This window comes from Peromyscus eremicus, chromosome 8a (genome assembly GCF_949786415.1).
Source record: "Peromyscus eremicus chromosome 8a, PerEre_H2_v1, whole genome shotgun sequence".
NCBI classification, from domain to species: domain Eukaryota; kingdom Metazoa; phylum Chordata; class Mammalia; order Rodentia; family Cricetidae; genus Peromyscus; species Peromyscus eremicus.
Window position 1 is genome coordinate 81,621,002 of NC_081423.1, and position 141,549 is coordinate 81,762,550.

The window sequence follows — 141,549 nt, forward strand, 5'->3', positions numbered from 1 at the left end:
TCGGGTTTGGGGGATCAAATTACATTTTTAAGTTTGTACGGCAAAAGAAGCTAAGCTCAAAAACGTTGACTGTGTTATTCCATTCCTGGGAGGCTGTGGAGCAGGAAAAACTGACCTGTAGTTCTGGAAAGCAGAGCCATGGTTGGGCCCAGAAGAGCATGTTAGCAAAGGCTTTGTCCCAGGCGGACATGGTGGCACATGCCTGAGGTATGAAGATCAAAGCCTATCTGGGCTAAAAAGCAGAAGCCCATCTCAACAAACAAGAAGCCAGCTCGTTTTCAGTTCCTAAGCATGTGATCAGTTCTCAAGTCTCTCTCCAGCCCCAGGGTGCTGTTAAAAGCGCGCCTTTAATGCTGGCACTCAGGAGGCAGAGGCAGTGGGGCTCTGGGAGGCGGAGGACAGCCTGATCTACAGAGAGAGAGTTCTAGGACAGCTAAGGCTACACAACACAGTGAAACCCTGTCTCGAAAAAAAAAAAAAACCCTCCCCATCCCCCAAAGTGTTTCTGAGCCCCACAGTTCTGGGGTGTGCTCAACACTCTGTAGTTTCTTTCTTTAAAAAACAAAAACTAGCCGGGTGGTGGTGGCACACATCTTTAATCCCAGCACTCGGGAGGTAGAGGCCAGCCTGGTCTACAGAGCAAGATCCAGGAAAGGTGCAAAGCTACACAGAGAAACCCTGTCTCAAGAAAAACAAAACAAAACAAACAAACAAACAAACAAAAAAACAACAACAAAAGCTATTTATGCGTATCGGTGTGTTGCCTGCGTGTCTATGCACCATGTTTGAGCAGTGCTGGCGGAGGCCAGAAGGCATCAGATCCCCTGAAGTGGAGAACTGGGGTCCTGTGAAGGAGAACAATGAGCCATCCCTCCAGCCCCAAAACTCTGCATTTCTAAGAGGCTCCTAGGTGATGCTGTGACTGCTGGTCTAAGCACCACGCACTAAGAAGGTTTCCAGAAGGTAAATACATTATGCTGGGTGTGGTGTTGCTTGTTTGTAATCCCAGCCTTAGGGAGGTAGAGGGAGGAGGGTCAGGAGTTCAAGTTCATCTCTGGCTACTGTGTTAGCTAGTTTGTCAATTTAACACCTAGGAAGGAACCTCAACTGCCTGTAGGCAAGTCTGTGGGCGATTTTTTTTTTTTTTTTGATTAATGACTGATATGGGAGGGTCCAGCCAACTATGAGCGGTGCCATCCCTGAGAAGGGGCCCTTTGTGTATAAAAAAGGTAGCTGAATGTGGGCCTAAGAGCAAGTCAGTAAGCAGCACTCCTCCATTGTCTGCTTCAGTTCCTGCCTCCAGGTCCCTGCCTTGTCTTCCTTCAGTGATGATTGTAATCAGGAAACCAAACAAGGGTTGGGATACACTGTTTTTTTTCCACCCCGCCAACCCCATTGGGATACATTTCTTGTGTGTGTGTGTGTGTGTGTTTCTTTCTTTTTTTTTTTTTCAGAGCTGAGGACCAAACCCAGGGCCTTGCGCTTGCTAGGCAAGCACTCTACCACTGAGCTAACTCCCCAACCCCTGGGATACATTTCTAAATGTTTTCTTTTTATTCTTTTAATGATTTGTGTGTGTTGAGGGGAGTATGTCCAGGAGTGCAGGGATCCCAGGAGGCTAGAGGTGTTAGATTTCCTGGACCTGGAGCTCCAGGTGCTCGTGAGTCACCTGATATAGGTGCTGGGAATTGAACGGGTCTCCATAAGAGTTTAAACTCTTAACTGCTGTGCTCTCTAGAACCCGTTTTTGTTGTTGTTCATCTATTTTTGAGATGGGCTAGGCTCATAGAGCCTCTTGGCGCTGCCGACTAGGTGCTAGGATCCCAGGCATCCACCACCACACCTAGCTCTTGCTCAGACAGTTTACCTAAGTGGAATTACTAAGAAAGTGTTATAATTGGATAGGTCCAAATAGCTCACCTATCACTGTTTGTGTTTGCTTTTGGTGTGCACGTTATATGCATGTGTTCGGGTGGGGGCATTCACCTGTACAGAGGTTAGAGGTGGTCAGGCTTTACTGGCCATCTCGGCCCACTGGAAACACATTTTCTTATCTTTTGACATTAAATATTTAGTCTTGGGTGGATTGGTAGCTTTGGTGCAATACCCAGAACACACACCAGGCTCTGGGTATGAAAAGTAAAACTCAAGTGTATCTGGAGTCAATTTTGATATAAGAGGTTAAGAAAACAATTGGATTTATCACTTTTCTAAACAGATTTACCAGTTTCTCCAATAGAATTTTACTTATTTTAGCAAGTAGTTGACTAAGCTATCAAAATGGCTAAAATGGGCATCTTTTTCAGATACATGATTTTTTTTTTTTCTTTTGAGACAGGGTCTCATGTATCCCAGGCTGGTCTGGTGAACGCCTTTAAGTCCCAGCACTCAGGTGGCAGAGGCAGGAAGATCTCTGTGAGCTCAAGGCCAGCCTGGTCTACATACTGAGTTCCAGGACAGCCAGGAAAGAAACCCTATCTCAAAAAACAACAAAACAAAAAAAAAACCCCAAATAGCTCAAACTTAACAGAGAATGACCTTGAACTCCAGACCCTCTTGCTTCTACCTCCCTTGTGCTGGGATTACAGGCAGATGTTATCATACCATATTTACATGGTGATAGGGACTGAATCCAGGGTCTCGTGCACATTCAGCAAGCACCCTACCAATGGAACTACATCCCTAGCATGATACATGCATTTTTATAATTAACTCCCTGAGTGCAGAGGACATGGACAACTCAGCAGCCATGTATAAGATTCTGAGTAAAACTGGACCAAGCTGGGTGGTAGTGGCGCACGCCTTTAGTCCCAGCACTCTGGAGGCAGAGGCAGGTGGAGCTCTGTGTGTTTGAGGCCAGCCTGGTCTATAGATCAAGTTCCAGGTCAGCCAGGGTTACATAAGAAACCCTGTTTTGAAAAACCAAAAACCAAACCAAACCAAACCAAACAAAAAATCCAAAACAACAACAAAAAAACTGGATCCAACTGCGTCACACTGCCACTCTTTTGGATACTTCACCCAGCCAAAGACTGTCAGTTTTGGCAGAACATGGCTGTAACTGTTCTAAAAGGGAAGTGAAGAAGCTGTATTTGCCTGGAGAGGATGTAATGTGGGTTAAGATAAGAAGAATGAATGGCTTACAATGTTTAGAACATTTATTAAAGTACAAAACTGGTGGAATTAAACTGAATAGAAAGACATATTAAATATTTACAAAAAACATTGACAATAGCACTTAAGTAACATATACAATAGCATAGAGAGGTCTCGGCATTCACAAGCTGGAATTCTGGAGACTTGCACTGGACTACACTTCATGACTGAGCATGTAGATGTAAGCCTGAGCAGCTCTGCCCCCTTCCTGTGATCTCATGTTTAAGAGGCATCAAAAGGAAAGTCAAGATGCCATGTAACTGGCCTAACTTTTTTCTCCCTGCTACTTGTGCTGAGGTCATGGAGACACGGTCAAGATGACTTTCTCCAGCCTCTGATGATGTTTAAAAGGGTATGAGTAATTTCTCATGGCTTAAACAAAAATGCATCAAGGTTGAGCACCGTATCTGTACTAGAACTATCCAGTTCTATGTGATGGACTTCTTACCTATACAACAGAAACAGAAACACTCATATCCAGTGGAAACAGGAAAAGAGGCAGAGGGGCACTTTTGAAAACATACCCATTTTAGCTTAATATATGATCAATAAATTCTGTTAGGCCGAAGTGATCATACAATTATGTGGAATTCAAAAGAATTTCAAGCCAAGATTTTAGAGACCAAAGAAATAGACACAAAACATAGACAAATCAGAGAAGAAACCATGTCATGAGATGGTTGGTCACCATTGAGACAGTATGTAGAGTACAAAGTTAAAGGCCACATGGGCCCTACTCACTAGGATAGTCTTAGAAAAGTCTTCCCCAAACTAAATTCAGAGGGGGTTAGGGAAGAACTTCAAGTAACTTTAAAACTAACCGGGCTCAGTAAAACCATTCCTAAAACAACCCCTCACACATCAGAAAAGGTCATCCTCATCCGACTCCTCCAGGTACTGGATAGGCTTCCTTGCTCGTCCAGATTTAGCTCGGGGAGCCACAGTCTCATCCAAGTCCACATGGAAATCCTGAGTCTCTCCCTTGAGTTTCTAAAAAGAGAAGATGCAAGTAATTTGCATATGGTTAATGCACTAGGGTCGTTCCCCACTGCTCCAGAGTACTCCACCATCTCCTACTAAGTAGTAAGAAAAAGATCCAAAGCAACTGTCTCACTGACTGACAGATTTAACTTCCCTACAGCTAAATTATACCAGTAATGAATTCTGAGGGTTAAATTTACTACCTTAAAAATATCTCAAAGTCTCAGGGCAAAAGGATTAAGCAGCAATACCTTGCTCGTGGCAGCTTTGGAAACTACTTTCTCAAAATCAGAGTCTGAATCATCAGAAGAAGACTGCTTCCTTTTGCGGTTGCTCTTGGCTTTGGCAGGATCAGGCTTTTCAGGGCCATGAACACTCAAGGCTGAATCGGATTTGGTTGCCTTTGGTACAGCTCTCTTTTTGGTACCAGCAGTGGAAGTTGAAGACTGGCCTGTAAGTCAACATGGGTACTGGTCATAATCACTTTTCGGTGAGTTTTCTCATAGCGAACTCTCTTGACCACCATCTTCTTTTTTGAGACAAGGTCTCTCAATGGCCTGGAGGTCCTAATTAAGCTGGACTGGCCAGCAAGAAAGCCCCAGGGACATATACCACTTACACCTGGTTTATGCTGGTCTGGGGATTGATTCTAAGGCTTATATATTCTAGGCCAGCAATCTACCAACTGGCCACATCCCCAGCCTTGATTTCTAAGTTATCTTACATGGATTACTTCCAACTGCTTATAAATTCTTTCCTTATATCATAGAAATGAGCTAGATAATGTTTGGAATCTGAGTAATGTACTGATTTTAAACTATATTTTATTATTATTATTTGTTTATTTATTTATTTATTTATTTTTGAGACAGAGTTTCTCTGTGTAGTTTTGGTGCCTGTCCTGGATTTTGCTCTGTAGGCCAGGCTGGCCTTGAACTCACAAAGATCCTCTTGGTTCTGCCTCCCAAATGCTGGGATTAAAACTATCACCTGGCTATTTATTTTTATTTGTGTGCATTGATGTCTTGCCTTGATGAAGGCATTGGATCCCCTGGAACTGGAGTTACAGACAGTTGTGAGCTGCCATGTGGGTGGCTGAGAATTGGACCCCGGTCTTTTGGAAGAACAGCCAGTGCTCTTAAGCATGGAGCCATCTCTCCAGACCCTACTTTCTATTTTTTACTTGATAATAAAGATGTAAAAGACACCACTCCCATTAGGATACCGTTAATTTCATCATCAATAGATATTTTCAGAATAGAAATTAAAACTGATTTGGAAAAGCTGGTGAACCTTCTAACAGACTCAGGCTTACTTTTGGTCACTGTCTTCTTCGCCGCTGCAGTCTGTTTGGAAGCAGTCTGTTTGGAAGATGGCTTTAACTGTTCCTTTTCAGGTGGGACATCAGCAGCAGGAGGGCTTGGAGAAGCTGGCACACTGTCCTGAACATCACTTTCAAGGTCAGCTACTCCAAACAGGAAGGGAAATGGTCATAACATTAAAAAATTCCGCCTACTGCTCTGTCCCTGACATGTATTCCCATTTTAACTACCTTTCTTAGAATATTTTAAATACTCTTAGAACTTATCTGAATTTTAAATTTTTAGTTTTTGGGAGACAGCGCTTTGCTATATAGTACAGGTTGGCCTTGAACTTGTAATCCTCCTGCCTCTGAGTATTGGACAACAGGTGTATGCTTGTTTATGTGGGTGCTGTGGCCTGAACTCAGGTCCACACATTTGCTTAGCACACACTTTACTGAGACATCTCCCAGTCTCCCATGAACCCAGTCACTTTACTTCAATACACACCAGACGTGGTACTCTTCTGTGCCTTCAGTGTCTTTGTCCTATTTCTAAAAAAGAACACAGAGAGAGAAGGCGTCCTGAGAACCAGTTCTACACGTGTCAAACAGATCAACAAACACACCAACACTATTATAATAGCCATGATCAAAGTCTGTGATAGATACAATTCTTACTTTGGGGGAATTTTGGTCTTAGGTGGACTAGTATCCAATGGGAAAAAATCTTCATCTTCATCCTTTTCCTCAAAACCTGAGAAATCTTCATCTGAATCCAAATCCACTGTGAATTTGGCTTTTGCTGTTAGGAACCAAAGAAGATACATTAAAACATAGGATGACTAACATTTTATTTATTTTTTATTTTTTTACTTTTTTGGTTTTTCAAGATAGGGTGTCTCGCCGGGCGGTGGTGGTGCACGCCTTTAATCCCAGCACTTGGGAGGCAGAGCCAGGCAGATCTCTGTGAGTTCGAGGCCAGCCTGGGCTACGAAGTGAGTTCCAGGAGAGGTGCAAAGCTACACAGAGAAACCCTGTCTCGAAAAACCAAAAAAAAAAAAAATAGGGTGTCTCTGTGTAACAGTCCTGGCTATCCTGGAACTCACTCTGTAGCCCAGGCTGGCCTCAAACTCACAGAGATCCACCTGCCTCTGCCTCTCAAGTGCTGGGATTAAAGGCATGTGCTGCTACCACCACCCATTTTATTTTTTTAATTTGTGTTTTGTATGTGTGTACTTGTGTATTACCATAGCACTAATTTTCTTTTATATGCATGAGTGTTTTGCCTGCATGTATATTCGTATACTACGTGCATGCCTGATTCCCGTGAAGGCCAGAAGAGGGAGTTAGTTAGATCCCCTGGAACTGGAGTTACGGTCTGTAGTGAGCTGCCACATGGGTGCTGGGAATTGAACCCAGGTCCTCTGGAAGAGCAGCCAGTGCTCCTAACCACTACGCCATCCCTCCAGCTTGACTTAACATTTTATGAATATATATAAACTTCAGTTTAACTACATTTCTTTTCTTCTGGTTTTTCAAGACAGGGTTTCTCTGTGTAACTCTGGCTGTCCTGGAACGAGCTCTGTAGACCAGACTGGCCTTGAACTCACAGAGATCTGGCTGCCTCTGCCTCCTGAGTGCTGGGATTAAAGCTGAGCACCATCACTGCCCACCTCAGCTTCAGTTTAATATTCTAAAAGATGCTTCAATTTTTCAAAATTTGACTCACTGTTCTAACAGGCGATAATTTTTGGAATTAAGTACCCTGAAGTTAATTGGCCATTCAAATCTTACAGCACAGCTAGCATGTTCTGTGTTTTTCCTTACTTGCAGCTCTTCTTGGATCTTTTTCTCGTGGAGGGACATCAAAATTACTTTCATTACTGCTCATATCTGATTCAGAATCAGACCAGGGGTTTCTCTTTTTCCCTTTTTTGATGGGCTTAAATGGCAATGTAGTTTGCTTCTTTGCCATGGTATCTACAAAAGAGATAGGGATTTACACTTTAAAAAAAGTTTTATATTATTACATTTATTTGTGTGTATGTATGTGTGTGAGAGTGCACTTGAGTGAAGGTCAGACCAACAGCTTATGGGAATTGCTCCTTCTGCCATATGGGTTCTTGCAAGCTCCTGTACATGCTAAGCCATCTCACTGGCCCAGAAATTAACTATGTTGATATACTGGTTTCTTCACTATCTACATACTATAACGGTGCTAAGGGTACAATAGTGAGTAGAAACACACATTTTCTGTTCCTATAGAGTACAGAGTTTGGTCCTTTAATCCCATAAATAAATGATGTTTTTATAGTAAATAATGTGATACAAATGACCAACCATTAAAGTTCCTTAAGAACTAGATGCCTGAGCTGAGATCTCAGATCTGGATGGTCATTAGGAGTTAATTAATTCCTGTCATCCATGCTTGCTCACACAGATTATAAGGGCAGTCTCAGGCATTATAATGCTTTTTTTTTTTTTTTAAAGATTTATTTATTTATTATGTATACGGTGTTCTGCCTGCAGGCCAGAAGAGGGCACTAGATCTCATTACAGATGGTTGTGAGCCACCATGTGGTTGCTGGGAATTGAACTCAGGACCTTTGGAAGAACAAGCAGTGCTCTTAACCTCTGAGCCATCTCTCCAGTCCCCTATAATGCTTTCAATGCTTATGAATTTGCTCTCACATATCCCTGTTGAAGCCAAGGAAAAACAAGATAAACAAGGTGGAGGGAGGATGGACTACTTTAGATTCCAACTAAGGAATTCAACTCACTAACTCTATGATAAGAGTCTCTTCTAAAATAAATCAAAGACAACATAAGGTTCAAATATAATTCACATACAACCTTCCTTTACAATACTTAATTCAGCTCTACAAAAATACTGAATATCTATGTAGAACATATTAACAACAATTTAGAGTTTGTAACATCTTGCCCAACATGTAATACCTGGCTCTTTCTTCTGCTTCTTTGCTAGTCTCTGTTTTAGGCCTCCTAGTTCCAGACCATCCTCAGCAGGCGTGCCCTCAGCGTTTTCACTCTGAAAGAAAGCAACATGTAAGAACCAACAAATCCCAGCAGGACAAAAACACTCAACTTCTCAGCGTTTGGAAGAATAAAGTCAAACATTCATAAACATAGATAGATACAGACACAAATACAGTGAACAAATATATTTTTCTTTGGGTTTTGGTTAAGATATCTAAAATACGCAGGGCAGTGGTGGTGCGCACCTTTAATCCCAGCCCTTGGGAGGCAGAGGCAGGTGGATCTCAGTGAGTTCAATGACAGCCTGGTCTACAGAGTGAGATCCAGAACAGCCAGAGCTACATAGTGAGACTCTAGCTGGGAAAAAAAATAAAACAAACAAATCTAAAATCAAGAGCTGGAGAGATGACTCAGTGGTTAAGAGCACTGGCTACTCTTCCAGAGGTCCAGGGTTCAATTCCCAGCACCCACATGGAGGGTCACAACGGTCTGTAACTCCATTTCCAGGAGATCCAATGTCTTCTGGTTTCTATGGGCACTGCATGCATGTGGTGCAGACACACATGCGGGCAAAACATCCACAGACATAAAATACTAAAAAAGATCCAAATAAAGGTATAGTTATGATCTTTAATACTTAAGTATTTCAAAACATTGGGTGCTTGAGAAAGGAAAGCTCATTAGATACAGGATAAATTCCAAAAAAAATAGGTTTAAGAGCACTGACTGCTCTTCCAGAGGTCCTGAGTTCAATTCCCAGCAACCCCATGGTAGCTCACAACCACCTAATGAGATCTGGTGCCCTCTTCTGGCGTGCAGGCATGCATGCAGGTAGAATATTGTATATATAATAAATAAATAAATCTTAAAAAGAAAAGAAACTTAGATATAATTTGCTCCACTGAAAAAAAAAATTACACTATTTATTTATGGTCAGAGGTCAGAGGGCAGCTTGCATAGGTCAGTTCTCTTCTTCCACCATGTGAACTGAACACTGACCTAATCTGTTCCATTTCTAAAGAGAAATTTGCTTGAGGTATTACCTTAATCTTCTTCCTAATTTTCTTTTCTGCCTCTGCTTTCATCTCCATGGTGACGTGGGGAATGACTCTCTTTCCCCGGGGAGAAGGCAAGACTTCCGACACTTGTCCTTTCTTCCCCTTGGCTTTCCCCCCCTTTCCAGGAAGTCCTACTTGCTCGTCCTGTTTCTCCTTGGCTTCGACAACCTATGAAAGGGAAGTAGGAGAACAGAGTTGTAGATGAAGACAACATGACACCTAAAGGCAGTTATTAAACAACTTTAAGATTCACAACTTAAGATAAATCTTGATCAGCCTTAGGGACGGTACCATGTGGCTGACTTTGGGAGGGCAGAGACAGAAGAACTAGGTGCCTATGACTAATGTCATCATTTAATCTTCTGAAGACAAGATGGAAACCGTGCTATAGGATAAACTATTCATAGACATAGTTGTAGTATCAAGAAACTAAGGATTGCTAAGGAGATTGTAGTAACAAAGGAGATTCTGAGGCTGAGTGGCCACCTCTAAGCGTGAGTTAACTCTAGCGCTTTCTTCAGTAAAAGTATGAATTTTGGTCTATTTCTTGCCATCATTTACTTTATGCTTAGTAGAATTTACTAATTTACTGTTCCTGTCCTTCTCTCTTTAAAGATATATTATCATTACTGCATGTGTGTGCATGTGCTTGCCACAGGCAGCATGTAGAACCCGGGGACCCCTTTGTGGAGTGGGTTCTCTCCTCCTCCCACCTAGTTCTGGGGATTGAACTGGGGTACCAGGCTCGTACAGCAAGTGCTTCCCCTGCGGAGCCATCCTGGCTGCCCTCTGCTTCTGTTTCCTTGTTGTGCAGGATGATGGCCTCCATGTCCTTGTGTCTGAGGATAACCTTCAACCCATCTTCCTCTCAAACGCTAGGATTACAGGCATGTGCACCACGCTCTGCTTAGTATGTTCTTTTTTGTTTATTTGTTTTTTTCGAGACAGGGTTGGCCTGGAACTCACAGAGATCCACTTGCCTTTGCCTCCTGAGTGCTGGGATCAAAGGCGTGCACCACTACAGCCCGGCTTAGGTGAGTGTGTTCTTCCATGTTACTATTTCTTGAAGTGCTACCCATAGAGGGCAAAAGTTTGCACATGTGTGGCAAGTGCTCTACAATTGTATGGTATTCCTAGTACTTGGATTTTGACAGGATCTTACAACATATATAGTTCAAGCTGGCCTTGAACATGTTGGGTAGCCCAGGCTGGCCTCAAACTTGTGATGTTCCTGCATTAGTCTGAGATTACAGGTTTATTGTCTATGTGGCTACTATATCCAGCCTTTTCATTATTTTGGATGTCTTCCTCTTCCTCCAATATTTATTTCTTCTTTTATCAAATGTGAAGTTTCTTGATAAAAAGACTTGCTGCTTGAGCTGGACAGATGGTTCAGTGATTAGGAGACCTCACTGCTCTTGCTGAGGATGAATTCAGTTCTCAGAACCCAGACTGGGTGACTCACAACTGCCTGTAACTACAGCTCCAGGGGGTTGGCACCTTGGGCCTTTGTGCACCTGCACTTACCCACCCCCTCTCCAACACACAAACACACACATAAGAAAGTGAGTTCCAGGACAGGCACCAAAACTACACAGAGAAACCCTGTCTTGAAAAACCAAAAAAAAAAAAAAGAAAAGGCATGTTGCTGGTCTCTAAGTATTAATATAGCCTTTATAAACACATACCTCCAGTTCTTCAATGAAAACAGCCAGATCTTCCTTCCACAAATCTGATGGACTCTTTTTCTTTAATGTGTTGAGCTCTTGTTCCTTCATAAGATTACCAAAAAATTGAGATAGTAAACATGTACAAATAGTATTTTTAAACAGAACACAGTTTATTTTTCCCCCATCAGAACAATATTAAACATCGGTCATCCCATTGTATCTACAACTCACCTTTTCATTTCTTTGTTTGCACAGTTCATCTTTCTTTTCCTTGGTTAGGTACCAAAGGGGCATATCAAGAAGGTAGTTGAAAGTTGGTCCAGAGTCTGCTACGGAGTCACTGTTCTCATTGTCACTTTCTTCATTTTCTTCTTCGTCTGGAACCTAAGGGATGAGTTAAAACGTAGACCATGAAATACAAACATACAGGGTCCTTGAGTTTTTTTTTACTTGTGACCTCTAGAAATGCAAGAAAACAGATTTTACATTTTTTAATTAAAAATTTCCCACTTTCATTCTATGTGTATGGCTGTTCTGCTTGCATGTGTGTCATAGCCGATAAATACATAGAATAAACATATTCAGAGCTTAGCCAGTGGCTAACAAAGAATTTACCTTTTGCTGAGCTTCTTTCCAGGCCTTCACAGGATCGGAATCATATCCTCTCTGAATTAGAACTTTAATTAACTCTTTTTTAGGTTTGTTTTCTATTAAAAAGAGAGAGAGAGAGATAAGCTTGGAGCAAGATTTTAGAAAAAGGATAAAGTGTTTCTACATTAAGTCAAAAGATTAAACAGGAAATTTGGAGGCAGGCAGTGGTATACACCTTTAATCCCATACTCAGGAGGCAAAGGAAGGTGGAGCTATGAGTGGAACCTGGTGTACAATGCGAGTTCCAGGACAGCCAGGGCTACACAGAGAAACCCTGTCTAGAAAAATCAGAAACCAAAACCAAACAAACACAAACACACAAAACTGGAAATTCAACTGTCTATATTTTGCCTATATTTCTGTCCAGATCATAGCCAAATTTCTGTGAACCCAGACAAAGTTGAATTACCTGGGGACATTTAGACTATAGAGAGGCTGAAATCTATGTAACTCTCTAAAGGACAGAAAAGAATCAAAGCCTCCACTTCTGAAAAGCCTGTGACTCAATTATGGTCTCTGGCTTTTATTTCAATGAGTCACTGGTCTAGGCTTTAGCAATCTGCTCAAAGCTTGATGCTCTTAATCATAGTACCACACAACGTACTCTTTCATGTCTGCTCTAGTCAAATATGGTTTGAGGGACAAAGTCACTAGCAATATAGTTTTGGAGTACCACTGTTCATCACTTAACTTGACAATGGTTACATGTTTGTCATTTTTTTTTTTTTTTTTTTTCTGAGACAGTGTTTCTCCATGTAGCCCTGGCTATCCTGGAACTCGATCTGTAGACCAGGCTGGCCTCGAACTCAGAGATGTGTCTGTTTTTGTCTCCCGAGTGCTGGATTAAAGGCGTGTGACACCACTGCCCAGCCTAGGTTTTATTTATTTATTTTAAAGATTTACTTATTCATTTATTATGTACACAGTGTTCTGTCTGCATGTATGCCTGCATACCAGAAGAGGGCAACAGATCTCATTATAGATGGTTGTGAGCCACCATGTGGTTGCTGGGATTTGAACTCAGGATCTCTGGAAGAACAGCCAGTACTCTTAACCTTTATGCCATTTCTCCAGCATACCCCCCAACACCCCCAAGCCTAGGTTTTATATGTTTTACCTACATTTATGTATGTGCACTACGTGTGTGCCTGGTGTCTGTGCAGGCCAGAAAAGGGCATCAGATCTCCTGGGACTGGATTTATGGATGGTATTGAACTACCATGTGGGTCCTGGGAACTGAACCTGGGTTCTTTGCAAGAGCAACAAGTGCTGTAACCACTTAGCTATCTCTCCAATTCCTTAGATTACATATTCAGACCCTTGGTTTTTGTTTTGTTTTGTTTTGTTTTTTTTTTGGTTGTTGTTGTTGTTTCAAGACAGGGTTTCTCTGTGTTGTTTTGGTGCCTGTCCTGGATCTCACTCTGTAGACCAGGCTGGCCTCACTCGAACTCATAGAGATCCACCTGCCCCTGCTTCCCGAGGACTGGGATTAAAGGTGTGCACCACCGCCACCTGGCAGACCCTCGGTATTTATTCTGCAAGAAGATTGGGCCATCCTAGTATTTCCCAGTTCCAGTCAGCCAAATACAACCCTCCCTTTCTTTTTTTTCATTCAAGTCATGTTTAGTATCATTCATTTTAGCCTTGCCTGAAACAATAGCATCTATGAAATAAGTTGGCTGATATGCTAGTGCTTTTAAGTAGGTATGAAAATAAACATTAACTGTTAAGCTGAACATTTTTGAGTACTATGAGAAAGTTAGTCTTATCACCAGTAACTGGTACTATTATATTTTGGGACTTCCTATAACTTATTAATATTGCTGGCTTTCACCGGGTGGTAGTGCAGGCTGTTACACAGAGAAACTCTGCCTTGAAAAACAAAAAACAACAACAAAAAAAAATTGCTGGCTTTCTTAGTTGGTTAGGCTAGAATTGGGCTACATCTCTAAGCTTCGTTCTTATACCCAGCTTTAGTGAAGATGCTTTTCTTTCTTTAAACTCTGCTAATTGCTTATGGAATTTCCAATAAAACAAAATCCCTAAGATTTGCCTCTTTTTCAGTATTCTTTTCTTAAAAAGATATTTATACCTTTCCTTCATTTTAAGATCAGATCAGTGTCTCTTCTTGTGATCAATTAGTTATACAAGGTCTTTTTCTCAGACAAGGTCCCATGGTCTCCAGGCTGGTTTAAAATTCACTATGGGGCTGGAGAGATGGCTCAGAGGTTAAGAGCACCACCTGCTCTTCCAGAGGTCCTGAGTTCAATTCCCAGCAACCACATGGTGGTTCACAACCACTTGTAATGAGATCTGGTGCCCTCTTCTGGCTTGCAGGGATACATGCAGGCAGAATACTGTACACATAATAAATAAATCTTTAAAAAAATAAAAAATAAAATAAAATTCACTATGTAGCCAAGGATGGCCTTGATCCTTCTGCTTCCTGTCCCCAGTACTGGAATAACAGATGTGCACTACTGGGAAGCTGATGCAGTTGTTGGACCTAGGACCTTGTGGATGTCAGGAAGGCATTCTATACTCTGAGCTACACCCCAGCCCCACACAAGATCTTTTAATTCTCTAGTCTCATCCTGTCTAAACATTCAGTCTTGATTTCTTTAGATGATCAGTCTGGGGGTGGGGGAGGGGTGAGACTAATACAGAGTACATGCTTAGCAAGTATAAGGCCCTAGATTTGAGCCCCAGTACCACTACACCCCTACAAACAGCAATAAACAATCTAGGAAAAGCTATCCCGCACTTTAGATATTTAGTAGATGTTTACATACCAATGATTATTTTGCCATCTATTTTCTCTAATATAAAACGAGCTTGATTATTCAGTTTAGCAGATTCTGCACCAAGCATTCCTAGAAGCCATTCTTTTCTTAATCCATAATATTTAAGCCTGAGCTCAAAGAAGTCTTTCAGAATATCCAGCACAGTGTCATATTTCTTTAAGCAACCTACATGGTCAAAAAGCACCTGGAAAAGAAAAGATTCAAGAGATTCAAACTATGAATCAATAAATTGGGTAACTGATATGCCCTTTAAAAATCAATTATTAATTGAAAAAAAAATTATATACATGGTTGTTTGCCTGTATGTTTGTATTGCAACACGTGCTTGCGTGCTGTCCATGGAGGCCAGAAGAGGACCTTGAATGGCTCAGACGGAGTTACGCAGTTGTGAACTGCCATGTGGATGCTGAGAAGTGAACCCAGGTCCAATGAACAAGCACTAAGCACTCTTAACTGCAGAGCCACCTCTCCAGCCTTTCTTTTTGAGACAGGGTCTGACTACATAGCCCAGGATAGCTTTGGAATTCATAATGATCCTCCTGTCTCTGTCTTTGGAGTGCTAGGATTACTAGAGGGGATCCATGCCTAACAATACTAGTTTTGAAAGATAGATCTCTTACAAAATAAGACATACCATAGAGTTGCAAGTGAGACTAGTCTGCAGTTTGAAGACTTTGTGTAGTCCCACTCTCTCTGCTTCTGCCAATTTTTCTTCAGTCATCTTTATGACAAACTTCACAGTGGTATCTGTATGGTATTCCCTATAATCTGTTATAAGAGGGGGTGTCTTCTCAGTGCCATTCAACATGGGTTCTAGAACCTGTTCTTTGTAAGTCTAAAAACAAAACAAAACACAGTAATCCTTTTGTAAGGAGTCTCTTGAATAGTCAACAGCAACAATAACATTTTTCAATTGAAAAACCAAGAAATCAACAGTTACTTACCTGGGTCCATGTTCTGACAGGAAGCTCTGAGATTTCAATGGTTGTTGAATTCAGAATAGCTACTTCTCCATTAATCACGTACTGATTTGAAGCCAGTTCTTCGATAGTACCTTTGAAATTCTTGTAGCTTGGGAGCTACATTAACAACAATGAAAAAGTTTTCTAAATGTTAAATCACAAATATGTTCAACAAACAAATCTAAAGTATGAAATAAATCTCACATTTGTACACTTTATTGTAGAATGCACTCAACTATGCCTGAGGAAAAAACAAAGTTCCTAACCCAGAACACTTACCATGGGCAGAGGCTCTTCTCCATCCAATAGTCGTCTGATATTATTCACGACCTCACGGACATCAAAGTTGGGGATTTTGCAGGACCATCCGGTACCAATTCCCTCAGCACCATTTATCAGCACCATGGGTATAATAGGAATGTACCACTCAGGCTCCACACGCTGGTTGTCATCATATAAAAACTTTAATGTGTGATCATCTTTTGGTGGAAATAACAACCGAGTCAAAGGGCTAAAGAGAGCAGAGAATATCATTTAGTAAAATGGCCTTGGCACTTCTCACATTCAGTCGGGCATGGTGGCACAAGCCTGCACTCGGTGGCAAAGGCAGAGGCAGCTGGATCTATGTGAGTTCCAGGCCCATCAAGTAACATTGTCAGTCCTTGCTCCAAACCCAAACCCAAACCCAAACCCGTCAAGCCCATGATTTAGTACAGGTAGATAGATAATGAACATGTGTTCTGTAGGGCAGAATGCTAAAAAGAAAATTAATAGAGTGATTACTCGGGGCACAAAAAATGACTGCGTAGCAACACATCTATAATCCTGGTACCTGGAGATGTAGTGAGAGAGGATTTTGAGTTTGAGGCTTACCTTGGATATATATTAAGACTGCTTCAAAAAAGCCAAATCAAAACCGTACCAAATAAAAAGAGTGCTGGGCTGGGCAGACAGCTCAATCTATATGCTAGCACAAGGACTTGAGTTTTAACCTTAGAACAACCCACATACAAGTAATAAGTGGAGTAGCACTCAGTTATAACCCTAGTGCCAGGCAAGTGAAGACAGGTGGACTCTTTGGGGCTTGCTGGCTAGCCTGGCAAGTACTAGGTCAGTGAGAGGTGTCGCCTAAAAAACAAGAAAGGGGGTGGATGGCACCCAAGGTTGCCCACACATGCATATACACACACAGAAAAATGCTAAAGTGGGTAGGGTGTTACAAAAACCACAACAGAAAGTATGAAGATTCAAAGCATGAGGCACGTGCCTGTGGAAAGCTGACACAGGGATTACTTCAGGCCAGGAGTTAGGTCAACCTGGATAACACATGAGTTCCTATCTCTCTTTTCTCTCCCTCTTGGTGTGTATATGTATGTATGTAATATATATGTGTGTGTGGAGAGTGTTAATGTGGACACGTGGAAGTGTGAGGATAATTCTGGGTATCAATCCTTGCCTTCCACCACTGTGAGACAGGGTCTCCTGTTGTTTGCTACTGTGTATGCCAGGTTAGCTTTTTGACGTTGTCCCCCACAACATCAGCTTACAGGGACTCTCCTGCCTCCACCTTCCATTATGCCATCTGAGCACCAGATTACAGACATGTGCTACTGCACCCAGCTTTATATGGGCAGCAAGCACTTTATTCATTGTGTCATCTCCTAAGTCCAATAGAGTCTATCTGGAACAGAGACGGTATGAAAAAGGATCAAAAGACACAGGGAATCCCAGGGCAGACAGCACACAAGGTCTGGGTGACTAAATTTACTCTAGGCAAGCAGCAGGAGTGAACCAGTGACCTATTGTTTAAAACTAATTGGTGCTATGAGGAAAGACAGTGAGATGAATGTTTACTATTTTTCCCAAGCAAAAATCATGGGACTTGCTAATGAATTAGATAAAAAGTGTAAAGAAAAGAGTTAAGGGTGACTTCAAGACTTTTAGTCTAAAAAATGAGAAAGATAGCATGTTGTTTTGTAAAGACAACTAAGGGATTAAAAAAAAAAAAGACGGCCTGGAGAGATGGCTCAGCGGTTAAGAGCACTGGCTTCCAGAGGTCCTGAGTTCAATTCCTAGCAACCACATGGTGGCTCACAACCATCTGTAATGAGATCTGGTGTCCTCTTCTGACCTGTAAGCATATATGTAGGCAGAACACTATATACATAATAAATTAAAAAAAAAAAAAAAAAAAAAAAAAAGACCTGCCGGGTGAACTGGGGCATGTCTTTAGTTCCAGCACTTGGGGATGCAGAGGCAGGTGGACCTTTGTGAGTTCAAGGCTAACTTGGTTTACATAGTGAGTTCCAGGATAGCCAGAGTTACATAGTGAGACTTGGTCTCAAAAAATAAATATAGACAAATAAATAAATTAACTACTGCTTTTTTTTTTTTTTTTTGGTCTTTTGTGTGTAGATGTATATGTATGCATGTAAATATCAGAGGTCATCTTCGGGTGCCACTCCTCAGGAGCCAACCACAAGTTTCTGGTTTTTGAGATAGCATCTCTCACCAATTTGAAGCTCCCTAATTAGACTAGGCTGGCTGGCTAGCAAACCTCCAGGAACCTGCCTGTCTTCACTTTTCCAGTGTTGGGATTACAAATGTGTGCCATTAGATCCAAATTAATAAAAACTAATAATTTCATGCGTACAGGTGTTTCCCTGCCAGGTATGCCTGTGTACCATGTGTGTGGCTTGATGTTCAAGGAGGCCAGTAGAAGGCACTGGATCCCTTGGAACTGGAGTTACAGACATTAGTGAAACTGAACATCTTGGAAGAGCAGCAAATGCTCTTAACTGCTGTGCCATCTCTCCAGCCCCTACACCTGACATCTCTCCACACCCGCCCCGAGACAGGGATTCCCTGCCTAGCCCTGGCTGTCTTGGAATTCAGAGATCTGCCTGCCTTTGCTTCCCAAGTGCTGGGATTAAAGGCGTGTGCCACTACTGCCCAGCTCCGACACTTCTGAGTTGTGGGAAGGAACTCAGATCTACCTGTTTGTATAGCCAGCACTTTATTGACTAAGCTAGTCTCAGCCCAGAATTTGATTTTGGAAGAGGTGTGTGTGTGTACTGTTTTGGGTTGGGAGTGGCTTTTCTGAGATAGAGGCTCACTCTGTAAGTTGAGACTGGCAGCAAACTCATGAAGCTCCTCCTTCTGCAGGGATTACAGGCTTATACCACTATGCCCAGCTCGAACTGGTTAGAACACTAATTAATGAGAGAGCAGTCAGACATAAAAGATCAGAATTGATTTGATTATTTGAGAAATGAGTGTAGATAGCAGAGTGATGAAGGAGTCCTTGGGGAGGCCAATGTTTAGGGTGGGAAAGAGGACAGGAACATAGAACAAAGAAAGTGAACAAGCATAGATGCCCAGCCATTTCCAGGACAATGGTTGATAACTGCTGAGTGTTGTTGTAAAGGTGAAGCTGAGGCTGGAAACTGACTGTTTATAACATTGAATGTTGAATACTTTGTTTCTTATGCTTCAAAACTGGTAATGTGAAGTCACTAAAAGCAAACTCACCTGAGCATAGTAAAGATGTATCGAGGACTAGCTGAATCCTTGCCACCATGGAGCCTGGTACCAAATTGACCAATGGGTTGCAAGAGGTTCAAATTATTACTACCCACAAAATTCTGAGCCAAATTGATAATGGTCATCATCAGTGACATCTGTGGAGGGAAAAGAAAAATCATCAATCTGATCCAAAGATGAAAATAAATGTGGGCTGTGTGTGTGTATTCATTATTACAACTAAGTCATATAATAATCTTGTTAAGTTTTGAGGTTTAGATGTTTATACTGATGTTTTCAAGACAAATATATGGTAGAAGAGGTATCCAAACATAAGACTTCTAGGTATCTAAATTTTGATATCATACAGTCATACTAAATCTTAGTTAAAAATCTATGAACATAACTTTACAGACAAGTATCCTAATAGGAATGTTATTTCTAGAAAGAAACTATTGGTTAAAAGGATAATCATATGTTTTAGTTTGGAAATATTTAACAAGCTTTTCTCTACTTGTACAAATGTGTTTGGAGAACAACTTTCAATTATTTCTGCTTTAAGGGATTCTAGAACTGTTAAAGATTGTGGGTTTACCTCACCATGATGATAAGAGGACATTTCTGCCACTGACCCAGCTAACTGGGCAACCTTCACTTCTCGCTTGTCATTCCGTTTGAAACAAGTAAACAAAACTTTTCTCTGACCTGGTTTCAAACCTTTAAAATGAAAGGACAGTCATTAGCATTTACAATTTAGCAATTTCTGAGCACAAATCATCTTTTATGATAAAAAACAGACTAAGACATTGACACTTACCATCTACCATAGATGGGATAGATCTTTCATTATCAGAATTGGAGAACAGGATAAGTTCCTTGTTTATGAAGTCATTATAGGTCAGGTAAGTAGTGGTTTGTCCATACAAATAATCCTAAGGGATAAAAGACTGCATTAGACCATCTGGTTGAAAATAAAGTACTGGTATTAACAACGCTTAATCCAAAAATAAAAACAATCAGAGCTATCATTTGTTCAATAATTCTTCAGTCCTTGAAAAAAATGATAGGTGAGCCAGGCAGTGGTGGTACATGCCTTTAGTCCCAGAAGTAGGCAGATCTTTGTGAGTTTAAGGCCAGCCTGATCTACAAATAGAGTTCCAGGACAGGCAGGGCCACACACACAGAAACCTTGTCTCCAAAAAAAACCAAAAAAGAACAATAGGTGTATGAGGCTGCTGCTAGAATAATAACATAGCAGTGTATAAAACATTAAACTTTTTTGGGGAGGGGAGAAGAATTAAACTCCAGGCTTTCTATACACTCAATCTCAGCTGTTAGTCCAGCCTTTAAAGTTTTTTTTTGAGACTCATTGTCTAGCCCAGCCTGGCCACTTGTCACTGTCTTCATACTACACAGAATGGGACATACTTGTAGATGACTGATCGCATAGTAACTGTTTACAACAGCATCAGCATGAACATGTGAGAAATGCCTTGCCACATAACTTTAAGACTATATTCCCGGATGGTACTGATGCAAGCCTTTAATCCCAGCACTAAGGAGGAGCTATGAGTTCAAGGCCAGCCTGGTCTACAGAGTGAGTTCTAGGACAGCAAGGAATACACAGAGAAACACTGTCTCAAAACACCTCCTACCCCAAAAGACCATATTACTAGGTAAGAATTTTCTCAATGCCTTCATAATCTTACAGGACCACTATTGTATACTATAGTTACTATATCAAACTTTTTACTGAAAATACTATTTAGCAATTTTAATTTGGTATAACATCAATTCTAAAGTCAGTTAAATAGCATATTGTATGGGATATATTTAAAATTCTTACCTCAGGAAGGCCAAGTAACTTCCGCTGTCTTCTGTCTTCCATGAAGTGAGTTAACCATTCCTTTCGATCATCAACCTGTTTCTTACTAAAGGCCTACAGATTACAAGGTGGGAAAGATGTCACTGGTGCTTACTGGTTCCAAAGATCTTTTCTTTGCAACAAAACATCAAAAGTTCTGGTTTTTTAAATATCTGGTCCTGTCAGTGGGATATGCTTACCAGAAACATTTCATAAAACACTCTTCTGTGGAAATTAAACAGCTATAATTTGACCAGCTTAGTGGTGACTTCTGAAAGCAGAATGTACAAGTACAGTATGATTCAAACTCACCAGGCTGATTGCAGCATCATCTTCAGGCCCAGAGTATTTGAATTGAATACGATGTCTTTTCATATCTGCAAAATATTCCTTAGCTTCCTTTGATGTGCTGGTGCCCAAACCTATAGAGGTGAACAAAACAGGTAAGTCACCCCATACAGCCTTATAAAACACATAACAAAACTGAGAATTTCTATGTGGGTTTCATCACAAACCTTTGTAATATTTGACTTTCCATTTTTTATGATTTGGAGTAGAACTCTTCCATTCTTCAAACTCAGGAAGACTATAGAAGGCAATTTCTTGCTTGTTTTTAGACACCTATGATAAAAAGCACATCTCTATGGCTTTGAACATTGTAGGCTCCTCATATAACATTACATATCCAGAGTTACAGGTACACCCAGTATTAAGCACGGGCCTTAGAGTCTTTTTACATTCTAAAACGTGCATACCTTTACAATGGGAGTAATAAATTCCTCTAGAAAGCGATGTCTCAGAAGAGAGGGCCAGTTGTGATGGATAAAATTGATCAGTAAGCCTTTGATATGGGAACCATCTTGGTCCTAGAGATATTTGAAAAGCCAAACACAAAGAACTGTTTAGAAATAAAATTATGACTGATTTGGCAATTTTTCAAAAATTCTTCTATGCAAATTAAAAAAAGCCTATTCAAAAGTAAATTTATTTATCTTGTACAAGTGATTTATTATGATGTCAGCATATCTGATTGGATGTTCATTAGCAATAATGAGTAAAGCTCTTTTTATGGCAGGGAAGTAATGTAACAGGAAGACGTGCTCAGTGAGGTACAGTGTATGTGCTTATAGTTCTAGCCACTCTGTGGGCTGCTGAAGGTGGATAGCTGAGCCCACACATTTGACTATCAGTTTAAAAATCTAAAAAAATCTGACCTGATCTGTCATAATCATTATCTTCCCATAACGAAGAGTTTTCAATGAATCTTCATCTTCATAGTTTTTCTTGTACTGAAGACCAACAATCTTGATGATATTGTTAATTTCAGCATTTTCCATGATCTGAAACACATTGGAAAAGAACAAAGAACATAATTTCATATGTTGCTTGAGTGTTTTTGAGCCTCAGTATTTTGAATTATTACTTACACTTTCATAAATCAGATCTATTAAGATAAAACTTCAATATATCCAAACTCCCATTTCTCATTCTCTCTTTCTGTGTATATATGTGTATGTTATTAGGGATTGAAACCAGGGCTATGTACGTGCCAAGCACACTCAATTTGTTCAAATAACAGTCTACGATATATTTTAAGATGTCCAATGAGTGAAGGCACGAAATACAAGCATGGAGTCCTGCATTATAAACTAGATTTAGATCCCATCCCTCCCCCACAGCACTTTTGCAGTGCTGGTGGTTAAACATAGGGCCTTATGCATACCAGACAAGTGCTGCACTACTGAGTTACACTCTATCGGCCCTAGTCTAATTTCAACACTAGTATTTTAGCCTACCTGTTTATGAGAAGCTTCTCGCACATTGAGTATTTTTCCTCTAAGAGGAAATACCCCATATTTGTCTCTTCCAACTACACCAAGGCCTGAAACTGCCAGAGTTTTGGCTGAGTCTCCCTCAGTCAGGATAAGTGTACATTCAGTGGAGTTTCGACTCCCTAAAATAAAAATATACAAATTAATTTTAGTACATTTAACTCAATCAATCTCAAATATACTGATTTAGACATACTGCCAATAGCCTGCAATAAAACAAAATAATTTATAACAAATTATCTTAGGAGTAAAGTGGACCCAACAATTATATATGTGTATGAATGTTTTGCCTGCATGTATGTATGTGTACCACAGAGATCAGAATAGGGTATTGGAGCCCTGTACTAGAGTTATGGATAATTATGGGCCAACAGGTGGGTGTTGGACCCCTGAACCTGGGTCCTCTGCAAGAACAACAAGTGCTCTTAACTGATGAACCAAATCTCCAACACTGTTTCCCATACACATTTTTTTTTCCAGTTAAGGTTCATAGTAAATTAATACAGTAGTCTACCTTATCTATGGTTTTACTTGGAAAAAATTATTTCTATTATTTTGAATTATGTGTCTGTATGGATTTATGTGTATGTGAGTCCAGGTGCCTGCAGAAGCCATAGGCATTGGACTGCCTGGAACTGGAGTTACACGCAGTTGTGAGTCATCCAACATGACTTCTGGGAACCTAACTTGGGTCTTATACAAGAGCAGTACAGGGATTTCACTGCTGATCCAACTCTCTAGGCACCATGGATTTTCTAATTTCCAAATTTTCAATTAACAATAGCCTGAGAATACTAAGTAGAAAATTCAAGCCCAATTATGACAGCTCATGCCTGTAATCCTAGCACTTTAGAGAATGAGATTAAGAAAATCATGAATACGCCGGGCGGTGGTGGCGCACCCCTTTAATCCCAGCACTCGGGAGGCAGAGCCAGGCGGATCTCTGTGAGTTCGAGGCCAGCCTGGTCTACAGAGTGAGTTCCAGGAAAGGCGCAAAGCTACACAGAGAAACCCTGTCTCGAAAAACCAAAAAAAAAAAAAAAAAAAAAAAAAGAAAGAAAATCATGAATTCAAGACCAGTCTGGGTTACATAACACAATTATGTCTAAAAATACACTAAAATAGGGCCAGCTAGATAGCACCTGCCTCCAAACCTGACAATCTAGGACCCACATGGCAGAAAGAGAGAAACCACTTTTGTGAGTTGTCCTCTGACCTCCACACATACAAATTAAATCAATATTTTTTAAAGATTTATTTATCTTATGTATATAAGTGCTCTATCTGCATGTACAACTTTATGTCAGAAGAGGGTATCTGATCCTACTATAGATGGTTGTGAGCCACCATGTGGTTGCTGGGAATGGAACTCAGGACCTCTGAAGAGCAGCCAGTACTCTTTAACTGCTTAGCCATCTCTCCAGACCCTAAATAAATATTTTTTTTAAGGTTCAAGAAATAAACAATTCCCTGGCGGTGGTGGTACATGCTTTTAATCCCGCACTTGGGAGGCAGAGGCAGGCCGATCTCTGTGAGTTCCAGGACAGCCAAGACTGTTACACAGAGAAACCCTATTTCAAGAAACCAAAAAAAAAAAGAAATGAAATAAACAATTCATTAGTTTTGTCTGATGTTTCAAAACGTCATGTAATCCTACCTGGGACATCAATCATTACTTTATTCAAAGTGCTCATAAACTATTTGTCTGTTAGTCATTTAGTAGCTCAGTTATCAGATCATCTGTCTTGAATGCAAACTCAGATAATCATTATTTAGTAAAAAAATAAAACATCACAATGCTTATATTGTTTATCTCTCTCATTATATAGCTATGGCTGGCCTGGAACTCACTGTATAGGCCAGGCTGGCCTTGAACACAGAAATTTGCCTGACTGTGTTAGAGATAAAAACATGTCTGAGCTGGGCAGTGGTGGCGCACGCCTTTAATCCCAGCGCTTGGGAGGTGGATCTCTGAGTTCGAGGCCAGCCTGGTCTACAGAGTGGGATCCAGGACAGACACCAAAACTACACAGAGAAACCCAGTCTCGAAAAACAAAAAAATACAGAAAAAACATGTCTGAACTTAATATCTTTTATGACATAACATTTCCCAGAACCTTCATAGGGTAAGTGTAGTACAATAAGACATAGTTATTATAGTACACATCACTTTAACTATTGTACCAGCTACTCTCACTATGCTTTTATCATTAAGTATCATAAGTATAAGAGAAACATAGCATAATAGAGTTTGGTATTGTTTTTTTGAGACTAAGTTTCATTGTATAGCCCTGGCTGTCCTAGAACTCACTCTGTAGACCAGGCTGGCCTCAAACTCACAGAGATACACCTGCCTTTGCCTTCTGAGTGCTGGGATTAAAGGTATGCAACACTAACGCCTGATTTAGTACATTAAACTCTTAGATTAATGCCTCACAATATTTATGCTGCTGTTGGAGATTTGATATTATACTACAAATGCTTGTTAGGTAGATTACTGTATTCTCTTTAAAATCATCTCAGTATTATTTAAAATGACCCAAATTGGAAATAACCTAAGTATTCAATAAGAACTTGGTTAATTTTTTTGAGACAGGACTTCTCTGTGTATCAGCTCTGGCTATCGTGGAATCCAGTGTAGATCATACTGGCCTCGAACTCACAGACATACGCCTGCCTCTGACTCCCAAGTACTGGGATTAAAAGCACGCGGCACTATTGCCCAGTATGAAACTGGCTTATATTTTAAGAGAGTTATTCCGCTGAACATTAAGTGTTAAGAGAAACAGATCACAGTATGCTGCTGTTATTGAAGTAAACATTAAATGTGTACCTGCATCGTTGGCATCATCAAGTTTGGGGATTCCCTTGATTCTGTTATGTTTTACAGCTGAACACTTCTTGTTTAACTGGATTTGGGCCTTAAACTTCACCCAGTTCAGTATGCTTTCAACAATACCACAGCCAATTGCCTTCAAAACAGAAACATTCACATTAGGAAAGATTCAGTCAAACATATAAGTTCCTAGGAAAATAAAATAATTTGAAAGAGAGCTAGGTGTGGTGCCATAAGACTTTGATCCTAGCACTTGGGAGGCAGAGGCAGATGGATTTTTAGTTTCAGACCAGCCATGGCTAACCAGTGAGATCCTATCGGAAAACCAACCAAATATACAAAGCAAAACAAAACTCAAAAAACTGCAACATTTCTAGACTAGGCGAGGTGTGTGTGACATAGCAACCCCTGGATCTTTCGATGTTAGGGTCTTATCCCTGAAGAAGCTGGTTCCTCTGGACTCATTCACTCAATACTTTTTATGGACTTAGGTTGTGCCAGGCACTGAACTACTTGTTGGAGATACCGGGGTTAAAATAAGTCAGGCCTAGGGAGATGGCTCCTTGGTTATAGGAGATTGCTGAGCACTACCTAAGTAAATACCAGATAGGAATGGCAGCCCACTTCTAATCCCAGCCTTGGGGGAAGAGACAGGGATCTCCAGAGCAAACTAGCTAGTGAGGCTAGGCAGCCATATTGCCAGCTCTAAGTTTGATTGAAAGACCCTGCCTCATTCAGTAAGGTGGAAGAGGGATCCAGGATGATTCCTGAGATCAACGTCAGGCTCCACATCCATGCACATCCCTCACACATGTGCCTACACAAACAAAACATGCACACCACATACACATGAAAATACAAACAAAGGGCTGGAGAGATGGCTCAGAGGTTAAGAACACTGCTTGTTCTTCCAAAGGTCCTGAGTTCAATTCCCAGCAACCACAACCATCTGTAATGAGATCTGGTGCCCTCTTCTGGCTTGCAGGGATATGTGCAGACAGAACACTGTATACATAATAAACAAACAAATCTAAAAAGAAAATAAAAACAAAAAAAGAAACCAAACAAATCATATCTGTGCCCCCTCATGTGGCTGAAAGATAACATGGAAGATAGAAACAAAAAATTACAAGTGTGGTTTGGTGGCAGAGGCGCACACCTTTAATCCCAGCACTCAGAGGCAGAGGCAGAGGCAGGTAGGATCTCAGTGAGATTAAGGTCAGCCTGGTCTATGGAGCGAAATCCAGGACAGCCCCGACTACTCAAATTCCCCCTCCCCCAAAAAAAAGAAATTACAAGAGTGATGAGTTATGATTGAGAAGTTTGCTATGTAATAATAATGTAAGTTTAATATTATACTGGAGCTATCTAAGCTGAAAGAGAGAAGAATGTAAAGGCTTTCAACAGACAAGGGAATCTGCATTTTTCCTCAAGAGTGAAACCAGAAATGTCAGGCAAGAGCACTGTGGAGGGGAAGACTGGAAGCAACAGGAAGGTTAAGAAGAAGCTGTCACAGTGATCTGAAGGAGAGAGAACAGTGGGCTAATGAGTTATCAACAGATGTTCCTTACTAGTTCGATTAGAGAGAGGAAATAAGGGAGCTCCTCTTTTTACTTTGTATTCAATCTAGTGGTTGGTTGGTGCTTTTTAAGTAAGGTAAGTTTTATTTGGTGCAGAGTAGAGTTCCACATACTGGGATGAGGTAATAGTTTAAGTGTATGTTTTTAGGAAATACAGACAAGCTGATGGTAAACTAACACCTAGTTAAGACTGATGAACCTGTCAGATCAGGGCTAGGCATGATGGTATACTGCTTAACTCTAGCACTAGTGGGTGCAAGGCAGGAGGATCTGGAGTTAAGAGGCCAGCCTAGGCTACAAAGCTAGACTGTTGTAAAAACAAAAGACAGACTGAAGAGGTCTGAAGAAGTATAGTGCAGCAAGCAATTTTTGTTTCTGCAGAGCTGAGGACAAGGAGAAATAAAATAAGACATTTCTAGTTTAATTTTCATGTAAGTACTCACAGCTTTGATGAATTTTTCACTTAATTGACATGTTGATCCAAAGCTCTTGGCTTGTAAAGTCATGTTTTCTTTTGTCTGAGAGTCAAATGTTGGGTTTTCGATCAAGGCATTTACAAAAATCCACATGTGATTTTTCACCTGTAATAAAGTTGATATAGTCACCAATATGTCTTTAAGCCCCACCCCATCTGAGTGCTAGGGACTGAGCCTAGGACCCTGAACATGTAAAGCAAGCGTTCTACCAGCACCACCCCCAGCCCCTCAGTCTTCTTGCATTAGGAGGAGGAAGTGCAGGGAACTCCGTACGCACCTGGTGTGCTTTCACTGCGACACCACCCTTGTTCTTCTTTTTCACCACGTCCACCAGTTTACTCACAATCTGATCAGCTACATAATCAACATGTCTGCCACCCTAACGAAAAAATACCATTTTAAAACACCTCAGAATTAACCATACTTTAGATAAATGTTTAAATCCATTTTATATAAAAAAATTAATACAACTCTCTCAAAAGTTACCTTAGAAGTAGCAATGCTATTGACAAAGCTAATTTGCTGGAAGCCCTTTTCACTCATTGTTAAGCACACTTCCCACCTTGGATTGACTTGTTCATGCACTACTTTCAGTGCGTTACCGGTTTCATCTAACTTATCCTTCAAGTACATATCCACATAGCTGCGGAACCCTTTCACCTGTATAGGAATTAAAGAGAGTGGTATTAAAATAATGGGAAATTCAAACAAACACATAAAGAGCAACAGTGGAAAATGGAATCACTAACAGACTGTGAGAGGACTGGGGAGATGGTTCAGTGATTAAGAGTGCTTGCTGCTCTTGCAGAGGACCAGCATTCAGATCTCAGCATCCACACAGAGGCTCACAAGGCATCTGATGACCTCCTGTGAACTTGGGTACCAGGCATACAGAGGATGCACATACACATGTGCAAGCAAGACATCATACATAAATGAATACATTTAAAGTTAAATAGAATAAGAGTTGATATTTTTTATTTTAAAACTTTAGCTGATGTGTATGTGAGAAAGGGGCAGAGTAGGGAGAGAGAAATTGGGTATGTACATGCCATGGTATGCACACAGAGATGGAGAACTATCAGGAGTCAGTTCACTCCTATCAATACAGGTTTCTAGAAAACAGAACTGTTGAACCATCTTGCTGATTTTAATTAAAAAAACAAGAAAATACAAGCTGGGCAGTGGTGGTGCACACCTTTAATCCCAGCATTTGGGAGGCAGAGGCAGAGGCAGATGGATCTCTCTGAGTTCAAGGCCAGCCTGGTCTACAGAGTGAGTTCCATGATGGCCAGGGCTACACAGAGAAACCCTATCTCAAAAAACAAAAAGCAAAGCCACCAAAAACCAACCCAAACCAAACCAACAAAAAACAAAACCCAAACAAAAAAAAAAAAAAAAATGAGCCTCGTGTGGTGATGAATGCCTTTAATCCTAGCTTTTGGGAGGCAGAGGAAGCCAGAGCTACATAGTTCTTTCAAAAAACAAAAACAAACAAACCAAAACCAACAAACAAAACAAAGAAAAACAAAAACTGTGAGCTGTCAACATGGCGCAGCAGGTAAAGGCACTTATGGCTAAGCCTCATAACATTGAGTTCAAGCCCTGGGACCCACCTGGTAGAAGACAACTGATTTGTACAAATTGTCCCCTGACCCCCACACACTTGCTGTGACCTGTGGTATATGCTATACACATACACAAAAATAAATATAAAAAACCCTCAATAACTTTGTGTACATATGTGTTTATCCATGAAGACATAACTCTGGAGGCCAGAGGTTGACATCTGGATGTCTGCCTCAATCACTTCTCCAACTTATTTTTGATATAAACTCTCTCACTGAACCTGAAGCTCACCATTTTGGCCAGACCTGAGTGCCAGTGAACTCCTTAGATCCACCGGTCTCTGCACAGCCATGTGGCTCCACGTCTGGCTTTGTATGTGGGCCCTGGGATGCAAACTCAGGTCCTCATGATTACATAGCAAACGCTTTACATACTGAGCTGTCTTCCCAGCCTAGGAGGATTTTTATAAACCACTAAAATGATATTCACTGGAAGGTTGAGAGGATGGTTATTTAAGGAAGAGAGCTGGGCGCACGCCTTTAATCCCAGTGCTCGGGAGGTAGAGCCAGGCAGATCTCTTTGAGTTCAACGCCAGCCTGGTCTACAGAGTGAGTTCCAGGAAAGGCGCAAAGCTACACAGAGAAACCCTGTCTCTGGGGAAAAAAAAAAAAAAAAGAGAGAGAAAAGGGAGAGAACAAAAACATTTAAGGGCTGAAGAGATGTCTCAGCAGTTCAGAGCACCGGTTGCTTTCCAGAGGACCTGGGTTTAATTTCCAGGACCCACTTGGTGGCTCACGCACTCTTCTGGCCTCCACAGGCACTGCGTTCATGTTGTACACCCACATACATTAAAAATTTGAAATACAGCCAGGCAGTGGTGGCGCACGCCTTTAGTTCTAGCACTGGGGAGGCAGAGACAGACAGATCTCTGTGAGTTCAAGGCCAGTCTGGTCTACTGAGTGAGTTCTAAGACAGTCAGGGCTATGTAGAGAAACCCTATCTCAGAAAAAAAGAAAAATAAGTAAGTAAGTAAATAAATAAATAAATGGAATGAGATGATTTTTAAAAAGTGTGCTAGTCAAGTCTCTTTTCAGGAACTTATCTGAGAAATTATAAAAAAATGTGGGTGGAACACAAATTGTGTACTTGACAATGCTCACAAATTCCTTTGAAGCCTTTTTACCCAGAAAAATACTCACTGGCAGTCTATTTCCATTGAGAAAGACTTTGACATCTTTAGTAGAACCAGCAACATCATATGCTCTTCTAACCATCAGTGCAACAATATCTTTGTCCAGGCTTTGCATTTTAAACTTCGATAAATCAGGCTGGAAGGTAATGCATGTATAATCTTCTCCATTAAAGGGCTTGAGTTCCATTTCACCAGCTTTCCCCATGTTATCCATCCATGTCTATGGCAGTGAAGAACAGGAAAGATGAAAAGCCAATCCATTTCATAAACAAATGAGAAGCAAATAATTTAAGTGTCTATATTCTGGAAAATAATTTTATGTAGCTTACAAACTGTTAAATTTAACCAAACATTAATGTCATTATAAATGATTGTACTATAACTTAAAGACACATTACAAGATACCTATTGACTTACCTGTTTGAACATTTTCTTGTATTCTCTACTGGCTGTTTCCACAGTAAATTTGGTGCTGAATATGTTACACAGTTTGGCTCCATAGCCATTGCGACCACCTGGGCAAGTAAATACATAACACTACTTTATTATTCAACTACGATTCCTTTCTTATATTTTATTCACTTTTTGAGTGCTAGAACAGAACTTGGCCTTGCCCATGCCAGGCCAGCAATCCACCACTCAGTTTTCTTTAGTATTTTTGAGGTTTTATTTTTTATATATGGGGGTTTTGCCTGCATGTGCGAAAAAGGGTGTGCGATCTCCTAGGACTACAATCAGAGATAGTTGTGAAACACCATCCAAGTCCTGGGAATTGACCCTGGGTTCTTTGAAGAGCAGCAAATTCTCTTAACTGTGAAGCCATTACTCCAAGTTCCTTAGCTTTCTTAATTGCTGGCAAAACTATTAAATATATGGCTTATTTTGTTTATTAATCAATTTCCTCCTCCTCTCTTTCTTTTTTCTTTGGTTTTGAGATAAGGTTTCTCTGTGTAGCCCTGGCTGTCCTGGAACTTGCTCGGTAGACCAGGTTGGCCTGGAACTCTAAAATTTTTATTATGCTTTACATGTATGAGTGTTTTGCCTACATGAATGTCAGTGCACCACAGGCATGCCTGGTTCCACAGAGGTCAGAAGAGGGTATCAGATCCCCTGGAACTGGAGTTACATGACATATGTGCTCACAACTGAACCTGGGTTTTCTTTGAGAGTAGCCGATTCTCTTAATCACTGAGCTATCCCTCTAGTCCCCTAATCCCATATTTTTAATCTGCACATCACAGACAATTATTTAAAAGATGTTATTTTTATAATTGCTTATTATTATTAAAATTGTTATTTTTCAGCAATAAACATTATTTTCTATCAATACTTTACCTGTTACTTTCTTTTCATCATCGTCATAGTTACTAGAGGTTAAGAGCTGTCCAAATATGAGAGCTGGGACATACATTTTCTCAACTTTGTGTTCAACAACAGGAATTCCTTTTCCATTATTCCATATGCTAATTAAATTATTTTCTCTAAGAAAAGATAGAAAATTTTATTTTACAACAAATTTTAAACTATGCTTAACATTTGAAAATAAAATACATAAGTTTCAATTTCATTGTGACTCTCTACACGTATACCCTCCATAGCTAGCATGGTCAACTTTTTCCACATGCTTAGCTCCTAATATATCTGAAATAGCATCAAGGGGTGGGAAACAGAAACCTTTTCCAACACCTGTGTAGACACTGATAATGCTGAAAAAACATGAAATTTAAAAATACTAGGATAAACAAAAGAAAATGAATTATACTCAATTAAAAGGACAAAATTAGGAAATAATGATACTCTTTCAAGAAGATTATCTGTATATTCCTATTTCCTCTAGTTTTCCCACCCAATAAAACATACTGAAAAACATTAAAAAGGAAAAAATTACCAATAGTAAACAAGCTGCCCTGCTTGCTAACAAAATGTTAGTCACTCTTTTTAAAATTATGTATGTGTGTGTGCTTATTTGCACATGAGTGCAAGTGCCCACATAGCTCAAGAGGCAATGGATTCCCCCCATCCGCAATGTGGGTACTGGCAACCAAACTCAGGTTCTCTAAACTGGTGATCCATCTCTCCAGCTCAGTTACTAGGACTTTTATCTTACTTATTTTGGGGTTAATTCTCAGAAATATATATATAATATACATATATAATATATATATATATATTATATATATATATGTATATGGTACAAATAATAATACTGGTTTAATATTATCTGTATAAAAAAAACCCAAAAAAACAAAAAACAAAAAACAAGAAAAAGACCAGCTAAAACTAGATCAATATCTTTAAAAGATTGTTATTATGTAGTCATCATTAACATATACCCCACAAGAGCCTTAAGCATAGTTTAGGTCAGCACTGATCAGCCTAATTAAAAAAAAAAAAAACGTGAAACAGGCATCCTGACCAACCCACAAAGGAACATGAGCATTTAAAACCAGAAATGTAAACCCAAATTATTCTCTACTACCACCTGCTGGTTTGCTGTTTCAATAGCATCATCAGAAAAGAAACAAAAAAACCAAAAAAAAAAACCTTTTAGATATTTAGACAACTGATCAATTATTGCAAATGCTAGCTGAACTACTGCACTATTTAGGGATTAAGTGTCACGTTTATAAATTATTTTGAAATGGTTCAGAGCAAATATGGAAATTTGTTTTGTTTTGAGACAGGGTCTCACCAATGAATTCTAATTGGTCTGTAACTCACAGAAATCTCTCTGACTCTTCCTGAGTGCTGAGATGAAGGGTGTACGCTATCATACGGCAAAGTGTTTTGTTTTGTGTTTTCTGTAGTACTGGGGCTCAAACCATGGACTGTACATATGCTATCACCAAGCTACACTCTCAGCCTTTTTTAATTTAAAACTTTTATTTGGGACATGGTCTCAGTACATGCCTCAGCCTCCCAAGCAGCGAGGATTATAGGCCTATACCACCAGGCCCAGCAAGAAAACTGTTGACGACACTGGGTATGGGTGGTGCTCACCTTTAATCCCAGCACTTGGGAGGCAGAGGCAGGCAGATCTCTGAGTCTGGCCAGCACATTGAGGTTACATAGCAAGTTCCACCTTAGCCAGAGCTACACAGTGAGACCCTGTCTACAAACAAAGAAAAAAACAACAGGAAACAAACAAAACTACTGATAATTGTTAGTTTTAATTGTTGAGTACCCACAGGCTGTTCATTTTAGAATCCTGTCTTTCTGTACTTTTGCAAACCTTATTTTATTTTTTTCCAGACAGGGTTTCTCTGTGTAGCCTTAGCTTTCCTGGAACTCACTTTGTAGAGCAGGATGTGCCTGCCTCTGCCTCCCAAATGTGCTGAGATTAGAGGTGTGATGAGCCACCAAGCCCAGCAGGAACCTTAATTTAAAAAAAGCTATCTTCACTAGTAATCAAAGCAAATACAAATAATCTGAACAAACAAAAAGCGCACACTTACGGATCAATTGTGACTCTAATACAGGACATTTTGGGGTCCCTTTGTTTGTTGTCTGCAGCATTAACTGTAAGAAAATGAAATGCACACTTAGAAGACATTAAAGTGATTTAAAACACACTAGCTCTACAATATAGAAAAGTAAATTCACAAGTAACAAAAGAATAACAAGGCGTTAGTTTCTATAATTTTTCTTGAGACAGACTCACATGTATTCCATGCTGACTTTGACTTGCTATGTAGTTAAGAAGAGTCTTGAACTTTTGATTTTACCGCATCTACCTCCCCAGTGCTAGAATTACCACCTCACTGTTTTACTATGAAAGTTATATATTTATTTGTATTTTATGTGCATTGGTGTTTTGCCTGAATGTATGTTTGTGTGAGGGTGTCAGATCTTGGAGTTACAGACAGTTGTGGGCTGCCATGTGGGTGCTGGGAATCGAACCCAGATCCTCTAGAAAAGCAGACAGTGCTCTTAACTGATGAGCTATCTCTCCAGCCCCCTATTACAGCAGTTTTTGTTCATATTATTGTTTCCAGAGAAAAACTTAATTTTCTAGACTTTATAAGACTTCACTTTTTTTTTTGAGGCAGGATCTAGCTGTCCTAGAACTCACTATGTAGACCAAGTTTACCTCAAATTCAGAGATCTGCCCACCTCTACCTCTAAGTGCTGGGATTAAAGGAGTGAGCTACTACATCCAGCCTGACTGCCTCACTCTTGACAACTAATTACTTAAAATAAGAGGAGTTATGTCTACAGAGGGTTTCGAATGAATGATTCTTAAGAACTTGACCAGTACACCTTTTTATAAAAATATTTACTTACCTAGAATTTCATCAAAGATTTTATACAAACCAGGAACAAAAGTTACTTCCCTATAGTTAATGCCAACGTCTTCATCATAAACCCACATTTGCTAAAAACAAAACAAAAAAGCAAAATTATTTTTATTTATTTATTGTTTTGTCACTAATCATCTAGTCTTTCTTTTCTTTTTCCCTTTTTTTTTGAGTCTCACTATGTAGCACTGGGTGGCCAAAAACTGGTTACGTAGACCAGGCTGGCCTCGAACTCAGAGGAGATCCACCTGCTTCTGCCTCTTGAGTGCTGAGATTAAAGGCAGGCACCAACATATCTGGGAGTAGTCTTCTTGAATAAAGGTTGAAATATGTGTGTGTGTGTGTGTGTGTGTGTGTGTGTGTGTGTTACCTTATGTGCACAAATAATAGGTCAGTTCCAGTGACAGTAAGTTACGTACAAACATTAACCTGAAAAAGTCTGTCATCCAACAACAGCTTGGTTTTACCTGGGTGACTAATTCCACAGAGCCAATGTAGGTATCCGGGCGGAGCAGTATATGCTCCAGTTGTGTTTTTTTCTGATAGATTCTTTCAATAGACATTCTTTTCTTGGCATCTTCATTTTTCTTTTTGTTCATTTGCATATTTTCATTTACAGGCTAGTCATTGGGGGAAGAAAAAGAAAACTGATTTTCAACCACAACTTTATCCGAAATGATCAACAAAAATATCTACGAGAATGATAAACTCAATACGCTATACCACAGTTTGACATCTGTTTGTAGGTGCTGGTGAATTTACACAGTTTTGAACAAGCAGTTCCACTAAAATCCTTGTAACTAGGTTCTAAGGTGTGTGTTGTGTGTGTGGTGCCAGGCAAATGCTCTGACCTCTGAGAAAAATTCCCAGACCTTTTTTGTTTGTTTATTTGTTTTTCCTGTTGCTGACTTTAACAGAGGGTCCCCTTAAGGAGCTTAATCCATCCTCCTGCCTCAGTCTCGGGGGCAGCTGCCATTGCAGTCCTGTCCCACTAGGTCAGGCTACCGGGGTCCGTCTAAACAGGTATTTCACCACGTCTAACAAATATGGAAATTTCCGCCTTGAACAATATCTTTATGTGAAAAATTTCTTTCACCTCATGGGCACATACTTCCTGATTGCCCACATAGCCTCGGGGAGATAACAGTCGGTGCTATTCAGCCGGGATGCTAACTAAGCAATGCAAACCCCGGGCCACACACTGTCACACCCAGCCACTCGGTCGGCCCGCTCCTCCGGGGGGACTGTCAGGCTCTGCACCCCCCGAGGTGACAGTCATCCACACCAACCAGAGGGCAGAGAAGAAAAGAGGGCCCCTGGATTCAATGACACGCCGCCTGGAAGTCCCCCGGGGGCCACTGGACTACAGACCTATCACGGGGCGCGTGGGAGCTGCCCCCCACGAACCACAAAAACGCACGACCCGCCGGAAGTCAGTTTGGACGGTGTCGGGTCGTCAGGAACTGCGCCCCGTCCACGAGCCCCCAAGGCCTAGGAGACGGGGTTGACGGGATCCCAGCCGGTCGCCGGCCAGCCCGCAGCCCCGGAGCCTCAACCCTCACCGGCTGCCACGGACGACGCGGAGACCGGCGTCCAGGCTCTCCCACCCGGGACCCCGCCCCCCGCGAGCTGTACCTGCAGCGGTGACAACTCCATGGTGACGGTCCTGAACCGGGCGCGAGAATCCCGAAAGCGACTGTAACCAGTGGGAAACGGGAGGGCACCCGCGACCAGGACGCTCCGCCACAGACGCGCGTCGGTTAGGACAGCCTTCCTAAGTTTCTTTCGAACCTTCGCCTAGCCCGCCCAAATCAGAGGAGCCTATCACCGAACCGCTCTCATTAGCTCTGTTTAGAGGAGCCAATCATAGACGGTCTTTTATTCACACCCATTGAACAGGCGGCCTGTTCGAATGAACCAATCAGGTGAGGGAGGCGGGAGCATCTTCAAAATAGACCAATAGTAGTTGTAGTGGAGACTGACAGGAAACCTGACCAATGAGAAAGGCCGTGTGCTCCGAGAGGACTGCTCCTCAGAGCTCTGAGGAGAGAAGGCTCTTGGGCTGTACAAAGCGGTTTCCTCAGCTCTCCGGCTGAGTAAAACGATGTAGAAAAGGCTATTCATTCTTTATCTCAGATTCGTTGAAATTACAGAAATTCTCCCTTAGTCCTTATGTAGGCGGCGAGAGGAATGAGAATTATCCCCACCCCCAGAAAATAGCACCAGTTGGGTTAAGGCAGCGGTTCTCAATCTGCGGGTCTCGACCCCTTTCGTTTACATTACGATTCATAAACAGTAGCAAAGTTACAGTTACGAGGTAACAACGCAACCATTTTGTGGTTGGGGATGACCACACATGAGGAACTGTATCCAAGGGGCGCAGCATCAGGAAGGTTGAGACCCACTGGGTTAAGGAAACCGTTTCCGGTGACAGCCCCACCTCCCCTTCAATTTATTTTTCAATGAAAAGAAAGTTCTTCCGCTGTGGTCTGAGGCGTCTCTACATGGAAGGGTGTAGAGACGCCGTGCAAAACCTCTGGCAGCATTAGCATCCTCTTGTAGAAGTTAAAATTTTAGTATTAATTTTTCTTTTTGAGACAGGGTTTCCCTGTGTAGCCCTGGCTGTCCTGGCTCTGTAGACCAGGTTGGCCTCGAACTCCGAGAGATCCACCTGCCTCTGCCTCCCGGGTGCTGGGATTAAAGGCGTGCGCCACCACGGCCTCCGCCACTGCCACCTCCTTATGTATTATTAGGTATTTCATGTCTATGAGTGCTCTGTCTGCATGTATGCCTGCACACCCGAAGAGGGCATCAGATCCCATTATAGGGAGGCGTGGGATAGACACCATGCGGTTGCTGGGAATTGAGTCAAGACCTCTGAAGAGCAGCCAGTACTAGGTTTTTGTTTTTGTTTTCAATTTAACTATTTAAATTTTGAGACAAGGTTTCTCTGTGCAACCGCCCTGGCTGTCCTGGAACTCACACTCACGGAGATCCACCTGTCTCTGCCTCCCTAGTGCTGGGATTAAGGGCGTGTGCCACCGCTGCCTGGCCCTTAGTGTTCGATTTTTACAGGCAGCTGTAGAGAGACCGAAAGCGGAAAGAGAGACTTGGTCTGACGGTACTCAGAAACCATGTTTATTCACGATGAGGGAGCATCTGGGAATGACGGGACCTGAAGGCATCGCACACAAAGTGAATTCCAGGTCTCTGCTAGATGCTAGTTCTTGGAGGACAGGAGCTGGGACTGAGTGATGTGAGGGAGGAGGCTACCATCCCTAAAATGTGCTGATGGAGCTCCTCTAGCCGGGTGGTAAGGGCACACGCCTTTAATCCCAGCACTCAAGAGGCAGCGGCAGGTGGATCTCTGTGAGTTCGAGGCCAACCTGGTCTACAAAGAGAGTTCCAAGACAGCCAGGGCTGTTACACAGAGAAATCCTGCCGAGAGAGAGACAGAGAGAGACAGAGAGAGACAGAGAGAGACAGAGAGAGACAGAGAGAGACAGAGAGAGACAGAGAGAGACAGAGAGAGACAGAGAGAGACAGAGAATCCTGCTCCTATGGTGAGGAATCACAGATAAGATGTTCAGCGCATGACCTAGAAAAGACCATTGCTTGAAGTGCTTCTTACCACTACCCCCACCTCCCCACCCCCCCTCACACACATACCCCCACAACCACCCCCACTCCACCCCCACCCCGGCCTTTCAGGACTGGCTTCCCTGTCCATTCTACAAAACTGCCTTAACATTCCTGTCTCTAGGGAGTCCCCTCTGTCGGTCTTTTTAGATGGAAGCTAGATTCTCTTAGAGTGTATTTGCATACGCATAAGCACTTCTTTAATAAGACATCTGGCTGTTTTCTCCTGGGGCTGTGTTGTTTCTGTTTCTCTCCAGAGCAGCAGCAAGAGGTTAAGGAAGTCCTGAAGGCTCCCTGTCTCCATCTTCAGTATGGGGGCACTCCTGGAGAGGAAGCATCATTTCTTCCCTGTAGTGGACTGATGGAGTGGGGATTCTGGATCTCTCTGTCTCTCTCTCTGTATCTGCCCTACCCCCCCCGCCCCCCCCCCCCCCATTTACTGCAAATAACAGCTAAGTATTCTTCTGGAGTAGACCAGGAAATCCCCAGGGCTCCCACAGAGTTCAGCCCCTGGGTGGCTTGTGGCTAAGGGAGGTAGAGGACCACATACCAGGGAGAAGAGTAAAGGAAGTTCAGAAGTTCCCAGGAAGTGACTCCGGATCATTAGTCCTCAAATCTACTGAGAAGTTCCCTTTGGCAGTATGGACACTCAATTAAATATCTAGAAATTATGAATGAAAGCCCACAGCGGTGCTGAGTTGCACAGTTTTTTGTTTGTGATTAGATTATTAGTGAAATACCTGTAGAGAGATGGAAAGCAGAGAGAGCCTTGGTTTGACCTTGGGTAGGACCATGTTTATTCCCAGCCACAGGGAGGGGTACCTTTGTCACCTACATGTGAGGATGGCCAAAATGCCTCCTGAGGAAGATAGGATGCAGATGTGGCCCCTTAGGGGGAAGAAATGACTTCTGTAGTCCACAAGGGAATCTGGGAAGGGTAGTTTCCAGCAGGAAACATCCTAACTCTGAAAGGATATAAAAATGCAGGGCAGAGGCATTATAGCTGTTTTCTGCTGAGGAGGATCTTTGTTAGAGTGCGTAGCTCTGAATCCAGGGGTTGGGGGTGGGATGGGGGCGCTCTGGTCACGTAGCAGGGGTAGAGTCTTAACTATGTATGGGTCAGGTGGTCGCTGTCCTGTATTCCTGGAGATAGTGAAAAAATAATTATTAGAGGGCTGTATGATTTGGTTACAGAGTAAAAACTGAGAGATTTTGGGAAGAAAGACTTGAGGAGATGGAGGAGCGGCAGCGGCAGCAATGGAGCAGGCTGGTGATTCAGGGTGACAGTGACTGGTCCCATTGTCAGGACTGCTGCACTGAAATGAGCCAGCAGAAGTAGCAGCGAGCTGCAGAGCATCAAAGGAGAAAACAGGGCGGTGGGCACGCCTTTAATCCCAGCACTCGGGAGGCAGAGGCAAGCAGATCTCTGTGAGTTTGAGGCCAGCCTGGTCTACAGAGTGAGATCCAGGACAGGCACCAAAACTACGCAGAGAAACCTTGTCTTGAAAAACCAAAAAAAAAAAAAAAAAAAAAAAAAAGGAGAAAACAGAAGTAATGCGAAGAACTGCAGGGTGGAAGGGATGCAGGTCTCTCCACAGCATACCTAAGAAGATTTTTTGCAGATGTATCAGGAACAAGATGTTGGGGGGGGGTGCTATTGGGAGAGCTATTGGAACATTTTGTTTGGGTATAGGGTGAAGTTCAGCAAGCAAAACATTTAAAAGACAGGGTAAGGGGGCTGGAGAGATGGCTCAACAGTTAAGAGCACTGACTGCTCTTCCAGAGGACCTGGGTTCAATTCCCAGCACCCACATGGCAGCCTCCAGCTGTTTGTAATTCCTGTTCCAGGGGATCCGATGCCCTCACACAGGCACGCATGCAGGAAAAACACCAATGCACATAAAATAGAAATAAATAAATGATTTGCCAGGTGGTGGTGGCACATGCTTTTAATCCAGTACTCGGGAGGCAGAGGCAGGCAGATCTCTGTGAGTTCAAGGCCAGGCTGGTTTGCAAAGTGAGTTCCAGGACAGCCAGGGCTGTTATACAGAGAAACCCTGTCTTGAAAAAACAAAAAACAAAAACAAACAAACAAAAAAAGACAGTTAAAATCAATATCCAAGGAATGAATCTGAACAGAAAGTGTCTAAGTGACATTACTTGGTTCCAAGTATGATGAGCTTTATATATTTGTTTCAAATGTTAACAATACCAGTTCAACAATTTATTGAACAAAACCAGACAGAGTATTTGAAGTGAAACACAATTTTTGGTTAGAAACAATTTGATAGGGCAAAATTTTTAAAATTGGGACTATTGCCTTAAATGACCATATCTAATATTTGAAAACAGAACAATACATATTTTTGTTAACATCAAATTATTATACCTATATTCCAAGATTATAGAGTAGATATATTTTATATTGTCAGACTGTGTGAAGAGACATTTTAATTTTAAATTGAATTACCTAAAAAAGAAATGATTTTCAATATCCAAATTAAAAATACTCCCAGAGACAGTGACTGTCTTGCTCTCTCCTCATTAGGCACTTCTCTCGAACTCTTTAGAACATCCTGAGTTATTACCTGAGGCAGTGACTCATGTCAAGAGTAAATGATTCATTTTGCAAAGTATACACTGAACTGAACCAGAACTTTTTCTAAAATTAACCCTATTAACAGAACCTTTAAAAAATCCCTACCTTTTCATTCCATACACTCAACCAAGAGATTGAAAGCCGTCAGTCATGCCAAATTTGTAATGAGTATTCTTGGTTGTGAGCCTAGCCCTTAACAGTTGAGCCATCTCTCCTGGAACAAATATTTACATGTAATATAGACTGAATTAATAAAGAAGGCTAGAGCCATTTCTTTAGTCCTTTTGTCGATGGACAAATCTCTAGGTCACCACATACTGACAGAGGTAGGCATATTCCTTAATATTCAACTTCAAGACAGACTGTTTGTTTAGACGCATAATTTGTAAAACAGTATAACTATATTAAATGAGCCTCTGTCTCCCCAGTGCTGAGATTAAAGGTGTGCATCAGCATATCCAGCCACTTTTATTACTGTTTAACAGGATATCATGGGGGTTCAGGTCTGCCTTTGAACTCCTGAAGTAGTGGAGGATGACCTTGAACTTCTGGTTCTCCTACTTCCACCTCTGGAGTGCTGGGTTTATAGGCTAGCTCCACCCCAGCCTTTTCCCTCTTGATCATGAAAGGAGGGAAGCCGCAGGAGCTGAAAGGTGGGCATGTTCCAGATACAGAGGAGTGTTAGCTGGAATAGGTCCTCCCCTCATTTGAGGAGAAACTACAGATGTTTTTGAAAGCAGGCTGTCCTGAAGCCTAGCCATTGTACCTTTTCAGAAGCCCTTTTCTCTCACACTGTGCTTGCTTCTAGGTTTGCCTGGCTAAGAGCCAGATGTGGAGAGGTGGAGAGCCTGGAAGAAGAGTTCCCATTGGCTAGTGGATGTCAGGGAAGAGTAAGAACTGTTGTGAGAAAACACCATGACCAAAGGCTTGGAGAGGAAAGAGTTTGTTTCATTTTACAATTCTCAGGTCACACTCTATGATGGAGAGAACTCAAGGAACGAACTCAAGGCAGGAACCTGGAGGCAGGAACTAAAGCCGAGGCTATAGAAGAACACTGCTTTGGGGCTTGCTCCCCCTGGCTTGTTCATTTCTCTCTTACATACCCAGGACCAGTTGCCTAGGGATGGCACTGCCCACAGTGGGCTGGTCCCTTTCACATCAATCATCAACCAAGAAAGTGCCCCCACAGCCTTGCCTATATATAGACCAGTCTTAGGGAGGTATTTTCTCAATCGAAGTTCCCCTTCTCAGATGACCCTAGCTTGTGTCAAACTGGCAAAACAAGAACCAAACCACCAACCAGGACACAGCAAGATCAGAATACCAGGTAGTTGATCCTGTGGCTCTGACTTTGGACTCCAAGTTCAAGGTCTTATTTGAGGAAGAGAATCCCTGGAGCTACAGAGCTACAGACTCCAGTACATTGCCCTCAGACAGTTCTTAATACAACTGGGAGGAGTCCTAGATATATATGGCTTTGAGACCTGCCTCAGCTCTCCAGTTATTACCTCGTTCCATCCTCTGATGAACGAATGAAGAGAGAAGGAGACTTGATTGGGATCTTTGGCTTCATATCTGTCTTCCATCTCTTCAAATTTTTCCTTTCATGATGTCTCTCCATTTTTCTGTGCCTTCCTGTCTCTCTGTAATATCCTATGATTTTTTTTGTATGTGTTGTATTTGTAGTATATTCATGTGAGTGTACAAATATACATGTACCTGTGTGTCCATACATGGAAGTCAGAGCAGGGCATAAGGTGTCTTCCTCGTTGCTCTCTGGCTTGAGACAGGGGGTCTCTTACTAAACAGGAAGCTTATCATTTTGGTTATGGTGGCTTACCGGTGAGCTTTCTCTGCCCTTCAGTACTGGCATTATAGGCATAAGCAGCCATGTCCAGCTTTTTATCGGGTGCTGGGGATTTGAACTCAGGTCTTCATGCTTGCAGAGCAAGAATGCCTACCTACTGAGCCATCTTTCCAGCCCCTGTTTAAACCCTCTGTCCTTCAGCCTTTCCCTTGCTAATACTCTCTTCCCTTCTGTCCTTCTACTCTACACCATCATCAAATCTTTGAGTAAATCCACTCATAGTAATGATGTATCAGTTTATAACCCACTTTTTTCTATCTATAGCCATTAGTGTACATAGATGCCTGCCTCCTTTAATGTTTCTTTTTTTCATTTAAAATTTTGAAAATTTATTTATTTTTAGTTTATGTTCATGAGTGTTTGCCTGCATGTGTCTATGCGTACCATATGCATGCAGTGCCTGAGGAGGCCAGAATGGGATGTTGGATCCCCTGGAAGTGGAGTTACAAGCAGTTGTGAGCCATCATGTGGGTGCTGGTAATCAAACCTGGGCCCTCTGCCAGAGCAGCGGTGTTCTTAACACTGAGCCATCTCTCCAGCCCCCATCTGGTCCTTCTTAGCAGTCTTACAGAGTGAATTCAGGACCAGAATCATTGCTTTACAGACGTCAAAACTCAGGTCAATCTTACTGAAGAGGGAAGCTCACAGGGCCCAGCTGATAAAGACAGAGCTGGCCTCGAACCCTGGGCTCTGACAGCAGGAAACCGGGGCTCTCAATCTCACAGCTGTTGCATACAAATCCCGGAGCAGAGATCTTCTCCACTGTTGGCCTACTGGGTTTCCGCTACCACAGGGCCCAGTTTTCTGATGCTCTTATGTCATCATGACTAGGGAGGATAAGAATCTGACTCAACAGGTCTGGAGGTTTGCTACTGTGGAAACAACAGTGGGCTGAGGGAGTGAGGCCAGGCTTCGGGGGTGAAGATGGGAGCTATGTGATTAGGGGATTCAGGTACTATAGCCTTGTTTCTGGGGCCACATAGTCCTGCCCCTCTGCCCTGAACTCTCCAGTTCCCATCTGTCAGTCATCTTTCAGAGTGTTCCTCCTTCTGGTAGGCCAAGGACAAGACTGTAGCAGAAGAGATTCCTGGAGAGGGAAGTGGGAAAGGTCCTGGGGCTTCCCCCTGAGACCCTGCCTGCCTTCCCACAGCCGGGGTCAGATCCTGGCTCCAGGGCTGTGTCTTCAGCACCCTGACTGAGAATACCAGAACTGTCAGGGTGCCTCCACAGCTGGCTCATTGGAAAGACACATCCGCCTTGGACACAGGGACCTTGGCACTGCAACTAGAGGGACAGGGGCTTCGCACTAGCAGCATCGACCAATGATGGGAGGAGATGCTGCTGGGTTTGAGAAAAACCCAGGATTATTGTGATACCTCTGTGTGTGTGTGTGTGTGTGTGTGTGTGTGTGTGTGTGTGTGTACACATAAGCAGGTAGTGTTGAAGGCTGGGTTGTCTCACAAATAGTTTTAAATCGCATTTAGTCTCATATGACCTTAGGCCAATCTTTTAACTGCCTGGAACTCCATCTATATCATGGGTTTATAGGGTTACCATGGTAACTAATGATCACAATGGCTAATGTACTGACACCAACCCTGCCAGACATAGTGTTAAGTGAGCATCATCCCTGCAGTTTTGCCCAGTCCTCTCAGGCAGGGCTGACGTTATCCCTCAATTACAACCGAGAGCATTTGAGGATAAAGAGAAGATATCACTTTGCCAAATCTCAGAGCTAATTAATAGCAAATCCAGGAATCACTTTAGGCAATTTGGCTTCCAACTCACTTGGCTGGTCGTTGTTAATAATACTCACTGGACACTTACTATGTGTTGGGTACCATTTTGAGCATTTTATATATTTTTTTAACTTAATCATTATAACCACCCTATGTAACATTCATTTCTTATGAAAGATGAGGATACTGAGGAACAGGCTAACGTCTGGACTCTATTGGCAGGAGTAAAGCCCACTCAGGCTGATTTAAATGTCAGTACTAAGCCAGGTAGTGGTGGCACATGTCTTTAATCCCAGCACTCGGGAGGCAGAGGCAGGCGGATCTCTGTGAGTTCGAGGACAGCCTGGTCTACAGGGTGAGTTCCAGGACAGGAACCAAAACTACACAGAGAAACCCTGTCTTGAAGACTTAATTTTCCAAAACACTTTATTTGTTTATGTGTGTATGTGTGTGTTGGACTCTGTTCTCTTCCTATCCCCAGGTGGGTTTGGGTATTGAACTCAGGTCCTCATGCTTGGCAGCAAGCGTCTTTACCTGCTGAGCTGTCTCATTAGCCTCCCCCACTTTTTTAAAATGACGTTCAGGGTTTGGGGAGATGGTTCAGTGAGTAAATTACCTGGAGTACAGGCAAGAGGACACAGGTTAGGATACTCCAGCACCCACATAAGAGCTGGGTGTGGTCACCTGCATCTCTAACCCTAGGTGGGGTGGAGAGTGGGGCTGGCACTTTAAACAAGCCGGGTTAGCCATCAGTGAGCACAAGGTTCAGTGAGAGACCCTGTCTCAAAGGATAGGGTGGGGAGTGATGGTGGTCTAATGCCAGCCTCTGCTTTCACACACGCTTGTACAACACCATCTTCCTAGCAAGTGTGTGTGTGTGTGTGTGTGTGTGTGTGTGTGACACTCAATCACAATTGCAGTCACAAACGCACATATACTACACCCTATATACACCAAAACATTAAAGTATAGCCTTGTCAACTTACGCAGATCTGTGTCTGTGAGACTTGGGATTTGAGGACCTTAAAGAATGGGCAGACTGCTGGGCGGCGGTGCGCATGCCTTTAATCCCAGCACTCGGGAGGTAGAGCCAGGCAGATCTCTGTGAGTTCAAGGCCAGGCTGGTCTACAGAGCAATATCCAGGACAGGCATCAAAACTACACAGAGAAACCCTGTCTGGGGGCGGGGGGGGAGAATGGGCAGACTACAGTATAAGGCTATAGACAGTTTTACTTCAGTTTCAGTGTATATTTATACAGGAATGTAACAAAGAAAGCCGTGATCCAAGGAAGGTGGAGTTCAGAAAAACATGTAAGTAAGTGCCAGTAAACACATACTAAATACTAACAGAGCAGCCCTTTCCCAGAACTCTCTCAGGACAGATCAGTTTAAACACAATTGCCTGGCACGTACTAGAGATCAGATCTGGGAAAGCGTGGAAGAAGGCAGAGGGCCACGTCCAGACTCAGGGCACACTGAAGACAGCTCCGCATTGGGTCCTATAGCTGTGTTCTGACATCCAACAAGAACAAACATGTCTTATGAATTGAATCTAAGTGTCTGTCCCAGGAGGCACGAAATCACATCCGAGAACAATCCAGGGAACAAAATGCACCTGAGGTAAAAGGCCCTCTGCTTTTTTTTCTGGAGACTCTCTCACAGTTCCCCAAGACGTTGTTCGCCATGCGTCCTTCCTTTGACCATGATCTGACAAAGCATACGTACAGAGAAGTGCAGAAATGAAAAGTATTAGCTCAGTGAATACTCACATAATGGGTGTATGCACCAGATAAATAAGTAATAATTGTTACTCATAGTCCATAAGTTTGTCTTCATTCTTCTTCCTGAAGGTAATTTTTATCATTGTTAAAACTTTAATTTTTTTTTGTTTTTTTGTTTTTGTTTGTTTGTTTGTTTTTCGAGACAGGGTTTCTCTGTGTAGCTTTGCACTTTTCCTGGAACTTGCTTTGTAGACCAGGCTGGCCAGAGATCCGCCTAGCTCTGCCTCCTGAGTGCTGGGATTAAAGGCATGTGCCACCACCGCCCAGCAAAACTTTAAAATTTAATTTTATGTGTATGGGTGTTTTGCCTGCGTATATGTCTGTGGAGGTCAGAGAACAAATTGTGGGAGTTCATTCTCTCCTTCCACTGTGAATTCTAGGGGTCAAATTCCGGTGTCAGGATTACATGACATGTGCATCTTCCTGCCGAGGCAGCTCATCAACTCATTAGTGACTATATATATATTGGTTTTTCATATATATATATATATATATATATATATATATATATATATATATATATATATTTTTTTTTTTTTTTGTTTTTCGAGACAGGGTTTCTCTGTGTAGCTTTGCGCCTTTCCTGGGACTCACTTGGTAGCCCAGGCTGGCCTCGAACTCACAGAGATCCGCCTGGCTCTGCCTCCCGAGTGCTGGGATTAAAGGCATGCGCCACCACCGCCCAGCATGACTATATTTTTTAAAGCTTGAAATGTATGAGTGTTTCGCCTACGTATGTGTCTGTGTGCCACATGTGTGCCTGGTTTTCTGGAAGCCAGAAGAAGATGTAGGATCCCCTAGAACTGGAGTTACTAACAGTGTTGAGCTACCATATGGGGACTAGAGACTGAAACCAGGACCTCAGGAAGAGCAGCCAGTGTTCTGAACCCCTGAGCATCTCTCCTGTACCAGGAGTGACTGTTTCAAACAGTGCCTCGTGAACACACTTGAACACACACGTTTGTGTTGGGAGTGTACATCTGGGGTGGAAGTATGGATTGCTTCCGGGTAGATGTACACATCTGTCTCTTTACTGGCAATGTGAGAGTCCCTTTACTCTACAACCTGGTATTGTCAGTGTTTAAAGTTTGTGCCATTTTTGTCGATATGTAGCTCTTGACAGGGACTGAGGTCTGCAAAGTGAGCAAACTCCTAGGGCAGGTGAGGAAGAGAAGTCACACAGCTGTGGGATAAGAGTACAGGGGCCGGGCGGTGGTGGTGCACGCCGTTAATCCCAGGACTTGGGAGGCAGAGCCAGGAGGATCTCTGTGAGTTCGAGGCCAGCCTGGGCTACCAAGTGAGTTCCAGGAAAAGGTGCAAAGCTACACAGAGAAACCCTGTCTCAAAAAACCAAAAAAACAAAAAACAAAAAAACAACAACAACAACAACAAAAAGAATACAGGGGTATGTATAGGTAGGTGTTGTTGGGGTCTCTGTATCTCACCCCTACTCTCTGGGGTTTGCTGAGTCCAAAGACCCTCTGTGAAGTCTCTCTAAGCTCGGAGCCCCTTTGGGTTCTCTCTTGACTTGGAGGTCCCTTAGTAGAGTTTCTTTAGTGGGTAGGTAGCGCTTTGTTCCCTAGAGTTGGAGGGCTAGAAGGCAGGACCTAGAAGCCCTTGAGTGTGTGGAGGAGAAAGGACAGGGTTTCCATTTCGAGTCTGGGCTTCTGCCCTTTCTGGCAAGCAGATGCCCTTCTCTAGACACAATGGGTATCAGGGAAGACAAGGCAATTGCTTTCTCTACCTGGCTCTGTCTGCCTAGAGTATCTGTGTAGAATCTTCTAGGTTGCTCTTTCTTCTCTCTCTCCCACCCCACCTTGGGACCTGAACCTGTGGTGGCAGGTCTGGTACAGAGGCGGGAGTGTGCACAGAAAGTTGATATGTTACACACAGACCTTGCTGGGTCATCTGCTATCTGTGTGCCCTTGGGTGAGAATTCTGGGTGGTGACAGAGTTCTCAATGAGTCCAACACTGTTCACTTGACTTGTCTTCTGTATAGGCTTCAGCCAAGAGAAAGAGGTTTCATTGGTTCCTAATGGTCCTGAGACAATGAAGACTCTGCAGGGTTGGGAGCCAATGTCAGAAGGGTGCTCTGTACTTTGCCAAAGAACTCCAAAATTCTGTCATATGGTGATGATGGTACACATACCTTTAATCTCAGCACCAAGGGAGGCAGAGGCAGCTGCACCTCTGAGTTCAAGGCCAGCCTGGTATAGAGTGAGTTCCAGGACAGTCAGGGCTGTACAGAGAAACTCTGTCTCGAGAAAAAAAAAAAAAAAAAACAAAAAAAAAAAAAACCACCAAACACTCCAGAATTCTAATGTTCTGAGATTGCCAGAAGAGGACAGGGCTTCATAAGGCAATTTGTTCTCCCAATCCATGGTACAAATGGTAAAAACTGAAGTGAGGAGAAGGAAGTGGTCACGAAGCTGGTAAGCAGCTGAACTGGCTGGTCTGGAGCTAGGAAACAGGATGTTGGCCAGCCCAAGTGCATATGGACTCCCCTCTTCCCACCTCTTTCCCTGCCTGGAGCCTCAGCCTGTCCTGAGGGAAGAGCCTAGGCTCTGGAGATGGGCTGGACAAGAGTTCTCTTTGTATTGTGGGGTTTTTCTGGAGATCCTGCAAGTATGGAACCCTGGTGGGCAGGAAGAAGGCTGTCCTGATATGCTATTGCTTGGCCCACACGTCGGGTAACTGTGGGGCTGCCCTATCAGTACTTAGATGTCAGTGGATATGAAGGATTAGTGTAGACTCAGTGAAGTCCAAGGCAGTCAGAAGTGGGCTGGAAAGCAAAGTTATAAGGAGGCCTGGAACATGATCCCACACCAATGCCACCTCTACCTAACCTCCGTGCTCAGCTTGAACTCTGCCCTTGATGTTCATGTAGAATGTTTCTGACAGCTGCAAAGTATAGGAGTTAATTGTGCAGAGGACTCTTAATACCAGGGTTGTGGGTTTGTGCCCCACGTTGGGTGCCATTGGTAGCTAGAGTTTTCCTGGTCCTGCCTGGCCCAGAGTCAGGACAAATCTCTCTCACCCGCCAGTCCCCCAGTCACTCAGACCCAATCGAGTAAACACACAGAGACTGATATTGCTTACAAACTGTGTGGCTATGGCAGGCTTCTTGCTAACTGTTCTTACATCTTAAATTAATCCATTTCTATTAATCTATAAGTTGCCACGTGACTCGTGGCTTACCGGTATCTTAAGATCTGCTTCTCATCGTGGTGGCTGGCAGCGTCTCTCTGCCTCAGCCTTCCACTTCCCAGAATTCTCTTCTCTCCTTGTCCCACCTATAATTCCTGCCTAGCTACTGGCCAATCAGTGTTTTATTTATTAACCAATCAGAGCAACACATTTAACATACAGAACATCAAAGTATACAGCAAAGTATAGGAGTTAATTGTGCAGACTGGAAAGAGACAGCTTAGGTTCACATCTTTGTCTCTCTGCTTGCTATGTGACTTTGAGTAAGTTGCATAATCCCTATGTGCCTCACTTTTCCTATCTTAAAAAGACAACACTGATAATGCCTCTTCCATGATGCTTGTGTGGCACGGTCAGTAGTAGTTAAAGGCTAATCCTCATAATTATATATTTTGTCCACTCCATCAGACAAGATGCCCCCTAGGGCAAGCTTATCAGATTGGGTGTTCCCTGAGAACAGAATTTTTTTTTTTTTTTTTTTTTTGAGACAGGGTCTCACTGTGTTGCCCTGGATATCCTGGAACTCATTGTATAGACCAGGCTGGCCCCAAACTCACAGAGAATCTACTGGCTCTGCCTCCCAAGTGCTGGGATTAAAGGCGTGCACCACAGAAGTCTGGGATTCTCCCAGTAAGGCAGCTAATGAGATCTTTGATCAACAAGCCAGTGAGAGAATGGAACGGAAGGGGCTGAAGAGTGATGGAGGGGTTTCTTCATCTGGGCGCCAGATGGAGTGTCTTCCCAGCTCTCAGGAAGCGAGGACGTGCAAGCTCTTGCCTGCCCGGGAAAGACAGCCTGGAAACAGGCTTGAGTTTTGCTTCCCACAGGCTCGATATGGGAGCATCAGTCCACAAGGAGGCAGCAGTCAGGTGGAAGAACCTGCAACAAGCCCTGTGCCATTAACTCTGCCTGGATTTCAGGCTCCTCTTTTTCTTCTTCGGGATTGTAATGGTCGAATGGTTGGAGTCTTACTGTATAGCCCAGGCTAGCCTATCCTAGGTGCTGGGAGTAACCAGCCTGGGCAATCATGCCTGGTTAAAATGACTTTGGTGGGGTGTAGGGATTTGAACCTGGGACCTCATGCATGCTAGGCAAGCTCTCTACCACTAATCTACAGGTCCAGTTCTCAGAACCCTTTCATCTGTTGCCTCATGTTTTATTAACATTCTCTGTGGCTGAGCCCAAGGATTTTGCCCATTTCTCACTCTCTCTCTGCCTCTCTCTCTTCCTTTCTTCTCTCCCTTCCTTCTTCAGTGATGAAAATTACCCATTTAAATGTTAAGTGGGGACCTGGAAAGAGATGGCTCAGCTTCCAGAGAATGTCAGTTCAGGTCTCAGAACCAGTTCTCAGGTGGTTTACACCACCTATAACTCCAGCTCTAAGATATCTGATGCCTCTGCCTTTGTGAGTCCCTGCACACACACGAATATCCACCCTGACACACACACACACACACACACACACACACACACACACACACACACACTCGTATACATAATTAAAAATAAAAAATAGCTGGGCTTGGGGGCACATGCCTTCAATGCTAGCACTCCAGGAGGCAGAGGTAGGTGGATCTCTATGAGTTTGAGGCTAACCTGGTCTACATAGTGACTTCCAGGCCAGCAAAGGCTCTATAATGAGACCTTGTCTCAAAATAAATAAATACTGATAAATCTTTTTTATTTTTTGGTTTTTTAGAGACAAGGTTTCTTTGTGTAGCCCTGGCTGTCCTGGAACTCACTCTGTAGACCAGGCTGGCCTGGAACTCACAAAGATCCACTTGCCTCTGCCTCCCGAGTGCTGGGATTAAAGGCGTGTGCCACCAACACCTCTCTCTCTCTCTCTCTCTCTCTCTCTCTCTCTCTCTCTCTCTCTCTCTCCAATACATCTTTTTAAAAGGATATTAAGTGGCAGACCCAAGCTCACATAACATTAAAAGGCTCTGTTACAACTTTAACTCTGGGTGCTCTGGCTCTGACTCTTCTGTTCCTCCTATACTCCCTGACCAAATTCTACTGGCTGAGGGGGCACACTAAACCCTGAGAGTCTCCAGTTCAGTGGGGGAGACACAGTCCTGCCATCAGGAGAACTCCTGGTATCTGGAATGAGTTCCTAGCGGGGAGGTCTAGGAAGGACAAAGTTTGCAGTGTCTATATCATTCCAGGCATTTCCCTCAGGGGCTGTCTCTTATTGCAGAGTCCTCTTTGCTAGACGGTCCCTAGTGAGGACCAAGTGGCAATACTGCACTGATAATCTAGTCTGACCTTGCTGAGACCAGCTTTTTTTTTTTTTTTTTCTTCACCACTGAAGACTTGGTCTCAGGTCACCTCTTCAGTGAATATTTCTCATGCCCTGTAGGTAGAGCTGACTGCTTGTGCCTCTAGGTCCCCATGTGTCCTACAGAAATATCTCCCAGGGCACCTGTACATGTCTTAGAAAACTTATTTTTGCTGGGCACTGGTGGTGCATGCCTTTAATCTCAGCACTCGAGAGGCAGAAGCAGGTGGATCTCTGTGAGTTTGAGGCCAGCTTGGTCCACACAGTAAGATCCACAAAAGCTACATAGAGAAACCCTGTCTAGAAAAACCAAAAAACCAAAAACCAAACCAAAACAAAACAAAAAACAAACAAGCAAAACAAAACAAAACAAAACAAAAAACAAAAAAACAACCCCTTATTTTCATTACACAATGATCTCCTCTCTCCTTGAAGCAGAGTGGTTTTGGTCATCTCTTTATTCTCAAGACAACAGGTGCTTAGTGAACGTATCGTATGTGGAGAGCAGTTCTTGCTTTCTGGCTTCCTGGGAATGAATCTAGGCAGTGATGGGAAGGACACCAGAGGATGGGGTGGGGGCAGAGGAGGTGCTGCGGTTGAGAGGTGGGGGCATCTGTCTCATTTAGAAGTCTGTACAGAACGGCCACCTTCGCCAGCACTCATACTTCATCCCAGGCTGGCTTCATCCCAGCGTTTCTACTCATCCTGGGTTTGCTGTCTGGCAGGCACTGGGCTTCAAAACTGTCCTTATGGGTCCATTTATTCCCACAGGAGTTCCAAGAGGTGGGTGGAATAGGGGGTCATAATCAACCTTCCTTTTAGCTAGAGATGAACTTCAAGTTCATCCATTAAGTAGGAGGCCGACTGGATTTAAAGGAAGAGAACGGGGAGAGGGGGGCGGGCGGGAGGCAGGGACTGGCTTTTGAATCAGAAAAACCCTGGCTTCCTCAGGAGCTTGAAGAACCTGTTCTGTTTACCTTTCTCCAAGGCAGGTGGGACAGGGGGGAGCCAACTTTATCCTTGAGATGTGACTGAGAGTCCTTGGGTCCGGCCGGAACACGTCAGCCCTCCTGCAGTCTTAAGGGTTGCCAGTAGGTGCCGTCAGTTCGCAACTTTTTGGTCTGGCCTTCAGGTCCGGGCTCTTGGCGCCTTTCTTCCTCCAACCGCGCCAACACTCTGCTTTTGCTGGAAGTGGGAGGTGGCTTAATCCCCCGGCTGAAAGACCCCTGCCCGGGGACAAAGAGCAGGAAGAGATCTAGGAGCTGCACCTTAGCTTGATTTCTCCTTAGACGTTTAGGCCAGACCCTCCCGACCCCATCTACTCCCCAAATCCACCGAGCCTCCGAATACGCCCGGATAGAAACTAATTCCTTGGTTGGGGAGGATGGAGAGGCGTAAGGAGAAACGAGAAGGAAGGTAGGAGGTGGGTCTCTAAACCTATTCCCACTTCCAACAGGATTGCTGCGGGCCGTAGGGGATAGACAGGCTTATCAATAGGGTGTCGCCCAGGGGCGAAGTGGCGTCGGGAAAATGAAGAAGAGGCTTCCCATTCTGGAAATCTTTGACTGCCACCTACTGGGAAACGGTCACAATGACAATACAAATACACAAAGAGTGGTGCCCTCTGGGGTTGTTCAACGCACATCTTGTACACGGCCAATGTCAGTCTCCCAGGCCAGTCTCCTTCCAGAATCTAAGCGAAGCAGTAGAGGGGGAAGCATCTAAGGAGGAAGAGGCTTGGCACCTTGTCCTGCAGTTAGGGAAGCAGGGTACAGCGAGAAGACTGCCGATCAGGAAGCGCCCCAAGCCTGGGGCCCTCCTGAACCCCTTGTAGAGTGCTTGACCGCCTTGCCCCACCTCACTCAGGGCGGTCTCCAGAGCTTGAGACTGGACGTACCGGGGAGTAGGGTGGGGTGGCCACCTCCGGCCAAGGAAGGGGACTGAACGCGAGGGTCGCCTAGGTGCCTGGGAAGGAATCCTTCGAGGTCGGGGTGGGGGTGGGGGGAACGGGACCAAGCAGCATCTCCTTCGCCTCCCCTCGCCCTGCCTCCCGCACCCATCCTCCGAGGGCTCTGGTTCAGAGGCTCAGAGGCGCTCTGCACGCCGGCCACCGCTTCCAAACTGCGCCGTTTTTTTCGTGTTTTGTTTTCTGCGGAGCAAAGGACTTTCAGATATTCTAGCGGTGGCTGCGACTCAGGCCAGCGCCCCCTCCCTCTAACGGCCTCCTCTCCCGCTCCAGTTCCCCCTCGCCCGCCCCTGCTCTCCCACCTCAGGGACGGCGCTGGGGGTGTGGCCAGGGGGCCGGTATAAAGTCCCGGGAGCCGGTCCCGGGCAGCTGCTCAGCCCCCTGCCCCCGCCGCCTGCTGGGCCGGGCCGAGGATGCAGCGCAGCGCCTCGGTGGCTAGGCTCGCTCCGCTCCAGCGTGCTTGCTAACTTCCCCAGCTCGGTTCCCTGCCTGCCGGGGCCGCCCTGTGTCCCCGCGCCCTCCGGTCTGGTCCTCTAAGCGCACTGGGCGCTGCCTCCGGGTCCCTTGCAGCCAGCTCGCGAGCCCTCGCTCCCTTTCCGTGCTCCATCTTCGTCCTCACCATGCTGCCCTTCGGCCTCGTGGCCGTCCTGCTGCTGGCCGCAGGGCCTTGGCCGAGCTTGGGCGACGAAGCCATCCACTGCCCCCCCTGCTCCGAGGAGAAGCTGGCGCGCTGCCGCCCCCCTGTGGGTTGCGAGGAGCTGGTGCGGGAGCCCGGCTGCGGTTGTTGCGCCACTTGTGCCCTGGGTTTGGGGATGCCCTGCGGGGTGTACACCCCACGCTGTGGCTCAGGCATGCGCTGCTACCCGCCCCGGGGAGTAGAGAAGCCCCTGCGCACACTGATGCATGGGCAGGGACTGTGCACCGAGCTGTCCGAGATCGAGGCCATCCAGGAAAGCCTGCAGCCATCTGGTAAGACATACCTATCATTTCTTTACCACCTTTCCCAAGAGCCCTCCTCCCTGCAACTTGGCTCCCATCCTGGTTGGTCTGGAAGGCCCGTAAAAAGCTCCCAGTGAGTTGAGGAGAAGGGAGGTACGTGGCAGAGCTGACAGGCACAGCCAAGAAAACTGGCACTGAATCCCAGGGCCAGTTGTCACTGGTCAAGGGGAACCTGGTCCCATTCCTTCATCTCAAACCTCCCAGGTACTTCTTTGGGAAGAGAGGCCTCGGCCTCAGTGGTAAGCCTGGTTCCTGAGGCGATTATGGTAAGTTAAATGACCTGATTCAGTTATATTTGTCATCCAGAGCCAGAAAACTGCGATGGTGTGGGGGGGTTGGAGGTGGGTGTGGGTGTGTGTTGGGACGGTCCCTTTCTGTTCCTGATCCAGGGCCCGATCCACACCCAGTTTCAGGTGAAACCCAAAGGTGTGAGGAACCAGTGATTTTTTTTCAGTCATCACCCTGTGGTGAAGTGGAACATAAAATCAGAGGGACTTCAATAGTAAAGAAGGAGATTTGTATTCCCCCCGAAGGCCCTCAACTCAGTGGAAGGCAGCGTTCTTTCTGCCAGGCTGGCACATCCAGGTTTCTCGCTCCTTCCTCTGGCAGGTGCCATCTGACGGGTCTGGAGGGAAGCGCTGCCTGTCAGCCCAGAGCTGCAGAAACCTTGATTGTTGGGGGCTGAGAGGAGAGGAGGAACAGATAGACAAGTAGACAGATTTTCAAAATGTCCCTTGCTCTGGTCTGGTATTTACTTTTCTCTTTCTCCATTTCTCAGTGGGCCTTTCTCAGTTTCTTCTGAGAATCTCTCTCTTGTCCCTTCGTGATTTCCTGCAGTGTCTGTCTCTCAACTTCCAGCTGCACCAAACAGTCCCGAGTTCTCTTTTTCTCGGTCTCCTGAGCCTTATTAGTTTCCTTCCCTTGCTCTGCCTTAGTCTGTTTTTCTGATGACCTCTCAGACTTTCGTCTCAGACTCTGTTGCTCTTTTGATGTCTCTGTTGGTGACTCTTCCTACATATCTGCTACCCTTTGGACGGTCTGTCTGTCTGTATTCCCCCTTCTCGGACAGCCTGGCTCTCTCTCTCTCTGAGGCCCTGTGTGTGCTCCTCTCTTTTCCTTGATTCTTGATTCTTCCATTGTTGCAGTCCGGATGCTGGGACTTCAGCCCGAGCTTCCTGCTCTGGGTCCCAGACGATCCACTTCCTCAATCCTCAGCAGTTTATGAGTCCGAGGAAAGCAGGATGCAGGGAAAACAGGAAGGAGGTGGACCCCAGGGCTGCCTCTCTGCCCTTCCTGCCCCTGGGCAAGGAGAGATGGGTCAGCAGAAATATTCTGGGAGAAGTGCCAGACTGGCACCAGCATTGCTGGAGGGGGAGGGGGGTCCTGGGAGAGTGAGTCCTTGATCTTGGGGCAATGAGACCAGGAGGGAGGGCTGCATTTAGGATGCCCACTTTGCTCTCTGCCAGCTAGTGAGCATCTAGCAGCAGGTAAAGATGGCTGGTCGTCTCCTCTCTCCTCAACTTGAACACCAGCCAGAAGAGAGCTACAAAAGTCTTCTCTTCCGGTTGAACAAAAACATCCCTACATCGTGGAGGAAAAACCAATCCCCCAGGGGGTTAGGAAGACCCGGCACAGTTTCTGATTGTTCTGTGGATGTGAGGCAAGTCAGCTTCTAGAGAAGTCTAGGAATGGGGTGCCTTTAGGTCTATTCTGGAATTCAGAGCTCAAGTCACTAATTCTCTCACTTCCTGGACTTGTTTTCTACCCACACCATGGATACAGCTGTCTGAGGTAAAAACAGAAACCAGAAGGACCCTGGAGACAGACAATTTTTTTTTTCCAATACAAAGTTTTTCTGTGTAGCCCTGGCTGTCCTCGAACTCTCTCTGTTGACTAGGCTGGCCTCAAACTCACAGATATCCGCTTGCCCCTACCTCCTCAGTGTTGGAATTAAAGGTGTGCACCACCACCACCTGGCTGACATTAGACACTCAGTTGGCAAGCTATAGTCAATGCTTTCTAGTCATCACAGTACTTCCCTGTCATGACCTGACACCTTTGCATCATGGGAGGAGTATCCACAGAGCCTTGCAGGGTCTCTGGTGAAATACTGAGCAAGGCTCAGCCCCTGTCTCATTCCTTACACTGTCAATAGGCCATTGTCCCTTCTCAGTCTCCTGGTTTGGGACCCGGAACTCATTTGGTCAAAGGTGTCAGTCTATTCCTCCCACTCTTTGCTCTTGGGACTGAGCTCCAGATGATCATCTAAGTAAGTGGTCCTTTGGCACGAGCTCTCCATCTTATTTTTTTCCTAGGGGCAGGTTGTCCCTTCCATTTCCAGTCTGCCTTGCTCTCCTTTCTGACAGGTTGGGGATCAGCACTACCAAGGCCACCAGAGGTGGGGACCGGTGCATGCGTCATAAGTCTACAATTTCACATCCTTGACTCTTGAAATCCAAGAGAATGTTCGATGGGGAGGTCAAGCTTAGGACAGGGAGTTCCTAAACCAGGCATTAGGTCCCTCCGGGACAGGGTTAGGGAACAGGCAGGCTGGGTTAATTTTTAGTCAACACAGCAAATATTGTCCCTGCTTCAGTGCTGGGAATGTAGTCATGCCACGGAAATTGGGCCTTCCCAGACATTCCGTGCTTTAGGGGAGAGGGGAGGAAGAACATGGCTGCCTAGAGTTTTTCTTTAATACCAATAAAGCCCAAATTATTGATGCTCAAAGTGGCCAAAGACAAGTCTCCCTTCCTCTTCTCCACTTCAGTTTCCTCCTTGGTCAAAAGCCTCATCATTTTGAGGTGTTTGGCACAGAGTGTAAGGTCACTAGGTTGGAGTGATGGTGAGGTGCAGATGAGGAAGCTAAGGGACTTTGCAGAGCACAGGGTAAGGGAGAGTCCCAGGAGTGGAGAGGGGTTGCTTGTTTTTGCGGGGTCTCTTGTCTCACTAGAGGCCAGCAGTAGGGATCAACAGTAAAGGGCACCCCTTGATCAAAGTCTCAAAGAAACAACCTGGTGTCTGTCATGGGTGGTCTTGGGTTCTTCAGCCAAGGTCTAGGGGATAAAGGAAGAGAAAGGTATTTTTGGTGGGCAGGTGGGTGACTCTCCAGAACATGGCTGAAACGTCTGAGTCTGGGTGGCAGGACCCACTCAATTCTTAGCTTGGGCATCTTGGAGGGGTCAGGGGCTGGTCCTGAAGAGAAATCATGGGCGTGAAATTAGGGAGCAGGGACTTTTGCCTCTACTGGAGCTGGAGCTGTACACAGCTTCTCCCTGGGGGCTCGCTCCTTGCCCTGCTCTGCTATGGAGCAAAGAGCAAGACTTTGCCATGGCTGGATGGCAGTCTGCCCAGCTCCACACAGGAGCTAGAGGAGAAGACCTGCTCCCTTTCGGCAGCTCCCCTTCCTAGACAAGCTTCTTGGAGACCTAACAGGAGGAGGGGTCTGCCTCCAGCTCCTGCTCAGGAGCATCGGGACCTTGGTAGAGGGCATTAGAAGCTGGAACAGTGCCAGGAAGTTAATGTTTTTGAGAGGTTCCTAGAGATGGACTCTCCAGGTAAGCATGAATGGACAAGGAAAAGTTACAGATTAAAGGAAGAGTCAACAAATCATGACCAGAGAGACTGGGGTATTAGTGAGTCCTGGCTTGGTCTATGTTTTTGACTAAGGTAGGGTCAGAGTACGTGAGTGGGTGTAGATGTGCACACCTGGACGAGCATGTGTCTGGACATGTGATTGTCCGTAAACATTTGCGGTTCTGTGTTGGTGGGGGGATGTGGACTTAATCTGTGTTATGCCCCAAGACGGATTAGAAGCTACTCTCCTAAAATGGTGGGTTTTACTCTAAGCGTAGATTCGAACCAGGGGTCACTGGGCTAGGCCATGGAGACACCCATGCTCGGGGCCCATGGCAGGCTGCTGACTCACTCAGCTGTGCCCATGGGGTGCTTTAATTCTGACGTCAGTGTAAGCCATGCTTCTAGGCTCACTCTAGGCTCCATGTAGCTCTAGGTTTCAACAAGCTACCCAATTGGTCTCGTTAATGGAGAACGTCTCAAATGCCCACAGATAAGCCCCCAAGGACTCCTCATGGTTGGCTTCTACTCAGAAATGCCACATTGGGAAGCAGAATTGTGGTCAAGTCTCTGGGCCACCTTTTTCTGGACTCTTGAAGGCTCATCATATCAAAACTCTGGGACTGTAGGGTGGGCGTGATCTCTATCTCCTGAGGCAACTCCTTTCTTTAAAAGCTCCTAAACAAAACAAAAATAATATGAGGGCTAGGGGCCAGATTATAGCGGCACCTGCCTATAATCCAATACTTGGGCAATGGATAGGAGGAAGGGGATTCAAGGCCAGCCTCAGCTATATAGCGAGTTTGAGGCCTGTCTGGGCTACATGAGACCCTGTCTCCAAACAAAAGAAAAAGAAGAAAGAGATTGTAGGGCTGGGATTGTAGTTTAGAGGTAGAATACTTGCCCATCCCCCTACCCCGCCCCCACCTCAAATTCTTCCTTACTCCCTGAACTCTGAGCCTAAAAACATTTCATGTTTACCAAGAAGAACCAGAGACTCTGTGCAAAGCCATTCTGATGGTGAAAAGACAGCGAATCAGAGAGAATAAACAGACTGGAGTTGTCACGTGAATCCCCGGACTACCCTCAATCCTCTTTAGCTGACTCTCTCAAGCTTGATGTAGGTCTGGGGCCCCCTTGGGACAATCCTTTTGTCACCTACACATAAGGGTGGTTGTGTCTATCTGCATCGACCATTTCCATTCTTTAATTCTACACCAGCACTTCACTCAGGACAAAATCTCCTATCCCTGGTGAGTCAGTTTTATTTGGGTATGGAATCTTAACAGGTTTTTTTTTTTTTTTTTTTTTTTTTAATGGTATAGATGGTATAGATCCCTCCTTGCCTGGTGTCCCTCCATCAACATGCTTCCCTTCCCTTATCCCCCAAACCAGAAGAATAAAATAAAAACCAACCCCCCAGCTTTGGCTAGGCCGAAAAACACCATTTGACCCAGAGGCAGCTCTGGGACTGTTGCCATGTATGGAGGAACCTGCTAACTCCTCAGGAAAAAAAAAAAAAAAAGTCCTGACGCAAACCAGATGTAACCTCCTGTCGGCCTGTCAACATCTGGAATGCTGGCAGGAGCGCTGCACTTGGGCCTGCATTGAGCTGCCAAGTCTGAGCATTTCAGAGGTGGCTGTGATGTGCTGAGAAGTCTTTCCAACCTCCTTCCCTTCTCAGCCTTGCATTCTGGCCCTGGCTGCCAGGAGGGAGCGGCGTGGTCACGATGCAGGGCCTTCTGGATGGGGCAGCTCCCATCAAGCCTTCAGGAGGGGCCTTGGAGACAGGGTCCAGTTTCATGGTTTGCATCTCCAGATAGCACTTTGCCTGTTTCTTGGTAACTCGTTTGGTCATTGAATGGGGCCTCACGTTTAAAGATGTGAGGTAGACTGGAGAAATAAATATATGTGCCTGTTTTCTTTGTTCTAGGGTCACATGGTTTCTCTCTCTCTCTCTCTCTCTCTCTCTCTCTCTCTCTCTCTCTCTCTGTCTCTGTCTCTCTCTGTCTCTCTCTCACGCAGGCACACACACTAACAGACCCAGACAGTGCGAGAACCTTTAGGACCAGACTCCTCGCTCATGGAAAATATGATTTTGGCCCTAGGGATCCCTGGCAGGCTCAGCCAGATGCTGAAAGAGCAGGGAAGGAGACAGGAAGAGTGAGCAGATGGAGAGGGGGATGGTGGGAGGAGCTGAGCAGAGGGGGTAGAAGATCCAGTAGTTCCCCCCTCCCACTGCCTGCCTCAGACCTCCCTGCAGGGCCCAAGGGATCCCCCCTGCCATCTGGGCGGCTGCAGCTGGTGACTTTTCTGAATCCTGAACTGGGTGGGGTGAGGAACAAGTCAAGGACTTCAAGAGGAATATTCTTCCAAAGACATCCAGAGAAGTGGGGTGGAGGTGGGGGCTGCTCCTGTTTCAGGCTCCATGGAGACTCCCGATGGAGGAGGAAGCAGGTGGGGGGTTGGAGGAGTGGAGACCTCTGTTCTTTTCTGATGCCGACCTCTGCCTTTCTCCCTACAGACAAGGACGAGAGCGACCATCCCAACAACAGCTTCAACCCGTGCAGTGCCCACGATCACAGGTGCCTGCAGAAGCACATGGCCAAAATGCGAGATCGGAGCAAGATGAAGGTCGTTGGCACACCCCGGGAGGAACCCCGTCCTGTGGTGAGCATCTCTGACCCACAGATGTGTGTGCCTAGAGAAGTTCCATGACTAGATCTGGCATATGTTCACCTAGCAAACACAGAAGCCTCCTGGGTGTGCAAGATGTACCTCATGAGAGCCCAGGGAGAATCCCCATCTCTCTCTGTGATTCCTTCTCCGCTCTGCACATAAATATGACGGAGCTGAATTGACTGGCAAAAGCAGGGTCCAAGCTCCCTAGTGTTTCTTTTTCCTCTTTCTTTCTTTCTTTCTTTCTTTCTTTCTTTCTTTCTTTCTTTCTTTCTTTCTTTCTTTCTTCTTCCTGTTTTTTTGAGACAGGGTTTCTTTGTGTTGCTCCGGCTGTCCTGGTACTCACTATATAGATCAGACTAGCCTTGAACTCACAGAAATCCTCCTGTCTCTGTCTCCCAAGTGCTGGGATTAAAGGCGTGCGCCACCACCGCCTAGCTTTTGGTTCTTTTTCTCGGATTCTCTGCCAAGTCTTAGAAACAAAAGGGTTTAATAAGCTGGCCATAGCAAGAGGATTTGGGATCATACTCTAGGGTCTGGCTAATTGTTCCAGTGGTCTCAAGCCTGAGTGTCACCTTGTCTGTTCCTTTTGCTTAGGCCTATGAGTTCCCAAGGCCTCTTCCCTTCCCACTGCCCCTATAAAGTCTCTCTCTCTCTCTCTCTCTCTCTCTCTCTCTCTCTCTCTCTTTTTTCTTGATTATTTCTTGTGAGACAGGATCTCACTTTGTAGCCCAGGCTGGCCTAGAACTTCCTATGTGAACCAGGCTAGCCTTGAACTTGCAATAATCCTTCTGACTCTGCTTCCAGAGTGCTGGGATTGCAGATGTGTGCCACCACCACCTGCTTTAGTGACCACCATTGTTAGCTGAGCCAGAGTCTCTGCTTCCGCTTCTTGTGCCCCTGCCTAGTACCCAGGCTTTGACTCTTCGTACAGGGCCTTTAGCCTCCTTTAAGCTCAGAGCCCCAGTTTGGTCTTCCTGCCTTTCTCTTCTGCTGAGCACTTTTGTTCCTCATTCCCAAGCCCCAGGGTTCCTGCCAGAGCGAGCTGCATCGGGCCCTGGAGCGGCTGGCCGCCTCGCAGAGCCGTACCCACGAAGACCTCTTCATCATCCCCATTCCCAACTGTGACCGCAATGGCAACTTCCACCCCAAACAGGTGGGTCTCCCCTCCTGCTGTGAGGTGCTGGCCTCATCCTGGGGAACTCCTGGTTCTCCTCAGGATGTTCCCGAAGAGAGCTCTTAGGAAGGGAAGCTCCCCAAATCCAACCCAACCATTTGGGCTAGCCTAAGACCCTCAGCATGTTCTGTCTATCTCATTCTTTTGAAGATGAGAGACAGACTCAGAAAGGGGTAGAAGGGCCCTGGCCAGCCCACACCACCGAGTGAGTTCACGGCAGAACTTGTCTTCCTCCAGGGCTATTTGCTCAGGATTCCCATCTGTGGTATATGTAAACCCTGCTCCCAACACTCCCCCTCCTCCTTTCCTCAAAGTAGTGCTCCTTGTCTCTGAACGTCTGAAGCTTCATCTGGGTTTAGGGATGGAGCCCAAGTTAGGAGAAGTCAAGGGAGGAGAGAGCTCACAGTTCCGCAGCTGAGCTCAGATTCCCCGGGCCAGTAAAGATGGAGGTAGAGCCCGGTCTGGTGGAAGCAGAGGAGAGAGGGGTCAGGAGAGAAGGAAGCAGGAAGTGACATCACGTTCACTGACTCCTTCCGAATGCCTGGCATCGCTGGCGTCAACAGCAGGGGCAGCTCGCTCCATCTCATCTGAGCCCACCAGGAGGGTGGTATATCTGGGCAAGGGACTGGAGTGTCTTATGTTGAATGTGGTCTGGGGAGCCTTGGCCTGGTTCTCCCCTAGGTCATGTGACTGTAGGCACACTTGTCGGCCTCCCACTACGGAAACGTCCCCAGCGTGGGCTGCTACTCAAGCAGCAGAGGCCTCACTAGGAGGATAACACTACTGTCCTGGGTCTGCACATCCCAGTGTGGCAAGGTGAGGGTGTGGCAAGGTTGTGTATCCCAAGTGACGGGCCAGAGAAGGCTCCTCAGAACCAGTGCCTAGCCTATCTTCAGCCTTCGTCCCAGCACAAATTCCATGTCTCAATTCTTAGTAGCCCCCACCCCTTAATTAAACAAACCAAACAAAAACACCGGACCATTTTTTAGAGTAGTTTTGGGGTTTGTGGAAAAACAAGGAGAAAGTGCAGAATTATCCAGTTTCGTCACTTTAACCATAATCCCTAACCCAACTTCAGCTGTGGTCCTGATGCTGCTACCTTCACCCTGACTTGGATCCTGCTCCCAGCTCTAACCCCACGCTTCCAGTCCCATTCACAACACACCTGAAGCATCTTCAATGCACCCAGCCTTTACAGTCCATCTGTGCCTTGAAGTCTGCGGACCTTCTTAGGTCCCTGACCAGAAGGTTCTAGAACTTCCCTTGGACAAATCTCCCCACTTCAGTGAGCTCTAGGGACTGGTGCTGAAAAAGAGCCCTTGCCTTCAGATATCATGTTGGGAGAGCACCTGTCTGATCTGGGGGCTGGACTGGAGGTGGGGTGGTCTACCTGGGCTCTTTTGGCCTTCCTGGGAGCTGACCTCTCACATCCTTGTCTTAACAGTGTCACCCCGCCCTGGATGGACAGCGTGGCAAGTGCTGGTGTGTGGATCGGAAGACAGGGGTGAAGCTTCCAGGGGGCTTGGAACCCAAGGGGGAGCTGGACTGCCACCAACTGGCTGACAGCTTCCAAGAGTGAGGGCTGCCCGCAGGTGCTCTGGGGGCTGTAGAGTTGACCTGACATGGAGTTTTGATCTGAGTCCCGGCTCTCTGCCTCTGGCCCTGCCCAAAGTCTCCCTTGGTGTGTGTGTCTGCGTGAGCGTGTGTGCATGTGTGTGTGTGTGTGTGTTTATGGGTGCAAGTGTGGCCCACGGGGTAAGCCTGAGCCTAGAGTACCCACTATGGGCTTAGATAGCCCAAGAGGTCCGAGTGTAGTGACAGGAAGCCCCAGTGCGTTTTCAAATCAGTCTTGAATTCATTCATTCATTCAGCCATCCGAAAACATGTATTGACAACATACTACATGCCAGCTTTAGTTTTCAGCCCTGGGAGGCCTCACTCTCATTTTCTGATTGTGGCATGCGAGGTGTTCCTATAAGGTAACCAGAGGCCTGTAGGAGAAGAGAAACCTCATTCTTGGAGTTAGAGAGGAAGAAAGTTGTGACCACTCTCCCTGTCCTCGTCCTAGTCAGTGTGGGAAGGAGAAGAGGGTTTAAGGCTCACGTGCCTCTCTCTCAAGCCAAGCTTTGCCCTGGTCCCCTGTTCTCATCCCTCAGGTTCCCTGGGGGCAAGAGGTGGAGGGATGGGGCCCATCTTTGGGTCTGGGACTGGGTTATCTGATTGATTGCCTGGCAGATGGAACTCTGCTGTGGGAGAGGAAGGCCTGAAGGACAGAGACCCGGGGGTGGGGTGGGGTCATCTCTTTGAGCAGTCAGGAGAGAAGAAAGGATGTAGGGTGGCTGTGTGTGCCTGATGGAGAGGAGGACTCGTGTGCTGGGGGATGAGGATGCTGAGGGCCTGTCCTGGACCCCCTGTGGTTCCTGGTCATGAAGTCACCAGGATGACCCTATCTCCCCAGCTGCCCACTGCCTGTGACCCTGCCTCCCTCACCCTATTTTCCTTCCCTGGCACCTCCTGTCCTACTTCCTCTACCCTCCGGGGCATTTTCTGGCTTGCCTGGATAGACTTAGAGACCTGCTTGTTGGCTGTGATGTCTTTTCATTCAATTTTTTCTTTTTTTAAAAAACAACAAAAAAAAAACAGAACAAAACCAAAAGATAACTGTGTTTGATTTATTGATTTCTTTCCTTCCTTCCTTCCTTCCTTTCTTTCTTTCTTTTACTAGGGATGAATCATGGGTGGAGGGAGGTGGGCCCTGTGTGGTCTCCAGACCTTTCCTGCTTGGTAGGGGACTGCTGCAACAAATGTCCTCTCCCCCGGGGATCTCCCAAGGCACTCACACTGGAGGTGGGATCCTGAGGCTTTGGAAATAATGGCCTAGGAAGCCTTATGGGGCCATAGCTGGCTTCTAAATAGATACTCAGTGGAGTGGAGACATTATCTAGGGTTTGCACAGCATGGGTTCACAGCTTGGTTTGGTTTATTCATTTAGATGGGGATGGGGAGGACACACTGCGCTTGAGGGACGGGATGGTGGTGGTAAGTCACAGCACATTCCACAGCTCTGGTGTCCTTGTTCTTGACTGGGGGATGGGCATGCTCCAGCATTCAGTCCTGGAAGAGAGGGGACCCTTGACTTAAGACTCTCAGCCCCAGCCTATGCTTCAGAGCTTGTTCCCACGTGGCTTCATAGCCATCTTCCCATGGCTTTTACAGGTACATATGTACATAGCTGTGTGATGAGTGCAGACAAGACACACACCTGTGTATCTGGTATCTGGGCTCCATGAATCTGTCAAACAGGAACCTGGAGATCTGAATGACGGGAGAGATAATGTGACGTCCACGGAGTGTACTTCCATTGTAGGGCTTGAGGGGGATGTCTAGTGCCAGATAAGAAGATGTGGGCTATGGGCTGGAGAGATGGCTCAGAGGTTAAGAGCACTGGCTGTTCTTCCAGAGGTCTTGAGTTCAATTCCCAGCAACCACATGGTGGCTCACAACCATCTGTAATAAGATCTGGCGCCCTCTTCCTGCAGGCATACATGCAGGCAGAATAATGTACACATAATAAATAAATCTTTAAAAGAAGGTGTGGGCTTAGGAGGGGTTCCACATTTCGCACAAACACCCTCTCCTTTCCTGGATAGTTTGTCCCATGGTCTTGGGGCCAGGTCCCAAGCGTCCACGTGTCCTTGAATGGTCCTTCTAGTCCCAGAACCAGCAGCTTAGGAGAGAGAGGCAAGGCCCAAACTTTTTTTTTTTTTTTTTTCTTCCCTGAGACAGGGTTTCTCTGTGTAGCTTTTGGAGCCTGTCCTGGATCTCACTCTGTAGACCAGGCTGGCCTCGAACTCACAGAGATCCGCCTGCCTCTGCCTCCCGAGTGTTGGGATTAAAGGCGTGTGCCACCACCGCCCAGTGAGGCCCCAACTTTTATGTCCTTGTAGGGTCACTGCACCTTGAGAACTGAAGTCCTCCACAAGAAACTGTTACTTCTGGGCTAGCGAGGTGGCTCAGTGGGTAGAGGCATTTGCCACCAAGCCTGAAAGACCTGAGCTCAGTTCCTGGGACTCACATGGTAGAAGGAGAGAGTCAACTCCTGCAAGTTTTCTCCTGACCTCCACAGGCATGCAATGACATGTGCGTGCCTACACGTTCACACATTACATCCTCCTTTTGTCTGTCTCTTACACACACACACACACACATATGCAAAAAAAATGTTTTTTCCCTTTGGCTTGGTACAGGGGTCTGGGTGGGGGGTCCTCCCTTAGCTCACCCATGCCCTGGCCTTCAGTTTCCATTTTCCATCTCTTCATGGAGGTCAAACCCTGATCTGCTGAGGGTGGGTCAGCCTCTGTCCTATCATCTCGAAGGGTCCTGAACTGCAGCCTCTGACAATCCCTGACTCCTTCCAGGAAGAGCCTTTCATCCCAGCCCTTTGGCCCTCTGCCGCCAAGCGCCTCCAGGAATGCCACAGGTATGCAAGGACTTGCGTACCTCTAGAGGTCCCCTTCCTGGAAGGCACATGGTCGTTTGGCAAATGACCCCAAAACATCCCTGGCTAAAGAAATTCCCACACTGTTTCAGGCCTTTGTGACAACGTCAGTCACCTCCGATCTCGGGGAGAGCAGAGATGGAGTGGCTGGAAGGAGTTTGGGAGGGCCAGCAGCTGCTGCGAGGCTGGGTCCTCACAGGGAAGTAAAGGGAAGGGGCAGTTGTAAGTATGGCGGAGGGGGAGACAAAGAAACCAGCCTCTGGGCACACCCACAGTGGGGGACAGATAGCCCCTCAGTCAGCCAAGGGTCTAATTAGATCCTGCCCACTCTGTGTCTGAAGCCCCGGGGGGTTGGGGAGGGTTGAGGTCAGAGGGTAGAAGTGGGGGATATGCAGATAATTAGAAACATACTCTTGTGAGTGGCAGGCGCCATGAAGACCACCACTCCCCTCCCCGCCTTCTTTCCTCAGGTCCACAGGTCATCTCCCCACCCCCACCTAGACAACCCCAGCCAGGCTGACAGGAGCCTGTGAGGCGAAACTCCAAGGGACTGGCTTCCCAGGCCCTTACACAGTCTCTAAAGTGCAAACAACATATTTTCACCATGCAATGGTATTTAATTACACATAAAAACAGAGCCATTAAACTGAAATTAAACCCTTGTTGGAATCACTTAATTCAGGGCATGACAAATTGCTTTCAGCGGAGGCGGCTGTGCAGTTCCCCTGGGGTGGAGTTGGGGGAAGAGTGGAGATTAGTGCCTTCCATGGCTGGCTCGGTCCCCTCCTTCTCTTGGTCCCCTTGCCAACTCTAAATTCTGAAACTGGGGCCAGAATCCTCTTCCTAAAGACCACCCAGGCCAAGGGGGAAGGTTCTAGATTTACTGAGGATGACAAGGACAGGAGGTTGGGAAATCACTGTACCACCATTCAACGCAGTTATAGACACCCCGGGCTATATGGACGGTGAAGCCCAGGCCCAGATGGGACAGGAATCCAGGGCCAGGATTAGGACCTTGGCACCCAGCCATGACCATGGATGCTGGCTCCCCCTACCCCTCCCTGGACTGATATCATTGGCTCCTGGGCCTGGAGAGAAGTTGGGGCTGTGTGGTGTGAGTTAGAGACCAGAACTGACCTTGGGTGACTTTCTGGGGGACAGCTTGAGAGTCAGACACTGGAATCAGGCAGACTAGGTTACTCTCTAGTGAGAGGTGGGTCGGCTGAGGCCTTTCGTAACAGGCCCAGCAGAAATGAAGAGCTTCTAAAGAGATATTTGTGGCTCTCAATTGGACTATTGATTGGTACAATGACCCCAAAGAAATGGGAGATTCTCTAGGAATATTATGCTGGGAGAGGGAAAAGGTGTCATTTGAGGGTGGAGCAGGGGTGGGGGTGTGTGCTTGTCTTTCAGAAAGAGACTTCACACAGTTCTAAAGACTTGTGAGACCACCTTACGGAATGAGACCAAAGCCCAGACAAGGATGGCTTGCTGGCGGGCAGAACCACACCTCAGCCAGGACTGCTTACATGTGCCTATCTTTGGCCCTCTACCTAAACTGTAATCTCAGTTAAACCCCCTGGAAGACAGACTTGGGGGCGTTCTCTGTATCTCTTTGTCCTTCTTTCTGGCTTTTGTAACTGGCTTATTGAGGACAGGTAGCCAGAGTATAAGTTGTGACTATTATGATATTGCTCTTGGGAGACCCCCAGCTGGCCGGACCAGGGTGTCCCACACGTGAGGGAAAACATGCTGGGCAGATGTAGCGGCGGGTGGCATGTCATTCACAACCCAGGGGCTGCATCCACTTGGAAATGAGTTTATTTGATAGAAAGATAGGGAAAGACAGAAAGAAGGGGGGAGGGGGTCGAGGGTGCATGGCTCGTGGGAATAGAGAGAAAGAGAGCAGAAGAGAGAGAAGGGAGGGGTTTTTCCTTAAATCAGGTTTCTACATCAGGACACAGGGCGGCCCCAAGGGGCAGGTTTCCAAGGGGCACGTCAGAATATTAACAGTGACTCCAAAGTTTGCAACCACAAAGGGACAGAGACATACTTTTGTCATTTTACTCCAGGGACATTTTCTCTTCTTCCCACTTCAGTGACATCAGCTGCTTTTCACCTGTTTCCTCTGACAAAACAAGCCTTTTGCTAACGCGTGTGTAAGACACACATGTCCACAATCTGCTTACGATAACTGGCAGTGTTCCCTAAATTTGTATGGGATTTGAGAGTTTGATCGTTGGTGCCTGTACTGGCTGGTTTTATGTCAACCTGACGTAATAAGTTAGAGACATCAGAGTGGAGGGAGCCTGCCTCAATTAAGAAAATGCCTCCATGAGATCTGGCTGCAGGCAAGCCAGTAAGGCATTTTTTAAATTAGTGATTGATGGGGGAGGGCCCAGCTCATTATGGGTGGGGCCATTCCTGGGATGCTGGTCCTGGGTTCTTTAAGAAAGCTGTCTGAGCAAGCCATGATGAGCAAGCCAGTAAGCAGCACTCCTCCATGGCCTCTGCATCAGCTCCTGCCTCCAGGTTCCTGCCCTGCTCAAGTTCCTGTCTTGACTTCCTTTAATGATGAACTTGAAAGACCCTAACCCTTCAGGCTTACACCCCCCAAGCCTCAGGAGAATAAGGAACTAAAAAGAAAACTAGTTCCAAGGGCAACCTGACTCAGCCATTATTCAACCACCCCTGCAACAATGTAACAATGTAAAAAGATTTCTGGTAAGAGATGTGCTCAACTGTGACTGGGATAGTTGCAAGTGTTCCAGGAAGGACCACTGTGACCTTTGTGTAAACTCCACTCCCGCCCTGATACCCCCCTTGAGGTTTTGGGAAGAATGTGCATGCAGACGTGACTGTACCCACTCTGTGATCACCCTGTGATCAGGCCATGAAATTGTATGGGAATTGTAATCTTATGGCTTTTGTGGGTTTTTCCTTTAAAAGTACCCATGTGATTGCAATAGGTGCGACTCTTGCTCTTTGGAACAGAGGAGCCCGACTGTACAGCCACATCAATAAACACCTTTTGCTGTTGCATCAACTGGATCGGAGTCTGGGTTCTTGGGGCGCCCCCTCGAGAAGGTAGTACCCTGGGTCTGGGGCCTATCAAACTGTGATGTGGGAACCTAAGCTGAATAAACCCTTTCCTTTCCAAGCTGTTTTGGTCATGGTGTTTCATCACAGCAATAGAAACCCTAACCAAGACAGAGCTATAGACTTATTCTTCAAAGTCAAAGATTCTAAATTTTGCTTTAGAAATGGCTTCTGGCCAGGTGTGGTGCTGCATGCCTTTAATCCCAGGACTCCGGAGGCAGAGGATCCCTGTGAGTTTGAGGCCAGCCTGGTCTACATAATGAGTTCCAGGACTACATAGTGAGATCCTACACTCCCAACCCCCAAAAGAAGTAGCTTCTGTATACTTTTTCTGTGCCAGGAAGCTAATTGTTGCTGGTGCTGACTCTGTGTATAAATAGATGCCTTTTAAAGGTTGTAAGCCTTCTAAGGATTGATACTAGATATTGTAAATCTGCACAGTTACTTAATTTTCAAAAGAGTTTGCTCTTTTTTTTTTAAACTTGTTTATTTTATGTGTATGGGCATCTTGCCTGCATGTATGTTTGAGCACTACTTGAGTACCTGGTACCTACAGAGACCTGGAACTGGGGTTACAAGCAGTTGTGAACCACCTTATGGATGCTGGGAATTGAACCTCTTTTTGGCCACCTTGTGGGGGTGCTGGGAATTGAACCTGGGTCCTCTGGAAGAACAGCCAGTGCTATGAACCGCTGAGCCACCTCTCCAGCCCCTCTATGGTTGTGCTTTTGAAAAGACTTGTAGCTAACTATTGTCATCAGCTGGTAGTTGTGTTGTTATAAAAACGTATAACCAAACTGTCTGTAGCATTCTACTGAAGTACGGCTTCTGACAAAGAAACAAGCATTTTTTCAGATGTTAGAACAGTACCCGGCAGACAAGTGAAATGTCTGACCTCTGGGTCATTTCTATACCTCGGTGGCTTAAACTGATCCTAAACGCATTTACGGGCATTAACTCCTTGACATTTGCCATTTACCCATCCCCCGACCTGGGATCAAATCAGACCAACCAGGATGAATCTCTTCCTGATAGCACGGGACGAAGGAGAACAAACCAGATGGTTAATCAGCAATGTCTTCAGAGAATGTCGTTCAGTGACAAGTGAGGAAGTCGTCAGCACTGGAATACAGTCACACTGGAAATGGCAGCTAAAATAGGAGGATCAGGAGTTTGAGGCCAGCAGAGCACTAGCTCACGATGAGAACCCGTGAGTCTCAAACAAACAAGGGGCGGAATAATTAGTCCGTTAGTGAGACACTGTGCATTTCCCGCCCTGGTGCAGTAACTCTCTGGGCTGCAGCTGCGTGTTCTCTCAAGGCTGACTGCTTTTGGGGTATTTCTCCTTTGCTTCATTGTATCTCCCTTCTAAGCTTGCTTTCCTTAACACTTTGGGTTTCTACTGTAAGTTTGGACTTCCTTACTCTTTCTCTAAAGTATCCTTTCTCACCAGGGGCTGCTTGTCTGCCATGTGGCTGACCTCCATGCTGGCTTAAATGGCATAGCTTTTTCCCCTGCTCTCCTCCATTCTCTGGGCAACTGTTGAGGTTTACAGCTTGCCTGCCCTGGGCAGTTTTCTCTGAAACTAACAAAATTGTCCTTGAGCTTCTATTTGAGTCCATTCTTAAATTTCTGTTTTGTTTTGTTTTTTTGTATCAATGAGACTAAGAACTCCAAGAAGGATCTCAATTTCCCCTTAAGCTTCCCAGCTCTGCCTGTGTTCTTCTGTGACCTGGGAACCTGTTCTCCCTATCAGAATCAGATGTCACTTGTCACTGCGACTGGAGCGCAGGAAAGGCAGGGGACACCTAAGAGAAGCAGAGGCATGGAGATAAAAGGGGTTGGTACTTCCCTTTCCCTGGTGGCCTGGAATGGACAGGGTTAGCTGGTGGAGAGCGGTAACAGGGAGGGGGTGCAGCTGTGAACATCCACTCTTGAGGCTTGGGTGGGTAGTCCTCACGGGAGCAGCACTCCTTGTCCCCACTCTGAGGCAGAGCTCAGCTGCGGGTTGCTAAGCAGGGAATGACCACTCCTGTCCCTGGGTTCCCCGGTGTGGCTTCAAGGTCAGTCTCCTCACCCTTGGCCTCCTTGGCTCTGGCCGAGAGGTTCTGATACAGGGCGGGTGCTGGGGCGAGCGATCTGGAGCCTGGTGCCTTCTCTCGCTGCAGAGGCTCTCTCAGAAGCCTGGCAGCTACATCAATGCTTCAGAGCTGGGCCTCCATCTGTCTGCTCGCCCGGAGGGAGGGCCTTGAGACGGAGGTGACCCAGCTGGATGTGAACAAGCGTTGTGAGCTGCTCCACACACTCAGGTTGCTGAGAGAGGGAGATACAGTTGCAGAACAGCTGCTCAGGCCCACAGCCGGGGGCTGGCCAAGGCAGCTTGGGTGCTGGCAGGTGGGGCTAGGTGGAGGAACTTTTGGTGGCCTCCTCTTCCTCCTCCTCCTGGTGTTTGAGGCGGAACTTCCAAGCCAGAGGAACTTGGAGGGAGGGGGGTAGGAGCTTTTCTCCACCCAGGGGAAATTAGACCAGACTGCTCAGGAAATCAGTGCAATTTTCCAGCATCACAGAAGGTTAGCTGGACAATGGTTCGGTGTTTTTTTTTTTTTTTTTTTTTTTTAATAAAGAGAGAAATCCAATCGCTTTTGGCCGAGTTGTTTTTTTGACTTCATTTCTCAGCCATAGCTGAAGGCTTCTCATTCAATGTGACATGTGACTGCTTGGTGACCCTGGCCTGGTCTGTGGCTGTGCCAGGGGGGTCAGGCCAGGCCAGCTGGAACCCATGCTCCCTGGGGCTGTGACCACCTCTTTCTCAAGAGTCTTACAGTGGGGTCTGGAGGAGCCTTTGCAGGCTGCCCCAGCTACTTGTCCCCAAAAGAGAGAATGAATTCTGGAGCTGGTGAATTCTACATGCCAGGCACAGAGGGGTTTATATGGCAGTGCACGCCTTTAGTCCCAGCACTCAGGAGACAGAGGCAGGTGGATCTCTGTGAGTTCAAGGTCAGTTTGATCTGCATAGCAAGTTCCAGGACAGCCAGAGCTACATAGTGAGACCCTATCTGGAAAAACAAAAACAAACAAAAATGTCTATAAATTAGGGCCTTGAAATAGGTACTGAAAATGTCCCCTCTCTCTGCCCCCCACAACAGTGAGTAGGAAGGCAAGATTGCCCCCAGAATGCAAACGGCCCTTGTAGTTTTTCATGGAGAGTGTTCTTGGAGCCCTAAGAAGGAAAAAGACCCTGCAGGCTGAGGCAGGGCCACTTCCAATCCTACTCTGTACAGACGATGGACTTGTGGGGGACACAGGCAGCTTCGGGGAGAGCAGGGAAGTGTCACATCAGAGGAGAGACAGCCGGGTGTGGGCAGGTGGAGCAGGGCCAGCTCTGTCTAGCTTGGTAGCCAAGAAGACCAGGGCTGGGAGCAGCAGCCTACGTGGTGAGCAGTCTTTTTTTTGTAGCTGAGCCGGTATGAAGATGGGTGGGGGTGGGTGGGGTGGGGGTTGGGCATGGACAGGCCTAGACACCTGCTTGTCTGAGCCACAGATTAGCTGGTGGCAGAGCAGGTGAGGACAGACGGCCGGGCAGTATTCTTATCCCAACAATTCACCACGCGGCTGGAGAGGGGATCTTTGGGCACCTGAGTAAACAGAGTCACTCAGGCATTTGGAAGGCAGCACTGGCAGGAGGAGTCACTTGGGGAGATGGAAGGGGAGGCATGCAACTTCTAAAGGGGAGCCAGGACCCCATGTGAAAGGCATGAATGTGTGAGCATCTGGGAGGTGCCTGGGGCCACAAACCTGGGCCTTAATCCTGGCTCTGATACACTAGGCTCTGAAGCAGAGGAGGGCAGTGGGAAGGATTAATCTGACCCTGTTTTATACATCCTCAGGAGCCTCCCTTTGATTGCCCCAGGTTTCTCACACACAGTTCTCCGGCCTCTTTACTATTACCCATGCCAGCCTTTGCACGTGCCATTCCCTTTGCCTGAATCGCTTCTTTACACTGTCGGCTCTTAAACTTTCTGCTCAATGTCACCTCCCTTGGCAGCTCCTCTGCCATCCTATGTATAGCATCCCCCCCTTTCCTTTTATTCCTTTCCTCTTTGTTTTGTTCCCTCCTTCTTTCTCTCCCTTTCGTCCTTTGACAAGGTCTCACTCTGTAGCTCAGGCTGGTCCGGAACTTACTCGGTAGACCAGGCTGGCCCTGAACTAGTGGTAAGCTTCTTTCTTTGGACTCCTAAGTGCTGGTTCTAGGCACCAGCCACCATGCGGGTGCAGCTCATCCACCTTCCTTTTCAATGTCTGTGTGTTTCCTTCACCGTACTTTTCCAAAACACTTACTTCTCTGCTTACCTAAAGCACATGTGTTCTTACGTGTTTCCCCTTCGCTCTCCTGAGCCTGGCACACGGTAGATACTCAGTGAGTGTTTGCTGAATGAATAAACGAACGATAAAAAGAGAGACAGCTGAGCAAAAGCCTACTGGTGGATGTTAGGGCAGCAGAACCAGGGGATTCTTGTCCTCTCTTCTCCTGTCCTGGCCCTGCTGGGTCTCAAGGACAGTTCTGGTAGTGGGAGAGTGTGCTTCCCTAGGGATTCACAGTGAAAGGAGCTCTGATGTTTGAACGCCCCCAAGAGTGGGAGGCTCAGGGGCAGACGTGCCAGTTTCCAGGTAGAAATAGAAGAGGTGGGTTTTCGGAATGTCCTGAGCAGCTGGAGCTGGTGACAGAGGGTGTCTGCCCGAGTGCCCCCATTTCTTTACTCCCTACACTAGAGCTCAGCACATAGTATTTTTCATTCTTTGGTTGGTGAGACAGGGTCTCACTTTGTAACCCCAGGAGACTGCCTGCTTCTGCCTCCCTGAGTGCTCTACCCACTGAACCATCCTCTCCTCTCTGTGTACTGCCTGGCAGGACCAATGCTTTCTAAGAAGTGTGAATTCTCTCCCCTGCCTGCAATCACTGGGATGAACCTGTGTGAGCTGTCTTTGAGGCAGGGAGGGTGTCCCACGGAGCCCGGCCATGCTGTACCCTGATCTCCCCACCTAGCTTCCAGGGTTATGGGAAGTCAGTATCTAATGTCTGAGGCCTCGCGATGTGGTTGTTTGTTATAGTAACCTGCGCTGAAGGTGACGGGATCTCCAGTCTGGTTTTTTCGACGTGGTCCTCCTAAATTCACGGAGAAACAAGGACTAAGGCCCAGACCAAGCAGGGTTAGAGCCCCTCTTCTGGGCGTTTCTTGGCCTGCTCTGAACTCCGAGTTCTCACAGATCCCTTACCCTCTCACACTCCTGCCAGCACTGGCCTCAGATCCTGTCTCTTGCCCCACAGCCATGCTTCTGAAGCACAGAACACATAGTAAATCTTTTAAAAAAAGAGAGAGAGATTAGCCCCAGGACCACTGTGTACTGTTGAACAGGTTGCGCAACGTACATGCATCACAGCAACGCGTTTGGACTTCACCCTAGAGGTCACAGGGAGACATCAAAAGCTTTTCCCACCAAGAGTAATTACCTTTTTTTGGCCCATGTGTATGTAAGTGTACTGCATGTGTGTCTGGTGCATATGGAGGCCAGAAGAGGGTGTCAGATGCCCTGGAACTGGAGTTATTCGTGGCTGTAAGCTGCCAACTTGGGTCTTCTGTAAGAAAAGCCAGGGGTCTTAATAGCTGAGCCATTCTTTAAAAATGGGGAAAAATCGGCCGGGCGGTGGTGGCCCATGCCTTTAATCCCAGCACTTGGGAGGCAGAGGCAGGCGGATCTCTGTGAGTTTGAGGCCAGCCTGGTCTCCAAAGCGAGTTCCAGGAAAGGCACAAAGCTACACAGAGAAACCCTGTCTCGAAAAAAACCAAAAAAAAAAAAAAAAAAAAAAAAAAAAAAAAAAAAATGGGGAAAAATCCTTCCCTAGATTTTTTTTTTTTTTTTTTTTTGACCAGGCACTGAAGGTCCTGGTGGCCCTGGACCTCCTTCATCTGCTCCTTGTGGACTTCACATGTAGCCACATTGAATACAACACGTTTTCATACTCCTGTGCTTCATACACACACGTTTACCTGCCGAAGGATGCTGGAGAGGAAGACTGGCACGGACCAGAAATTCAGTTTCCCTGCTACTTGTTGGGCAGGTGACCTCCAAGCCTCAGTTTCCTAATCTGAAGAGTGGGATTAAACATAAAACTCACTCCTCATTGCCGTGAACACATAGGAGCCCTTCCAGTAAAAGGTGGTTTCTCAAAGGGTGGTGGTGGCACATGCCTTTAATCCCAGCACTCCAGCCCTCCAGAAGCAGGTGAATCTCTGTGAGTTCAAGGTCAGCCTGGTCTACAGAGTGAGTTCCAGGACAGCCAGAGTTACACAGAGAAACCCTGTCTTGAAAAAAGAAAAAAAAAAAAAAAAAAAAAAAAAAAGAAGAAAAGAAAAAGTGTTTTCTCACAGTTGGGTGTGGTGGTTCATGCCTTTCATCCTAGCATAGAGAGTTCAGGCAGGAAGACTGTCATAAGTTTCAGACCATCCTGGGCAACAGAGTGAGACCCTGCTTCCAAAACAAAATAAAAATTTAACAACAACAGGGCAGGGGATGTGGCTTAGTGGATAGGGCCCTCTTTATGCAACATTGAAGCCTAGAATGTGGGTCTCCAGGACCCACATAAATCCAGATGTAGTAGTCCACATCTGTAATCCCAGCATGCCTATGGGGAGATGGGAAGCAGAGGCAGGAGACTCTCTGGAAGCTCTTGGGCAGCGAGCCTGGTGTACAGAACCGTGAACAACAGACCCTGTCTCACACAGGGTAGAGTGTGGGGATTCACATCTAAGGTTGTCCTCTGACCTCCACACATACACGATGCCATGCATGTACCCACACATGCCTGAATTCACACACCCACAAGCATTAAAAACAACAACAAAAACCCACAAAAAATCCACTACCAGGGGGGCTGGAGAGACAACTCAGCGGTTAAGAGCATTGGCTCACGAGGTCCAATTCCCAGCACTCCACAGTGGCTCCCAACTGTCCAACTCCAGGGGAGTTCCAATACCTTCTTCTGGCCTTAGTGAACAACACATGCACATGGTGTGTTCAAGTATGTCACTCTGCTCTGTTGGGTCCCCTTTTCTATTCAGGACTCAGGAGATAGCTCTGAATGTCCAGGACCATCTTATGTGAGGCACATGGGTGGTGGTGGTGGGGTGGTATGTATGTGTGGAGGACTCCCCCTGCTAAGCCCAGAATTGGGCATTAACTGGGAAAACTTGGCTAATATCCTTCGGACCCTGATCTAATGCTAGGGCTGGTCTTAGCCTGTACTTCTAGCCTAGCACCCCCCACCCCGAGGAGTCGGATGTGCTTTTCCTGAGTGGAAATCATAATCCCTCAGGTCTGACCTTGGCCAAAGACAATGGTGCTCTGTGGGCTGATAGGAAGGGGCAGACACTTACTCCACATTGAGTTACAGTGGGCTTCTTCTGTGAGCTTCCCCTTGCATGCCGTGGAATAGTCTCCTAAGGAGGCAGGCGGGCTGGACGAAGAGCAACAGCTTTTGCAGGGCTGGCTGGGTGTGGGAGGAAAGGGCCCAACTTTTCCAACCAGCTGGGGAAGCCGCCTCTTTGCATTCTTGACTCTCTGCTGCCCCCTTGTGGTTGTAAGGCTGGCGATGCCACATTGTGCAGGGGGCCTCACGTGTGTGTGTGTGTGTGTGTGTGTGTGTGTGTGTGTGTGTGTGTGTGTGTGTGTGTGTGTGTGTGTGTTTGGGGCTGGAGCAGAGAGATGCACTTGTATTCTACTATAGTAACAGGGTCTCTCTTCCCCATCCATCAGATGTGGGTTACAATGCCAGGCAGCCGTGATACCTGCTCTGGGGCACTTGCTTATCAAGAAATTGAAAGCAAAGAGGGGTGGTGGTGGTGGTGGTATTCATTTGCAATGTATTGGGAAGGAGGGGTTAGACAGTAAGAATATGAGCAGTGCCGAGTCTTTTCTGACCATGGGGACAAGGGTCTTCTATTAAGCTAGCCCCACAGTCACAGCCACAGCCACAGCCACAGCCAAGCGAGCCTTCAGAATCCTAGGCCAACATCACAGAATAGTTGAAAAAGCTAGACAGGAGCACAAGCTTGTAACTGTATAGACTAGGGATCTTTTATTATGCTCTTAGGAAAAAGATCCCAAAACCTTGGTAAATTATACCTAAAATCAAAGGAATCCAGAAAGTTCCACTGGATGGCTAGGAGCTGATCAGACTGCAGCAACTAGATCTCAAGATGGGAAGATATCTTGACTACCTCACTAGAGAGGGCCACACGGACAGAATCTTGATTGCAGAGTGGAAGAAGCAAGGGGTAGGAAAATTCACCCCCGTTCTGTACTCAGGCTTGACTCTGACAACTTTCCGACCTGCTGCATCCGATGGGTCCCCCAGAGCAAGCTAAAGTGGGTTGCATTATAGGGTACATGCATTGTGGCTGCCAGGTCTGCTTTGGCCGAGACCCTTGACCCTGTCTCTTCATCATAGATTTTGGATTGTAATCGCCTGCTCTTCCCACAGCAGCTCTTCTTGGAGTGGTACCCCCAGGCCCGAGTTGGAGTATGGTCTCTGCAGTGAAGGTTTTGATGCTCATTGGGTGAGATTTGAAAACTACTGAAACTCGCCCTCCCTCCCCGTGTGTGTGTGTGTGTGTGTGTGTGTGTGTGTGTGTGTGTGTGTCCACTTCTTTTTCTCAACAGAGTCTCATGTAGCTAGACTGGCCAAACTCATTATGTAGCTAAGAATGACCCTGAACTTCTGATCAAGGATTCACTGCTGTGCCAGGTTTGCAGTGTTGGTGATCCAGACTAGCCCTCGGCCACGTCAGGCAAACACTTATCAACTGAGTTACATTCCCAGTCCCTAATGAAAACAAAAGAATCCTGGGCAGGTGGCTCTCCAGCAAACAGGGGAAAGAAACAGGTATGAGGGAAACTAAACATGTCCCCAAACTGCACACATCATTACCAGCTTCCAGCCAGGAAACCTACGGGTTGTGACCCAGCACCTGCTGTTTGCCATGAGGCCGGGGTCATAGGTCTCTGGCTCAACCTGCCACGTAGGGAATGTTCAAGCTAACAAAGCCAGGAGGTCATTGCAGGCGGTCTACACAGGGAGTCTTGGATGTGGGTGGGCTTCAGCAGCATGGAGGAGCACAGTCAAGGTTCCCAGCGGAGTCTCTGAGGAACAGCTGTCTGGTGGATGGGTCTCTTTTTATAACTGAAGACACGGAGGCCCAAGAGCTGGGTGAAGGTTACTGCTGAAGGTCACAGCAGGTTCAAAGGCTTCAACTTGATCGATCCTCAGGTCCAATGGTCAGGTCTGTCAATGTGGCCATAGCTCCATGTCTAGGGCAAGTCTCTTGAGATGTCAGGGAAGGTACACAGGCAACTCCCTTCTCCTACACCCTGTCTGTGTCCTGAAGTAGAGCAGTCACCAGGCTGATGACCTGGAAAGCTGGCTGGGCCGCGTCGTACTCTGCAAAGAGGTGGCATACGTTCTCTTGTGGCTCTGTCTGGCTCTTGGCCACAAACCCAAAGATCCTGGTGAGAGAAGATAAGTCTGTGGGGTTGTGGGCTAGTGAGACATCCTGCTGAGGGGAGGGCTGGAAGGGAAGGACACTCAGCCTGAGCCCAACTGTCTCTCCCCAAGCCAGCTGACTTCAATATCCATGTCTTATGTGTGTGGTGTGTACCTGTTTGTGTGGACATGGCATGTGTCCGTACATGTGTGTGGAGGCTGATGTTGAGTGTCGTCCTCAATTGCTCTCTACTAATTTTGAGACAAGGTTTCTCACTGCATCTAGAGCTCACTGATTAGCTGGGCTGGCCAGCCAATGAGCACCAGGGATCCGCTGGTCTCTGCCTCCGAACACTGGAGTTATAGATAGACACGCTGTCTGGCTTTTTACATGGGTTCTGGGATCTGACATCATCTCCTCACTCTTGAGTGGTGGGCATTTTCATCACTGAGTAATCTCCCCAGCACTTTCAGCACCCTCTTATAACGGGGCAGCTAAAGAAAGAAGGTGCCTCCCTTGTCAGACTGGGCGATCACTTATTTTAGGCTCCAGGTCTCCATTTTGAATGGGGCTTCCTAAGGACAAGACTTGGAAGCTCCATTAGGGCAAGGATATACTTGACCATCATCTATATATCTCTGAGATACAACCTGTGCCTTTGGCATGACACCTAAGACTCCAGACTGGGGGATCTTGTAAGAGCCATACCACAAAGGCTCTTAAGAACAAAAGGGAAACTCCCTTCCTCCCTCTCTCCCTCTTCTTCTCCCTCCCTCCCCTCCTTCCTTATTTCTATTGAGATAGGGTGCTGTGGAATAATCCTTTTGTACACTGTGAAGATGTGTTGCTCTCATTGGTTTAATAAAGAGCCAACTGGCCAATAGCTAGGCAGGAAGAGGTTAGGCGGGAGAGCCAGACTGGGAGAATGATGGGAAGAAGAAGGGCGGAGTTGCCAGCCAGATGCAGAGGGAGCAGGACATGTAGAAAATGAGGTAACAAGCCATGAGCCATGTGGCAGCATGCAAATTAATAAATATGGGTTAATTTAAGTTGTAAGAGCTAGTTAGTAACAAGCCAAAGCTATCGGCTGAGCATTTATAATCAATAATAAGTCTCTGTGTAGTTATTTGGGAGCTGCCTAATGGGACAGAAACCTCCACCTACAATAGGGTCTCGCTATGTATCCATGATTAGCTGGCCTGGAATTGACTACAGAGACAAGGCTAGCATGGAACTAACTATATAGACCAAACTGGCCTTGCACTCATAGTAATCCTCCTGCCTCTGCCTCCTAAATTCTGGGATTACAGGTGTATGCTACCCCACCTGGCCCACCCTCCTTCTGTTTAGTCTGGGTCTCTGGTACAGGGCCGCCACTGAGTGGTGGGAGGGGCTTACCTGGAAGCCTTGTGGTACTTTTGCCACCTGAAAGAAAGGAACAGGACAGGGGTGAGCGATGGGGCTCTGCCCTGCACCTCAGGACCCCAGTGAACGGTGGGAGCTACGTCTCCACCTCTGCCATGCCCCACCGGGCCTGATTCCCAACCTCTTAGGGTTCACAGGTTGTCTCTGCTATTTCAATCTCAGAGTCAGCAGATACTGTAAGGCTTGGCACGGCCTTCTTAGCTTGGCTCAACCTGGAACTTACTTCCTTTGCTCAGGGTCCATTCCACAGAAGCGCAGGGTGGTGAGTGGATAGTGTCGTCGGAAAAACAGCCTGGGTAGATGCAGGAAGAAAAGCCAGGCTGGTGAAGGCCTATTCTTATACTGTGCTCCCCACTTCAGGATTTCTGGTTTCCCCAAAGTTCCCCCATCCTGTTCTCGTAGGGTCTTAAAACCTGCATGCTTTCTCTCTTACTCCTGGGACCGGGCACACAGGCTGCTGCGTCTTTCTCTTTCCATGGACTACATCTGCCTTATGCTCTTTTTGTTTTTTTTTGTTTTTTTTTGTTTTTCAAGACAGGGTTTCTCTGTGTAGCTTTGCACCTTTCCTGGAACTCACTTGGTAGCCCAGGCTGGCCTCGAACTCACAGAGATCCACCTGTCTCTGCTTCCCGAGTGCTGGGATGCCTTATGCTCTTATACTGGAATCTTCTGCCTCCCAGGCCCATACCATTCACTTTTTGAGGCCAGGGGTTACAGCTTGGTCTACTCTTGCCCTCCTGGTTAAGTGAGGGAAGGCTTTGGCTAGATTGAGTCCCCAAGTCCCTGGGTGAGTTCATTCCACTCTGTGTCTGAGGAGTCATTAGTGACTGGCCTACACACAGACTTAATCAGCACCCAATGGGAACTGCCTAACTTCATCCCTGTTGGTCTCAATGAGGGAGGCCTAGGGAAGGCAGGGATCTTGTCTGGTATCACCCAGCATTTGCCAGCCTTTTCAGATCTGGGGCCCTGACCTCTGTCCCCAGCCTTCCCTCCAGCTCTGCTCTGTTAGCCTTGCAGCCCAGGAGTTAGCAGAGGCTCTTACTTCCTCTGGACATCCGTCAGAGTGATGCCCTGTTCAGTGACTTTGAAATCGACCAAAGTAGGTGTGGGGAGGACATCCCGCTCCAAGGTGACTGAGATGGCCTTCTGCACAGCCAGGGCTCCGCTCAGGGTCTCCACACTCACAGAGTTCAGGTACAGCGTGTGGCAACCTGTGGGATACAGATATTGATTGAGCTAGGTCTGTAGCCAAGGTTTTATAGTGTGTGTGTATCACTGGGCTTCGATCCTTCCTACGCCCAGGGACAGGAACGGGGCAGAGGGAATGCCTTTCTTCTTCTTCAGAAATCCAGTGGGATCCTCTTAGAGCCACAAAACAGACTAGGAGTCCAGGGGTGACCAAAACTTCTTTTCCTCTACCTATGGCTATCCCACCCCCTTGATGAGAATAGGGAAAGAAAGAAGAGGAGGAGGGGAGCCACTGTGCTTTGTGGGAGGGGACCACAAAGCAGGAGCCATCACTGAGTGTTAATGGATGCTTGGCCTCTGGAAGTGGGGACCTTTGAAATTCTTAAGATTCAGATCTCATCCCCCACAGAGGGTCCAGACCTGGAGACCACCACCAGGGCAGGAATCTCAAACACAAAGAGATCCTATTACAGATATGTGTACAATATGTGCAAGGGTGTCGGCTTACCAGACCCCCCCCTCCCTGTGCCCAGTCCTCTCTCCTCCCTCCCTGGCCCGCGGCGGCGGCCTCTCATCTCTTGGTTTATGAGACCGAGGAGGGGGGTGTGCAGCGGGCTGTTAAGGCTGCAGAAACAAAGCAGTAATGGGAAGCATGTGTGGGCTTGTGTGAGTCTGTGTGTGAGTCTGTGTGTGTGTGTGTGTGTGTGTGTGTGTGTGTGTGTGTGTTCGTAGGGCTGGGAAGTGGTATCCGGGTGCAGTGAGCTGGTGCCTCCCCTATACTACTCACCAGCTGATATCTTCAGGCAAGAGGTCTGGCCGTGTGTGGGGGAGTCCAAGGCTGGTTCTGCGCCTCCCAGTTCTGAACAGAGGCAAAGGAAAATGCCCCAGGGGAGAGGGAGGAATGAGTGGACCCCTCTCAGGGGAGCAGCCCTCAAGAATCCCTTTGAACACCTCCCACAGCCGCCCCCACCGCAGGAAGTGACAGGCTGGGAAGCCAGGTGTGAGTGCCTCAATTAGAGAAATGAGGACCACTTTGCCTAGCTTGCAAGGCTTTGATCCCTTTCCACCCCTACCCTCCCGCCTCCCAGGTCTGGGCCTGCTTCTCTGACCTTGCCCTCACAAGCCCCTGACCTCTTCTTTTGGACCCCGCCCCCCCACCCCAGGCTTTGTAGAGTAGGGATGCTGTGTCTCCATGGCTTGTTTAGGGCTCTTCCTGCTCCCTCTCCACTTCACTCCTGCTCGACTGAGATGACCCCCTCGGTCTGGGAGCTCGGGCTGCATCTTGTGCATGAGGCTGCTGACCTGAGCCTGGGGTGGACTCTGTGGGCCTGTGGACCAGCTACTTAAGCCTGGAACCTCATTTGTTTTCCCTCCCTCTCTCTTTTTATCAGTCTTAACAGCAGAGTGTTAACTGGACTGGAGCTCACTACAGAGCCTCAAGTTCTTGGTCACTTTGCCTGAGCCTCCCAAGTGCTGGGATTATAGGTAAAGACCACGACCTCATTACCTGTCTATGAAATGGGGCTATGGGTAAGAGTTTTAAGGGTGGTGGTAGTGGTATGTGTAGGGGGAAATAATATCAGACTTGTTCATCCAAACTGTTGGATTTAGGCGCTTTAATCCTTTCAAAGAAGGCTGTTGACTCTCTAAGCCAGTGGTTCTCAACCTTCCTAACGCTGCGACCCTTTAATATACAGTTCCTCATGTTGTGGTGACCCCCAAGCCATAAAATCTTTTTTTTTGTTGTTTTTTTTTGTTTTTGTTTTTGTTTTTGTTTTTGTTTTTGTTTTTCAAGACAGGGTTTCTCTGTGTAGCTTTGCGCCTGTCCTGGAACTCACTTGGTAGACCAGGCTGGCCTCGAACTCACAGAGATCCGCCTGCCTCTGCCTCCCGAGTGCTGGGATTAAAGGCATGGGCCACCACCACCCGGCCATAAAATCATTTTCGTTACCACTTCATAACTGTAATTTTGCTACTGTTTATGAACTGTAATGTAAATATCTGCTATGCAACTCCTGTGAAAGGCTCATTTGACCCCACCCACCCAGGGGGTCACGACCCACAGGTTGAGAACTGCTGCTCTAAGGTCTCTTCTGGGCCAGGCACTGTGGTGTAAGGCTTGTCTGAACAATCTCATTGACTCTGGGTGCTGACACTTTGGGTATGTCTAAGGAGGGTTGTGTATGTGGGGGGAGAAGGGGCAACCTTAAATTCTCACAGGTGGGAAATGGAGAGACAGGGACCTAGTCCACAGCAGGCACTTGTCATACTGACCCTAAAAAATTTCGTCAACAAGGGTGAAGTGGCCGCTTTTAGTGAGAGCCAACGGGTCTGACCCAACCCCCTACCTTTCTGTGGGATGGAGAGTTTGCAGGGCAGGGCCAGGGCCATGATGGAGTGCTGGCACACGAAGGCCGAGAGGCTCCCTGCGAAGGAGCAGGAAGCCCGAGTGAGTAAGGCTTTCCCAACCCCCTTCATGGTGCGGGAGACCATGCCCCAGAGGCCCGGAGGCTGGCGAGTCTTACCAAAGTAGGGCTCCTCATCCGCTCCTTTCAGGTGTACCCCTTTCGCTGAAGACTCGACCAGGAAGTGACGTATAAGGTCAGCGCTGTCCTCACCTAGACAAAGGGAGGAGTTTGGTCTCAGAGCCCGGTGTTAGCCAAAGCCTGGCCCACATGACCTGACCCACTTCTTCGGGGTCCATTCGGAGGACTCGCGTGCTAGCCTCTGCCTCCCCGTGGAGGAGCTGCACGTAGGAAGCATATATGTTCATGGGCTCCAAAGTGGCAGGGCATTCGCTCAGAGGAGTCTGTGTTTAGAAATTCCCCCCAGCCCATCCCAGCTGCCATTATTTCCCTTCAGCTCAGCCCTGCAGGTGCAGGGCTGGCTTTGACAGGCATCAGCGTGCCCTCTGACCCCGCTGTGACCCCAGCTTCCTCCTCCATTTGAGCTCATTGCCTCTTGAAAGGCTTCCTTGAAAACCAACGCCGGCCCCAGAGGTCGCTGGTCCCCCTCACTCCCCGCCCCATGCCGTGGCTGTAACCCATATTAAGCAATCTCTCTACCACTGAGCCAAACCCCCAAACCCTTGCTAAGAACACGAGGTTGGGTGCTCCATCCTCAGTCTGTGTCTTAATTCCTCCCCTGGGGGTCATCCCCTGAGACTCAGTCACAGTTGTGCTTAAGTGACACCTTGTAGCAGTGTCGTTACTGTTCTCATCTATCTCTTCCAGTGAGGTGGTTTCTGCATGTGAGTGACTCCTCTACATGCCTGATTCCTTACACAGGGTCCGATACGTGGTAGATCCCTTGGAGAGGTATGTGCTGAGTTACCAGATAAGCACGTGAGATCATAGGAGAGCAAACATACTACCACACGTATGTTATTAGCAATTACACATGTGATAAGCTCTCTCACACAGGATTAGTTTTTTTTTTTGTTTTAAGACAGAGTTTCTGTGTAGCCCTGGCTGTCCTAGAGCTCGCTCTGTAGACCAGGCTGGCCTCGAACTCAGAGATCCACCTGTCTCTGCCTTCTGAGTGCTGAGATTAAAGGCCCCCGCCCAGCAGGATGAGCTCTTTATTAGACACATGATAAATTATTACATGAATGATAAGATATTGGAAGTGCTGGGCGGTGGTGGCGCACGCCTTTAATCCCAGCACTCGGGAGGCAGAGCCAGGCGGATCTCTGTGATTTCGAGGCCAGCCTCGGCTACCAAGTGAGTTCCAGGAGAGGCGCAAAGCTACACAGAGAAACCCTGTCTCGAAAAACCAAAAAAAAAAAAAAAAAAAAAAAGATATTGGAAGTGTGATAAGCTCACACATACATTAGTCACATTAGGTTCCTGGAGGTAAATCCAGGCTAGGCAAGAGAGCCCAGAAGATGGCAGCCTGAGGAGAGGCTAGAAGCTTACTTCTCTACCCTTCCTCAAGGGTGGAACAGGGAATCTAGGGAGTCGGGGGCATCTCAGCCTTTCAGAGATGCTCCTCATGGTGCCTCGGTGCTAGAAGGTGGCTGGGGGAGCCAGGAGGAGGACTCTCCTCCTGGGAGTCATCCTGATAGTCACTGTCAAGCTGGGACAGAGTCTACCATGGTGAGGATTCTGAGGTGATCAAGCAAAAGGTACGTACCTGGTTGGTTTGGGGCAGATGCTGGCGTCTCCTGTACCTTCAGGGCAAGGCCGAAGGAGCCTCGGTAAGAGGAACTGTCTCTGATGACGAAAGCACCTGGCTTCTCCTTCCTCAGCAGATCGATTGCTGGAACAGTCTTTGGTCAGAGGCTCAGCCACTCTACACCCTCTATTCTCATCCCCGCAGGGTCCTCCGAGAGAAGTCACACAACCTATGCCCAGGAAGCCCTTTCTCCCGTCTACTTTCTGCAGGTTTTGCTTACTTCCTATTTCCTAATGAGGCCAGCAGGCCACCCACCCTTCCGCAGGCTGCTATTTGCCACTTTCTTTATCACATGACCCAGGGCCCCGTCTGCCTGCTGCACAGCACAGGCCAGTCACTGGGTCACTTGTCCCCTCCAATACAGTGCTGGCTTTACCTTGCTCTCGAGAGATGCTTGGCTTAAACCAGTATTTTGATGTGTCCATCACAAACTTCATGGTGGGCTGCATGTCCTTGGCAGGACCTGGAGACAGGCAGAGAAGAGGCACTCTGTAGGCTGGATAGAGGGCGGCTGAGAGACCACCAGAGAGAATGCTGGAGACCTGTCTTGCTCCTCTTCCCAGGGATTCTATTCCACTCATCCTTTCTGAGCCTGTCTCCGGGGTCTCTCCAAATAGCCTGAAGAGGAAAACTCAACTGGAGCTGTAGCTCAGTGGGTAGCGTGCTTGCCTAGCATGCACGAGACCCCAGGTTTGACCCCTAACACAACATAAAACCAGGAGGGATGGTTCTTGGCTGTTAATCCCAGCAGTCAGGAAGCTGGGGCAGGAGGATTGCATTGAGGACAAAGTCAGCTTGGCTACAGAATTAGGCCCTATCACAAAAGCTGGCAACAGTGTTGGCAGGATGGCCCAGTGGGTAAAAGCTCTTGGCATGCAGGCCTGACAACCTGAGTTTGACCCCCTGAACTCACGTAAAGGTGAAAGGAGAGAACCCACTTTAAAAAGGTGTTCTTTGAGTTTCACATGTGATCTGTGGCCCGTGGGCCCCCAGGTGATAAAGTCTCGTTGTTGTTCTTTTAAAGGCATAGCTGAGGTGTGATTTTTTTTCCTGTGTGGGTTGCTTTCAGGGCAGTGAGCCTTGGACTATAGTGCACTGCTCACAGACACAGGAGTCATCCTGGGAACCCCCCAGGAGGAGCCAGGCTCTGCCTGCAGATGGCTGAGAGAGGAGAGTCTGGGACTCTGCTCATGGGAGGTGTGTGCCTCGAGGGTGCTGCGGCTCAGCTTGTGTTTACAGCTTCGGGTTCTCTGGGTGTCTATAGTCACAGGCTCCGGGAAGGAGGATGTTTGCTCTTTTGTGGTTTTCAGCCATCTGTGTTGGGATGCGTCGTCTCCATTCCCTGCTTGCCTCCACCCCCCCCACCCCCCCACCCCCCCACCCCCGCGATGTTCTCGTCATTCATGAAGGAACAGCAGAGTGAGGAATGATGCACCTCTGGCTGTCCTCGGGATAACCAGTTAGTCACCGAGCCTCTTCTTCCGATGGCCTGAGGGTTGTCTGTCTCCGTTTCCTCCCTCACCCCAACTGCCCAGCCCTGGTTCTGGCCCCATAATCCTGCCTGACAGCTTCCAGGGTAAGCCATTACGTCTACACTGCTGACCCCACCTCTTCCTCCTTGCTTTAGTGTCTTACTAGAGGTCCCAGCTATCTCTGCAAGGAATGCCTTTTTTCCCTTCCTCTGGTTGCTGACTAGCTCAGCTGTCATATCCTCCATCCTTCAAGTTGCCTAAGCCACTCCATCTGTCTCCCATGAAACATCGATACCTCTGTGCGGACCCTACTCTACGGTTAGTCTTGGTTTGGGCCACTCGTTCTAGATTGTGTCCATCTGTGTGTCCCCGTGTGTCCTTACACCCTGGCACTATGCTTGGTATACCAATATTGTGGTAGTCAATAAAAGTGGGTAGTCGATAAAAGTGTCAACTGGCTGTTGCCAAGTCCCCTTGGTCTTTGACTAGTCCCCTTAACTAGACCCTCTGATGCTGAAGATGTTGGATTACAACGTACCCTCTGGAGATGCAGTGAGAGGACCATCTGGTAGAGTCTGGTTGTGGCTCTTGGTGGCCTGACAGGGATGACTGGGAGATGCAGCCCCAGGCAGGACAGAGCCCTGGTGTCCTGGTGTCCGCTGGGCTGGGGGAGACTGTGGTTCTGGGTACCCATTGATTAGCACAATGGGTATGTCCACCATGGAGTTGGTGACAGATGGGGGGCAGCTACTGGCCTGCTCCCTGGCTACTGGAGGACAATGGGCTGCTTGAGACTGGACCATGTTCGGTATAGAGTTGTTGCTGGGAACCTGGGCCTCACTGGGTCTCACGCACCGGGACCCTCGGTCCAGGCTGTGGAGGCTGGAAGCGGAGCTGGCTGGACTTCCCAGGGATCTTGAAGATGACTGGTAACTGGAGAGGCTGGAGTGGAGGAGGGACTGACTGCTACAGAGAAAAGCAGACAAGTATTAGGATGTTGGGTGGTGACTCGGGGCCAGAGCTACGATCCGGAATCTAGCCACCTGGGGGCCCCAGCTCGAGTCAAATAGAGCATTGCATACACCCTTACCCCAAACCCAGAACAAAGAGCACCCCCATCTGAATTCCAAGGGTGAAGCAGGGTGCAGAACCTCCCTAGGATTGAAGGATCTTTTGTCATTTAAACTAGCCAGTGGGATTAACCTCCAGCCATTAGTCCAGCCTAGATTTTCTCGGCTTGCACCGACAGGGTGGTCTGACTGAACCATCACAGACAGCAGGATCCTCACTACTCATCACTCTCAAAAGGCCTGCAGAGAGGCTGCAGCACCTGGGCCGGACATGTCTGTGGCTGGTGCAAGGCAAAGTGTTCTAGCGGGAGGAGGTAAACACCACTAGGCCAGCACACGTGGTGGTGGGATCACTGACTCCTTTGCCAGGGACTGCCTTGGCCAATGCCTTTGGAGTCGGTGTGTGGGACTGAGGTCTGGTGGGTTAGTCATCCTGAAGCAGGATGTGCAATGCTACTGTGAGGCCTAAGACCAGAGACCTGGGACCACGGAAAATAAGGTTCAGGGGGTTTGTCAGTGGCGCAGGGAGGGAGGCTTTCGTTCCCCCAAGTCTGTGTACACCCTGAGCTGTACTTATTAATTTAAAAAAGTATTTGTTTTATGTGTGTGAAAGTCTTGTCTGTGTGTACAGGGCCTGTGAAGGTGGGAGGAGGGCACTGGATCTCCCAGGACCAGAGAAACAGATGGTTGTGAGCTGCCGTGTGGGTGCTGGGAACTGAACCCAGGTCCTAGGCCAGAGCAGGCAGTGCTCTGAACCATTGAGCTACCTCTCCAGCTCCCACCCCTGAATTTTAATAACCTTCCCTCCAGATGGGTCCTGTGAGGGCTGGGAAGAAAGCAGGTGAATCTCAATAACGGAGTACTCTATCCTCAATAACGGAGTACTCTATCCTCAATAACGGAGTACTCTATCCTCAATAACGGAGTACTCTATCCTCAATAACGGAGTACTCTATCCTCAATAACGGAGTACTCTATCCTCAATAACGGAGTACTCTATCCTCAATAACGGAGTACTCTATCCTCAATAACGGAGTACTCTATCCTCAATAACGGAGTACTCTATCCTCAATAACGGAGTACTCTATCCTCAATAACGGAGTACTCTATCCTCAATAACGGAGTACTCTATCCTCAATAATGGAGTACTCTATCCTCAATAACGGAGTACTCTATTCTCAATAACGGAGTACTCTATTCTCAATAACGGAGTACTCTATTCTCAAAAGGTCAACAGAGGCCATGAACACTGAATTATGTTCTAAATGCTTTGAGGAGAATGTGAGATAGAAATGGCTGTGACGGTAGAAAAGATGTGTATTTTTTTTTTCCCTAGATAGGGTTTCTCTGTGTAGCCCTGGCTGTCCTGGAACTCACTCTGTAGACCAGGCTGGCCTCCGACTCACAGAGAGATCTTACTGCCTCCACCTCCCCTGAATGCTGAGACTAAAGGAGTGAGCTGAGCCACCACAGCCCAGACAACATGTATTCTTTTAGGTCTTGATGTCTGTGCATTTCGCTCACAGAACAGGGTGCCCTTCTGTTGTGTGTGTGTGTGTGTGTCTCCGTGTCCACACGTGTGCTGCTATGCGTGCGAGGCCATGACCACGGAACTTACCTCCCAAACACATAGCTGACGTCTGACGTGGGGCTGGCTGACAGCACGGAGACCCTGCTGCCCCGCTGTGGGGCCCTCGGCCCTTTCTCCCAACCTGGAGGAGTCGCCAGTGGAGAGCCTGAGCTCCTGCTTTCCCGGCCGGGGCTGGAGTTGCTAAGGGAAGACGGGGTGTGGGGAGAGGGACCCCTGCCCTGGTTCCCAGAGAAGATGAGGCTCTCGCTGCTGCTTCGGGTCTCTCGGGGGATGTCTCTGGAGAAGAGGAGGCTGCCATTGCGTGGGGAGCCGAAGGGTGGAGTGGCACATGGGCTGGAGCAGCGTTGGGGACCCTCGAGGCACCTTGATCTGGTGGAAGTCACTTCGATGTACTTTATATCTTTAGGGGGAAGGGGAGAAAGAAAGCATTAATGAAAGCCAGGAGCCAGCGAGGACTGGCAGAGGTGGTGGAAATTAGGGGTGCACAAGCTGTCCCCCCTCTAGAGGGTCATGAATCCTTTCCATGGTTTCCCAGGATGGAAATTAGGGTAGGGCCCTGGAGAGCACTCAGTTTACTAAAAACAGCTCATTCCTCTCCTGTGCAAACCGGTGCAGCCCAACCTGCCCTGGGTACTCAGGGTTCCTTCCTCTGAGACTGAGGTGCCTGAGCCCCGGGGTACTAGGTGGAAGTGGGCATTCTATCAGACACACGGGGCTGGTGGGCTGACTCAGGCATGCTGGCTCAGGGGATGTAGAAACAGCCTGGTTTGCAGTCACACACACTTGGGCGTGAATCTTGACGTCATCACTTTCTAGCCAGAAGGCACTGAGTAACTTTCCAGACCTCTCTTGGCCTCAGTTTCTTTATCTGCAAAGCCGTGGTCTACACCCAGCCTTCTAGGGTGGTGCTGAGGCGCAAACACTGGATGAATGGAGCCTGGTTCATGGCAGGCCTCCTCAAGGAAGGAACACTCCCTACCAGCTGCTCTTGGTGGTCCAACGGGAGCCCCTCACTGGCTGAGATGGGTATCTTTGGCTTAAGAGAATGGAGTAACAGAGGTATTCGGGGAACTACACTGTAGGCTCTGAGAGAGAGCTGAGAGTAAGATAGATTTTCCAGGACGCTGGCAAGTTTCTTTCCTTCACTTACAAAAAACAAAAAAAAAATCACCGGGTGGTGGTGCACACTTTTAATCCCAGTACTCAGGAGGCAGAGGCAGGTGAATCCTTGTGAGATTGAGGCCAGCCTGGTCTACAGAGTGAGTTCCAGGACAGCCAGGACTGTTTCACAGAGAAACCCTGTCAGGGGGGATGGGGGAGGGGGGACGGGGGGCGGGGCAAAATCTTTCAAGAAACAGTGTAGCCCCAAACTCCTCATGTAGCTCAGGATAGCCTTGAACCGCCTCTGATATCCTTGTCTCTACTTCCTCAGTGCTGGGATCACAGGTAGGAGCCACCACATCTGGTTTTCTGTGGCATCTGGAGTACTGGGGCTAGAACCCAGGGCTTTATGAAAGCCAGGCAAGCTCTTTTACTGAGCAGCGTCCCCGGCCCCAACTTCTCTTTTTATAAAGACGTTATACTGTTTATGCCCGTAACCACCTCTAACCCTGACAACGGCCCTTGGGCAGGCCAGACATTGTTTTTACGGAGGAGGTAACCGGTGATTGAAGATTAAGTGGGAGTAGGAGTTGAGGCTTCTTGCGTAACTTTTACCAAAGACAGGCCATTGCTAGCGCGTAACACAGCTGCTCCCTGTCCTGCTGCCGAGGCTCTGCTGAAATGCTATGGATCCCCATGTAACCAATGAGAACTCAAGGTTCAGCTAGGCTGAGTGAGTCGTTCCACGCCGCACAACTAACCACCGAAGGGCTCCAGTTTCTGCCCCTGAGCTGTGTTAGCGGCCTCTTCTAGGACGAAGAGGAACTCTTGGGGGATCCCATTCCAAGCAAGGCCTTTCTGGTGTTTGTCCTGGTATGTGGGTCTCTTGACCTGGTGAGGCTCCTAGCCCCCAACTTCATGGGTCATAAAAAAAAAATATCTAAGACCTTGCCTGGGAGCTGAGCAGGGTGGGAGGGACCTGAGCTGTGAGTCACCGCCCCCCAGTCCTGAGGTGGATATGGCTGGGGAGGTGGAGGCTCCCACCCCATCCCTGGGGTGCAGCCGCTGTTTACAGGCCTATGGGGCAAGTCTCGGCAGTGTAGGGTGGATGCAGGCGCCAGCCGCGGGCCTGGCCGGGGAAGGGAGGGCATGTGGGTGGGGGGAGGAGAGACGGTTATTAAACAGCCTGCCCTTGGGACTGGCAAACAGCCTTGCCTGGCAGAAACTGCTGGAAAATGAAATGTGAGGACCTGATCCAAGGTTGGGGTGGGAGGTCGCAGAGAGGATAAGGGAGATGGTGTTTGGGTCTAGGAGCCAGGATCCCTCTGGGATGGGGACTCTGAAGGACAAGCCTAAAGAAAGGTGAACAGGAGGCAAGGGGTGGGGGTTGGGGGTGGGAGCTGAGTTTCAGAGAAGCATGTGGGCTTCCTCTAAGCAAATTCTACTTTAGGGAGAGAGACAGGGAACAAGGGCTTTAAGGATTCCTGATCCGCCACTTGGTAGGGGGTGACTGAGGACCGTGGCGTCCTTCCTCAACCTCAGTTAACATATCTATAGAATGAAATCACCATGACTTCCTTCATGGGCAGATGCAGGAACTATGCATCACAGGAACTAATCCCCACCAAAAAAAAAAAAAAAAATCTACGCAGCTGTGCCGAGGGAGTCAAAAGGGGTTGGCCAAGCTCCACGGTTGAGCTTTACAAAGGAGGAGAAAGGGGCAGGGTGAGCCTCTGCTGCTTCCTGAGGACAGGGTCTCTCAAAGGAGATGGATGGGATGGCAGGAGGGAGTAGGGGGAGTGGGGGGTTGAAGCCACACTGAGGATGTTAAGATGTAAGGGATCTCACCCAGAATTACCTGCAGTGTCCTGACCATGAATACTTTCTCACTAGCAACGGTGGCCCCCCAGGACGGTTTGGGGAGACAGAGATGGGCACAGCGGGCCTGCAGTGCAGGAATCTACCACTCTTGGAGAGGGAAGTCCCCTGAGAGGACCCTGAGTTGGCCCTGCTGTCTTAGGAGGAAAGAGTTCTGGGGTATGAGAAGCATGTGAGCAGGGGCTGGAAGAGAGGATTGTTTGCTTCCTACCAAAAGGAACAATGGAGATGAGGGTGCCTACAGTCCAGCACTCGAGACTGAGGTAGGAGGCTGCCTGGTTGCTGGCTAGCCTGGGCTACCAGGCAAGACTGTTTTTTAAAAAAAAAGAGGAGGGGGAGGAGGAGGCAGCCTGGCAGAGGCCACTGCCAGCCTTTCCGTATTCCTTGTTCCTCCGAGCTGGATGGACCCATGCTTCTAGTGGCAGGCTGTACCCAGAAAATCTGATGGGACCACTGCCCTGTCAGCCATCTGCTCTTCACCAGCCCTTCGGTGGAGGAAGGGACCAGCTGTCTTCTCCCCCGCACCCCACCCTATGCATGTGGACTCCTAATACCGATCTTGCCCCAACTGGCCTTGGCCGGGTGGAATCCCTGCCTTGGGGCATGAACATTAAAACCCCGGGCTGACTCCTGCCAATGGTAATTAGGTCTAAAGCGCTTTCCCGCCCGGTGTGATGGGCCCATGACTGGCCTTCAGCAGCAGAAGGCTGCTGTGGGGGAAGACAGCCCCTTTAATAGGCTTGGCGGGAAGAGGGGAAGCGATGGGAGGCCAGGATCCCCTGGTGGGTGCCAGAGGGCTTGGGTGCTGGGCTGGCTTCTATCTCAGAGTCTAAACTGCCTGGGGGCTGGCTGTCCAGGCAATCCCCCACTCTACCATGGCTCAATGCACCAAGACTTGTGACCAATAGGCAACAAGTCCTTTCTCTTCATCTCCACCGTACTCTTGGAGGTCAGAACTCTTATTTTGTCCATTTTCTAGATGAGGAACCAAAGACATAAAGGTGATGTCAAGAGCTTGCATAAATAAGGTTGTAAGAACAGCCTGAACCCAGGGGTTAGGCTAAACTGGTTCTTTATTCAAGCCCATATTAACTTAGTTTTTCATCTGTAAAATGGAGTCAAATTCTCAGCTCGGTGGGGTAGCATAGGAAGATTCCATACAAGTCAGGCATGGCAGTTCACACCTGTAATCCTAGCACTTGGGAGGAGAAGACAGGAGGATGAAGAATTCAAGGTTATCTTGGGCTACTTGACATAACTGAGGCCAGTCTAGGCTACATGAGATCCTGTAGAAGATGCTCAGCACAGGACAGGGCCTGGCATGCAGTAAGTGCTCAATAATGGATGTCAACCATCCTGGGTTCTGTGTGCACCTTCCGTTCCTGCTATCTGACCCCTAGGGACCTGACCTTTCTGTCTGCCTGATGGATAGTCTGCTGTTCCCTCATTCCCGGAATACACTGGAGATTTTTCAAGTGTGGGGAACCGAATCGGCACCCAGGGCTTTCCAGATTCCCCCAGCTATGTGTGCTGGTGTCTGCTTGTACTAGCTTGTTACGAGCTGAAGACTGCCGATTTCAGATGTTGTCTAGCTGGTTGCTGAACTTGGTCATTATTAACAACCGCATTCTGCAAACCGATAGTGAAGTAACTTACATTCAAAACAAAAGCTGACCAGTGGCAGTGTTCAGGAGGGGAGGTGGAGTGGTAGGAACTAGTCTGGGCTACACAGAGACTCTTATCTTCAAAACAAAACAAAACAAAACAAAACAAAACAAAACAAAAACCAAACTTATATGGAAGGTCAGACGCACTCAAAACCTATACATCCCCATTATTTTACTATTATGTGTGCTTTGAGATTTATGGCTATTGTATTGATACAGTGAGATTTTATTTTTTTCTTTTGTGCTGAGGACAGCTTAGGTGATCACTGAGTTGCATTCCCAGCCCTCCTCCCACTATAAAAACTTTTTTTTTTTTCCATTTTGGAGACAGGGCCTTGCTATGTAGCGCAGGCTAGCCTAGAAGTCAAGATCCTCCCCAGCGCTGAGGTTCTGGGTGTGTCCCACTAGCCCTCTGATGTATCTCACTGTCCTCCAAAGCGGTGGGCTACCCCACTTTCAGTTGTACACTTGGTGACGTCCTGACAGTCGCTCCGGATTGGGAGAATTTACACCCTGGAAATGGGCAGACGCTTCATATCAGGCCTTCTGCCTCCCAAACAGGGAGCCAGCATCCCACTTCCTGTGTTCTGTGTCTCTCTCATCCCATCTATTTCCTTTGGGCCTTTCCTATGAGGTGTTCCCCAAACAGGGATAAGGGGTCACCTAGAAATCCTACAATAATTTCAGGGGACCACAGTTAGGCTATAAAGAGGAACATGAAGAGCTTAAGTAAGGCTCAGGGACTCTGCATTTACGAAGCCCTTACTATGTGCACATCATCACGGAAACTGCTTACATGGGCTAGCACATCAAGTTCTCATTAAACACACACACACACACACACACACCTGGAGTCTATCAGTTTCCAAACTCAGGGACCAGACAGTTGGATAGTGAGGGAAATCTGTATACCTTTTGGACAGCAGAGAAATCAGAAAGGTCAGAAGTTTGTTTAGGGCTGCATAATACTCCCCATAAGCTAAGGACCTCTGTGCCTCATTTTCCACAGAAGAGCTCTTATTTGCTTGAGCTCTGTCTCCCAGCTCCCCTCTGGGTTGTGCCCCAAACCCTTACCTAAGGCTTCAGGTTCCTCCTTCTTGCTCCTTGAGGTGACGCTGCTGGCATGCTCAGCTTGGGGACCAGCAGTCCCAGAGGGAAGCAGCTGGAAGGTGGGGTCTAGTTCCAGGATCATCTGGTTGAGGGTCTCCAGGGAGATGTCAATGCAGGAGTCGAGGTCCTGGGAGGTCCCTGAGGCCTGCTCCCCAGGATGCTGCAGGAGGCAGGGAGCTTTGGCTTCTGCTTGCTGGGCCTGCTGGAACCGGCCGGAGGTGCCTTTGCAGGGTGTGGGGGCCATCAGAGGCCGGGTTCCCCAGCTCTCTGTGGTGTAGTAAGGACACAGTGCTGGGAGGGCAGGGCTGGGGGCTGGATGCACAGCCATCCTGGATTCCTCATGGGGAGTCAAGCTGACCACATGACCTCCAGCCAGCAGGGAGCTGGACATGATGGGGCAGAGAGTCCAGTGGTTTACTTCTGGGTTCTGATCAGCCTCACTTCTACCCCAGAGCTGTATCCTGCTCGCGAGAGCTCCAAGGACCTGAAAGAGGAGGGTGGGATCTGAGTGACCTCTGTAGGTGAAGCCCCTGCCTGGCTCTTCAGTGAAGGACAGAGCAGCTCATTCAGGTAAAGACTCCGCTGGCTCCCTGGCCCTGACACTCACTAGCTGCATAAGTTTGGACAAAGGAATTATTTTTTTCCCTGTCTTAGTTTCCTCTCTTGAAAAATGAGCTAGCGTTAATCATATGCTTAGGACAATGCCTGGTATAGCTAAGCCTATACAAGTGATGGTTAAAGACTTAAAAGGATGATTGCTAATCACTTATTATGCCATGTGCATATTTCTAAATGAATGTTAGCTGATGTTCATGAACTACCAGGTTCAGAGGCTCTAAGAGTGATACATACAGCCCTTTCAAGATGTTCTAACAACCTGATGAGGTAGGTACCACTATTATCCCATTTTGCAATGAAAAGAACCGAGATACAGGGGGCCTGGCTCAACGATCATGTAGGCAACCAATGTCAGAGCAGGATTGGACCCCAGGCAGCGGCCTGCTATCTGATAAATGGATAAGCAAAATGGATAAGCAGGCAGGCAAGCAGCTGTGAATAGTATCACCAGGGACTCGGGGACTTGGGGGAGATTCTATGGCGCTGCTGGGAAGGCCAGGGAGGACTTCTGTGGAGAAGCAAGAGGACATGCAAAACCAAAGAAGAAAGAGCTAGCTGGGCATGGCAGGTAAGAATGAGGAGGCAAGGCAGTGTTCAAAGCAGTGTTTGGCATGTGTAAAGGCCCAGTGGCCAGATGGGAGGTCAAAGGTATCCAGGAAACAGAGGCGCTTGGGATGGAGGGCCAGGTGGGGCAGGTGGGCTAGCTAGGTTCTGCTGAGACTCTTAGGCTCAGGTCAGGGCTGACAATAAAAAACCCTGGAGGTAAGAGAAAGCCACGAGGGTGTTTTTTTGAACTGGGTAGTGATACGATCGGATGACGGTCACTCCCTGGGGGGTTTCATCCAGAAAAGTAAATGTCCTAGCTTTCTGTCTCCTTTCCTGTGGAAAGTTCTTCCCATTGTCTAACCTTGATGCTACATACCTGTTTCTCATAGATTGTGTGGGGGAGGAGGTGAAAGGTCCTGGGACAGAGCAGTGAGAAAACTGGGTGGGACTGGGACATGCTGACCTTAGTCCTTCTGGCTTGCTGCCTGCCTCCCGTGTCAGAGCGTGAAGCCTCAAGGTGCTGCACGAGAAACCACTGGACAGTTCTGGGGATGACTTAGACATTGGGGCTTACAGAGTTCGGCACCCTCATAAGGGGTTCCCAGTTACAGAGCACCCATCAGGTGCCAGGCACTGGTCACCATGCTGTGTACAGCTGCCCCTGGTAATTCAGCCTTCTTGCATCCATAGCCTCTGTCCTCATCCATTGTGCCCCTGAAGACACCCAGACTCACCAAAGTCAAGAAAGCTCTAGGGATTGGGTGTGGTGACACACCTGTAATCCCAGCACTGGAGAGGCAGAGGCAGGAGGATCAGGAGCTGCACAGTGAGTTGGAGGCCAGCTGGAGATATAGGAGACCCTGTCTCAGTCCCTCATCCCCAACCAACCAACCCACCCACCAACCAACCAACAACAAAACCCCAAAAGCAACCAACAGAGGCTTCATCTCTGGGATTCAGATCTAGGCCTTGGCCCTTTGTGATCCTAACTCCTTCGGCCACATGGAGTTCAAAGGTAGAGGGGACAAGGAGATGGGGTCATGATATGCCGAATGACAAAAAGCCAAGACCATCTGCACCTCCACCCGACCCCTGCTCCTCACCCCAGGCTCCTATGGCTTTGTTGTAAGACTTCTTGGCTGGGTCCTGGGGTGGGGGTACATGCTGATGTGGGGAAGCCATGTAGGGAAGCATATCCATAAATGTGAGTGGAAGGGAGCTGGCCTGAGCGCCTTCCTTGGGGGCAGCTGAGGACATGGAGCCCAAGACACAGCTTTTCCCACATAGTCTCCAAGAGTCTAGGGAGCCAGGCGCAGTTTGCAGGGTTCACTGCCAGCCCCACAGAGGAAGCTGGGGACACTGGGCAGAGCGCACTGGAAGCTGAGTATCCCCCACGACCAGGATTCAAGATTGCCCACGTGCTTATCCGGAGGTTGCCTCTGTGCTCCTGTGGATAGGACACCTTCCTCTCTGGACTGACATCAGTGGTTTTATCTATCTAATGGTGACCTGATAGTAACAGACACTTGACCCTATTTCCCAACAGTTCTGAGCAGGGAGAGCTGACAAGGCTGAGGGGCTTGCCTGGGCTACAAGTGCGTGTCTGGGGGTTCATGGTGGGTTTTCTTGCCTCTAACAGTACGACACGGTCACCCTGTGCTTTTTGTCACAGGTGGATCTCTCCTACCTCAGCTCCTTTTGGGATTCTGGAACCAACGGGTACATGGAGAGGCTGAAGACAGGAAGCGCTTCTGCAGGTTCTCATTTCACCTTCCAAGTCAGCCCTGGCCCCAGACACAGGCTCTGTCTGCCCCTCTGGGATGTTGCTAGACATTCCAGGTACCCCCAGGGCAACTGTCTAGCTGGCTCCTTTCTGCTCTGAGTCTTAGGCAGGAGTGCCTGGGCTCAGTGTGTGTGTGTGTGCACACGTGTGCGTGTGCATGAGTGTGTGTGTGTGTGTGTGTGTGTGTGTGTTAGGAAGGATTCCAGTTAGCTCTGCCCTATTTACAGCTCCCTCCTACCTTCTCCTCTTCAGATTCTAGCTTATTCCTTTCCCTCCCCCTCCCCCAAACTCTGGGGGCAGGGAACTCCTGGGGTCCTGGGAAAGCCTTATGGTCATTCTTTGCTTAACTCTTTACTTATCTTCTCCCTGTACAAGTCCAAGCAGAGGATGAAATCCCAGACTCCCCAAAGCACAACCCCAGGATCCCCATCATTTGAGTTTACCTCCTTATTGTCTCTTGCTTCCCCAAGATCCAGGAGGCCTCCCCTGGGGCATCAGGCAGGCCCTGCGGGACAGTGGACAGCCTCCTAGTCCTGCCTGTCTCAAAGCTTAGTGCTCTGCATGGGAGTTAGGACGCCTGGGTCTGTCCAGGCTCTAACCAGGTGTCCAAGACCCCAGGCCAGCTTCTCCCCTGCACCCCGACTACAGCCTTAGATCTCTTTATGAGCTGGACTGGATCCCCCTACCCCAGTGAATAAAGGCACTTACCTGTGCGCGGCCCCTGCTGCACTCACTTATGGCTCCCAGAATCAAACTGTGCTGAGCCCAGGTAAGATACCAGAGTAAGCGCCAGCAAACCTCAGGACCCGCCTTAAGAACAGCCCGCCCTCTGCCCACCCCCCTTCTTCCCTGAGGCCCTACACGTGGCCCTGACAGCGGCCGGCCCCGCCCCAGAGGTGTTCCAACCGCTCAGGTGGGGCAGTCACAGGCTGGGGTGTGTGTGTGTGTGTGTGTGTGTGTGTGTGTGTGTGTGTGTGTGTGTGTTGGGGGGCAGGGGCGTTGAGTGGCGTGCTAGCCTGGCAGGCGCCGGTTAGGGTGTGTGTTTAGGGGGCCCCAAGCTCCCAGCTTGGCCCTTCCTATGTACCATGTGATCAGGAGAATGCCCCAGACCAAGGTGTGCCACGGGCTTCCTTCGCCCTGTAGTGAGGAAACAGTGGGTTGGCAGAGACAGTGAGAAGGGGGAGCTTGGGTCTTGATAAACGACACTAGTGGAGACCTATCCTGTGGATCTGGACGCCTCTGGTAGGTTCACATGCTGTCTTTCCTAACCTTCTGTCCTGTCAGAAGGCCACCTCTATCCTGGGAATGAGGCTTCTGACACCAGGGAGGAAGCTGGAAGGCCCTGGAGGGCTTCTTGTCCTGCTTCTCAATGAGTCACCCTCTAGGAAGTTCTGTTAGGTGGAAGGCGGGAAGTCACCTCCTCCCTCCCCATGACTCCAACTCCCTCCCCGCCAGGGGTCTTCGGGATGTTGTGAGGCAGTGTCCAGCCAGGAGGAGTAGCAGAGCCCCATCTGGGCAGGTTTTGAGCCTGGAGACACATGGTCACACCAGCAGGCTGATCTTGAGGGTGAGCTGCCCAGCGTCCCTCTTAGGCTCTGCAGTCTGCTTTCTGATGCCCTGTGGTTTTGCAGAACCACCTGGAGCCAGTGTGCCCGCCACAAAAGGAAGCTGGACAAAGTGGTACAAGGTTTCTCTTCTTAAAGACTAGCATTGAAAGGGGTCCACAAGTATCCATATGATCCGGCAGACACCAGCCTTGGTGAATACAATGTATCTATGAATGAAGAAAATGGAGAGCCGCAAGCCAAGGCAGCCTTGGTCTGTAGATTTTCACTTCACGGGCAGGTGGGAGGAACAAACGCTGAGATTCTTGGGTGGAAGGAGGGGTGGGCTACATGAGGGAGAAATGGCCTGGAGCTGTGTGTAGCTCAGTTGATATATTGCTTGCCCAGCATGTAGGAAGCCCTGGATTTGATTTATTTTTTTTCTCTCTGAAGTTAGCACTTTTGGTTCACAGGCAACCACTTCTTACAGCTTAACGGGCCCAGAACATTGATTTCCGTTTCAGTTGCCCCCAGACCTTGCCCAGCCTCTTCTGCCCACCCCCTCACTCTGCTGCCCTGATGGGTTATGTTCTATCATCTGCACAACTGGGGTAAACCTCTTGGTACGCTGCTTAACTCTGTTTGGATTTGATAGTATCTGGTGAAGGATTTGGCATCTGTACTCATGAGGGCTATTGATCTGTCACTGTTTTATGCTTGTAATATCTCTGGCTTTGGCATGAGGGTAACGCCGGACTCATAGATGGAGTCGAGAAGGACCCCTCTGCGGCCGTCTTCTGAAAGTGAGTGAGGAGAATTGGTGTGACTTCATCATTAACTATGTCAGACCCTTCCTTCTGCAGCGAATGAACTGGTTCTGATGCTTCCACATTGGGAGATAATTAATTACAAGTACCTCCTCCCCATCCCTGGATTCCACACCAACCAACCGAGGATTGGACAAAATTGTATCCGTACAGGCTTCTTGTCAATATCTCCTAAGCATAACCACTATTTTAAAATTTTACATTATAGTAGATATAAGTAATCTACAAATGAGTTAAATATATGAGATGTGTATAGGTCCTATACACAAGTACACCATTTTATATAAAGGACTTGAGCATATGCAGATCTGAGTAAGGGAAGGAGAAGGATCCTATGACCATCCAGTTACCTGTGGACCGAGAGACAGGGTGATATTTCTTTAATACACATACACAGCTCTTTCTCTTCTTTCTGATTCCCACCCCCCTCTTTCTCTCTTTTAACAGGGTCTCACTACATAGTCCAGGGTGACCTGAAACCCACAACCTCCTGCCTCAGCCTCCAGAGAGCTGGGATTATAGGCATGAATCGACATATTCTGATTCATCAAATTTCTTTCTTAGCCTCGAACACATTATTCCTCTGGCTTATGTTCCACATTCTAACAGAAGGGATCCCCCAAGTAGAATGTTTGAATATACATCTTTAAAAAAACAAAATCTTTATTCTTTTTGAGTAAAGTTTCCTGTACTTTCCTCATGAAAGAAAAGGGAAAATTGATTAAATAAACAAGCAAAATTTGTTATTTCTGATAGTTTTTTTTTTCTTGTAGGAACTCCATTTTGTGAGCACGTGTTCAACCCTGCGTGGGTGTGTCCTAGTTAATGACTGTCAACTTGACACAGCCTAGAATCACGTGAGGAAAACAAGTCTCAACTGAGTAATAACTGTCTTTATCAGGCTGGTTCATGAACATGTCTGTGAGATATCGTCTTTATTGATGGAGGAGGCCCAGCCCACTGTGGGTGGTGCTGTTTCTTGGGCAGGTGGTCCTGAGCAACTATAGAAGAAAATGAGCTAAGGCATAGCCTGTGAGGCAGCCAGAGAGCGAGCCAGCAAGCAGCATTCCTTCGTGTTTTCTACCTAAGTTCCTGCCCTGACTTCCCGTCTGACAGACGTGTAAGATGATACAAATTCTTTCCTCTCATAAGTGGCTTTTGGTCAGAGTGCTTTATCACAGTGACAGAACGCAAACGTGTGTGTGTGTGTGTGTGTGTGTGTGTGTGTGTGTGTGTAGGCGAGAGATCAACTGCAGGTGTCTATAAGGAGGAGCCATCAACCTTGTCTTTATTTTTGAGACAGGGTCTCTCAATGGGACCAATTAGGGTAGGCAGGCTGGCCAGCAAGCCTCAGGGATCCATGTTTCATTACCTCCTCAGCACCAGGATTACACAGTCGTGCCTTTGCACCCTGATTTTTATGTGGGTGCCAGAGACTGAACTCAGGTCCTCAAGTTTTCATGGCAAGCACTTCACTAATGGAGCTACCTCCCCAGTCTCAGAGAACTCTGTCATTTATTTATTCAAATACATTCATTGAGCACTCTTGCATTTAGGCACGGGATACAGAAATGAAGGGACAAGGTTGCCAACTCCAAGGTGCTCACTATGAGGAGGAAAGGCACCCCTGTCTCAGCCTGGTGCTAGTCTCCCAAGGACTGGAGCTCCACTATCCTACCTGGCGGCCATCAGTCAGATGCAGCTTTTGGGTTAATCCACACTGAGCCGGGCTTTGGAGTAAAACGTAATTCAGATGTTAATGGCTTAGCACGAAAGATGTAAGATACATTATTCATAATTAAAAGCGTATCTCTTTGTTGTGTGAGGTGGAGCGGGGCTTTGTGCCACCGTATGCGTGTGGAGGTCAGAAGACAGCTTGTGGGAGTTAGTTCTCTCCTTCCACCACATGAGTTCTGAAGATCAATCTTGGGTCACAGGGCTGGGCAGCAAGGCCCTTTTCCCTCTCCTGAGCCAACTCCCTAGCCCTCTTACTCATAATGCTTTATCTCAATGTTGTGTTGAAATGATGATGCTTTGTGGCTCTGGGGTTAAATAAAATAGATGGTTAAAATTAATTTCATCTGTATCAAATTACCACAAACCCAGTGACTTTAAACAACCAAAATCTGTTGTCTCATAGTCATGAGCCCCAGATCTGGCCAGGACATGTGGCTTTTGGAGACTAGAGGGGAGAATCCAGTCCCCACCTCTTGCAGCTTTTGGGAGCTGCCCCAGACTCCTTGAATTTGTGGCTGTATCATTTCCACCTCCTATTGTGCCAGCCTCAATCCCCTCCTGTCCATCTTGTACAAGGCCACTTGAGGTGGCATCTACCAGATCACCCAGATAATCCCGGGTGACTCTCCTCACCTTGAAACCGTTAATGCCGTTGGCAAAGGTCCTTCCCCATCTCCCACAAATTAATTACTATGTCAAGGCTCTAGCAGGCAGGACCTGATATACTTGATATCATTGGTTGCTTGTTATTCAACCTACTCTATGTGTGGCTTGCATTATATTTCTATGGAGCAGCTTCAGCCCATAGTAACCCAGGAAGCTCAGGGAAAGTGTCATAGGTTCAAAAGGGGCAGATGGTTTGTTTTGTTTCTGGTTTTTATTGTTGTTGTTGTTGTTGTTTTTGATTTCTCAAGACAAGGTTTCTCCATGTAGCCCTGGCTCTCCTGGGACTTGCTCTGTAGACCAGGCTAGTCTCAAACTCACAGAGATCCACCTGCCTCTGCCTCCTGAATGCTGGGATTAAAGGTGTGCACCATCACCACCCAGCCTCAAACAGGGCAGATGGGATTAGAGGGGTGTTCCTAGGAACCCCTTGGAAGGGTCACTGTATTGAGAACACAGGGGAGCCTGACAAAATTGTTGAGAGAAGAATCTGGAAGAATGTGTGCGTGATGTGGCCTCCACCTGACCTCCTCGTGAGCCCTTCTGAGCTACAGCACATGCATGCCAGACGTCGCATTTCTCAGACTCCTTTGCTGCTAGGATCTTGCTAATGTAGTCAGTCATGTCCACTATACAGACTTGAGGGTAAGGAATTGGTACAGGAAGCATCTTCCTTCTGCCTTGCACCTTTCTGCTGTTGGTCAGCATGGTGTAGACACTGGAACTTTCCATGGCTGCCTTCTGGTGTTCAGACTCCAGTATGGTGGCCACGAAGTTGTTGGAATGGCTTTTTGATCCTCTGATCCATTATGAGCATGGTTATGGAAGTCGATGGTCCCTGAGTGGGTCCTCATTTTTTTTTTTTTTAAGTTCACTGATAGCACAAGTGAGGGGCAGCTTCCCCAGGGATTCTTTCCAGCATGTTCTTCTGGGTCTGCTGCAGGGGTAGCTGGTTTCTCCAATCCTTCCAATGCATTTTCTAGCAAAGGGCAACAGCACAACATTCTTTCTGTTCAAATTAGGTAGGATGGCCCCTGCCTTGTTTACTTTTCTGTTGTTGTGAGAACACACCATGACCAAGGCAACTTAGAAGAGAAGGAGTCTATTTGGGGCTTACCGTTTCAAAGGGTGAGTTCATGACCATCATGGTAATAGGGAAACATGGCAATAGGCAGGCAGGCACGGCACTGGAGCAGAAGCTGAGAGCTCACATCTTGAGACACAATCATGAGGCAGAGACAGCTAACTGGGAAGAGCTTGAGTTTTTGAAACCTCAGCGACACACCTTCTCCAACAAAGCCACACCTCCTAATCCTTCCCAAACAGTTCCACCAACTGGGGACGAAGCATTCAAATATATGAGCTTATCAGGGTTATTCTCATTCACACCACCACAACCCCTTTCTATGTAGGTGACTAATGCAGAGGGCTGGGAATAGAGAACAATAGGCCATTGTAGGTTGGGCTAGGCAGCCTGGATTTTCTGCTGTGAGCCGTGAAAATACAGAGGAAGTCTATAGGCAGGAAAAACACAGGGAGGAAATGGTATGACACAGTCATGCCTCAGGAAAGTCTCTTTACTTCAGGGGTGGCTGAGCCACCCCACAGGCAGCAGAAGTGTAGGCATTCTCTCTCTCTCTCTCTCTCTCTCTCTCTCTCTCTCTCTCTCTCCCTCTCTCTCTCTTTCTTTGAGACAAGGGTCTTATTACTGTAGCCCAGGTTGGGCTCAAACTCACAACCTTCCTGCCTCAGCCTCCCAAATGCTGGAATCACAGGCATATACCATCATTATGCCTGGCTTGTGACCGACCCAAGAATTTGGGGAGAGGTATTCTTGCAACCGACTTGGGTATTTAGCCTCCTAGACATCAGAGGCTTTATTTGCAGGATGCCAATCCGAAATAAACAGCAGAAAGGACTCTCCAGCAGAGACTGTTGTGACCATCTTTGTAACCAAGGACCAGACTCCACATTAAGGTCCCAACAACAGAGCAGGAAAAGGCCACAGCCCCAGTCTCTGTCTGCCTGAATCCACACAGCCTCCACTGCCAGTCTGCTGCACTGTACCAAGAAAGACAACGACTCTTCAGGTCCTTTGGAGTCCCTCTGAGCCTGAGCCTGCAGCTTTTAGCTCTTTCTCCTTGAGAGGGGAGGGTGAGGAAGAGAAAGAGAGAGAGAGAGAGAGACAGAGAGAGAGACAGAGAGACAGAGAGACAGAGACAGAGAGGAGAGACTTTTTTTTTTCCTTTTTTGGTTTTTTGAGACAGGGTTTTTCTGTGTAGTCAGGGCTATCCTCTGTAGACCAGGCTGGCCTCGAACTCAGAGATCCACCTGCCTCTGCCTCCCGAGTGCTGGAATTAAAGTCATGTGCAACCACTGCCCCAGCAAGCTCTTCTTTTCCGAGCTGAGGAGATCACGATCTTTACAACGGGGGCAGCTCTTAGCCTTGGTTGATTCTTTCAGACCTGTGACTTTTTACCTATAACAACGCACATGCCTGAAGCTTTAGTTGGTCCCTTGCCTCTGCGGGGTAGGCCAAGCCCAGTCCAGGGACATCTTTATGATACGTGTCCACCACACCCAGGGCAGAGTAGGCCCCATGTTGTCTCTAGTGCCAGGCCTGGAGGGGACACAGGCACGGCCAACATCCTTCAATTCACATTTTATTGTTCATATAAACCATCAATAAAAAATGTGGAATAGTCACGGCATTTCCCGTCTATTTGTAATGTGCATACACAGAACTTTATAGAAATACACATGAGCTACACATGTGCATGTATAGGAGTACTTACATTATAAAAACACACGTCCATGATAAAGTAGACACACACATGTAAGTTCACACAGGATATTATGCACATCATAAAACTATAGGGAGACCACGAAAAATAAAAAAGGAACAATACCTTAAAATGATTTCATGGTGTTTCATTTAGCTCAGATCCCTTTTTGCTTCTCACGATGGGAACAGCGTGATTGAATACGCTTGTTTATTTTTGAAAAATCTTGGTCTTACACTCTGTGGAACAGGGATTTGAATGTCTTATTTAAAATCTGGTTTATTTCAAAGTTCAGTTTTTAATGGCTGCCAAGGATGAAAAACAGGCCTCACGAAGACACCTAGATCCAGACGGACGAGGTGCATTGTGGGGCTCAGCTCAGGAAATCGTGACATTAATTTTCAATTTTCAATTCCATCCACCAATTATGGAGAGGTTTTGTTCAAAACTGTTTTGCAAATTCTCATCTTCTCTCATGTCAATCAGTTGTTCTTACGAAGAAATTGGAATAATGTTGCATTTTAATACTTCCAGCAAATGGATTTTAAACCCACTCAAACTCTTCATTTAGAAGAGCTTTTTTTTTTTTTTTTTTTTTTTTTTAGCAAATTAAAATTTTCTTCTCTTTTTCGTTCCTTGTTTGAAGGGCAGATATGAAAGATCTTGGAAATGCATGAAGTTTTTAGCCACTAAAACTATGAAATAATGAGAACGCTTTTAAACTTTGTCTCCAAATCCCCGGATGTGTTTACCTCCCTCGCCCAGCAGTAGCTTAGTTGATAACTCTTCCAACTTCACCTTTACGGAATAAAGATGTCCGCTACAGTCCACCTGATAGGCAGGACTAATTTTCCCTGCCGTACGAAATTGTGCCTTTATTGTTGGAGATGCTGCTCTTCTCTTGTTGTCTTGGTACAGGAAATCTCTTTCAGCCATTTACCTACCTTTAAGTGTGTGTGTGTGTGTGTGTGTGTGTGTGTGTGTCAGAGAGAGAGAGAGAGAGAGAGAGAGAGAGAGAGAGAGAGAGAGAGAGAGAGCATGCGTGCAAGGTTTCACTCTGTAGTCCAGGCTGACCTGGAACTCACTATATAGCCTAGACTAACTTGGAACTTGTAGGCGGTCCTCCTGCCTCAACCTCCCGAGTGCTGAAATTACAGGCATGAGCAACCACGCCCTGCAACTACTTTTTAAGGAATATTAATTTAGTTTAATCAAGCATTATAAGCTGTGACTTCATTGGAGCTGGGCACATGGAAGCATCAGCATGCCACAGTATATTAAAAGTAAGCAACAGAGCGAGGATAAGTCTGTGAGTGCTCCGCCTAATGGAACATTCTCACTCCTTCCAGAAACTGACTCATACAGGGGATACGACAGGCCAACAATCAGGCAGACGTGGGTCAGGCTAGATGCCAAATGTTAGAAGTCTCGAGTTTCTTGCTTTTGGACAGAAAATACACATATATTAAATTCTAACTTTCTTTCCCACATTCTGCACGACACCACTTGGAGAGCAATCTTGATGGAATGTCAGGTCAGCTGGGACTGGGGCTAAAGACCCCTTTGATACCTGAGTGACAGAGTCAGAAAGCTCAGGACCTTGCCTTCTAGGGTTCTCTCTGATGTGTGTGGATGTGGGGCAGTGGGTGGTGAGGTCCCTTCACCCCTATCCCCTCTACTTCACCCACACTGCGTATAGTCCTGTGGCTTCAGGAATATAGCCAAAGGGATCTGAGCATGCTACATTCCGGGGCCGGGTTGGAACCCTGACATCTCTGCTGTGCTCTCCAAGGACAGTACTGGGTGGGTCTGAGAGCGGATGCCTATGTGCTGTGTATGTGCTTAGTTCTGCTCCTCCACACTTTCCTTCATCCCTGCTCTCACAGGATGGGCAGGCAGGAGTCACACACTCAGAGAGCCTCACTCAGATGCTCTCTGGACCAGGGGATCTGCATTTGGCTTTGGGAACTGATTTGCTGGTTCTTAGACCTGAGAGCTAGAGGTAAAAGGAGAACCAGGCTCTGTGTCTACAGACAGAGCAGTGGAGTTAGGGGTAGGGGTACGTCACTGTCACCCTCAGGCCTGCCCTGCTTGGACTCCTCAGTCTTCCTGAAGGAAGTGTTGGGACGGTTTTGAGGGCATCTGTCCCTGACTAGGAGCTGCTGGACTGTCTGCCTAGGGGTGACCAGAAGTGGGTATCCTTGGCTAGTTTGTGAGTGATCCTTGCACAGCCCTGGGCCCATTAGATGAGCAAATTTTCCTGCTGAACTGCCACTGACTGGAGAAAAAAATCCATAAGGCTCGGCGGTAAGAGTGGTTGCCATACAAGCCTGAGGACCTGAGTTCAATCCCTGCAACGCACAGAGAACTGACTGTTGTCTTCCGACCTCCATGTATGTGTCTCGGCATGCATGTGTCTGAACTCACACATATGTATACACAATAATAGTAAAGCGACAAAAGTCAGTAAAGGAAAAGTACTCCGCTGGTCGTGGTGGTGGTGCACACCTTTAATCCCAGCACTCGGGAGGCAGAGGCAGGCAGATCTCTGTGAGTCCAAGGCTAGCCTGGTCTATAGAGTGAGTTCCAGGACAGCTAGGGCTACACAGAGAAACCCTGTCTTGAAAAACAAACAACAACCCCCCCAAAAAAGGAAAGACAGACAGGAAGAGAGAAAGAAAGAAAGAAAGAAAGAAAGAAAGAAAGAAAGAAAGAAAGAAAGAAAGAAAGGAAGGAAGGAAGGAAGAAAGAAAGAGAGAAAGAAAAAGTATTCACTGCTTTTGCTCCTTCTGGGCCATCCAGGGAGCTCTGCTCTGCTGCCACCATTACATTGGGGGGCCCCTTCACACCCCTGGAGCTATGAGTCATTATTGGACTATAGTGTCTGACAGAAACAGTGTAAATGGGGAAAGATTTATTTGGGATCACAGTCTCAGAGGGCTTCGGTCTGTTCTGGCAGAGATGTCATGGTAGGTCGGCATATTGCATGTCTGGGAGAGCACATGGCAGAGACTTCACATCACAGGGGAGCAGAGAGCAAGGCAGAAACCAGGGGACGGGCATAACCCTCAAGCACCCACCTCTACTGACTTCTGCTAACTACCTGAATTCCTGAATCTTCTACTGCCTCTCAAAGTAGCATCTCCAGTTGGAGAATAAAGGGTTAAAAGTGTGAACCCATGGAGTACGTTTAATATTTAAGCAACGAACTTGGCAACCAGAGTGCTGTGTGCTCCCCAGATTCAATTTTCCTTTCTCCTAGACTGCGTTTCTCAGCTTCCTCTGCAGTTAGGTGAGGTCATGGACTGAGTTATGGCCAGGATGGGTCCCAAAGGCTAGAAGCCATGCTATATTCTGGTTTTGGTTCTAGGAAAAATCTGCCTTTGCTGGCTCTCTTTCCTGCCTGCTAGTCAATTGGGGAAGATCCAGAAGAGCTCATCAAGACCCTTGCTGTGCTGGGATGGAAGGGGATCGGATTCCTGTGTACCTACCACAAAGGAATGATACAAAGTTAACTGATCAGTTAATGAAGACATGCTCTTGTATCAGGCGGTAGCGGCGCACACGTTTAATTCCAGCAGTCAGGAGGCAGAGGCAAGTGGATCTCTGAATTCGAGGCAACCTGGTCTATAGAGCGAGTTCCAGGACAGCCACAAAGAGAACCAACCTTGTCTCAGGAAACAGGCTGGATTCAAACTGGAGACAAGATCCTTGGCCTCAGCATGGGCTGGCAGGGTGGAGTCAGTCTATCTGACTGAAAGAACTTGATTAGCCCTAGGCATGGATTCTTCCTCACAGCCTTGAAATAAGAGCCTAGCCTGGCTGACACCTGAACTTTAACTTTGTGAGACCCCAAGCAAGGAACTCAGTGAACTCTCATGGACCTCTGTCTTGTGCAGGGGTGAGCTAACAGGAGGGTGGGACTGGGAAGGTGGTCCAGTTGGCAAATGCTTGTCTTGTAAGCTTGAGGACCCGCGTTTTGCTCCTCAGAACCCATGTTAAAAACAAGACAAAAACCCTTAATTATGAAGCTGTCTGCAATTGATAACTTCTGGCCAAGGGAAAATCTATCTCCTCCCGTGGAGTGTCACTGTGTACACAACCACACTCTAGGGCGGGCCCCATTTCCAGGAGTAGGTGACCAGCACAAAATGAACTCCATTTGGTTTGTTAGCTTGTTTGTTTGATTTTGGCATTTTTTTTTGTCTTTATTGTTGTTGTTTGTTTGTTTTAGTTTTAGTTACTTATTTATTTATTTTCAGTTTTTTGGGACAAGGTTTCTCTGTGTATCCCTGGCTGTCCTGCTCCTCTGGTGAGGTTAAAGGTGTGTGCTACCACTGACCAGCATTGGTGGTATTTTATTTTATGTACATTGGTATTTTGCCTGCATGTATGTCTGAGGGTATCAAGTCCCCTAGAACTGAAGTTACAGACAGTTGTGAGCCGCCATGTGGGTGCTGGGAATTGAACCTGGGTCCTCTGGAAGAGCAGTCAGTGCTCTTAACCACTGAGCCATCTCTCCAGCCCCGTGTGGTTTTTTTTTTTTTTTTTTTTAAAGAGAGAAAGAACATAAAGTTGGATGGGTAGGGGGGTGGGGAGGATCTGGGAGGAGGTGAAAGATGGGAAGCCATGATCAGAATATATTGTATAAAACCAAATCAAACCAACAAACCAGTCAACCAACCAATCTTGGCATGGTGGTGTGCATTTATAATGCCATCCTGAGGAAGCGGAGAAGGTGGCTCCCTCTCTGCAACACCTGCCAGCCAGTCAGCCTCATCTACTTAGCAAGCTCCAAGCTAATGAGAGAACCCATCTCAGTAAACAAGGTGGAGGCTCCTGAGTAACCAGTGACACCCCCCAGGTTGTCCCCTGCTTTCCACCTGCATGCTCATACATGTGTGCGCACACACATGAACACGCTTACACATGTACACACATACATGAGTATGCTCATACATGTGTGTGCGCACACACACGAACATATTCACACATGTACACACACACACGTGAACATCCTCACACACAAAATAAATGGATATTGGTTTAAGCCACTGGGTTGGTGTTTTCTTTTTGTTGATGTTGTTTTTTGTTGTTGTTACAAAGTAATAAAAGATGAATCCAAACCACAAGTTTAAATATTCCGAAGTCCTATGTCAAACTTCATCACTGTGAAAATATGTTCTATCCAACTGTTGTGACATACGTCTTCACAATAACCACGAAGGCTCAGGTCATGGTCATAGTTCTCTGAGGATTTGGAGTTCTGTGTCCGAGGCAGCTGCCTGGGGGCGGGTTGGCCCCTTGGCTCCTAGGCCTTGACTGTGGTCTCGTTTTTCTTATCATCTCATTCCTGTTTCCATCTTGGAGCAGAAGGTGCGGAGAGCCCATCCCAGAGAAGCCAAATTCCACTCACTTTTCTGCAGACAGCTGGCCCTTGGGAGCAGGGTGTGGTTTGTCTTTGGGTCCCTGCCTGATTGGGGAGGAACACTGCCCAGATCTGTGTGCAAGGTGAGACCTAGAGAGGAGGGGGCCACGGCTTGGGTGGGCACGTCCACTTGGACCCCTGGACTCTTCATCCCCCGTGGGTGGCCAGAGCTGCTGGCTCCATTACAGCTGAGGACGCAGGGGAAAGGCTTTTCATGCCCCCATTTATTGTGGTAAAATGCACGTGCCATAACTTCCACGAGTTTTAATACATTCAGAATATTGTGGGAACACTATTTCTATCTAGTTCAGGAACAATTTTTTTTTCCACTCTGAAAGGAAGCTCTATCTCCATTAACCAGTCACTCTTCTCCCTCTACCCCAGGTCTAGGCAACCACTAATCCACGCCCCATCGTTGTGGCTTTATCTATTCTGGATATTGTATGTAAATGGAATCTATGTACATGTGGCCTTGTGTGTTGAGATTTGTTCTCTGAGCGTGACTTCAGGCTGCTCTGCGTTGTGACACCTCTTCATTCCTTTTTCATGGCTGTGTCCCAGGACTAGACCATGCTAGCGTCTTAGATGGTGCTGGGCTGGGAGTGAGGAGAAGCCTGCTGATAGCTCTGTTTCTTTGTCCCTTTCTGCTCTGTGCATTTGGGGACGTGTCACAGTAGAATATGCTATTAAACCTGGGGGCCCCCAGGAAACAGCCAGTTTCATGATGTCTCCCGGTCTCTGCAACCTGACCCTGAATCGCGCCTAGGGACATCGGACACAGCTGGCCTAGACCTGTCCCGAGAGGTCCCAGGGACCGGTTCCCAGTTCTCTCTGGTCAGGGTGTTCCAGCTGAGTTCAGGAAAAGCCACAGCCTGTTTGTGGTGACAGTTTTGAGGTCACAGAGGGTGTCAGGGGGAGGAGTGCATGGCCTTGGGAGTTGGGGTTGCCTCACTGCTGTGTCTGGAAGGCAGGGGGAGCCTGGCTTGGCACCAGGGGAGGCAGTAGGGCCTCAGGAGCGGCTTAGATCTTCACCAGAGGAGCTCATTTTTCCAGAGAAACTTAATCCCACATTGTTTGTACTCTGCTCTGCAGACGCCTCAACTGAGGAAACCACTGGAATCTTACTTGAAGGAGAATTTGGCCCCAGAGCCCCTTCCCCACTCACTAGTGGGACAGTGCCAAGACTTCAGTCACTGCCACCAACTCCAGCAAGCCCCAAACCACAGGAATGCAACCCGGTCACCTGGGGACGACGGAATGAGGTGGCAGGACAGCGAATGGGCTACAGGCCGTCAGCCTGTGCTGTGGGTGTGGGTGTGGGTGTGGGTGGGTGGGGTTGGTTGTTTTGTGACAAGGTATTTGGATTTGGGGTCCCCAGACCTCAGCATGGATCCAAGCCCCGCCGCTCTGGTCATGGGATCTTGGGTGGTCACTTCTGTGATCGGCCACACTCACCTGGCCAATTCGGCCCTCAGCCAGACCCATGTGAGGAGTTGACATTGGCCAGGAGAGAAGAGCCACAGCCAGGGATGATGGGAGGAGGGGGAAGGGTAGATTCTGCCAGTCTTCAGGCCCCACGGGCTGAGCTAGGCGAGCTTTTAGCCAGCTCCTCGGGGTCAAGTAGAGCATCACTGTCAAGAGAGCAAACACTGTTCCAGGTACTTTCCAGATCTGATAGCTTTTCTCTTTACAGACCAGGAGACGGAGGGGGGGGGGGGGGGTGAGGGGACAGTGACAGGCACTAAGGACAGAAGCAGGGAGGAGCAGGCTCCCCCCAATGGTACGCTCTTTCTGCACAAGCCACTCGTCCCTAATTGGGTGTCAGACTTGTTTCTTGGTAGGGTTCCGGCTGGAATTAGGGTTCCCCACACCACTGTCTTCTTTTTTCTTCCTTCCTCCTTTCTTTCCTCCCCCCACCTTCCGTCCCGTGTCTGTGTTTATGTGTGCATGTGCAGGTACACGTGTATGAGGGTGGGAGTGGCCGTGGAGGTCAGAGAGCAACCTCAGGTGTCCTTCCTCAGTGCCGTTTACCTTCCCGTTGTTGTTGTTGTTGTTGTTGACACAGAGCTCTCTTTGGCCCGGAATTCACCAAGTAGGTTAAGCTGGCTGCTATGTGACCCTCAGATCATGCATATTTCCTGCTCCTCAGTGCTGGGATTACAAATATGCACCACCAGGGGCTTTCGCATGCTAGGAAAGCACTCTACCACTGACTAACATGCCTAGGCCTTAAAAAGAAATGATTTTTAAGATGGATCTTGCTAAGTTGTCTGTGCTGGCTTTGAATTTCCAGTTCTCTCACCCACCTCTCAAGTAGCATTAGATCCGGCTAGAATCTGGTTCTGACATGGAATGGACCCGATATTAAGTTGTTTGCTTAGAGATGAAAGCACCCAGTCTTAATGGGAAGCAACTCATCCTAAGTCATCTGGGCAGATCACACATCTATCCCAATCTTCATGGACCATGGACTTTGTGCCAGAGGAGTAGGGAGGCATGAGGGATTTCAAGCTGGGCAGGACCCAACCAGATGTGTGTTTTGGAAAATTTATCTTGACTCTCAGTGATGGCCTACTAGAGCAGGAGGGCAGCTAGAGGGCTGAGGGAGTGATGGAGTGAGACATTTAAGAGATGATAGCTTAGCCGGGCGGGCGGTGGTGGTGCACGCCTTTAATCCCAGCACTCGGGAGGCAGAGGCAGGTGGATCTCTGTGAGTTCGAAGCCAACCTAGTCTACAGAGTGAGTTCCAGGAAAGGCACGAAAACTAAACAGAGAAACCCTGCCTCGAAAAACAAAACAAAACAACAAAAAAAGAAATGATAGCCTTTTTTTTTTTTTTTTTTTTTTTTTTTTGGTTTTTCGAGACAGGGTTTCTCTGTGTAGCTTTGCACTTTTCCTGGAACTCGCTTTGGAGACCAGGCTGGCCTCGAACTCACAGAGATCCGCCTGGCTCTGCCTCCCGAGTGCTGGGATTAAAGGTGTGCGCCACCACCGCCCAGCAGAAATGATACCTTTAAAATGCCAGAGGGCTGCAGAGCTGGCTCAGTGGTTAAGAGCACTGGCTGCTCTTCCTGAGGACCTGGGTTCAATTCCCAGCAACCACAGGGCAGCTCACAACCGTCTGTAACTCCAGACTTAGGAGATCCAACGTCCTCTTCTGGCCTCCAAGGACATTAGGCACATATGTGATACACAGACATATATGCAGGGAAAACACCATACACATTAAAGAAAAACAAACAAACTGCAAAAGGTTTGTTTTTAGTTATGTGTGTGTGTGTTTGTGTGTGTGTATTTGTGGGGGGGGGGGCGCGCGCATGTGCTGGTTTGTGCACATTTAGGTACGGGTACCTGTGGAGGCCAGAAGAGAGCATCATATCCCTTAGAGTGGAGTTACAGGTAGTTGTGAGCCACCCTATGTGGATGCTGGGAACCAAGCCCAGGTCCTTCCTAAGAGCGGTACATGCTCTAAACTACTGAGCCACACCTCTCTAGTCCAGTGGTTCTCAACCTTCCTAACGCTGCGACCCTTTAACACAGGTTCCTCATGTTGTGGCGACCCCCAACCATAAAATTATTTCGTTGCTACTTCATATCTGTAATTTTGCTACTGCTATGAATCACAATGTAAATATCTGATATTCAGGATATCTGATAAGCAACCGCAAAGGGATTACGACCCACAGGTTGAGAACCACTGCTGTAGCCCCTGTTTTTTGTTTTTTTTTTAAATGCTGGCTGTGACTCACGACTGGGGCTACAGATGGTGGCCTGAAAACTGTCTAGACGCTAATGCTCGTGAAATCAGTCAGGAGAGTAGAGGCAGGATCACTTTTACTCACTGCCACGTCCCCAGGGCACAGCACAGTGCCTGGCACACAGACAGGTGCTCAATGTTTGTTGAATGGCCCTCTAAGACGCTCAAATACCAATGATTAAGTGAATCCGTGAATGAATCGCCTACCCCGCCCGGGCGGGGAAAGTGTGGCTTTGATCAGAGTCTTCCGTTTCTGAGAAAACCCGGCGGTTCCGGTGCCTTTGATCTGGAGCCTTAATTCTCAACTGTCCTGCCCCAGCCAACAGCTCTGGCTGATCATTTCCTGTTTTCTGACCACCTTATCTCTCTCCCCAAATAATCTTTGGCTTTCTCTTTCTAGGCGACTCTGCTCCACGGCCCCGCCCTCCGGTTCTTCCCCTCCATGTCTCTGGCACAAGGGAGAGCTGACTGGTTGGCTTGAGCCCTCTCCAAATCCAAGCCTCCTTGGGGTGCAAGGACTCTCTGGGTCAGGCTCTAAGGCTCGTGGAGAGCAGAGGGCAGGACTGGGGTTGGGTATTGGTCCACATCCGGCTGGTGCTTATTAGGGCAGAAGAGGGAGGAGGCTAGGGATGGAAGCTTGACTGTTTGACTGTGACGGAATAACCATGAACATGTATAATCATAGGCCAAGAAGATGCTCGGAAGAAGAAAAGGTTACATTTTGAAAACAAGGGGCCTGACTTTGGAGTATCCCCCAATTAACAAGAACCAACCAACCAACCAACCAACCAACCAACCAAAACCCTTGAAGATAATAAGTGTTAGCTAAGCAAAGAGGGATATGGAGGAGCCCGCTAGTGGCGGCGAGCACATGGCAAAGGTCCTGAGGTAGGTAGGAGCAGTGATGACCTGCTTGAGGGGCTGTAGCAGTGGAGCCCACGCACAAACAGTGAAATGATGCTAAGGAGGTAGCCTGGGGCTAGCCCCTGTGTACTAGACTAGACATTTTGGCTTTATCCCAAGAGCAATGGGAAGCAACAGGACATTTTTGTTTTGTTTTGTTTTTGTTTTTGGAGACAGGATTTCTCTGTGAAACAGTCCTGGCTGCAGACCAGGCTGGCCTTGAACTCACAGAGATCTGCCTGCCTCTGCCTCCCGAGTGAGTGCTGGGATTAAAGGCATGCGCCACCTCTGCCCAGCTGCCTCAGATCATTTGAATAGGCACTGATGACCGTGTATTTTGAAAAGCCCTTTGCTGTAAAGTAATGCTAACAGACAGGGCAAAAGGTCACATGAGGAGCTAGGTTCCAAGGCTGTAACTGCTCAGAAAGAGAGCAGTGTCAGGGTGGTGGTGGAGGAACTCCAGGCACATGACTGGCTTGGAGCGATCCTTGCTTAGGAGGTCATGTGTTCAGTGGGTACACTCAGGAGTCTGCCCTAGGGAGCCCCAGGGCATTGCTGGACTTTACCTCCCGTCGGCTGTCTGTCCTACTGGGACGACAACCTAAAGGCAGGACAGACAAGTTGAAAGTGCAAAGTCCTGAAGTAGGTCCAGACTGCACGTGCCAAAGGCACAAGGCTAGCGGGAGACGTTCTCTCTCACAATCAGCAGTGAGAACAGGATTCTGGGAAAGCCGCCATTAAGGTTCCCCCACCACCACTGAAATTTGCAGGATTCTTGGTGCTAGGGATCTTCTGTGTATCTCCTGGGGCATGCCCCATGCCCTGGCAAAAACCGATTCCTTAGGGCTGAAGGCTGTTCCTGGAGATCTGGGGCCACTGAATTGCCCCAGCCAGTGAGAGGGGCATCCAGATCTGGTCCCCCTTTCCTCTTCCTGCCTCTGACTCACGTTCTTGGAAGTTCGTTCTTCTGTAACCTGATTACTCATGGAGCCTCCGCCCTTCCCACGCAGGCAGGCCCGCACCCTTCCCTGGAGGAAGGGCTGGTAGAAAAGCCCTGAGGTTGTGAATGCAGAAACCTAACAGCCGTGCCCCCCACCCCATCCCAGAGAAAGGTCGGAGTCTCCCCTTTGGGGTGGGAGCTTTGCAGGGTTATGGATGCTCCATAGCTTTGGGGCTAGGAGCTCCTAGGAGTCCACCAGGAGTGTTTGCTGACCAGAGGCCTTGGCGTCAGTGACGTGTGAACAATGTGAGGGTAGTAGGTGTGGGTGGGTTAGAGGACCTCCAGCCGCTGCCCTGCTGCACGTCCCTGATACTGAGGGTTATCTGGGACTCTGAAGGGCTCAGCTGTGGGGTACAGGGCCGGCAGCTTGGAGTATGGAAGAGTGCTTCCTCATCAGAGCCCATCCTGCCCACATCTCACACACACACACACACACACACACACACACACACCCCCGAAGCCCAGGCCCACTCCCTGCTGAGACTGTGAACAGGTCAAGTATTAATGGTCTAGGTCAGACCTAGAGAGTCTGGTCTCCAGCTGTCTTTTCCTTTACTGTCCACCCTGTGGGTCGAGGGCCGATCTTTGTCATTCTCTTCTCTGGCATCTGGCTTCCCACTCAGCTTCACAGGCATGCTTTAGGGACTGGTCAGCTGACCTTCAGGGAGGGTTAGGAGTCCGAGAGAGGAGGAGAGTTTCCAGTGACCAGTGAGGGGATCTGAAGCAGCCCCATTGTTTCATCCCCAGGCTGCAGTCCAGACTCACCAGCCTGAGCTGCACACTCAGGGGACCCCATTCTCTCTGTTCCTGATCTTACTACATTTTCATGTCTACCCATCCCCCTCTACCATGGTTATGAATGTCCAAGAGAAGCGAGCAGCTACTCTAAGAGAGTTCCTGACTGCTGGGGACATCAGGAGCCATAGGCTCCTAAGTGAAGATAAGCAAAATGACCACGGGGACCCAGAGGTGCACAAGAGGCCATGGGAAGTTCAGAGGGTATGGTGGCAGCTTTAAACTCTCTCTTCTAGAAGACCCGAGGAAAGCGAGTTGGACAGGGCAGAGCCACGCCGGTTGCAGTGGAAAGATCATAGGGCTCAGATAACAGAATGGAGTGGTGATCGGTGGACGTGGCCTCTGAGAGAAGGCAGGGGCTTTAATCCATGGAGAGACCTGGAGTCTTCTCCTGCTTGCCCCAAGGACACAAGCAAGCAGAAGTTCCCTTGGTAATCCCAACACTCGGAAGGCAGAAGCAGGCGGATCTCTGTGAGTTCGAGGCCAGCCTGGTCTCCAAAGCGAGTTCCAGGAAAGGTGCAAAGCTACATAGAGAAACCCTGTCTCAAAAAAACAAAAAAAAGAGAAGTTCCCTTGGGTCATACTGAGGTACCAAAAGCCAGAGACCAGAGTCTCTTGATGTTCAAGTCTCTCTGAGGCACCATTCTTGGGTGGCCCGTCTATCCTCTTGTAGCTGCACCGGTGGTGAGGTCTCACAAAAAGCCAGTAACCTGACCTTGACTCGCTTACAAGGTACAAACTTCTTTGGGCCTCATGTTGCTGAAGCGGGACCACAGGAGGCAGAGCCGCATGCTTGGTAACAACATCCTGGTGAGCGAACCCTATATTCTCTCAGATTGTCCCTGGAGTCCCCTGGGCCATTCTGGCCTTCATAGGGCCTGTACACACTTTTCTTCACCTTGGGGAAGCCTCACCACCCTCCTGAGCCTCCTCAGGATGAGTGGTTCTCTGTGGAACGTCCTCCAGTGAGCTGTAGGAACCAGGGAATTCCCTTCGGTCCCTTTGCCTCCCTGGAGACACAGAGATACAAACACACGCACATCCTGCAGAATTAAGAAGAGTTCACCGCACCCTGGAGGATGCTCCGCTCAGAGCATCCTCCCAAGCCTCTGAGTCACCATCCCCTTCACAGCAAACACCCAGGAGCAGTGTGGGCTAGGGACAGGGCTATTTGTCCTCTGAGTTCTTCTACCTCCCTGCGCAAATGTGGAGACACTTGTCCCCTTCCGCTCCTGGCAAGCTTTGGCCAAGGGCTCCTGGTTAAGCTCAGCCTTTCCATGTATCAAGTGGGGATGTTTGAGTCACTTTATACGGTGGCTGTGGGGGACTAAACGGGGCAATATTTCCTGAGCAGAAGGGAAGTCGGCAGTTTGTGCCCCTCCTTGTCTTTCTTCTTTCTCTGCTCACTGGAGAACATTCTAGGATGGCTTACTTGGTTCTAAAAAAAAAAAAAAAAAAAAGATTTATTTACTGGTCCCCTTTTGTGCTGTAAGAAAGGCACTGATTTATTGGAGCAGTCCTCAGGCATTTCTGACATAAAACAGGGAACAGAGAGAGAGGGAAGGAGGCTGGGGCGAGACTCGGAGAGAAGAGAAATTAGGTCTCACTATGTAGTTCCAGCTGGCCTGCAATTTGCTATGTAGACCTGGCTGGCCTTGAACTCACAGAGATCTACCTGCTTCTGCTTCCGGGGTGCTGAGATTAAAGGAAAGTGCCACCACAAGGCCTGCCTTGAGAGCAGTCTGGATGTGTGAAGGAAGCGAGTGGGTGAGGAAGGGATGTGGGAAGCGTCCCTGGGCCTTGCGAGTCTCTGGTTAGAGTTAGGAAAAATTCAAGGGAACAGTTTTAAAGGGACTACTTTCGTGTTGCCGTCCTTGATAACTGAAGAACAAGGGGGTGTCTCTAAGGGCAGACAGGTGAGGCACACTCCATGTGAGGGGAGCAGCCTGTGCTGTGGTTCCTGCTGGATGCTTCTGTGCATGTCTGTTGTCTCCCACAGTCCACTGATGTGTCCTGAGTGAAAGGATGGTCATGTGACCTTAAGAACTACTTGGGGAGAGGCAGCTGGATCTTTGTGAGTTTGAGGCCAGCCTGGTCTTCACAGCAAGTTCCAGGCCAGCCAGAGCTACAACACAGTGAGATCTTATCTCAACAAACAAAGAGCCCCTTGGGGGCCTAGGTCTGTACTTGTTATCTCTGCCCCCATTGTTAGATTGGAGGCTCCTTGAAGTCAGGGACTTTGTTTGTTTGTTTGTTTGTTTTAAAGATGATGACTACTGGTGTGGATGGACTGGATTCTTTCGGACCTTGGGCTCTGCCTGAAGCTCCAGAACAGAATTCTGCTCATGGTTGGCTCCTCTCTGTGTTTGCCTGAGCCGGTCCTCGAGAAGGGAGGAGGAGGAGGGAGCTGGCAGATTACAAATGTCTCTTGCGTGTGCTGCCCAAGGAGGCTGAGAGAATAACAGAAAAACAACCTGCTCCAGCCCAGCCCCAGAGCTAGACATGTCATTGGGGAGCATGAAAAAAAAAAAAAAAAAAAAAATCCCAGCCCCACCCAGGAGGTTCTCAGAGTTCCAGGTAAGCTGTGTCTGGCCCAGCGATCCTCCCTCCTCTGACTGTCTCATGGGTAGGGCAGGGGCCAAGCCAAAGCGGAGTTCTTCTATCTCGTGGCAGCGAACGTGTTTGCTGGTGTTTGGCAGAGTGGCAGGGTGGGGGCGGGGTGGAGGTCACGATGACAACATCTTAGAAGTGTCTGCAGGAAAGGAACAGAGTGTTTGCATGGTGGGCAAGTTAGGATCTGTCCGCGTGGGTCAGAGTTTGGACAGCGGAGCTCACTGTGGCGGTGGGGTGAAGCGGCTCTTACTCGGGTTTAGTTTGTCGCAATTCTGTTCATGCTGAGCGTGGATTGAATGCCCGTAGGCGCAGGCTAGGGTACATGTGGGGTTGGGCAACGTGAGGACAAGGTCAGGACATTGTAAGAAATCCTTCTCGCTAGAAGTGCAGGCGTGGGCACGGCTCTGCACGATGCAAAGAGAGCGGAGCCGTGACCAAGCAGGCTGTGAGGAGGTGCTGTGGGAAGTGGGACACACGGGACGGAGAAGTTAAACTTCTCAAAGGTTGGAGAAGACTGTTAATGTGGGTGATCTGAATCTTGAGGAATGAATGCGTAGGTGGCTTAGTGGCTAAGAGCACTTGCTCTTTAGAGGATTGGGTTCGATTCCCAGCACTTACAATGGCAGCTCACAGCCCTCTGTAACTGTAGTGCCAGGGGACCTGCTGCCCTCTTCTGGCCTCCACAGGTACTACCTACATGTAGTGCACAGACATACATACATGCAGGCAAAACATCCAAACACATAAAATTAAAAAAAAAAAAAAGGAGAGCCAGGCGGTAGTGGCTCACACCTTTAATCCCATCACTTGGGAGGCAGAGGCAGGTAGATCTCTGTGAGTTCGAGGCCAGCCTGGTCCAAAGAGCGAGATCCAGGACAGGCTCCAAAGCTACACAGAAAAACGCTGTCTCGAGAAAAATAAATAAATAGATAGATAGATAGATAGATAGATAAATTTAAAAAAAAAGGAGTGACTGAGTAGGGACTCAAGAGGTAGAGAAGTGGGGGTGCAGAAACAGAGCAAAATGGCGAGGGGTAGATAGAGCAAGTAGCTTAGCATGAAGTGTGGAGGGCGGGGAGGAGGAACAGGACTGTTTTTACTGAACACTCAATAACCACCAAGTGCTGTGCTAGGTGTCTTGCCCATTCCTCTGGGCACCCTAAGCAGCTAGGTACAGATGAAGGGACTAACCTGGAGGAGGCAGATGGTTGAGCCAGGTTGAATTAGGTTTGTGTGATTCCGTGTGTGCTTTCTTAACCACACCAGTGGTTAAGAATCCTGACTGCATTCTACAAGATTTATATTCTATAACAGTTTTAGGGTTCTGCAAGAGGTGATTTAAGGACATGCTGGATTTTAGTCTCCTATTTAAAATATGATCAACAGACTCTGAAATGTGTTATGCAACAAAAAGGCATTTCTTCCATGCCTGTGCCTATTTCTGAATAATTTATAAATGTAACATTGATGAGAAAGGCTGTACAGCCTGTTCAGGTCCGTAGGGAACCATAGCAATTGGAGCCAGGGAAATGGCTCAGCTGGTAAAGTGTTTGCCGTACAAGACGGAGGACCTGAGTTCAGATCCCCAGCACCTGTATAAAAGCTGGGCACAGTGGCCTCTGCCTGTAATCATAGCACTGGGGAGGTAGAGACAGGAGGACCCTTGGGCTTGGCCTAGCCAGTCTAACTGAATCATTGAACTCTAGGCCCCGGGAGAACACCCTGTCCAAAGCAAAACAACACAAATGAATGTGGATGGCTACAGAGATGGCTCAGTGGTTAAGAGCCCTGCTTATTCTTCAGAAGACCCAGTTTTGGTTCCCAGTACCTACCCAGGAGCTCACAACCATCTGTAACTCCAGGGGCTCTGAAACTCTCTTCTTGACCTCCTGTGATAGTAGGCATGCACATAGTGCACGTATGTACTTGCAAGCAAAATACCCATATGCATAAAAAATAAAGGTCTTTAAAATATATCTCTTGGGCTAGAGAATAGGCTCAGTGGTTAAGAGCACTTGTTGCTCTTGCAGAGGACCCAGGTTCGATTCCCAGCACCCACTTGGCAGCTCACAACCATCTGTTAACTCCAGTCCCAGGAGATCTGATGCCCTCTTCTGACCTCAGTGGGCACCAGGCACACAGGCAAAACATACTCACACACAAAAACTACCCCTAAATCTATGACGGAGGAAAATACCAGAAATCGACATGCATTTGCACATAGGCACACACATATATAAGTGCACACACACATACATGAACATATACATACATACTTTCACATGCAGAGTAAATAAATATACAAGTGAGCCCTCCAAGCCCATTGGTCTCCATCACAAAGGAGTTGGATTTCCAGTCCAAATTCCGTCTTTTCTCTCTTCTTTCAGAAATGCCTTAACAGTAAATAGTAAATAAGAAAGGACCTCCAACCGGACAGTAGTGGCGCACGCCTTTAATCCTAGCACTCTGGAGGCAGAGGCAGGAGGATCTCTGTGAGTTTGAGGCCAGCCTGCTCTACAGAGTGAGATCTAGGACAGGCACCAAAACTACACAGAGAAACCCTGTCTCGAAAAACAAACAAACAAACAAAAAGGAACTCCGAGGGGAAATCGGTTTGGTAGAGGATGGCAGCTGAGTGAGCAGGCCAGTGGAAGCTGCAGTCTGACATGCACATGGCAGAGCTTGTAGCTAAAGAGGAAGCTGAGCTCCCCAGAGGAGCCTGGAGAAGCTCGCTCAGGACTTTGATGGGCAGGGTGCAGCAGAGCGCGGGCTTTACTGAAAGTCCATAGTGGCACATCAAACTTCTCTGACCCTTGAATACAGACTGCTTAGCCAGCCAGATGTCTTCTCTGCTCTACATTTCGTTCCTTCCCCCACATTCGAGGATGGTCTTTGAAAAAAATTAAATTGTCTGGGGCAAGATTAGGACAGCTGGGGTTTAAGGTGGCTCCTAGAACAAAGCCCATTGCCGGCTGGCATTTAGAAGTCTCCAGGCAGAGGAAACAGCCTGCTGGGAAACAAAGCCTCCCATTCATCTCCTCTTATCCATGTGCACAGGGCTTCCAGGAAACTTTGTACTGCTCCATTCTCAAATGTGAATGGACAGCCACAAGCCAGGAGCTATTTGAGGAAGCTTGAAATATGAACTAGAAAGACCAAGATAAATAAGCTGAAAATAAAAATCTCTAAAGAAACAGAAACAGTTCACAGACCTGAAGGAACTTTAAAAGAAAGAATCCAACAAGATACTGTATCTATTAAACATGAGCAGTGGGGTGAAAAGGGAGCAAATAGCAAAAAAAAAAGTCAGTTGGATAAATACATATCTATATCTATATCTATCTATCTATCTATACATATATACACACACATATGTATATGTAATTAAAATCCAGTGGAAATGTTGAAATAGAAAATAAAGCAAGAAGGGAAAGAATCAGAATTTTTGTTAGAGAAAAGCTAGAGATGTTAAAAAACAGTCAATGAGCTGGGCGGTGGTGCCTCATGCCTTTAGTCCCAGCACTCAGGACGCAGAGGCAGGAGGATCTCCATGAGTTTGAGGCTAGCCTGGCCTACAAAGCAAGTACCAGGACAGCCTGGGCTGTTACACAGAGAAACCCTGTCTCGAAAAATGAAAAATCAAAAAACAAACAAAAAACAAAACAATAAAAGCAGTCAATGCAAGATGTCCGAATTGGACCAGTAAGTATCATTTGAACACCCAGTTAACGAGGTGTTGGGGATTGAACCCATGGCTTCAGGAATGCTAGACAAGTGCTCCACCAATTGACTGTCACTTTTTTTTTTTTTTTTTTTTTTTTTTTTTTTTTTTTTTTTTAGTAAGTGTTTCAGGGAGAGGAGAGAAAGCAGGGAAGGATTTTTTTTTTTCAACAGAACTTCACAGACTGCAAAGATTTGTGCGTTGAGACTAACGGCTTGATAAATCCCCACCATAAAAAACAGACAGGAGTTAGAGATTGTGGAATGCCTGGGAAGATGAGAAGACTCTACAGTTCCAGACAAAGTGAAGTCACCTGTAAAAGAACACAAACCAAGGGCTGCAGGGGTGGCTCAGCGGTTAAGAGCACCGACTGCTTTTCCAGAGGTCCTGAGTTCGATTCCCAGCGCCCACATGAGATGATTCACAACTAGGGATTTGATACCTCTGGCCTCCTTGGGCAACCACCCTCCTGTGTACAGACACAGACACATATAAATACCAGAAAAGGAACTATAAATCAGAAAACACCGGACTTCTCACTAGCAATGGAGCAATGTGGCCAAAGTTCTGAGGGGACACGACACGGGCAGATGAGATTTTAAAAACACTCAAGAATTAAGACTAGCCGGGCGGTGGTGGCGCACGCCTTTAATCCCAGCACTCGAGAGGCAGAGCCAGGCGGATCTCTGTGAGTTCGAGGCCTGGTCTCCAAAGCGAGTTCTAGGAAAGGCACAAAGCTACACAGAGAAACCCTGTCTCGAAAAACCAAAACCAAAAAAAAAAAAAAAAAAAAAAAAAAAAGAACTAAGACTGTTTGTTCCCCACATGTCTTAGGAAGATACGTGAACATTTGTTGCAGTAAAACAAAGGAGAAAACAAGAAAGAGGGAAACAGGGATCTTTGTCAGCTTGTAAATTAATGGTTAAATTAATGGCTTATAATGGTAATTAGCTAATTGTGTTTTCTCTTTGTTAGGCTTACGTATCTGTTTATTTTAGTTCTGTAATATGAGTTTCTGGGGTTTTGTTTTGTTTTTAATGCTTTGAAAGTGATTGTCGGGGTTGGGGATTTAGCTCAGTGGTGGAGTGCTTTGCCTAGCAAGCGCAAGGCCCTGGGTTCTGTCCTCAGCTCTGGAAAAAAAAATAGAAAGTGATTGTCTAGAGATAATCTCTTGAAGGTGGGGTAACAACATCCCTAGACCTTTTAAAGCAGTTCTTTGACAGAAGTGGGGGGGGGGTGGCAGCGGTGGCAGCCAGCTTTCATCCCAGCACTTGGGAGGCAGAGACAGATGGAGGCAGATGGATCTCTGTGAGTTCGAGGCCAGCCTGGTCTACAGAGAGAGTTTCAGGACAGCCACAGCGGCACAGGGAAACCTTGCCTTGAAAAACAAAACAAAAGCAGTTCTTTGACAATCGTTTTTCAGTGTCTTCTCTTATTATTATGCCATGACCTCAGGAGCAGGTTATTCACCGACAGTCTCTTTCACTATCTAAAGGGATTGACTTAGACAAATTTCCAACTAAGTCCCAGAGTCTGCATTTCAGAGCAGCAGTGCAAGGCTGCCTGCAGTGAATGAGATAAAAACACACCATGCCACGAGGTTTCTAGAAAGGCTGTAAGTCTTAGCTATCCCTCTGTCCTCCCGCCTGCAGCGTGGCCAGGCCGCTCAGAGGTGGAGGAATGAGGAGACAAAGCCACTCTCTAGGGTGGGGCCAGGCAGAGGAGCCGGGGTCCTGGTGATACCACGGAGCTCCACAGCGACCAGAACCACCCACCCTGGGATTTCCTATTAGACAAGAAAAACATTCCCCTTTGTTGTTTAAGTTACTAATTGTTCCGTTTTCTGTCCTTTGAGGCAGATTCACTTTCAGTCGAAATACCCTCACACTTGCGAGCTGCTTCCTGGAACACAGGTGTTTTTAGATTCTGTGAAAAGTACCGAGAGAATTGAAGGCTAGAATGAGGGAGACCACCCTCTCCCCTCCCGTTTCCCCATCTGCCCATAAACAGGAACCAACATCCTCTTGGAGGTTTGGAGGAAAGAAATTTTCGGAGGACTTTCTTGATGCCCTGACACTGATTCCACGTTGTGGGAGCAGGTGGGACCCCCGAGTGTGGGATGCTGGGAAAGGGAACGGACCCTGCATAGCTCAGTCTGTCCCTGTATGCAGAAGACCTAACTGGGATTGCATGCTCTCTATGCTCCTGCGTCCTCCAGGCCTCAGCTCCAGGCCGACCCAGCTCCTGCCCAGGGAGAACTTCAATAGTCCAGCTGTTTCGCTGGGTGGGTGGGTTATTTCAAAGCAGGGGAGCGGAATAGGAAGCCCATTTGGCTTTGGGACCTAGCCATATCCTCCGGTCCATCTGGCCCCCAAAGAAAGCTGACATTTGAATCCCTGTGTGTCTTCTGTGATTATTTCTCCATTGGATCAAAACCTGGGGAAGTAGGGGGGAGGGGTGTGACTAACCAGCACCCACAAAACCCAACCTCTGTTGAGTACTTAGCCACAGTGAAAAAATCTTGAGATTGAAAGTAAACACTGGTTTAAAAATGTTTGATGATTTTTAAACTCCACTGTTCATGTGTCTTTTGATCTTACCATTAGGTATATTTAATTTTTTGTTTTTCTTCCCGAGACAGGGTGTTTCTGTGTCATAGTCTTAACTGTCTTGGAACTGGCTTTGTAGACCAGGCTGGCCTTAACTCACAGAGATCTGCCTGCCTCTGCCTCCCGAGTGCTGGATTTAAAGGAGGGTGCCACCCCACCACCTGGCATTTAAATTTTTAATTCAAATTCCTTTTTTTTTGTTTGTTACTGTGTAACCTTGGCTGTCCTGGAACTCACACTGTAGACCAGGCTGGCACGCACAGAGATCTACCTGCTTCTGTCTAGATTAAAGAGGAGCACCATGGGGGTTGGGGATTTAGCTCAGTGGTAGAGTGCTTGCCTAGCAAGCACAAGGCCCTGGGTTCCGTCCTCAGCTCCGGAAAGTTTAAAAAAAAAAAAAGAAGAAGAAGAAGAGCACCACCACTACTGGTAATTTAAATTATTTTTAAGGTAAGTGCCTGGGCTGAGAACTGTTAAACCCTCTTGTGTTGCGGTCACTAACTTTCTCTGCAGCCTGACTTGTCCAGGCTATAGTTTTACTGGTTGTAAAACAAGGGCATCAGGACTGCAGGAGTGATAGGCGCCATGGCAAGCTGTAATAGTCTTGCGTTCACTCAACACCTTTTCTTGAGCACCTGTATTGTTGAGCGCTGTGCTGGCGCTGTGCTGGAGGCCGGTCATACAAGATTATATAAAACCAACCTGACAGCTGGGCGTGATGCTGCACACTTGTAATCCCAGCACTCCACAAACTGAGGCAGGAGGATTGCTGTAAGTTTGAGAGTGCCTGAGATACATAGTGAGTACCAGTCCAACTAGTAAGAGCTTGTCTGAAAAAAAAAAAACAAAAAAAAAAAAAAAAAAAAAAAAAAAAAAACGAAAAACAAAAAATCAAGCAAGCAGGCAATCAAAGCAACAAACAAAACCAACACATTTGGAGATAGCTGGGAAGTTGGAGTCCCCAGGAAGAAACAGACCACACAGGAACAATCATAGGCATTTTATTCTCTTAATCACTGTCACTGTAAAACAGGAACAGTTGGATTGGACACACATTCCTCCTGGTTCTCACTCATCCACACGCATGGAAAACCTTGCTTGCTGCTCCAGCAGCCACCCAGGGAGGTACCGCCGCTTACGCAGCTGGGTTCCAGCCACTGTGCTTGGGAAAGAGCAGAGAGGCTTCCAAAGGGCTGGGTTTCAGATTAAAAAAGAAAGAAGGAAAGAAAAAGAAAGAAAGGCTAAGCACTTTTTAAAAAGTGACAAATTAAGAACATGTTTGCTCAAAAGTTAAGCAATAAAGAAAGAAAGCTTCCCCTTGCCCCTCCCCACTCCATGCTCACTTGGAAAACAGCAATAATGGGTAGATGCATATTCTTTGATTAGCTATAGGAGGCAGAGATGGGGTCTACCTTGCCTGTGATGTCAAATAAGTATTTGGTAACTGAATTAATAATTAAGTAATAATCGTAAACAAAGATCATACGTGTTTATTTCAGTATTAAAATTTATTTTTGCCATGTGGTGGTGGCACACACCTTTAATCACAGCACTTGGGAGGCAGAGGTAGACAGATCTCTTAAGTTTGAGACCAGTCTACAGAGCAAGTTCCAGGACAGTCTGGGCTACATAGAGAAACCCTGTCTTGAAAAACAAACAAATGGCCGGGTGGAGGTGGCTCAAGCCTTTAATCCCAGCCTGGTCTACAGAGTGAGATCCAGGACAGGCACCAAAAAACCCTGTCTCAAAAAACAAAAAACAACAACAACAAAAAACCAAACAAAAATGAGTTTTTATTATTTTGTGTGTGTGTGTGGGGGGGTGTAAGCTACGTAGGTGCAGTACCCAAGGAACCCAGGAAGAGGATGTTGGAACTCCTGGAATTGGAGTTAGGCAACTGTGGGCAGTCTGATATTGGTGCTGGGAACTGAACTCAGGTCCTCTGGAAGAACATTAAGCACTCTTTTTTTTTTTTTTAAGATTTATTTATTTATTATGTATACAGAAAAGGGTGCCAGACCTCATTGCAGATCGTTGTGAGTGAGCTACCATATGGTTGCTGGGAATTGAACTCGGGACCTCTGGAAGAGCATTCAGTGCTCTTAACCTCTGAGCCATCTCTCCAGCCCACATTAAGCACTCTTAACAGCTGAGCCACATCTTTAGCCTTTATATATTTTAAGAGGACAGTGGCAGGTTAGGCTTAATGGTGCACAGCTTTTTTTTTTTTTTTTTTTTTGGTTTTTCGAGACAGGGTTTCTCTGTGTAGCTTTGCGCCTTTCCTGGAACTCACTTGGTAGCCCAGGCTGGCCTCGAACTCACAGAGATCCGCCTGGCTCTGCCTCCCGAGTGCTGGAATTAAAGGCGTGCGCCACCACCGCCCGGCAATGGTGCACAGCTTTAATCCCGGCACTTGAAAGGCCGAGGCAGGCAGGTCTCTGTGAGTTCGAGACTGGCCCAGTCAACATAGTATGTTCAAGGACAGCCAGGACTACTAGTGAGACCTTTGTCTCAAACAAACAAACAACAAAACAAAAAAACCAAACAACAAAAATGAGGACAAAAACAACCAACAGGGTGGTGGTGGCACACACCTTTAATCCCAGCACTTGGGAGGCAAAGCCAGGAGAATCTGTGTGAGTTCAAGGCCAGCCTGGTCTACAGAGCAGGATCCAGGAAAACCAAACCAAACCAAACAAAACCAAACCAAACAAAACAAAACAAAAAAAACAAAACAAAAAACAACCAACATCCCTATGCACAAAATAAAAAGTCAAAGTGATGTATGTTTTTCTCTTTGTACCTTATTCTACTCCTCCCTCAATAAATCTATTACGGACATCTCTCTGTGTATTGTTTTAATTTATTCATTCCTTTTGTTATGGGTTGTATTGGGTCACCCTTTAAAAGGTACATTAAAGTACCCAGTCCCTTGTGCTGATGAATGTGCCCATATTTGGAATAGGGGTTTAACCCATATGATCGAAGTCAAAGGAAGGCTGACTTTGGCAGCCCCTTGGTTTCTCCGGGCTTGTCGTTGTCTGAACGACAAAAAGCCCAACACAATGAATTTCTGTTGTTTTAAACCAATTAGTTGTGGCCCTTTGCCCTGGATAAGGAAGCCACTCTTTTGGTATATTTGGTTGTTTCCAATTGTTGAGTTGTAATGATGACACCTGCTACCATTTTTCTGCGCTGCAGAAAGAATTTGTTCTTTTTCTCCAGGAAGCCTCTGGAACAATCACAGACCAAAGCCTCAAGGCTTTAGCCCTGGTATAACCTTGGCTGTGTTGCCAGCTAACACTTGGGACACCTGTGTCCTATTTGGGACATGCCCTCGACTAAAGAAGTATTTCTTGCACATTTGAAATGCAAATTTCATGGGGCTTCTGGATTTTTATTTGCCAAATCTGGCCTCTGATTCTCTGGCAGTGGGCAACTCACACTGTATCAGAAGGAGCCCTGGGGACCTTCTTTGTTTGGGGCTCTTTGTTCCTGACTGCAGAGGCTTGGAGAAGAGTCTCAGCTCCGGCTCCTCCGTGCTCCTCTGGTACCCTGACTGCGTGCAGTGGCACCAGCCTCCCCAGGACTCAGCCCATGTCAAGAGCACCCTACTCCTCCCCTCTGCATTTCTGTTCTGACTGCTCCCGGCCTGCGCTCTCGCCCCTCCGCTGCACTGCAAAGGTGGGAAGGCTTGCTTTGTCCACAGGACAGAACCAGCTCATGGTGTGTGAGGAGAGCCTGGGAGAGGAGGGCAGTGCTTCCTAATCTTGCCTTGGTTTAAGAATTGATTGCCTGAGGGCTAAAGGTACTACTCCATGGGGCTGGAGAGTTAGCTCAGTGGTTAAGAGCACTTGTTGTCACAAAGGACCAGGTTTCCCTCCTCACCAGGCATGCATGTGATGCACAGATGTACATGAAGGCAAAATACTCATGCATGTAAAGTAATAATAAAAATAAATTAGCCAGGCGGAGGTGGCACATGCCCTTAATCCCAGCACTCGGGAGGCAGAGGCAGGCAGATCTCTGTGAGTTCTGAGGCCAGCCTGGACTACAGAGTGAGTTCCAGGACAGGCTCCAAAGCTACACAGAGAAACCTTGTCTTGAAAAACCAAAAATAAATAAATAAATAAATAAATAAATAAATAAATAATTCATTCAAAAAATAGATGCTACTGTCGCACTCCCCATGGGGTAGTGGCTCCCACTTATAATTCCTGCACTTGGGATTCTTGGGATGCTGAGGTAGATGGATGGTAATGAGTTTCAGGTCCAGTCTGGGTTACATAGTGATTTCAGCCTTCCCTGGAGCTCCAGAGCGAGACCCTGCCTCAAAAAAGCAGAAAACCAAAAAAATCCAAAACAATAACAACAAAAACTAAACAACAACAATAACAGAACAAACGGAGGGAGGAAGAACAGATTCGCTTGATTGGCATCAGTCATCTCCAGGGTGGGGCCGCTGTCCTGTGAAGCCCCCGGCCTTGTCTGCAAGGAACTGTGCTCTGACTGAATTCGGCAGTCTCCGTGGGAACCTGGCAGGAGAGGTTTTGAAGCAAGGAGAGGGAGCTCCAGGAGAGGAGGGAGGCCAAAGGCCAAGAGCCAAAAAGGAAGGGAGAGCCTGGTGGAGTTGAGCTGGAATGCAGAAAAGAGAAGAACGGCCCAACAGGCTGGAGGAAGCCGAGGCCACATCTGCTTGGGACTTGCTGGCTGATTTAGAATTCAGCCTAAAAAGCAACAAGAATGGCCTTGGAGCAAGGGACCAACTGAGTCCTTTTCAAAAGTGAGCCTGGGGTTGCCTCCTTTCTGTGACACTTGGCTTCTGCAATGTCACACTGCTCCGCATTCAACCCCCCCAACTCCCGAATCTGGCGAAAAGCCACGCATACAGGCAGATTCAGCAGGGCCTTTGTGTGAAGGGTGGTGAGTGGTGGACATTTAATGCTCTATGTGGTGCAGGGAGGGGACCATGCTTGGGAGAAGTAGGCGCAGGCATTCAGGCCAGAGCTAGAACATTTCCATATTAGACAAGCAACTTCAGCAAATATTGTTTTTGTTATTGAGACGATGCTATAAATGTTAGGAGTATGTGGTAGGCATACCACACGTCCTCCTGTGAGCTCCCTCGAGTGTGGGCTGGACTTGCTTCCTAATGAATAAAACATGGCAGAAATGAGAGATGTCCTTTTGGAGATTAGGTCCTGGAAAAACGGGGGCTCTCATCTTGCTCTTACTCACTCCCCATAGCCTTCGCCTTTATTTGCTGTGACAAAGCCAGCTGCCGCGTGAGGGCCATCCCACGGAGAGGCCAGTGTGCCAAAGGCCTGAGGTGGTGGGAAGATGGAGACCTTCAATCCAACATCCATCCCACAAGGAGCTGGATCTTGCCAACAACCACGTGTGTGAGATCTTGGAGGTGGGTCCTTCCATGGCAGAGCAAAGGGACACCATGACTACGACTTGCAGATACCACACCTGCATCCGTCACCTGCAGAAACTGAGACAAGTGTGCTTGTTTAGGACACTAGCCTTTGGGGTACTTAGTTCCATAGCAACAGGCAACTAATGCAAGCGTGATTTGGGAAAGGCCAGCCATACCTGTTCCATTCCCCCAGACACTTTTTTTTTTTAATTCTTTTTTTTTGGTTTTTCGAGACAGGGTTTCTCTGTGTAGCTTTGCGCCTGTCCTGGAACTCGCTCTGTAGACCAGGCTGGCCTCAGTCTCACAGAGATCCGCCTGGCTCTGCCTCCCAAGTGCTGGGATTAAAGGCGTGCACCACCACCACCCTGACTTTTTTTTTTTTTTTTGGTTTTTCGAGACAGGGTTTCTCTGTGTAGCTTTGCGCCTTTCCTGGAACTCACTTGGTAGTCCAGGCTGGCCTCGAACTCACAGAGATCCGCCTGGCTCTGCCTCCGAGTGCTGGGATTAAAGGCGTGCGCCACCACCGCCCGGCTCACCCTGACTTTTTTTTAAATGAGTATTGTGTATGTTGTAGAGGCCTGAGACAGCAATTCAGGAATGCTGTCCTGTGCTTGAAAGGTAAGAAGGTAAATGCATTCTAGACTGAGCAATCCCCATAACCCCTTGCATATGCATTGTTATAAGCTGAAGCCATGTGGGGGCACTAATGTGGAAGTCTTTGCTTAAAGGAATAGGGTAACAATTAGACATCTCGGTTCACGATCTGTTTCTGGTGCTCTCAGGCTGCCATCAATAAACAGAAACTATGCCTTATCGGGCTGGCAAGGTGGGTCAGCAGGCAAGAGCACAGGCTGGAACCTGAGTTTGCTCCCTGGAACCCACAGTGGGGAGGGAGAACGGACTCCCAAAAGTTGTCCTCTGATCTCCATGTTGGTACGGTGGCAGGCATGTGTCTGCAATCACCCGCACATACCACACACACATGCATAATAAATAAAACGTCAAAAAGAGAAACTACCTGTTATCTTAACTAAACTTTACATGAACAACTAGATTGCTGTTGGAAGGTGAAAGCCATCGATAATCAATAATCAAAACTACCCTGGGAGAACTCCATGTATTACCGGAACCCAGGGCGCTGGAAATCCAAAAGTCAAGAATGATTTAGGTTGTTGTCCTTGTTGGTTTCCAATTTCTCTCCCATTTCCTCAGAGCACTGGGGATTAGAGTCTATCTTGGACATGAGCAGAGAACCCCCTTCCCCCACAAACATAGTTGGCTGAATAGCTAGTTCGGTGGGACGGCCAGGGATTAGATGTATAGTAGGAACACTCGCTCGCTCATTCCCGGCAGCTCCACAGCTGTGGTTTCCCGGGCTTGATTGCCCATTGTGTCGAAGCTCCAGTTTTTGAAACCACTTCCCTGTTTTGGTTCCCAGCTTTTGACCTTTAAAGAAAGACTTCCATGCATGTATTTATGCAGATTAGGGCTTGGCTTCCATTCGAATTGTTTCCTTGGGATAAATTCCCAGGAATGAGCTGATTGGGTCAAAGGGGGTGGGGCAGGGGTGGGGCGGGGGAGAAGAGCTCTATGCCCCTTGCTAGGAATCGCTTTATTGCTTTCTAAGGACACCAGAGCAGCTCAACAGCAATGCTTTACAAACTGTGAGGGGTCAGCTTCAGGGCAACATGTTATTCACACCCAGAAAATCAACTCCCAGGTCCTTCACAACTACCCAAGAAGAAGACGGAAGTGGGGTTCAGTGCACAGAATTCTGGACTGGACCGTAGGATGTCAGAAAGTCTAAGCCCCAGGGAACAGAATGAATCATGTCCAGCTTGAACTGTCAGTAACAGGCCTTGAGTTCGAATTCTTCTTTCTCCTGAGGCAGGGTCTTAGGTAGCCCAGTACGGCCTCAACTAATAACTGATAGTAACCTTTAGCTCCTCATCCTCCTGCCTTCATCTCCTGAGTGCTGGAATTATAGCCATGTGTCACCTCCCCTGGTCGGTTCTGAGTTAGAATTCTGACTTTGCCTCTGAGTATTCCCAGGCAAGCTACTTTAACTGTTGGAGACATTATTCTTTTTCTTTGTATCGCTAAGGCAGAAACTATAGTGATTCTGACACCCATAAAAATAAGACAAGGGGGCCGGGCGGTGGTGGCGCACGCCTTTAATCCCAGCACTCGGGAGGCAGAGCCAGGCGGATCTCTGTGAGTTCGAGGCCAGCCTGGGCTACCAAGTGAGTCCCAGGAAAGGCGCAAAGCTACGCAGAGAAACCCTGTCTCGAGAAAAAAAAAAAAAAAGACAAGGGGCCAGAGAATCGGATGAGCAGTTAAGAGCACTAGCTCTTGCGCAGGGCCCAGGTTTTATTCCCAGCACCCACACGGCTCACAACAGTCTATAATTCCAATTCAAGGGATCCGACACACTCTTCTGACGTCTGAGGGCACCAGGCACGAATGTGGTGCACACTCAGGCAAAAACACCCCTATGAGCCGGGCGGTGGTGGCACTCGCCTTTAATCCCACCACTCGGGAGCTAGAGGCAGGCAGATAGATCTCTGTGAGTTCAGGGCTAGCCTGGTCTACTTAGTTAGTCCCAGGACAACCAGGGCTATTGCACAGGAAAACCTGTCTTGAAACAAAACAAAACAAAAACAACACTAACAAAACACCCCTACACATAAAATAATAAATCTACAAAAAGATTTAAAAAGTGACCGGGAAACTACTGAAGTATTAATATAGAGAAAGTGACAGGAACAGGCAGTAAAAGTTCTGTCAGTATGCAGTGATTCATTTGCACCACATTGTGACTCAGCCTCAGTTTCCATCTCAGCCCCACGTGCTTCCTCTTCTGGAGTTTCCACAAGAGACCCTCCCCCCCATTTCACCCTCTCCTTGTCTCTTCGAGGCCAAATAGTAATAATCTTGGTGCTGCGATCTTGAGTCTGATAGTCTTTGGATGCCCCCTTGTGGACAGCTTTCATTCATGCCTCTCAGCTAAAGGGGTGTGTGTGTGTGTGTGTGTGTGTGTGTGTGTGTGTGTGTGTGAGAGAGAGAGAGAGAGAGAGAGAGAGAGAGAGAGAGAGAGAGAGAGAGAGAGAGAGATTTGGGATGGGATAAAAAGATGTGTGTATGTGGACTCTGTTTTCAGATAAAATAAAAAGTAGGGACCCCCCCCCCCATCTTCCTTGTTGGCTCTCTAGACTCTCTAGACTTACCTGTATTTATAGATGGGAGCTGTATGTGCCGTGGGTGCATTCACATGTGTGCACGGGTGCACGCACACCTGATATCACTCTTCCTGTCTTGGAGAGCTGGTGGGATTGGTTGAACAAGGCCACTGTTACACAGACTGGTCACTTCACTTCTCCTTCAGATGGACATTTAACTCCACAGACTATCCATTAAGTGCCCGCTGTGTGCCTCTGAGAGGCACAATGACCAAGACAGAACTATCTCTGCTCTTCACTGTCGGATGAGATAGACAGCTAGGGACATCCCTGCAACCCAGGGCCTTGTGGACTGCAGGGAAGCTGCCTAGTGGAGGAGACTGGCCTGATCCATGACAATGTGGATACCTTGGCTCCTCCCCAGCTGTGGGGCAGGGGCGCTGAATGGAGAGTGCTCAGTAAGGTTTTAGAAGAAAGGAAGGCCATTCCTGAGTTTCTTCCGGGGTAAGCCAGGGGGGGCTTTGGCTATGATACCCACATTTCTATCGACTTTGATGTTTTCTGATCTTTATTCACTCATTCTGAGGAATCCTTTTTCTTCCCTCCTTCAGTCACGCTCCACCCACTTCCCTGAAGAAATGGAAACCAGATTGTGTGGTTGAAGCAGGAAAACACTGGCATACTCTCGCAGGCCACGGATATGTGTTTCTGTGCTCTCACCCTGCCCTGCTGGGAACCTCCAGCTGCCCAGGCCAGAAGTGACATGATCAAAAGGGTGACAGGCAGGGACTGAATGGTGGCTGTTCAAGGGTCACAGGGGGGAGGTCACTGGGCTTGTTAGACCTTGTTTCTTGTTCAGGAAAGTGCACACTGGCCTGACCCCAGCGGCGGTGATAAGGTAGGCATATGAGAAGTGCCCTCTGCTCTGAAGAGGACCCAGGAAGATCCCAGAGAAAGGAAACTGAAAGGCAACTACACTGAAGCTGTTGAATGCGGGTCAGACACTTGTACTGCAGGGGTGAAGGTGTGACCTGAACACGGACTTGCCCTTTCTACTGACAATAGTTTGGCAGGAGGTAGGGGAGGGGTGCCAGATATGTGTCAAAGGCCTGTGGGATGACTCTGCACTCGGTGATAATCGGAAAGCAATTTATTCACTGGGTGACTTTGGCCAAATGACCTAACTTTTCATTGTGATTTTTTTTTCCCTCAATATGGATGAAAAGTCTACCACTAAGCATTAGTAGTGTCTTTCTGTCTGCCTGCCTGCCTCCCTGTCTTTCTTTCAGATTTTAAAATAGAATTTCGCTGTTACTGAGGCTGGCCTTGAATTCACTCTGCAGCCCAGGTTGTCCTTGAACTTGTGATCGTCCTCAGGTTCTTGTGGAGGTACTCTGGGGATGGACTGACACAGGAAATGTGGAAGTGTTTATCTTCAGGGCCAGGGCGAAGTCATTGCTCTGTTGTTGAAGCCCGTGTTACCCAAGCATGAGAATCCACATAAAAAAGCCAGGGTACTCCCCTGTAATCTCAGCTTGGGGGAGGCAGAAAGGAGGCTCTCTGGGGTTGCTTGCCTCTGCCAGGCTAGCTGAATCAGTTCAGGGAGAGACCCTGTCTCAAAAGATAAGGTGGAGAGTGGTTGAGGAAGATACTCAATGTTAATTGGCCTTACACACATGCACACATATAGATAGCCACATAGGTGCACCCAGAGACAGACAGAGACAGCAGACAGACACAGACAGACACACACACACACACACACACACACACACACACACACACACACACACACAGTTCCTAGCATTCAGGAAGCACTTCCAAAGTTGGTAGCAGTTTGTATTGGTCTGGCTAGGCTAACTGGTATAACAAACAGGCCAAGAATTACTAATTGCTTAGGGACAATAGAGTGCTTCTTGTCCTATTTTTCTCTAAGGAAATGCCAGGCTAGGCAGTGGGGCTGCTCAGAGACCAGCTTGAGCTGACAGTCTGCCACCTTCACTGGTGGCTCCCAAGATCACGTTGGCCACGGGTGTCTGGCTAGTAGACCAGGAAGAGAGAATGAAGGCATGCCAGCTTTGGCCCAGAAGGGGCATCTCTGCTCACATCCCCTGGGTGGACACTGATCATGTGGCTCCATCTTAATGCCATGGAGGCTTGGAGATACGGTCCCTGGCTGGGCACTGCATTCCCAGTGTCAACCCTAGACACTGTGAAGGGAAGCAGGAGTCTGCAGTAGACAAGGGTGTCTACTTCCATCACCATTGCTACTTCCTTCCAGGGCAAACTGCCACAGCCCTGGGTGGCAGGCATGTGTGAATGTGGGTACGGAGGTCAATTCTAGAATAGGTGTGGGGGGGGGGGGAGATGTATTCTGGTTGGGGATCAGGCAGTGCTGCTCAGGGTGGGTGGAGTTCAGGGTTGGGGAGGGTCCTTAGAGTCGGAATTTCTATGGAGTGAGACAGCAGCTAGCAGGGAGGACACAGGTCATGGGGAGTCACAGGACTCTCATGACCAGCCAGGAGGCAGGCAAGTGCATGCCTGGAGAGTTTGTGGGGTGGAGAGGTGTGTAGGGGGCCCACCAGGAAGGCCTGGCATGTCAAGATAAGGCCATGGAAATTGGGAGTCACACCTGGTCTTCATGCAGTGTGGTCCAGGAGAGCGGGTGGTTATGGGAGTAAGAAAGAAGAGATGGGAGAGGGGGCTGTGAGGACCAAGAAGGAGACATAAGGGGAGGGTGGGAGAGTCAAGCAGAGGAGGAGGAGGAAGAGGAGGAGGAGGAGAAGGAAGAGGAGGGACAGGATGGGGCTTTGACCCAACCTGGTGCCCATCTTTCTCTCCTGGGCTCCCTAAGCAGTCACCTAGCAGCCCCCTTCCAGTAGGTTGCAAGGATTGGGGCCCAGCTCTCTGCTGCCAGCCGGCCCTGCACGCAGAGAGAGGCCTTATCTCCCTCTGCTTTGTTCTCCCTCCAGGAAGGAAGTGGCTCCAGTGGCCCGTGGGTGGGACATTCCTTGGCTTGGCTTACTGTTCCCAGATTTCTCATGATTCCTGGTGACAGAGCTGGCATCTCTCACCAGCCTTGGAGAGGGCCAGAATCTTTCTCAGGAACACTCTGAACCCCAGGAAGCCAGAGTCTTCTTTTCAGCTACCCCAGTTCTCTGGGTACAAAAGCCACCTCCAGTGGGGGAAGCCTGGGCTCGAAAGCACACTGAGGGCACAGCAGATGGGGACTGGGGTGTCCTGGCTGAGAACCACAAACTCCACCAAGTAGCACCACCAAGGCACACACCTGCAGGGAGCGGAACGAAGGAAAAAAAATTCGCCGTAAAACGTTGCTTGTGGGAATTGACGTTTGTGTTGGATTGTGACGCACACAATTCTAACAGGCACACAATTCTAACAGATGACATAGGTTTCTGGTGGTAGGAAGAAATTGGGAGAAGAAATTGGAAAGTAAGGAAGACACAGGACTTCCTACGGGAACATGAATCGGTGCAGATTTTAGCGGCTAGATAAGAAGTCAAGGGGACCCTGCGGTGTTGGGGGGTGGCGGGTCAAATGGAAGAGGAGGAGGAGGAGGAGGAGGAGGAGGAGGAGGAGGAGGAGGAGGAGGAGGAGGAGAGCTTGTATAGGGGCCTGTGCTTCACTGGGCAGGCCGTCAAGAGTCTCAAGGCTTCTGAGCACACGCTGCACCAGGGTCTCCTCTTTATTTAACACACTTCTCCCAGCTGCCTTGGCTCTGACAGGAGACCCTTTAGACTTAAGGGTAGTCCCAAAGGTCACTTGCCATATCTGCACAGGCCAGAGGACTGGAGGACAGGAAGGTTCTGCTCTGGTCTCAAGAATCAGTTCAGGTTCCCCTAAAGGCTTGTGGTCCTGGGAGGTATCAGGCTAAGGTGGAAAGAGAACCTGGGAGCCTGGGGCTTGTCCTGCTTCACTGGCTGGGACCTCGGGCATGTCAGTAAGCACTCTGGGCCTTGGTTTCCTCAGTGTGACAGAGGCTAACAGCACTGCCTGATAATGGTAGAATGAGGTCACTGCCTTGGCCTACTCACAGTTGTGCTTAATAAACGTTAGTTTCCCCTAAATTGGGATTGACGTGGGTGGGGAAGCAGGGAGGGTCAGTGATTTGCATTGCTGACAGCTCAACTGGGCCACGTTGGGGAGGCAACTTGGATCCTTCAAACCTGGCCCAGCACTGTCTGGGAGGAGCGCTGTTCCTTCTCAGGCCTCGCTAGCTCCCTTCCTGCCCCTTTGCCCTGATATGAGGAGGGACACTCTAGGCCTCAGAGTCCGTGCATTCGTCCTGTTGTCTCATCAGGTGCCGCCCCATCAACCTGGCAGGAGTTAGCTGGCTCTTGAGGCTGTGGGCTTCTGGGAGAGATGGGCTTGGCACTGGATAGCAAGGGAGGCCTGGAGGAGGGGCCTCAAGGCCAGGCTGGCCCAGCACAGGGGGCGGGAATCCAGGCCATCAGCAGGTGCTCCCCGCCTAGTTCACCATCTCCCCTTCTTTCCTTGGCTTTCCTGGTACTAAAATCGACAGGAGCTTGTACGGCAAAACTCACTTGCCAAAGTACATGAGAAGCGGGTGTCTGGAAAGGGGTGGGGGTTGGGGGGGGCAGGCTGGCTCCTCTGCTGTTCTTTTTTTTTTTTTTTTTTTTTCTTTTTTTGGTTTTTCGAGACAGGGTTTTTCTGTGTAGCTTTGCGCCTTTCCTGGGACTCACTTGGTAGCCCAGGCTGGCCTCGAACTCACAGAGATCCGCCTGGCTCTGCCTCCCGAGTGCTGGGATTAAAGGCGTGCGCCACCACCCGCCCGGCCTCTGCTGTTCTTGAAAGGGGGCCTGAACGGACTCTTGGCCTCTTGTCTCCAGACTTGGCAGGTAGCAATGGCACCAGACCCGTCTTGGTTCTAAATCTGGCCCTGCATCTCATGGGCTGGGTGATGCTGTGTGTAGTACTAATTTCTTCCAGCCTTGGTTTCTCCCAGCTCAGTTTCCTTGGCTGTAAAATGGGAATAATGTCATCAGTATTGTGAGGATTAAATTGCTAATAGCTGCATAGTTAAGAGTGAACACAGTGACTGACACAAATTAGGAGACTCTGAAGCATCAGTTACCCGCCCTCCTCTGTTCCCCATCCCTTTTGCTTCTCATCCTTCCTCCCTCCCTCCTTCCCTCCCTTCCTCCTCTTTCCATCCTGTCGGAGCTCTGAAATGGGAGACCTGTTGGCAGGGAGAGGCAGCCCCTTCTTCACAGAACCCCTCTGGACCCCAGGCCGGGAGACTGAGGCATAGCAGTGACCTGACTCCCAGGTGCAGATTTCAGTCTGGAGATGATGTCCACTGTAGTACAGACCACCCTTGGGGACAGACTCTTTATAACCTTTGTCTTTGGGCCTCAGTGAGACTGGGACAAGCCAGTTGGCCAGCCGGAATAGGAGGAAGGATGAAAACTAGCCGGCCTGGGCTTTTCCTTCCCCAGGACTAGTGTCTTCTATCAAAACTCAATAGTCTGGATAGCCCAGTTCACTCTGCCAGCCAATTTA

The 141,549-nt window shown here is 47.5% G+C and overlaps 3 protein-coding genes and 1 long non-coding RNA gene across 6 annotated transcripts; 2 read left to right on the forward strand and 2 right to left on the reverse strand.

The window, feature by feature from the left end:
- Positions 1–3,140: 3,140 nt before the first annotated feature.
- Top2a (DNA topoisomerase II alpha) lies at positions 3,141–36,533 on the reverse strand. 3 transcript variants are annotated; one of them, XM_059271724.1, is made up of 35 exons: positions 36,387–36,533; positions 35,219–35,371; positions 34,738–34,828; positions 33,909–33,972; positions 31,789–31,934; positions 30,871–30,968; positions 30,461–30,673; positions 28,179–28,352; positions 27,970–28,071; positions 27,660–27,797; positions 25,634–25,772; positions 22,765–22,922; positions 22,183–22,308; positions 21,724–21,834; positions 21,484–21,589; positions 21,281–21,390; positions 20,951–21,043; positions 19,922–20,036; positions 19,700–19,821; positions 19,114–19,262; positions 15,862–16,093; positions 15,565–15,699; positions 15,255–15,455; positions 14,609–14,804; positions 11,781–11,872; positions 11,397–11,549; positions 11,184–11,267; positions 9,481–9,663; positions 8,399–8,489; positions 7,268–7,420; positions 6,119–6,242; positions 5,949–5,992; positions 5,453–5,602; positions 4,389–4,588; positions 3,141–4,146 (listed from the first exon to the last, which is right to left on the reverse strand). In XM_059271724.1, the coding sequence occupies exons 1-35, from the start codon at positions 36,405–36,407 to the stop codon at positions 4,018–4,020; spliced, it is 4,596 nt and encodes a 1,531-aa protein (XP_059127707.1). In that variant the 5' UTR covers positions 36,408–36,533; the 3' UTR covers positions 3,141–4,017. The 3 variants fall into 3 exon arrangements, with proteins under 3 accessions (XP_059127707.1, XP_059127709.1, XP_059127708.1); XM_059271726.1 differs by having other exon boundaries at positions 36,314–36,482; XM_059271725.1 differs by lacking the exon at positions 36,387–36,533 and adding an exon at positions 36,041–36,158.
- Positions 36,186–38,779, forward strand: LOC131917701 (uncharacterized). Its single transcript, XR_009380728.1, has 3 exons — positions 36,186–36,676; positions 37,827–37,957; positions 38,648–38,779. It is a non-coding gene; the product is annotated as an uncharacterized LOC131917701 (long non-coding RNA).
- A 15,418-nt stretch (positions 38,780–54,197) lies between these two features.
- Igfbp4 (insulin like growth factor binding protein 4) lies at positions 54,198–64,337 on the forward strand. Its single transcript, XM_059271727.1, has 4 exons — positions 54,198–54,798; positions 60,929–61,074; positions 62,105–62,239; positions 63,705–64,337. The coding sequence occupies exons 1-4, from the start codon at positions 54,450–54,452 to the stop codon at positions 63,837–63,839; spliced, it is 765 nt and encodes a 254-aa protein (XP_059127710.1). The 5' UTR covers positions 54,198–54,449; the 3' UTR covers positions 63,840–64,337.
- Positions 64,338–77,965: 13,628 nt separating this feature from the next.
- Tns4 (tensin 4) lies at positions 77,966–99,792 on the reverse strand. Its single transcript, XM_059269674.1, has 13 exons — positions 99,733–99,792; positions 96,042–96,561; positions 90,349–90,721; positions 88,199–88,626; positions 86,565–86,651; positions 86,147–86,272; positions 84,538–84,630; positions 84,361–84,438; positions 82,800–82,871; positions 81,867–82,035; positions 81,045–81,113; positions 80,795–80,821; positions 77,966–79,418 (listed from the first exon to the last, which is right to left on the reverse strand). Exons 2-13 carry the CDS (start codon positions 96,466–96,468, stop codon positions 79,277–79,279), a joined length of 2,091 nt encoding a protein of 696 aa, XP_059125657.1. The 5' UTR covers positions 96,469–96,561; positions 99,733–99,792; the 3' UTR covers positions 77,966–79,276.
- Between the last annotated feature and the right edge of the window lie 41,757 nt (positions 99,793–141,549).

What these genes read in the sequence shown, in the direction of transcription:
- Igfbp4 (XM_059271727.1), top strand. Translation starts at nt 54,450, where the DNA reads ATGCTGCCCTTCGGCCTCGTGGCCGTCCTGCTGCTGGCCGCAGGGCCT. An exon ending in GGGAGGAACCCCGTCCTGTG is followed by an intron (nt 61,075 to 62,104) that starts GTGAGCATCTCT and finishes CTCATTCCCAAG; the next exon opens with CCCCAGGGTTCCTGCCAGAG. An exon ending in GCAACTTCCACCCCAAACAG is followed by an intron (nt 62,240 to 63,704) that starts GTGGGTCTCCCC and finishes TTGTCTTAACAG; the next exon opens with TGTCACCCCGCCCTGGATGG.
- Tns4 (XM_059269674.1), bottom strand. Translation starts at nt 96,468, where the DNA reads ATGTCCAGCTCCCTGCTGGCTGGAGGTCATGTGGTCAGCTTGACTCCC. An exon ending in GGAGGAACCTGAAGCCTTAG is followed by an intron (nt 90,722 to 96,041) that starts GTAAGGGTTTGG and finishes TTCCCCCTAAAG; the next exon opens with ATATAAAGTACATCGAAGTG. An exon ending in CTGACGGATGTCCAGAGGAA is followed by an intron (nt 81,114 to 81,866) that starts GTAAGAGCCTCT and finishes GCATCTACCCAG; the next exon opens with GCTGTTTTTCCGACGACACT.
- Top2a (XM_059271724.1), bottom strand. Translation starts at nt 36,407, where the DNA reads ATGGAGTTGTCACCGCTGCAG. An exon ending in TATCCCATCTATGGTAGATG is followed by an intron (nt 19,822 to 19,921) that starts GTAAGTGTCAAT and finishes TTCATTTTAAAG; the next exon opens with GTTTGAAACCAGGTCAGAGA. An exon ending in ACAGAAGAGTACCACGTCTG is followed by an intron (nt 5,603 to 5,948) that starts GTGTGTATTGAA and finishes TGTTTGGAGTAG; the next exon opens with CTGACCTTGAAAGTGATGTT.